Below are 141,965 nucleotides of genomic sequence, written 5' to 3'. Positions count from 1 at the left end.
TGTCCAAGGAAATAACAATGTGCTAGGCACAGCCTTTCCACTGGAGAGCTCCAGCCAAGGCAAGGATTAGCTAACATAGCTCTGAAAGGGGTGAATATTAGAGAAATGGTGTTCACAGTGCCAAGAGAGTGGTGAGCAGGGCTTGAGCCTGTAGGAAAGACAGGGACACTCCCCAACCCCGACCATAGAAGCTTCAAAAGCAATGCTTTTGCTCATTCCTTAGAGGGTCAGGGAGGCCCTGCTTAAGGGGAGAAGCCTAGGGCAATTCCCCTAGGCCTCTGAACCATTTTAGGTATTTGATGCCTAGACAGATTAGGCCACTCGGAGGCAACTGACATCCCCTGTCCTGGGTGGGTTGCCTTCCTCTTCACCTCCCTCAGTGTAGAAGCGGAGCAGCCTGGCTACTAGTGGGATTGGTTATCCTGAATATTGGCAAGGACACAAATGTGTCTGAAATGCCAGGATGCCAGTCTCCTGTCACCTGGGCACTCGAGAGTTCACAAGATAGTGGTTGCTGTGCCTGGCAAGGTCTAGGTGAGTGTAAAATAGGACTAATTGGAATTCATGAGGTCGTCCCACTTGGTGGGTGGGCCTTGTCAGCTGGTCAGTTTCTCATGATAAGCCTGGCTCTCTGTAGGCTGTTGGGATGGAGTTTTCCCTGGGCACTGCCATTATGTGATAGTGCAATGGCAGGGGGACAGTCAGGACCTGAGCATGGCCGGAAGTCCTCAGAAGACCAACAAAGAGCTCACTTCTCTGTGAGCGAGACAGATCAGCACCTCAAGTTACTCTGCTACTGCCCCTCTGTTCAGTCTGGAAGCATAGCCCGAGCCTGCGTGGCCTCACCCAGCCACCGTGTTCCCATCACACAGGGTGCTCAGCACCTCCTGGAGGTAGACTACCTGAGGCATAGCAGAACTGCGGAGTGCTTTGCAGGTGGCAGAACTCTTCCTCAGCAGGGAGTCATGCCACTGTAGTTATCCCAGATTAGAGACCAAAACAGTCTCTGAGCCACCAAGATCATGTAAGGGGGCACAAGTTCCAACATGCGTTGTTGTAAGGGTTACATGACACGTGAGCACACCTGGAGGTCCAGGTAAAGACTTCTGTTCCTGGGTGGTGCGAGACAGCCAAGGCTACAATCTGAGAAAAAGCAGAACGGGAACCATGCAGTCCTCCTTTGTTTGTTCTTCTCTTTGTTTTGTTTCAGTGCTGGGGACTGATTCTAGAGCCTCGAGGATGCTAAGTTAAAGACCATGTGCTCCACCACACCTAGTTCCAGTGGAGATCCCAGTGGGATATCAGTCTGCAGTTAAAACGAGTGGATCGGGTCTCCATGTACCAGCATAGAGTAAATGTTTTAAAAGTCATAAAGGAATAAGCTGCACATAGTAACAGGACAAATCCAGGGCTAGCAAGATCCCTTTGCAGGTAACAGTGCTTGCCGGCAAGCCAGACAACCTGAGATTGAACCCTGGAACCCACAGGGTGAAGAGAGAGAGTCAACTCCTACAGATTGTCCTCAGTGTGCGCACACACAGGCCGATAAAAGCAAGAAGATTTGGGGTTGGGACAATACTAGTACTTGAGAATTATAAAACTCTGAAATAACGTTTTCTATTGAGACAGCTCAGCTGCAAGCACAGAACCAGATGGAGAGAGATGAAATCCAGGTGTTGGTTCCCTGGTAGCTGCTGTGTTATTTTCTTTTCCCCAACCTGTGTTTAAGAACAGTTCTAGGACCAGGCGTGGTGGTGCACGCCTTTAATCCCAGCACTTAGGAGGCAGAGGCAGGCAGATTTCTGAGTTTGAGGCCAGCCTGATCTGCATGCAGGTCTACAGTGAATTCCAGGACAGCCAGGGCTATACAGAGAAACCCTATTTTGAAAAATAAAATATAAAAATAAATAAATAAATAAATAAAATAAAAAATAAAAATAAAACAGAACAGTTCTACAATTATTAGATTGCAAAACAGTATCTACTGTACCCAGCCAGGTACACACAGCTAACCCCAGCCCTTGGAAGGTGGAGACAGGAGGAAGAGCAGATCACAATTATGCCTGGCTCACAGGAAGTTTGAGGGTAGCTTGGGGTACTTGGGAGGCTGTCTCAAAAACAGAGCAAGACAAAATGACCCTAGGTAGCTGTTCCATATAAGCAGACATGTCGGGCTTCAAGTGTTCATGGGCTCTCCCGCCTCCTGAAATAATCGTCCCTTTATGACTCCAAGCTCTTCAGGAATTCACTGAAGTGTCTCTGTGAGCTGTGGTGCCCCAGGCCTTCTAGGTGTAGAAGACAGCACTGCAGGTGGTGATGTTCCTGGCCCCCTGACCTGGTAGGGGGCCTCGTTCTTCCTTGTTTCCACATGAACTCAAATCAAAATGACTGGGCAAACCCCTTAGTGGTATAGTCTCCCCCCCTTTTTTTTAGCCACTTTTAAAATGAAGCAGTCTTTGGTTCAAATCTCTTCCTGACTATGCCCCACAGCAAGTAACTTAGCCCCCGTGAAGCTCAGTTTGTTTGCTCATCTCTACGATGGGGATGTAACCATCCCTCTATCCTAGTGAGGATGAGGGAAATGGTTTGCACAGCTGGATGTGGGTGCCCCAGCCTGTATTAGTAGGTTTTTACCACTGAGAGAGCTATCCCAGAGAAACAGAGGAAAGAGTTAAGAGTTTCAGTCCATGGTCAGCTGACTCCCCTGCTTGGGGTCTAAGGCTAGGCACAGCATCTTAGCAGCAGGTGAGAGAGAGGAGAGAGCTCTCTACCTCCTCACAGCCAGGAAGCAGCAGACAGGAAGGGGTCAGGACAAGACCCCGACACCCCTGCACCCTCATGACCTGCTTTCTCCAGCTAGGTAGTGCTGAAGTGTCTAGCATCTTCTAAAATAGCATCACACATGGGGATCAGACCTTCAACATACGGGGACAGTTCATATTCAAAGCATAACAGGCCCAGTCTACCTCCCACCCTTTCCTCTCCTGGGTGCACCGCTGCGGATTGCATTTCTTCTGAAGCATCACAGTCAATAATTCTCTGCACACCCAGCGTGATACAGCGTGATACTCCCATAGCCTCAGCTACTCAGATGCTGAGGTGAGAGGATCTCATGAGTCCAGTGTTCAAGACCAGCCTGAGCAACATGGCAAGACTCTATGAAATTTTCTTTTCCGAAAACAAAAAAACAAAAACCTACCCAACTATCACCTTAATTCTTCCCACCCCCAACCCCTGTGCTTTGGAGGACTCTGACCCCAAATTGCAAGTACTGAGTCATGATTACTTAACATCCATGATTTTATTAAGATGTAGACAGCTGCCATTCAAAGCTACCAGTCTGCACATCCACGGGGCACTGCTCATGACTGACATGCCACTGTCAGAGGCAGAGATGCTCTGTAGTATTTGTCGCCATCAGACCCTGCGTCTTACTCCTTCAGTTGGCACGAACTGTGGAAGCTGCTGGCCTTGCCCAAGTGAGTACTGTTCTCATAGCTGGTCCCGAGGGCAGACTGGGAACTGAGTTTCTTTGTCATATCTTAGTATGGAACTCCCTGAGGGTCCCAGGATCCCCACCCGAAGGGCTCAATCTAAATAGGTGGCATGTACCAGTACCACACAGAAGAATGTAGGGTTCACATACAGGGAGGTGGCAAGGCTGTCTGCATACAGCTCCCACAGACCCTGTCTAGAGGCCACCACATCAACATGCCCGATGCTCACAGTGCTAGAACATACTAGCTTATATGGGATGGGGTGACCGTCTTGACCAGATCTCAGCTCAGAGAATGGTGGCCAGGAAGGTGGACTGAGAGGATGGTATGCCACACCAGCCTGCTTGGAGGGCAGGTGGGCCTGGATTAGCCCCTCCATCTGGGTTCAGGGGACTGTCACCTCTGGTCTGGCTCGCACAGGGGTACCTGAAAGAAGAGGGAGATGAGCAGGTTGTTTGCTGCAAACAATTAAAACCTGGACCCAATATGTTAGATGCAGACCTCTGAGCTGGAGCACGTGATTTGAACACAGGGTGGAAAATGAGTGCAGAAGCTGCCCTAGAAGCTGCACTGTGTGTTGAGCTGTGGCTCTGACCCCTTCCCCTCACCATGCCCCAGCCTGGCTCTTAAATACTCCTGGATGGTGCTGACAGGCCAACCATGGTTCCCCTGGGACTGTGTCCTTAAAGATGTCAAATTCTGAAAAAGGGGAATGCACCAAAGTGGATCACATCTACTGAAGACCCACTACGGTACTAGGTTCTATTTAAACTCCCTCTCCCTCTCCCTCTCCCCCTCCCCCTCCCCTCCCCCTCCCCCTCCCCTTCCCCTCCCCCTCCCCCTTTTCTTTCCTTCCTTCCTTCCTTCCTTCCTTCCTTCCTTCCTTCCTTCCTTCCTACCTTCCTTCTTTCCTTCCATTAATATAGGGTCTCACTATGTAGCCCTGGCTGGCCTGAACAAGCTACATAAACCAGGCTAGCCTCACACTCACAGATCTGCCTGCTTCTGCCCCCCAAGCGCAGTGTTCATCAGGCCTGACTGAATGCTAGGTTTTAAAATGATGTTCTGAGCTAGGCACGGTGGCATGTGTTTTAACCCCAGCACTGGGGAGACTGCAGAACATGGATCTCTGTGAATCTGAAGCCAGCCCAGGGTTCCTTGAGAGTTTGTGACCAACCAGGGCTACATAGTGAGATCCTGTCTCAGAAAAACAAAACAGAGGCGAGAAAGATAGCTCACTGGTTAAAACTCTTACTCTCCCAGAGGACCCGAGTTCCATTTCCATTACCCACACCCCGAGAGCCAAGCATTCATGTGATAGACAGACAGGCAGACAGGCAAAACACCCACACACACATAAAATAAATCTTTAATAAAATAAAACACAATAAAATGACATTGTTTGGTACTGCCTCTGCCCTAAAGCCAAATGAGCAAGCATTGCAGGTGGCCTGGGCACACAGACAGTAAAGGGCGATGTGGATGGCAGAATCCCTCTCATCTCAGAACTCATGCCAAGTAGCTGCGAGATGTGCTGCAGAATTGTCCCACTAAAGGACAAGGAATCTGAGCCATCCCCTCAGTTGCTGGTAGAGGGCACAGGCTCCTGGTACTTCTGGCCTCCCTGGGTGGGCTCAGTGTTGGCTCAGCCTCTGGGTGGAGAACTGGAAGGCAGGAGTGTCCACAGAAACCCTACAGGTGCTTTTGGTGGACGGTGGCACACACAGTGCCTTGGGTGCCCACTGACCATCTTGTTTAAGGCTTACTGTTGGTAGAGAACAGGAGAGTCTGTTTGACTGTCACCTAGCCCCTGGAGATGTCCACTATCTCCTGGGGGGAGCAGCAATTGTTCTTACAGCAGGTGGACAAGGCCTGGTGTTCTGCCCAATGCCCAGCAGATGCTCAGTGAGCCTGGGGTTCTTCTTTTTTTCCCCGTCCTCTCTGGGCCTCAGTTTCCACAGCCAGAAAATGGGGTTGCACTTGCTCCCTGCAGTTCCCTGCACCCACACTGCTGCTTCTCTGCCAGAGCTCTGGCCACTGACCTCGAGAGCTCTCTCGTGAGCCTGTGTGCAGCCAGGAGGCTGAGCACTGCTCTTTCTGTCTCTGGACTTGCAAGAGGTCCCCTGGCTCCCTTTCTTGATGGAATACTTGCCAAAGACCTGCTGCTGTCCTGATGAGCATGATGAAGGTCCTGACAGATGGAAGCACTCAGGGAGGGAGTCTGTGGAGGTCTTGGCCCCGTTACCTATGGCATGTATAGCTCATTACCTAGAGTCTGCACCCAGCACAGACCTCTCGTCCACAGACGAGCTTGCATGGGACAGAGTAAGCATTGCGGTGAAAACAAAGACCTTGGACTCCAAGGATGGCTCGGGGTGAAAACAAAGACCTTGGACTCCAAGGATGGCTCGATGGGGGAGGTGCTTGACATGCACCCGTGAGATTGGATCCGCAGTGCCCTTGTAGAAAGCTAGGCATGACTGAGCGATTGCCTGTGACCCTAGCACTTGTTGAGAGCGGAGCTGAGGAACAGAATGTGCTGAGGAGCATGGAGAGACTGAGAACAGGAAGGTCCAGAGGGTAAGGGGAGGTCCCAGTCCCACGCTGCCTCTCCTTATGTAAGTGAACTTCCTCTAATCTACCTTGGCTTGTTAGAGGCCCCAGCTTGGCCAAAGAAGCAGGACTAATGGGCTCTCAAAGAAGGAAGAGGAGAGAAGCTGGACCGGCTGGAGGCCCCCTTTGTGCCTCCTCACCCCTGCCTCCTGGCTCTGGAAATACGCCATCAGGACCCTTCTGCCAAGCTGCCCTTTGACCCACCTGGAGTTCTTCTCCCCAACCCTGCCTTACGTCCTTGATCTGCTACCCACATGGTGTGATCCTGGACATCTATAGCTCGGAACTCAATGGGGCTCCTAGCACTTACCAGAAGGCTGGGGTGAGAGTAAACAGAGCAGTCTATGCAGTGCGGTGTGACGCCATGCCCTGTGCAAGGTGGCTCTGGTCATCACACCCATGCCGTAACCACACAGATGCCTTCCGATGTGTGGCTCGTTATGGAGTCACTTCACCTGCAGGAGCGGGTCTTCACAGTAGCCCAGGGCACTGGAGAATGGTTAGGGGAACCCTCCTTCATTCATGTAAAAACCGAGGTTTCATAGGAGGCTCCACAGTGGATCAGAGGCAAAGCCCAGTCACTGCCTTGCCAGCGAACCATGGGTAATACAGGACCCCAGTACTGTTGGGGGTTGATAGCTCTTTCTGACCACCCCTAGCTCTTGCCTTTCCCAGGACAGTGTGTAGACTCTACTCAGCCCCAGCTGTGATGGGAACAGGCCTTCAGGAAGCTGGGACTCAATTTTCCCATCTGCGCCCTGTAGTTCCCTTTCCTAAAGGGTGTACTCACTGACAGCCTATGGCCACCAAGCTGGAGTGGGGCCAAAATGGTGATTCCAGCCCCCTCTTCCCGTGGGCCCAGGAGCTACAAGCTGAGGTCACAAAATGTACACTCTTATCCAAGGGCTCTCGGGAAACCTTGTCCTTGTCCTGCCTGGACTTTAGAGGTGTCATCTGCAGTGTGTGGCTTTCACACCTCAGCCTGTGGGAAAGGGAACAGGGTGGAGCAGTTGTGAAATAAAAACAGAAACTCTGAGGTAGTTTTCTGGGCCTGGGGTTTGGGTGTGGCTCCCAGGAATGTGAGGACCCAGCAACTCCTTGGACCACTGTCCATCATCTGGGGCTCCACCCTTAGTCACCACCAGCCCCTGCCCCACAGAGCTCACCTCCCCATCCCTCCTCTGCTTTGTCTTGAACCCTTCGCTCTTTCTCCTGTATTCCCCTCCTCTGTCATGTGGGAACACAGTGCTGTGCAGGCCCTAAGACTTCCTATCAGGCTCCAATGGGAATTTGGGGTAAGAAGCTGCTATGCCTTCCTGTTCCCACCCCTTCGCCTCTGCACTCATGGCCAATGTCCCGAGATCTCTGGGGTCCCTGTTAAGGGAGTTATGTGGTTCCTGGGGTCCCAACAGGAGTCTCCGGGGCAGATAGGCCTCTCTGTCTCTGCTCTCTGCCACTGTGTGTCTCCAGGACTCTGTGGGATAGGGAGGCAGATGCCCCACAGCACCCATGCTTTCCCCTGGGCACCGTCCCTGCACTCAACAATCAATGACAGACACAGTCATGAAGATAAAACTGGCTTAGAGAGCATCCTAGCTACAGATGTGCATCCCAGTACACGCACGGAGATGCATATGGCCTTGGCAATGAGCAGTGTGAACACCTAGTTTCATCCCTATGTGTACAAGCTACAGGTGTGCACACCTGGGGAAACACAGAGCTTTCCACCAGTGGGTGCTATATGCCATAGAAAAAGATGAATGTGTGCAGAAAAGCGTATGGACCGCAGCACCTGGAAAAGCGCACGGTCCCCTGGGGTAACCATGCACATGCATCATAACGTTTGCAGAGACTGATTGATGGGCATGTAACATGTCCATATAACCAGAGGGTGACGTACATACAGTGACATCTGGGTCCATGCAGATCTAGAGAGAAGTCCTTCAACATGCAGGGAGCAGATGTTTCCACAGCGACCGCAAGGTGTGCTCCACGTTTGTGCACAGGGATGACCATGTGTGGAAAGAAGAAGGTCTGCATGCCTAGGTATAGGCAGTCACAGAAGGGCATAGTCCCACTCTGTAAGTCCTGTTACACAGAGATTGGTGCCCTTAGTATCTGGGGCATTGACAGACATCAAAGTGGGCTCCTGTACAGGAAAAGAAATGTGACATATGCCCAGTGATAGAAACACGACCCAGGACATTCATTCCCTTCCTAGATGGTGTGCTCGCAACTGTGTGGAGCTGACCCCCCCCCCCAGAGATGGTCATTTGGTCTCGTAGACCCTGGTGCTGCAGAGCCAGGCAGGACAGGGTGGCCACCTTACACCAAGATAGTCCTGGAAGTTTGGAAATAGGTCTTCAAGCATCAGCCTCCCTTGGTACACAGGTGCACTAATGAATATCCGTGCCTCCATGTGCCAGTCGGTGGGCAGCTTAGGCACACCTTACAGACCAGGCAGGTGGCAGCCTTTGTTCCTTGTCCACTACCTCCCCTGGGATCAGTTGAGAAGCCCTGGCTACATTCTGATTGGAGGGAAGGGGCAGTCAGGCAGCAAGAGTCCCCACCCAGAGGTCACTTCAAGGAGAGAGGGCTTGTAAGGAAACAGGAAGACCAGGGTTGTACATCACTCAGCGTTTCCATGCATGGGCTATATACAGAAGGGCGACTGTGCTCCCAGGAGCTTTGAAACTTCGCCCATGCTGTCCTTATGGTACATAGTTCTCAATTCACAAGTGTGGAAGGGCCAAGGTCACACAGCTAATAACTCCCACATGGTCCTACTTCTAGAAGTCTCAGGCTTAACCACTGCACTGGACCATCCTGCCACGGGGAGTGGGGGCGGGGCCTGGTTGTGGCAAAGAATGTTTGTGTGTTTGTGTCCCCAGCATAGTCTTTTGGAGATTAGTGCTCTTTTTTTTTTTTTTTTTTAAAGATTTATTTATTGATTATATGTAAGTACACTGTAGCTGTCTTCAGACACTCCAGAAGAGGGAGTCAGATCTCGTTACGAGATGGTTGTGAGCCACCATGTGGTTGCTGGGATTTGAACTCCAGACCTTCGGAAGAGCAGTCGGGTGCCCTTACCCACTGAGCCATCTCACCAGCCCAAGATTAGTACTCTTATAAAAGAGACTACCCTCACTCGCACCTACCCCAGCACGCGTGCGTGCGTGCACACACACACACACACACACACACACACACACACACACACTGCTTCAACTCTGAGAGCTCCTCACCTCTCTCACCATGGGAGGACTCGGCCAGTTTCCTGCTTTACCAGACACGTTGGTTTTGGACTCCTGTCCTTCAGAACACTGAGGAATATGCATGTACTGTTTATGGGCTGACCAGCCTGGGGTATTTCATTACAGGTGAGTAGGAGAGCAGGGTTAACAGCACACCTTTGGCCCAGGCACACATGGGCCCAGAGGGAAAAGGGCACTCGCTGGCTGTGGGCCTCGGAACGGTTCAGAGCAGACATGTCTGCTGCGCTTCTAAGATGTTTGAGATGAGGCACAGGCAAAGATGAATGTCTTAAGTTTCTGTTGCTGTGATGAACACCAGGACCCAAAGCAACTTGGAGAGGAAAGGGTTGATTTCAGCTCACAGCTCAATGTCCATCGATGGAAGTCAGGGCAAGAGCCCAAAGCAGAGCTGGAGGCAGGGACTGAAGCAGGGGCCCTGGAGTCTTTTTCTCATCCTGTCTCCCTTCCCTCTCTGCAATCCTATGATTGCTTCCCAAACAGACTGTCAGTCTAAGGTCTTCTTGTGGTAGCACTCACCCCAGGACCTTGACACAAGCAGGGAGCTCAGCTTGCTCCCCTGTCTCCTGTGAAACCTACTGTGTGCTGTGCTGGCTGAGAGGCTATGTGCAAGTGAACAGCACCCCAGTACAATGCCCATTTATCACTCTGCCTGGCTTTCATTCATAAACCATTATTATTATTATTATTATTATTATTATTATTGACAGTGTTTCTCCTCTGGCTGTCCTGGAACTCACTCCATAGAACTCAGAGGTCTGCCTGCCTCTGTCCCGTGAGTGCAGGGACTGAAGTCACGCACCACCACCTCCTAGCCCCCCTCATTCACACAGGCAGTGCTTGATAAACATCTTTACTTCTTAGCCTGCCCAGCACGTTCCTTGCTTTCCCATCCTGCTCCATGGAAAAGCCAGTCGCTCTGCTCTGACCATTCCCGATGCCCTTTGCTGAACACCTTCCAGGTGGCCTCCTCTGCCAGCAGCCTAGGGCTCCCCTGGGACTGCCTGACAAAAGGACGGGCCAGAGGCGACATGTGCTCTGGCAGATGGACAGCTGGGTTCCTCTTGGGTAGATAAAAAGCGTACTTGTTGTGGTGTGGTGAGCCAGGCTGGTAAGACATCCGTTCCTGGTCTCATGTAATCCTACTGGAGAATAGCAGGCTGCAGCTACCTCTTTCTGTGGAGGAAGCTGGGCCTCAGAGAGAATGTCTCACTTTCACAGACCCCTCAGCCTGGCGGTAGGGCAGCCAGGACTGACTTCAAGCAATCAGAAACCACAGGCCAGGCTCTGCCCTTCCTAGGAAAGTGGGCACCTGTCCCATTTCTCATCAGTGCCCCCAGGCCTAGTACAGGCTCTGCACAAATGCAACGATTAGACATAAAGAGGGGTGGGCTAGGGAGAGACGGTGAAGTCATTTCCACACTCATATTGAGGACTTGAGTTTGATCCTTAGCACCGCCCCCCCCCCCAGTTAAAAAAATCTCAAGCATTTATTTCAGCAGTTGGGAGGTAGAGGCAGCCAGATCCCTGGGGCTCATGGATCAATTCTAGATTCAGTAAGAGACTCTGTTTCAAAAATCAAGGTGGATGGTTCTGGGGAACAGCACTCAAAGTTGGTCTTTGACCTCCACACATCTGTACCCCCCTCCCACCCACCCCACCCCCACCCCCGTGGGATGAGCTGACTCAAAGGGAAAGAAAGACTCCTGGAGGAAGAACCAGATCCCATTTGCTGCTGGGCACAGCTCTGCTGAGGACTCTTCTGCAGGCCCAGCTCCCAGCACAGAGCCTGGATGCAGAGCCCTGTAAATGAGTCTCTCGGACCAGTGAAGGCACGGTTCCTGTCCTGGCCACACAGCAGGCTGCGGCCCACGTCTATCACATTAGAAGACTCCCGAGTGCCGATGCTGCTGTTCCTGATGCATTCTTCCTTGAAGAAGGCTCCCGTCATCAGCCGTCCACAGGTCCTTCTCACTTGTTCTGTCTGTCCCGAGAACCGTAGGCTCCTTTTGACTCCCTCGGGAGTGGAGAATGGAGAAAGACAGGAGTATGCGCCAGCTGAGTGCTTCAGCATTCTGAGCACTTACTGCATACGTTAGCATGTGCAATCTCATTTCTTTTTCCCAGAAGCAGGGCTGCATGGCTGTACCTGCTGGATCAGAAGGCCAAGAGGGAGTGAAATGGCTTGATCAGGATCCCCTGGCCAGTGGGAAGCTGAACTGGGATAGATCTGGCCCTAGAATTTAGAGCCCCTTTCTCCACTGTCTTATTCCAGGCCCAACCTGCTCCCCTTCCTGATACAGGGTGGCCATTGCAGTTCTCAGTAAGTGTCAACCTGGTGACACCAGATATGTCACCTCAGTGAGGAGTGGAGGCTCCTAGGATCGGTTTACTAATTCAAGGGCCCAATGAATTATTCACACCACCATTTACCTGGAGGCCCTTCCAGCCTCACCTCTCTTTCCCCTCTCAGACCCTTGGATCCTGACCCCTGAACTCAGCCTTTGGTGCAGGGAGCCCCTGGTGAGGAGATGCTAGCTGAGCTGGGGGCCTGCCTACTGCTGGCAGTGGTACTGCTGGACTCCGGTCCTGGGACCCAAGCCATGGAAGGTAGGTGATCTGGCCACTCACAACAGGGCTGATGGGAGGAGGGTGCAGAGGAAGTAGGGGCTCAGGAAGCCCCAGCCAGAAAGCAGGGGCCCCTTTGGAGACCCGGCTGAGTTGAATGTGTGCTGGCCCCTAAGACGCGCAGGATGAAGGACAGCATTGAGTGAGACCTGCCGTGGGCGTCACACACATAAGAGCATTTAATCTGCAGAACAAAGCCCCTGGTGAGGGACTTCTCCAGATGAAGGAAAACAGGGCTTGAGCGAGGGCTTAGGTACAAGGCCACACCATTGTGGCTCATGAAGGGAGTGGCTCAGAGGTGCGGAAGTCCGCCCACCTCAGGAAGGATGCTCTGAGATCTGGGAACCCACCGTGCCTCCTGCTGCAGCCCTCGGTGCCAGCTTCCTCGCGGTGCCATTTGGTGCCTCTGGTGCTCTGGCTTCAGTGTGTCTATGTCCTTGCTGGGAACCACGAGGTTCTCTTTCTAAGAATGCCTTGTCCTGCTGTCCCTCTGCCTGGGAAAAAGTTTTTCCTGAAGTTTCTTAGAAGGATTCTGTTTCTCTTTAAAAGAAGTTTCCAATTACATTTATTGTGTGTGCAGGGGGCATGGGCAGAGGGCGCATGCACACGGGCATTCTGCATCCATGGGGGTCAGAGGGCACGCTGTGGGTCAGAGGGCACGCAGTGGGAGTTGCTTCTCTCCTTCCACCACGCGTAGGGGGGGGATTAAGTTCAGGTGGTCAGGCTCAGTGATGAGAGCCTTTATCCACTGAGCCACCTAGCCAGATCCCTTTTTCTCTGTTCACCCTTAAAGCTTAAGTCATGTTGTCACTTCCTCCGTGAAGTCCTCCCCATCCTTGGTTGGCCTCTGATGCTCTTTCCCCAGACACCCAGAGCTCTCCGGGCAGACTGATCCTAGGATGCTTGTGTCACTCTGACCCTGCAGGTGCTTTCTGTGAAATCATTTTACTGTTCCACAACAACCTTGCCGGGGACTGGAGGGAGGGACTCAACAAGCTGCTTCCTACAATTTGTCTTCCCCAAGCCCAACTAGGGCCAAGCGGGAAGAGGCAGCTTGCCAGTCACTCTATTGTTGGCACAAAAGGTTTGGGCACACTGGGGTCTCAGTCCATGCTATTTACTAACCTCAAAGTCTTGGGTAGCTTTGGCATGAGCCTGAGGGTCAGTGTGCCTGGCTGGAGCTTTATAAGCAAGATTTACACTTGTGCTGGTGCCGGGGCCACCTAGGCCACAGGAATTCCACTCTGACACTAATGTGGTCAGCGTGGGAGAAGGACCAGAGTGGATACTGAAAGAGGTCCGTCCCCCCACCCCCATCTTCTGGCCATAAGGCTATGAACCAGACGCCATTCCTGGCACCAGCCTGCTCAGACAAGGAGGAAATCACGTGACCTGGCTCCTGCACCACCCTTGCATTACCTCTGTCTGCCTGGCAAGACCGAGGCTAGCGCCAGGTTCGTGGCTGAGGTCCGCAAAGGGTGGGTTATGCCCCCACCCTCCATCTTCACCAGTCAATCCTCTGTGGATCTTGGTGCTCCCCTAATACTGCCACCCCCCTAATCCCACACGATACAGCACACCACAGGTGTGACTTTACCCCGCTTGCCTGACTCTCCTCAGCCCTACCCCTCCTGTGAGCTTGCTCGGGAGAGAGGCTTAGTCCAAATCAGCACAGACCTGCTGTTGTGCCATGTCCTTCTCGAAAGGACATTATTCAAGTGTGGAACCTCATGGCGTTAGGAACATTCTTGTTCCTAAGCCAGGCAGGTCTGTGAATTCAAGGCCAGCCTGGTCTACAGAGTGAGTTCTAGGACAGCCAGGGCTACACAGAGAAACCTGTCTGGAAAAAAAAAAATCCAAAACCAACCAAACAAAAAGAGGAAAAATGAATGTTTCTGGGGCTGGCAAGAAGGCTCAGCACTGGCTGCTCTTCCAGGGAGCCTGGCTCAGTTCCCTGCATCCATGACACCAGGAAGCTCACAACTCTCTCGTTCCAGGGGATCGAGCACCCTGGCAACCATGGGCACCTACACTCATGCATACACTCCATACAGACACACTTGAGCACACGTAACTTAAAACAAAAATAAATCGTGAAGAAGGTGGAGGAAGAGGGGAAGGAGGAAGAGGAGGAGGGAGAGGAGGAAGCTCCTTTGTGGGGCCAGTGAGACGGCTCAGCAAGTAAAAGCATTTGCCTCAAGAGTCTGACGGCCTGAGGTTGATCCCTAGAACCCACAGAAGGTTTCCCGAGTCTGCGCATGCATTCTGGGGTGTTTCCCCCATCTCCGTGATGCACACACACACACATCTACACACATAGCAATAAATAAAATCTATGTTTTAAAGATTTACTTATTATTTTTGTTTTATGTGTGTATTTTGTCTGCCTGTGTGTCTGTGAACTCTTTGTATGCCTGGTATCAGATCCCTTGGAACTGGAGTTACAGACAGTTGTGAGCAGCCATGTGGGTGTTGGGAATTGAACCGAGGTCCTCTGGAAGAGCAGGAAATGCTCTTAACCACGGAGCCATCTCTCCAGACTCAAAATTTAATTTTTAAAAAAATTCTTAAAAGTGTGTTCTTTTATAAGCTGAGGTGGTAGCTCGTTTGGTAAAGTGTTTGCCATGCAACCAGGAAAACCTGAGTTCAAGATCCAGAAGCCATGGAATAACGCCATGTCTGTGATGCTGGGACTGTAGGAACAAGCAGAGTTCTGGGCACTGGGCGGGCAGCCTGGCCTACTTGGTGAGCTCCAGACCAATGAGAGAACGTATCTTAAAACACAAGATGGATGGTCTCTGAGGAACAACATCTGAAGCCTCCACGAGCACACAAGTGCACACACTGATGCTCCTTTAGCTGGGGGTAGTGGAACATGCTTGTTATCCTAGCACCAGAACCAACTCAAGAGAATCCAAGTAATACTGAGGCCAGACTGGTCTACAGAGTGAGTTCTGGATCAGCCAGAGCTCCATAGAAAAAGTCTGGCTCAAAACAAACAAGCTAATAAAATGTGTTTGATTCCTTTTTAATGTAGGGAACAGTGGTGCGTCTCTGTAGTCCTAGTCACTGGGGAGGCTGAGGCAGGAGGATCACTTGAGTCCAGGAATTCATACACAAATACACACAAACACACACACACAAACGCACACATGTATGTGCGTGTGCACACACACACTTTTCATCCTAGCACCCCGAAGGCTGAGGCAAGATCTGCAGTTCAAGGCTAGCCTGGGCTCTATAACTAGAACTTTACCTCAAAAAATAAAAAAGAATTACTCTATAAATGATGGAGTGTATATTTGTTTGTTTGTCTTTTTTCGAGACAGGGTTTCTCTGTATAGCCCTGGCTGTCCTGGAACTCACTCTGTAGACCAGGCTGGCCTTGAACTCAGAAATCCACCTGCCTCTGCCCCCCAAGTGCTGGGATTAAAGGTGTGTGCCACCATGCCTGGCTGGGCTTATTTAATACTTGTTAAATTAGCTCTTTGGCATTCCATACACATATACAATGCATCCGGATCACACACTCACTCTCCCTAACTCCTTTCCGCCTCTGTCAAGCCTATGGCTGCTGCTGTGGTTGTTGTTATCAAATCATTGTCTTTCTATGTAGCTCAGTCTTGCCTAAAACTTACAGTCCTCTTGCCTCAGCCTCCAGAGTACTTCCTTTACGTATGTGTGCGTGTGTGTGTGTGCTGCTACACCAGACTTGTATCTTTTTAATTGTGTTTTCCAAAGGCCTGAACCAGGTGTACTGGCACACACTTGTAACCTCAGCATTGGACAGCCTGGGGCAATAGAATTACAAATTTGAGGCTAGTCAGTGGCACCCTGTCTTAAAAACCAAAACAACAAAAACTTATCTCTGATTTTCAAAAGCTCAGCAGCATTGAGTGTGCTTCCCAGAGAATGCCTGTGTGGCCGACCACCTAGGCTTTGGCTTTCCCTCCTGCCAACCTTTTACTTGGCAATAGCACAACATTGATGATGCTATCTAATCTAGCATCCCATTAAAAGTTGTCAAATCTGGTTTTATAATTGCATTTCATTGTGTCCCTTTAAATTATTGTTTTCTATTTATTTACTTATTGTTTATTTACTTATTTTTGAGACAGCATCTCTCTATGTGGCCAGCCTGGAACTTCCTATGTAGACCAGGTTGCTCTTGAACTTGCAGAGATCCGCTTGCCTCTGCCTTCCTAATGCTGGGGTTAAAGGTGTGCCCACCACTCCCTGTTCTCCCCAGAGCTTATCTCTCTCCTGTCTGCTTCACATTCTGCTTTCATTTATCATCTTCCACCAGAGCATCACTATTCCTGCTGATCTCCCAGCACTGAGCACTGCCCAGTGTTCAGTGTTTGTTGCATGACTTGAAGAACACTTCCCCAGTAGCTGAAAGATTTATGCATGCTTGAGTGAGCACAGGCAGGAACCCAGAGTGATTCAGGACCCTGTCCTGTTTGCTTTCCAGCCGCAAGGACCCAGACTTGTCCTCACGACTCCAATGACTCTCAGCCATTCTTTTCTCTTGCTTCAGGTGTCAAGTGTGGGGGTGTGCTCTCAGCTCCATCTGGGAACTTCTCCAGCCCAAACTTTCCAAGTCTGTATCCCTACAACACGGAGTGCAGCTGGCTGATCGTGGTGGCCGAGGGCTCCTCTGTGCTGCTCACCTTCCACGTCTTTGACCTGGAGTACCATGACACCTGTGGCTTTGACTTCCTGGAGATCTACAACGGGGCCTCTGGAGACAAGGGCAATCTGCTGGGCAGGTTCTGCGGCCAGGTGCCCCCGCCACCCTTCACCTCCTCCTGGCATGTCATGTCTGTCGTCTTTCACTCAGACAAGCATGTGGCCAGCCGAGGCTTTTCTGCAGGCTACCAGAAAGGTCAGGGGGGCACTCGGCAGGAAGGCTGGCCCGGGGCAGCTGCAGGGACTGGGGGTGGGTGGGGGACGCAGAGCACAGAGGAGGTGAATAAGCAGCATTTTAATGTAGGCCCCTCTGCAGTCAGGATGACCTCCATTTAGCACAGCCTACGGGGTGGGGGTTGGGGGTCAAAGGTGGCTTCCTCCACACTCACGACCACCCTGGAAACCACTCCCTGCTACCCGTATACTTCCCTGCCACCTCCATGGCTGCTGGGTCCCTTAGGCAGCTCCCTGAAAGGAGGCCCGCAGGGCTCCTCTGCCTTTGACCTTCTCTCTTGGTGTGACAGCAGGCCATAGGAGTGTCCATGTTGTTGAAATCCCATGGCTTCTGCCTGTGGTTTCTCCTCTCTTGGGGCTTTTCACCCAAAGCATCACTTACTGGGGCTCCTGAATCCCTGACTTCCAAGCAGATCTGTCACCGGCCATGGCGCCTCATGAGGTGGAGACCCGGCCCTGCTCTTCAGCCTTCTTGCCTCCTCCCTTCTGTCTTTGAGCTCCTGTGCACACACCCAAAACTCCTTCTTTCTCCCCAGGGCAAGATCAGATGCCTCTGTGTCAGCCCACGTAGGACAGCCACAAATGCCCCTGTCCACAGGTCCACCCCTAGCAACCCTAGGGTTCAGGCAAGACAGCAGCCCTGTTGAATTTAGAAGCATGGAACTGTGGTGTGTTAAAACACAAGGTCAAGAGGCTCCTCTGACAGAGCGTGGGAACCATAGGCCTGGGGGGTTGCAGGACATTAAGGTATCCAAGTCCTGACAACACATGAAATGCTTTCCAGCATTCTTACAAACAGGAATAACTGATAGCAAACAGAGCTGTCTGGTTAATCTTTGAGATCTAATAAGATAAAGGCAGTATTTTAATGATATGCATTCATTTCACAATTCACATTTGTGTGCATAGGCATGCATCTGTGTACATGTGCGTTTGTTGCATGTGCGTGCATGTAAGCCAAAAGTCAATCTCAGATGTTGTCCCTCGGGAGCCGTTCACCTTACAGAGACCTGGGTTCTCTCATTAGGCTAGAATGGTTGCGGGCCAGTGAACTCCAGAGAGCATCCTGCCTCTGCCTCCCCAGCTCTAAGATTACAAGCTCAAGCCACCATTCCTAACTTTTGTGGGGATGCTGGGAGTGAAACGTGGGTCCTTATGCTCAGTCAGCAAACACTTTAACAGCTGAGCTCCTGCCCTGGACCCAGGCTCATATTTCCAACATGCACTTGTGAAAAGCCGGTCCCTAAAAACTATGGATGTTGATAGACTCCCCTGGGCTAAATTTTTCTGTATAAGATGTGTAACTTTGAGCCGGGCGTGGTGGCGCACGCCTTTAATCCCAGCACTCGGGAGGCAGAGGCAGGCGGATTTCTGAGTTCGAGGCCAGCCTGGTCTACAAAGTGAGTTCCAGGACAGCCAGGGCTACACAGAGAAACCCTGTCTCGAAAAACCAAAAAAAAAAAAAAAAAAAAAAAAAGATGTGTAACTTTGGCTTCTGTCTTTTATTATATTGAAAGCTATTGGACTCGGAGAGTGCTCTGTGGGTGACTTTTGGATCCCCAGCATTCACATGAGATACAGGAACAGCCATGCACCCCTGTGACTCTCCTGCTGGGGCTCATTGGCCATCGAACCTAGCTGGAAACTAACAAGTTTCAGATTCAGAGAGAGAGACTGTCTCAGAGAGACAAAGCAAAGATGATAGAGCAGGATAGCAGTCCTCCTCTGACCTCTAAACATACATGCACCTGCATGGGCGTGAACATCCACACATATATGTAAGAACATGTAAACATATGTAATCCACACATATATGTAACATACACGTTGGAAACGCAGCATAAGAATGAACTCCTGAGTATCTGTCTGCTCAGGTTATAGATATTAATTGATGGGATATCACAGACTATCTCCACCTACCTTCTCATTTCACAGTAAATCTGATGCCCAGAGAGGAAATACTATTGCCTACAATAACGCAGTTGTGCAGGCGGTCCTGGGACAGGGAGCTCGGGCCTCAGCTGCTCACAGAATGGCAGCTCATCTCCTGGGCTCCAGTTCTGTCTGCTAACTGGATGACCTGTCCATGTGCCTTGGCTCTTGTCGCCTCAGTGTTGCCTGCCAATCTCCATGTCTCTGAGGGCTTTGACAGTGTCTTTTCTATTGCTGTGACAGAACCCCATGACCGAGACAACTTATAAAGGAGAATGTTTAATTTAGGGCTCACGGTGGCAGAGGGTCGGAGTCCACAGCTTGATGGGTAGCAAGGCAGGAGGCAGGAAGGCACAGCTGGAGCAGTAGCTGAGCGCTTACCCCTGGGCCCACAAGCTTCAGGAGGAGAGATAGCTAACTGGGAATGGTATGGGCTTTTGAAACCTCAAAGCCTGACCATGTGACACACCTCCTCCAAAAAGGCCACACCTCCTACCCCTTCCCAAATCATACCACCAACTGGGAGCAAAGTATTCAATTATATGAACTTATGTGGGGCATCCTCCTTCAAACTACCACATAGTGTAGAATTCCCCATTGCCCTCCACTCCTGGAGTGACATAACTCAGGTCTATGCTTGTTCCCTAGTGGGGTTCAGCATCCCCCTTTAACACACTTCCCCATCTTATCTCACCCCCTTACTCCCACCTGGGGATTCTGGGCCTTCAAATAAACCCCTTGTGCTAGGGTCTTTATCCCCCAGGCCTACCTGAGTGAACTCAGGCCTAGACAGATAAGTTACTTGGCATCTCTCTGTAAAAGGTGGGTGCCATGTGGGTCAGGGTGCAGATCTGTGCCTGCCACGCGTGTGTGTTTGTGGAGCAGTGTTTTGGTTGTCTGGCTCCCTGGGGAGGAGGTCAGCTCAAGTGGGCTCCCTTGCAGATGTGTGTGGCGGTGTCTTGACTGGCCTGTCAGGGGTTCTCAGCAGCCCTGAGTACCCCAACAATTACCCCAACAATGTGGAGTGCCACTGGCTGATCCGCGCCTCGGGACCTGCCGCTGTCAAGTTGGTATTCGTGGACTTCCAGGTCGAGGGCAGTGACGAATGCATGTATGACTACGTAGCTGTGCTTGGAGCTCCTGGACCTGCCCACGGGCACCACTACTGTGGCCGCACCAGACCCCCCACCCTCGTGTCCCTGGGCCATGAGCTGCAGGTGGTCTTCAAGTCTGACTTCAACATTGGAGGCCGGGGCTTCAAGGCCCACTACTTCTCAGGTAGGAGGGGCCAAGACTATGGTAGGGCCTGCGTACTCCTGCCTGCTGCTCTGCTTGGGGACTCAAGCTTGCTTGTGTCCTTGGGGCTTGGGTTTTCTGCATTTCTCAAATGGCTTAGCATACATTTCTGGGCCAACACCAAGGCCTAAGCTGGTCATGTTCTTGCTCAGATGGGATCAGTCCCATCTAAATGCCTTAGAGCAGTGGTTCTCAACCTGTGGTTCGTGACCCCTTTGGGGATCAAACAGCCCTTTTGCAGGAGTCACATGTCAGATATCCTGTATACCAGATATTTACATGTGACTCATGACAGTAACAAAATTACAGTTATGAAGTGGCAACGAAGATAATTTTATGGAACTGTGTGGTGGTGGCACATACCTTTAATCCTAGTTCTTGGGAGGCAGAGGCAGGAGGATCTCTGAGTTCAAGTCCTGTCTGGTCCACAGTGTAAGTTCCAGGACAGCCAGGGCTACACAGAGAAACCCTGTCTTGAGAGACCAAAATAATAATAATAATAGTTATTGTTATTATTTTATGGTTGGGGTCACTACAACATGAGGATCTGTATTAAGGGGTCACATCATAGGAGGACTGAGAACCACTGCCTTAGAGAATTAGATACACTTATATCTACCTCATGCCACCTTTGTCCAGCTCCCTGTCGGGTGGTGAGCTCGCTCCTTTTCCTGTGCCTGCTGTGCTGACATGATGTGTGTATAGAAGAGTGGATGAGCTTCAGAGAATTCACAGCCCACTGAGAAAGATGGGTGGTGCAGTGAAGAGCCAACTGCCATGAGTGCAAACAGGTGGAATCACGGGGGACTTCCTGGAGGAAGAATCAAGCAGAGCCTCAAAGAAGTCAGCCCAGGGGCATGAATGGTATATACAGAGGCACAGAGGGCAGAGGGCAGGCGGCTGAGAGCAAGGCTGGCATGTAGGCAGAATGTTGGCTTTTATACCTGAGATAGACAAGGGTGTGAGGCACAGAGGAAGGGTCCGCCTGGCTCACAGCTGCAGAGGCCCAAGGCTGTCAGCTGTGGTCTTTGGGCCTGTGGTGTGGCAGGGAGCAAGGAGTAGAACAAAAACTGCTCCCTCGTGACAGGCAGGAAGCAGAGACATAAAAAGGAAGGGACTAGGGGCCCTAGTGCCCACTTTCGAGGGTGTCCCCCCAGTGAGCCTCCCAGTAGGCCTGGTGTTCTAACAGTTCTACCACCTCCCGGTGGCACCTCAGGCTGGAGACCCTGACCTATTTATCATTTATTTGGTGTGAGGATAACTTCCTTCTTCCCAGGAGAATGCCAGGAGGTGTTCACGGCTGTGCGTGGAAACTTCTCCAGCCCACAGTACCCTGGCGCCTACCCCAACAATATCCGTTGCCACTGGACCATCCGCCTGCCCCCCGGCTACCGGGTCAAGGTCTTCATCCTGGACCTGGGCTTGGAGGAGCCCAACAGCCTAACCAGAACCTGTGACTTCGACCATCTGGCAGCCTTTGATGGGGCCAGTGAGGAGGCACAGCTGCTGGGGAAGTGGTGTGGGCACCACCTGCCACCGCCTGTCACCTCGAGTCGCAACCAGGTCCTGCTCCTGCTACACACTGACCGCAGCACCTCCGGCAGGGGCTTCTCCGTGGCCTACATCGGAGGTCAGCTGGGTTGAGGGTGTGTGTCCTTGGGAACTCTGCGGCCCCTTCCTGTGTCCACTGTGACACAGCCCCTCCACTGACTCCTCCAGACCCCACTCAGTCGCCTACCCTGGGGACCTTTGAGGCCACTCCAGTACGGCCCTCATTTATTTCCACTGTCACCTCTTTTCATAGCTTCTGACTCCCTGATTCCTAATTCCCCCCACCTGGCTCCCTTTCCCATGGGCTCTCTGCCTCTTGGATATTTGATCCAGTTTCCAGGATTGAGGCACAAAATATGTCAAGTTATCAACAGTCAGTAGGCAAAAACACTGAGATGCCACCAGCCTTGCTTGCATCATTCTGAAGTGCTGGCTGGACAAAGGGTACTAAGGTGTCCTCACCCAGCAGCGTGCTAGCCAGGCAACCCCTGTATGGGGCCAGGGACTCGGAATTTCCTAAGGGCACTGCTGAGATCCTTATGTTTGCAACAGAACTTCTGCCAAGGCTGGGAATGGAGAAGAGAGGTGGAAGCCACAAGAATCCTGTTATCCAGAAAGCCCGAGCCTTCCAAAGCGCTCTCAATGCTTTGTGCTGGGTCCCTGTGGTTTCAGTCACGTGGCCATGCTTTTCTGCAGAGGTGGCTGGGAAGCTGGTATTAAGGTTTTTCTAACTTTGGTAACGTGGACTCGGTGGTACAAAGCTAGCAAGTCCCCGAGTCAGGTAAGGAGTAAGGGCTACAGGCTCTGAGGACGTCTTTCCCTCATCCACTCCGGCCTGGCCTGTTCAGCAGTGAAAGGAGCCTTTTCCCTCATCCCTGGCAGTTGAGGAGTTAGGGAACCCTGGAAGTGGATTGGAAAACAGTGGCTACAAGCTGGTGGCCCATAGAGACCCTCCTGGTCCTGGCTCTGTGAGAAGAAAAGGTGGGATTCTTGACATAGCTTCCTTTGATTCTCCATGGACAAGGAGAATATTGTGAGACCAGGTGCCATCTGGGTTCTGCCCAGTGACCTGGAGTCTCCCCTTAGCTCTCCAGATCCTGATTTTCCCCTGTACAGCAGGAATTTGGATTGAAGGGTCTTCCGGGGCCAGCTTGCCTCTGAGAGCCCAAGTCTCCAACCCAGACTGGGCAGCGCTAAGTGATTTAGACCGCCTCTTCTTGCAGCATCTTTGGAGATGAGTGTGGGGGTGGTTGTCATTCTGGCTCCTGTTCCAGGACCTTCTGTGCTCTCTACACAGCCCCCTGTGGGAGCCTAGGGTCAGACAGGGTACTCACACTGGACCAGCACCAGATGGGGCCCAGGCTGTAGGCAGCCTCTCCACAGGGAGGGCAACCACGGCATCAATCAGGGGTGACACACAGTTCAGTGCCACCGAGATCATCGTGGGAGACAGCGGACCCATAAATCCCCGCCTGCCCAGACACCCGAGGTTGAAATATGTCTGAGACATTTCCCGGAGAGGGCTGAGGGATCCAGGCCTCTGCCTGCGAGGCTCCCTTTTTCTTCCAGCCAGCGACCAACCCCCACCTGCCTCTGCCTTGCCTGCTCCCTGGCTCCTGCAGCCCCAGACACTCAGAGTCGCACTCTCACACAGCACAGGGCATGCTGGGAGCTGACCGATTGTAATGAGCAGACTGGTAACTAGGAAATCCTGCCCGCCCACCTCCCTCGAGTCTGAAATCCAAACTCAGCCACAATGGGCAGCTTCACCTCTCAGAGATTTGTTTTCAAAACTGAAGTGACTTGTGGTGTGCCCACCCTCCACGGCCATCACAGGGAGGGACAACAGGGTTCCCCCACGCCCTGCACCCAGATTCTTTTCTATCTTAGTGTGATGGTCCTTCACAGCATTCCTGTGCATCTCCACATTATTTGTCCTGCACATGCCGTAGTGTGGCAGGCTTCTTCATGTCTGTGTCTGTGTCTGTGTGTGCTGTGCAGAGGAGGCCATCAGTAGCTGTGTTTACTGAATGATAGGGTGAACAGCTGGCTGTGTGGCTAAGCGATAAGCACACTTATTGTGGTGAAGAACTAGTTTCCAGTCACTCCCATGCTCATTCATTCATTCATTCATTCAGCATTTTCTCGGCCTGCCAAGCTCTACACTGGCCTCAAAGGGACAGAAACAGTGGCACACTACATGCCTTAAGAGCTCACAGATTCAGGGGCTCAGGGGAGCAATGCACGCAATATATCTCAACTGAGTCCTATAGTCCCCATAAGTACCTTCCCTAGCCTGGAGTTCTGTTCCGTGTCTACCGTCCTTCCAGGAGGCTTAGGGGTAATGGTTCTGACAGCAATCCTAAGGACTCAGACTCCACCCTCCTTTCCAGTGGTGCCCATGAATGTGAGCTGTTCTCGCACGGACTTCCAGATCCTGATCTCTGCCCAGGCACTGGCCCCACTGGAGCGGACCAAGGTCTACCTGGGTAGCCGGAGCTGTGCAGCCCAGGAAGTTGGCAGTAACTTCCGGATCCAGGCCCGCTTTGACACCTGCGGTACTGAGTCTCAGGTAGGGGTTGGGGGGGAGGGAGGTATAAGAGATGGGCTCTGAGCCTTACTGAAGGGCACCTGCTGTCCTCAGTTTCCCTCATGGCTCTGATAGTGCACACAGATATGGATGCAGGCTTACTGGCACCCCACCCCCACCCCATAGTGAACAACCCTAAATTTCCTCCCTGCTCCTCTCTTTGAGAGCCCCCGGGAGTGAATGGAACCCCGATTCCTTTAATATGCACAGCTATCCCCATGCTCACTGCTCACCCATCCTCCCCAACCTGGTGACCCCAATACATCTCTGGGCTCCACAAACAAATGAGTTTCAAGTAAGGATCCATCTCCCTCCAAAGGCTGTGGAGCTTACAAACAAGATTTTCCCACTATCCTTGGATTCTGGAGGCTGTGAACCCAGGCTTGGGTGGATGGGTAGAAGGGGCCTGAGAGAGTCCCTGGTCAGTGTAATACCCCAACACCCTAAATTATGTCCTTAGGAGAATGCAGGAGGGGGTACGAAGAGAAAGAACAGTGGTGTGCCCCTGTTAGAGGCCCCAGCTCTGAAACCTGGGCTTCAGCAGTCTGGCTTGGCCTGAGGCCCCATGCCCTGCCACTTGCTTCTGGCCCCTGCTGTCCTCCGCTCAGCCACTGTCCTTTAAACACGAGAAGGGAGCTGAGGAACATTTGGCTGCCAGTCTGTCTTCACCTTGCTCCATGCCCTGAGGTCCTTAAGAATTTTCTTGGGACAGAACCACATCCAGTATGATGGAATGAAGGAGACAACGTTCCTAAGGGCTGGGATAGTGGCTCAGTCAGGAATGAGCTAGCCATGCAAGCATGGGGACAGGAGGTCCATCCTCAGACCCATGTTCATCTAAAAAGTAAATAGAAATGTTTAAGGTGGGTGTGGTGGTGCACGCCTTTAATCCAGCACTTGGGAGGCAGGGTCTCTGTGATTCTGAGGCTAACTTGGTCTACATAGGAATCTCTAGGCCAAACCAGACCAGCCAGAGCTACATAAGCTAGGCATAGTATAGTGTATGCTAGGAGGTAGAGACAGGCCCTCATGCTCCCCACCTCTACCACGTGCGTTCACTCCAGTCTTTACTATGTAGATGACCAGCCTCTCTTTGGTTCTCCTTTACTCACAGATCCTGCCTTACTCTGTCCCGTGTCCTGATTCTTTGTCTCAAAGATCAAGGCTACATGTTCCCCTTAAAGAGTGGGGGGCAGGCCGACCGAGGCAGGCTGACCGAGGCAGGCCGACCGAGGGCACAGATGCAAAGACTTCTTTGGGAATGTGGGATCCAGGGTCCTTCAGAAGCCCAAGCTTGGGAGAGGCCACAAAAACACTATGACACCCATTCACACCTTCCCAAGGGGGCCACGCTGTCTTGGATGATGGGATTTCTCAATTTCCTGCGCCTGTGTATTCCCTCCCATTTAGGCAGCTTCTTATTTCAGACACCATTCTCAGAAGTGGCAGCCTGACGTGGGGTAGCCTGAGGAGCGTGGGACAGTCTGAGGAGTGTGGTGTCGGGTGTGGAGTTGGCGTACATGTTGTGAAGTGGCCCCGTGTCACGGCACCCCTAAAAACCCAGCTTCTTAGAGGCTCGCCCTACATGTCTCACCCACTTAGGGCAACTTGACCCCTGATTCCCTCTTCCCTGGGGTGAAGGGTGCAGTGGGCAAGGCCGCTCATGCCGTGTTTTTCAGATGCTCTCCCCAGATCTAGAGTGGGTGGGTCATCTAGGGTGGTGGCTTTTAGTGACCAGAACCTCAACAAACAGTAGGGCCCCTGCTTCATACATCACTGAGAGAAAGACTCCCAAGGGAAGGTCACACAATAGGGACACAGCTGACAACAAGCAAGGCAGGGCCTCACTCTAAGCAGATGACGGCCTCTGGGCTCAGTGGACACAAGCTGCAAACCACCAAGGGTGGGAACTGACCAGCTACTCTTTGGTCTGAGTGACATATCACGGGTGATAGCACACGTAAGAGTTGGGCAGGCCAGGGTAAGAATATGGCCTCTGGATTGTATGCTGCATGGCCTCAGACAAAGGATTTAACCTCTGGGCGCCCCAGTTTCCTTGTCTGTAAAATGGGAATGTTAATGATACCAAGAAGGCTATTGTGAGAAGTAAAGGAATTGATACACTTAACTGGAGCCTCAACGGCCCCAGTTCCATAGTCTTTGTTTTTGAGACAGGGTATCAGGTAGTCTCGACTGGCCTCAGACTTACTATGTAATTAAAAGTGACCTTAACTCTGAGGTCTCTTCTTCCTACAAGTGCTGGCATTAAAGGCAGGCACCACCACATGTGGCCTAAGCATTGCCAATGGAATCCAACTCCATAGCTGCTGGGTTTGTGTTTTTGCTGGTACTGAGGATTGAATCAGGAGCCTCACACACACTAGTCAAGTGCTCTGACCCTAAGCTATGGCTCCCATCCTAGGTGTTCTTACTGTCGCTGTCTTTCATTCACCCCAACTCCTTGAAGCCAGAGCAAACACCAACTCTCACATTCACCTTTCTTATAATTAATTTACGTGTGTGTGTGTGTGTGTGTGTGTGTGTGTGTGTGTGTGTGTGTGTGTGTTGATCAGAGGACAACTCGTGAGAATTAGTTGTGTTCCTTCTACTGTTTGAGTTCCAGTGACCAAATAAAGGTTTTCAGCCTTAGTGGCAAGTTCCTTTTCCCATGGAGCCAACTGGCTGGCCCTGCCGCCCCCTTGATAGATGGGGACTCTGAGGCTGAGTGTGGAGTCTGTGGCTAAGCTATGGAGTCAGGCCGGGGTCTGTTGAGAGGCACTGGGGGAGCCTGAGCTTCCCTGGGCCTGAGCACGACTGTGTGACCCCACAGAGAAGAAATAACACGTCCGTGATCGTCAGCGTGTTGTACATCGACTTCTCCGCTGCTGGGCACGATGACATCCACGAGTATGAGGTGCGCTGTGAGCCGCGGCGCAAGGAAGCATCTGCCCACCTGCTGTCAGGGTCTGATCTGCTTGGGCCCTACGCTGCCACTGCTGAGCACCTACAGGAGGCCCCACCTGGAGATGAGGCAGAGGTCCTGGAGGGCCCAGGGACCATGGTGACCCAGGACACCAGTGATATCGTCTTTCTGGGCCTCTGCATTCTAGCCGGAGTCCTTATGATCATTGCCATTGTGGTCCTGATGCTGCTATGAGCAGGTAAAGAGCAGCTTGGGGGGCCCATAGCAGGGCAGGGTGGGGCTTGTGGACTTGTGGGTGGCCATCAGTCCATCGTGTTCCTCTCCAAGCCCATTTCCTAAGGATCACTGCTCTGCCCTGTTCCTCATGGGGCTCGGAGAAAAGTGTGTGTGGGTAAAGGCTCTGAAGACTATAGCGATTGCTCTTAAGTTAATTTAAGAATGTTCTACTACAGGAAAACTCCCGTATGTGTTTCTTGAGAGCTTGGATAGTTGGAGTCACAGGTGGCAGTGTGAATACACAGACCCATCCTGTTCTTTACCAACTCAGGGCACAAATAAGGGCACCTCTTAGCTTCTCAGACCTTCACGAGTAGGAAGTCTAGTATCTGTGCAGGGACTCCACCCTCCTTAAGTGACCCAAGTGAAGATCCTCTCTAAAGAACTCAACCCCTGCCTCCAGGAACCGGGAAAGAGAGCCCAAGCTCTGGCTAGTGCCGTTATTTCAGCCCCTGCCACACCATTGAAGACTGGTCCTGTGCATCCTAGTGGGTGCTCGCTCATAGCCGTATCAATGGCCGCCAGCTGGGTCCAGTTCCTATAGATGCCACAGGTAGACTGGGCACCATGCTCAGAGGAGAGGCTAGAGCTGAGGTGTTCCTTTTATGGTGGAACTTGTGTTTGAATGTCTTAGATCTTTGGCCAAAACATTGAAGCCGCATATGTCTCCATGCTTGCTCTGATGTTCATACCACCAGCTCTTCACTCAGGAGATGAGTTCTCTTTGGAGCCCTCTGAACCTTTTTCTACTCCTAAGAGCTGCTCCAGTCCCTCAGAGCTGCTCCAGTCTCTCAGAGCTGCTCCAGTCCCTCAGAGCTGCTCCAGTCTCTCAGAGCTGCTCCAGTCCCTCAGAGCTGCTCCAGTCCCTCCAAGCTGCTCCAGTCCCCAGAGCTGCTCCAGTCCCTCAGAGCTACTCCAGTCCCCAGAGCTGCTCCAGTCCCTCAGAGCTACTCCAGTCCCCAGAGCTGCTCCAGTCCCCCTCACTGACGTTTCTATGCTTCCATCATCAGATTAAGGGGACTTCCTGCTCTTCCCAGAGAGGATCTTTAGGATTATTATGCAAATTAGCACAGCCTTCTCCAGAGCTCTACTTGATAGCAAGAAGTGGAACAATCTTGTTAATGGAAAATAAACAAACGATACATTTATAATCTGCCGCTCATATAATCTGCTCACCTTTATAATGCCTAATGATCACTCAAGGTGTCTTTCCGCAATAACTGTGATCTCCAAAGTCAACCCGCTGACCACTAGGATCAGGTTACAAAGACGGAAGCCCCATTACAGCACAGCTCATTCGGCAACCCATGGACCATGCACCAGGTCTCAGATTCTGCCAGCTGTGCGAGGCAGCACACAGCAGCACACAGGCAGATGGGACTCCTGCCTGTGAGATGTGTCTGGAGTGGGTGGGCAAGCAGAACTGGAGAAGAAGGGGCAGCCAAGCTGGGACCTTGAAGTAAAGGCGGAGAGTGAAGAAACCTTGGAGGAAGAAGTGAATTATGCAGAGGAGAAGAGTAACCTAGATGCAGAGACAAACCAGGTTGAGTCCAACTCCTTCACCCCGTTAACGGAACGTCTGGGCTAACTGCTCTACGGTTCCCATCTTGTGGAGGGTGTGTGATATAGTGAATTAGGGAAACCAGCTGGCTGGCAGAGGTGTTCCTGCAGGGGAGTCCTCAGTTAGCCCCCGGCCTCTGAACCTAGCCTTTTTCTCCCCTGACCTCACTCTCTCAGTCTCTTGAGTTGATGTGTTAAACACTCGACCTTGGTTTCTGTCCTGCTTTTCGATCGCTGTGATAAAACGCCATGACCAAAAGCAACTCTTAGAGGGAAGGATTTATGTTAGCATGTCGTTTGTAGGCCACCACGAAGGGAAGTCTGGACAGGAACCTGGAGCAGGGGCCATGGAAGGATGCTGCTTACTGCCTTGCTCTCCATGGCTTTCTCAGCCAGCTCCCCTAAGCAACCTAGGACCCACCTGCTCAGGGATGACACTGCCAACATGGGTCTGGGTCCTCACACACCAATCATTCATCAAGATAATGCCCTATAGACTTGTCTATAGGCCGATTAAAGGCATTTTCTTTTTTTTTTTTTAAAGATTTATTTATTTATTATATGTAAGTACACTGTAGCTGTCTTCAGACACTCCAGAAGAGGGCGCCAGATCTCGTTACGGATGGTTGTGAGCCACCATGTGGTTGCTGGGATTTGAACCTCGGACCTTCGGAAGAGCAGTCGGGTGCTCTTACCCACTGAGCCATCTCACCAGCCCCCAAAGGCATTTTCTTAATTGAGGTTCCCTCTTCCCAAATGACCCTAGTTTGTGTCAAGTTGACAAAACCACAGTTAAAAATCAAACAAACAACAACAAACCCAAAAAACACCACCAAAAAAAAACCCAACCCAAACCAAACCAAAACAAAATGTGCAACTAGCAGTTTCCCTGCCCTAGAAGACTGGGCACATCCTGGATCCTCTCCAAGGGAGGCCTGGGGTCTGTGCTCTGTGGTGTGGGCTGTGTACCACTTGCTGATAATGTGTAATTCTCTCACTTTAGAGTGGAGGGAACTGATGTAGTGAAAGAAAAAAGTGCTTAAGGACGAGACTGTGACACACTGGTGTTGGCTAAGGAAGGAAGTCCTTCCCATCACCATCCCTAGCCTTGTCCTCTGGGTCCTTGTCCCTCCTGTCCTCCTCTGTTCCACTGCACTTTATCACTGATATAAGATAATGTCCCCACATGTCACCCTGCACCCTGTGCCTGCTTTGCTTTCTCCCTAGGATCTCCCTAAAATGTATTTGCAAACCATGGCATGTGCACATGGAACCCAGCCAGCCAGGGTTCCCTGGGGAGGGAACGCAAGGCTCCTTTTCCCCGATACCCATCTCCAGTGCAATGATGAGCAAGCCCCCCAGGACCCAGAAGAGTCCTCAGTGGATCCTGAGGGACACAGGAGACCACACAGGAATGAGCAAGGATTGTCCTCTCCTAATCTAGGGACAATCAGAATCCAAGTGAACAGCTCACCTTGCCTAAGTGCTGGAGGAGCTCAGAGGAGAACCTGGGCTTCGCTTCCAGGAGAGACTCACCGGGCACAGGACAGGGAGCAGCATCCCAGGACACGCCAACGCAAGGGGTCCTGAGGAGCACACCATGCCTGGGCTTGGGAATAGGGCGGGGCGAGGAGGCTCAGCCGTATACTATACTAGGTGAAGTCAAAAGGCAAGGTGAGCTGGAAGATTGCTTCAGGCACCAAGATGGCACCTCAGAACAGAAGTGTTCCCTGTGCCACAGGCCTCTGAAAGACTGCTGGACCAAGAGAAGCAATGAATGATACAACCCACCATGTTCTCTCTTGGTTGGCCCCATGCATGCCACTTGCAAGTAAATCAGTTGGCCCAGGGATCTGAGGCACGGTTCCAGCTGCCTCAGCCGCATGTGACGTTGGTTTATCCATCCATCTCCAAGAGGCCTTTCCCAGCATCCTCAGGAGCCTGGCCAGGCTGGCTGATCTCAAGAATCTGCTCACAGGGATTCAGGCCAGAAGAGGCAAACATTGGGAGGTGGTCCTGTAGCTGGTCCAGGCTTGTTCTGGGGCTTGCTGTCTGAGGAAGCTCTCTGAGCCTCCACTTCCACTTGGAAACAATAGCAGGAACATTTGTTGAAATGCACTGCAGGCCACACATGGCTCTAGATTTTTGTTTGTTTGTTTATATTTACTTACTCATTTTAATTTTCTATCCAGTAACTATTCCTGTTCTTTCTTTAAAAACAAAATTCAGGCCGGGCAGTGGTGGCACAGGCCTTTAATCCCACTAACCGGGCGGCAGAGGCAGGTGGATCCCTGTGAGTTTGAGGCCAGCCTAAGTTCCAGAGTGAGTTCCAGGACAGCCAGAGTTACACAGAAAACAAAAAACAAAACAAAACAAAACAAAACAAAACAAAACCTGTCTTGTAAAACCAAAGAAAACCAAAAAGTCAGGAGTGGGTGGTAACTAAAAAACCCCCCAAAACAGACAAAAATGACTTCAGGAAGGGCCAGAGTTTCACCCCAAAACTTACACAGTGGAGGGAAGGAGCCAGCTCCCAAGGGTGGCCTTCTGACCTCCACACCAGTCCTGTGGCATGCACACGCACACACTTGTACACACACACACAGGCATGCATGCACACGCACATACTAAAGAATAAAAAAGCAAAACCACCCAGATAGCAAACCAGCCTGCAGAGCCCAGATCTCAGGTGTGCTAAACGAGCAGGTGGAGAAGTCGAAGGGACAGGCGGATCCCTGCCATAACTCCGTGCTTCATGCCCGTCACTCGCCGGCTCTCCACACGGCAGTTCCGTTCATTTAGACTTCTAGATAACGCTGTGAGGTGAAGTGAATACTGTTGAGTGTACTTTCCCCAGTGAGAAAACAAGACACTATGCTGAGTGACTTGCTTCAGGTCACAGGTCACAGCTCCCCATAGGTGAAGGCGTGTCCTGAGACCCAGGGTCATTTTGGACATTTCCCTGGTTTGTTTATTTGATTGATTGATTGATTGATTGATTGATTGATAGGGTTTTCCTATGTAGCCTTAACTGGCCTGGACATTGCTATATAGATCAAGATGGCCTCAAACTACAGAGCTCCTCCTGCTTCTGTCTCCTGAGACCCTTTGGACATTAGTAACTGCTTAGGCCTCACTGCAGAGGGGCCATGGGACAGAGAGGTAGAGCTCACCCATACCACATCTCCAGTAAGAGGAACAGATAGGCCCTGTGTGCACTTCTTGTCTGAGCCCCTTAGCCCTTGCTCAGACTTGAAAGTTTTGTCTTGGCACAGAACTCTGTGCAGAGAGTAGGGTTTCAAATGCTGCCCTGGGTCACAGAGACCCACTCAGAGGCCAAGGAATGAATCTGGCTCCCAAGCCTCCAGGGGAGCCTTAACAAATGTCCCAGGTGACTTGTCAGAACTCAACACTATTTCCATGCCAGGTTTCCAGGAACTCAGGGTGAACCTGGACTGGTTCCCATGCAGGCCTCCAGAGTACCTGGGCTTTGCAAGGGCCACCCGTGTCCTTCCCCAAGCCAGTGGTGTGTGTGAGCCTTCCTCCTGGAAAACACTCCAAGCAGACTTCCTCCTAGCGTCTGCAGCATCTGCAGACCTTGGGGTAGCAGTTCCATCTTAGTCACACATGGACCTAGACCATGACTCAGTGGCTCACTGTGTCCCTGGCCACACTCCCAGAGTGCATCAGCAAATGTCCCAGCGGCTCCACACTGGGACACACAAGCAGTTTACCCTTCTCCCCAATCCTTATAGCCACCATACTTTGCAGGCAAGGAAGTTGAAGCTTATAGGCTAATGGAAGCCGCATGCTTGCTCTGAGGGTGGAAGGAGGAAGGAATGGGAGCCCCAATTCAGACCCTATTGGGGGCTCAGTCCATGAAAGCCGAGGAACCTCCCCCACCCCTCCCCCGCCCTCTGTGCCATCTCCCACCCACAGAAGGCTACAGCAGTAGCTTTTGCTCATGCCTGGGGTATGCCAGACCCTGAGCCCAGTGAGTATCCAATAGTCCGTGATAGCTGTAAGTGCTTTGGTGAGACCTACTCATAACAGTGACACAAAGCCAGTAAGTACTGTGACCAGAAGAGGGGCCCTAATAATGCCCTGGAGGGGAGGGAAGACCCCTAAGAATAGGAGAGGCCTGTGCAGGGTCCTGAGAGATGACGCTGGGCAGGAGAAAGGGAGAGCATGGGAACGGAAGGGCATCTTAACACATCTTGTGCGTTAGAGATGGGAGACCGGAAAGTCCAGGAATTCCAGGTTTGCTGGTGGCTCAGTGTAGGGTGGGGTGAACTGAGGCACTGATGCCAGAAGGCTCCTAAGGGGCAGAGAATGGCTGGAAGCAGACTGCCCTAAGGGACCTAGGGTGGTCATGCCAGTCCCTAATCTCCATGCGATGTCCCCAGAGACACAGGGAACCCCATTATAAATCCTGCACCCAGGTATATAGTAGAAGCCCCCACAAGAGGGAAGGTTGCCTGGAGACACTGGACTCAGACACAGTTCATGTGACTGCCAGAGTCACCCTGTCCCTGAGGCAGTCTTGTACCCTTTCTCCTTGCTGGGGGGACTAGCTCACCTGATCACTGTGAGGAATGATGGGAGAGAGCCAGCCCTTGGGATTCCCCTGGCAACTTTGTGGACTCGGCCCCACCCACCTCACCTGGTCCCGGGAGTTTCCCTGCCTGTGAAGTCAAACAGAAACAAACCCAAACAGAAACTGGCCCACTTCTGAGCACCAGGTAAGCACCACCCAAACCTGTGGGGCCTGTGTGCTTACCTTTTGGCTGGCCTCCAGGACGCAGAGGGAGGCTGTTTGGATAAAAGCCCCTCTTACTGGTAAGCATGTCAAGCCTGGAAGTTTGCACCTGGCAAACCGCTTCCCCAGATGTCCTCCCCTTTGGTTCTTACCCCTGCCTTGAGAGGGGGCCTCCTGAGCCCGAGAGGTTACAGTATGGGCTTGAGGTCACACAGCAGTTAGTGATAGACTTAGGGCCAGAGACATGAGGCCTTGGGAGAGATGCCACTGGCCATTGGTTAGATGGCTTCAGCTGACCAAAGAGTCACAAGATCCAAGTGGCCTGAAGGTACAAATAGGGTGGTCTCTTAGAGACAGACAGCAGTCACACGCAAGCAAGGGTGGTCTCTGGGAGGAGTAAGCAGAGGTCCAGAGGCAGCAAGACGGTGGACAGCAGGGAACAAGGAGGGCTTCACTGGGGCTATTGCATGAACCTTCACTTGTCCCATTGTCCCATTTTGTCCCATTTCCCAGCAGCCTCTGTTCCACTGTCAGTGTTCAGATCTATCATCCCCCATCGTTGGACTCTACAGAAAGTGAAGGCCGTGTATAGTTCACTTTCTTGTTGTTGAACCCAGCACAGTACTGGGAGGCAGCAGATTAATGAATGGAGCTGGAGAGATGGTACAGCTGGCAAAGGGCTCGCCACATAAGCCAAGTTTGACCCCTTAGAACCCATCTTAAAAAGACGACTGGTAGTGCATGCCTGTAATCCCAGTGCTGAGGAGGCAGACATGGTGATCCCTGGGCTTTGCTGGGGAATCAGTGAGCTCTGGCCTCATCGGGAGACCCTGTCTGGAAAGATGCAGTGGAGAGTGATTGAAGAAGACAGCCAATGTCAACCTACACACACACACACACACACACACAAACACAAAATCTCTCTCTCATATACAAACCAAACATACACACGTATACACACACACAATCTTACGTACACACATACTCACACACGGACACACCCAATCTCTCATGCACACACAGTCATTCTCTCTCTGTCTCTTTCTGTGTCTCTGCCTCTGTCTCTGTCTGTCTGTCTGTCTGTCTGTCTGTCTGTCTGTCTCTCTCTCTCTCACACACACACACACACACACACAGATTCATGGCAGTGGTAGGGCAGACATCAGGACATCAGAGTTCGAAACGGAGTTCTGAGATAAAAGTGTCTTCCCAGAATGTCCCCATTGCCCCAGTCCCTCAACTGTTCCTCATGCCCCCCATGGTAGGTAGAGGTGAATCTAGCCTTAGGGAGTAGACACAGTGAGGTTTACCCTTGGCCACACAGCCAGGGGCAAAGAAGCTGGAACCAGATAGGAGTCTCAGGGGGTACAAGAGCATGCTCCCAACCACAACTGAGCTTGGAGCTTCCAGGTACCTGTGTGACAGTTTGAGGACCCCTACCTGGAACTGAACCTTCTCCTCAGCTGTGGAATGGTAGGGACACTGAATAGGCGGTTTACTGGGTGGCAGATGCGCAGGCCAGCCTTGTGGTCATAAACAGACACATGACTGTGTGGCTCTCTACTGCTGTGTATGAGCATGGCCAGCCAGTGTGGGGCAGGGCCTAGGTGTGAGGGCCAAGTGCTTGTTAGGGTGTGTTTGCATGCATTCGGATGTCCGATGTTATCTTCCATGTATCCGCCTGTAGGCCCGGCCTGTTTCTGTCTAGGAAATTCCATTCCCCACATACCTTGCTTGAGGCCTTCTATGGGAGTGCAACAGAAGCAGAGAGAAAGGGAGGCTGCACCCAGGTGTGTTCTGTGCCTGTATGTATGTGTCTGCATATATATGTGTGTGTGTATGTCTGCATATATGTGAGTGTATACACGCTCTTTCTACAAGGGGCTGAGTTCAGTCTCCCTCTGGCCGCTCTGGCCCTGACCAGCATGCTGTTGGGGTACCTGGGAGTCTGAGAGGAAGAAGAGGGTCTGGGAGAGAGGAGGCAAGCATGTCCTGGACTGTGTCCCTGTGTCCCCAAGACAGGGCCAAGTTCAGAGGACTGAGCAGCACTCTGCAGTCCCATCAGCCCACCAGCCCGAGGCCTGGGCTAGGGGTGGACACAGCACCACCTTGTGGGCCACAAGGAGAGGTCAATGGCTCCACTGGAAAGCAGCCGGCTACTCTCAGGGGAAGGGATGGGAGGGTGGCCTAGGGGACTCACTTATTGCTCACTGTCTTTGCATCTGGCTCCTTTCCCTCCCAGCCCCGCTGCATCAGCCTTCCTCAGCCTTACTACCTTAAGTTCATCCAGCCTGGGGGATGCTAAGGGCAGGGAGTCCAGTGATGGAGAAGGGACCAAAGACTTCCCAGGGAGGAAAATCCCTAAGCGTAGTTTCAAAAGCTGAACGGTGAGGCTGGAGAAGTGGGAAACGCCCTAGGCAGAGGGAACAGCGTGTGCGAAGAAGGCCCAGAAGCATTACAGATGATTGCTCGGTAGCTGAACTGGCAATCCTAGAGAACATGGTAGAGTGGGACTGAGAAACGAAGGGGGGCTGGGCCCCAAAAGGCCTGTAGTGCCAACCCCGGGGAGCTGGACCATACGGGGCCATCGCAGGGAACAGGATAGAGCTAACGAGGTCAGAGCAGCTGGCTGAGCTGAAAGTCACATAACATACTTTTACTTGTTATTTACTTACATTTAATCCTATTCACTTATTTCATATTGAGATGAAGTCTTGCTTGAAGCCTAGGATGGCCTCAAACTCTATATCCTCCTGCCTCAGCTTCCTGAGTGCTGGCATTGCTGGGGTGTGTCCCTATAACTATCAGTTCACATTCTATCTCCATGGCTTATCAATTCTTGACATTTCATATAATTAGAATCATACACCACATGGCCTTTTGTATCTAGTTATTTTTTGATGAAATGCTTTGAGGTTCATCAACACGGCAGTATTATCATTACTTGGCTCCCGATCTGGGTAGCTCAGGGGTAGAGAGCATTGGTCCAGCCTGCTCAAGGCCCTGAGTCCGGTCACACACACTGAAGTAAATAAAAAAAAAACCAACCACTTCACCTCGGTGTGGTAGGATGCACATCTGTGATGCCTGCACTCAGGAAGTACAACAGTCAGTCTGGGCAACATAGAGATACCATGTCCTTACAGAGAACTCGTCCCTGGGGCTGGAGAGATGGCTCAGTGAGAAGAAAGCCTGCTGTGTAAGTGGGAGGGCTGGAGTCTGGATCCCTAGAACCCGTGTAAAGGCCTGGTGGGCATGGCAGCTAGCCTTCACTCTGGTGCTCAGACAGTGGGGTGGGCTCTCCTGAGCACACCGGCTACCCAGACTAGTGGTAGGCAGGCTCTGGCTTCAATTGAGAGGCCTACCTCAATGAATAAGGTAGAGAGTGGCTGAGGAAAACGACCTATGTCAACCTCAGGTCTCCACACTTGTGTGCCCACATACCTGCAAACCAGCATATATACATACATGCATATGAAAAAATTAAAAAATTAAAAATTTTTATGAATGAATAATACTGGTTTTCATTAACTTGTGGTGGATTATATCAGATAAAGCTATGAGAACTGAGTCTACAGCACAGTGAACACGCCTAACTTAGCAGACAGAGCTGAGGTTCACCGCGTGGCTGTCTGGGAGCTGTGGCTTACTGGTGCTGCCCTGGCATCATGAGAAAGCATTGAGCTGCACATCACCAGCCTAGCAAAGACCGGATTCAAACATCAAAGGAAAGTTTCTACTGAAGATTACGTTCTTTAAAAAAAAAGGGGGGGTTGCTGGAGAGATGGCTCAGTGGTTAAGAGCACTGACTGCTCTTCCAAAGGTACCGAGTTCAAATCCCAGCAACCACATGGTGGCTCAAAACCACCCATCATGAGATCTGATGCCCTCTTCTGGTGTGTCTGAAGACAGCTACAGTGTACCTATTTATAATAATAAATAAATCTCTAAAAAAAGATTTTATTTTATTTTTGATCATGTGTCCCTTTGTGTGCGCATGTGAGTGTAGTTTGCCCTCAGAGGTCAGAAGAGGACGTCAGGACTCCTGAAGCTGGTGTTTACCGGCCGTTGTGAGTCACCCAACACGGGTGGCTGGGAACCAAACTCAGGCCTGGTGTAAGAACAGTCAGTGCTCACTCTTAAACTACTGAGCCATCTCTCTGGGCCCCCGTGTCACTTCTATGTTGTCACATCACTGAAAAGCCAGAAGTCAAACCGTTGTTTGACTATCCGTATCCCATGGTATGCAGAGGGCAAACTGCTCATCCGTTCGTGATAAGCATTTGGGCTGCACAGGCTCCCTGAGGATGCCTCCTGTGTCTCTGCAGTGGTACTTTATCTTTCAGAGTATAAGGTCCTTCATCCAGGGGCGTGGCGGGTGATGGAGAGGTGGAAAGCCGGAACAAGAAAGAAGCCTTGAGCTGTGCTGAGGAGCCTAGGTCTCGATGATGATCCAATCACCTGGGAGCCAGTGCAGAAGCTGGAGGCTGAGAGCTAGCGGTGGTGCCATCCTGCTGGCCCAGGTGACCCTCAGAGGGTGGCTCAGGGATAGCAATAAGTCTGACTCCCTCTCCTGCACCCCAGTATAAATCTGGGGCAGATGAGGAAGCATGACTCAAAATGCCAGTCACTGTCCAGAATGACATAACAGTAGCGTGATCCCAAGAGCTGTTACAGAAGAACGCCGCGGGGTGAGAGCTTGCTAGAAAGCTTTCAAGCCCCGGTCTGGCTCAGTGGCCTCGCCTGAGTTCTCCTTCCTTTCAGTCGTTTATTGAGCAGCCAGCTCTTTGGAGAGAGGGTGTGGCCTCCTTGCTGCCCTTCACAGGTCCAGCCTCCTATTTGCTGCTGTGACCAGGAGCCTGTGGGTATGTAGAGGGAAAGCTCCCACCTCAGAAAGTGTTGACGAGAAGCCCACCCCCCTGCCCCCACACCCGTGTTCGGTGCCTCTGGGAAGTGGGTAGGTGAAGAAAGGATTGCTTGAAGCTTCCAGCTGCTCTGCCAGAGTTGTTAGAACTCCAAAATAATTTTCTTTCTCTCTCCTAAGCTGAGATTTTTTTTTTTCATAAGTCCCAGATGCACCAGATGGGAGGAGGAGACATGGGAGGGAAGCTGCGAGACTCTGGAGAGATGTGAAATCCAGGGCTGGCCCTGCAGCCAGACAGCTTGAAGGAGAGTCTGGGAGACATGAGAGAAAATCCAATCCCACCTGGTCTGGGACTCACACCCAAGCGAGCCTGAGACAGAACTCCCCACGGGCTTTGCAGAGCACGGAGCGCTGGTCTCACCCCCAGAGCTTCTGATTTAGTGGGTCTCTGGTGAAAACCAAAGGTCCTCTTTGCTGTATCAAGTGATGCCTTTGACACAGGAGAGACCCACTGGTTCTGTTACTTCCCCCTGGAGCCTGAGTATCCTTGGCTTTCAAGGGAGAAGCTCATAGGTTCTGCCCTGGAGATAAACTTCGAGGCTCAGATGAACAAGCCAAGACATAAGGAACTTCTGATAGCCAGCTGGATTCCCTGCTTGCCAGGAAAGGAAACCCCACCAGAAGTGGCACTGACCAAGGTCACATGGTTAATGTGAAGGTAACATTAGGCAGATCCCAAGCAATCTCTGCCTTTCTCTCTACTCCTTCCGACTCCTGACTCCTGAGAGATTCTTCTCGTATCTCTCAGGTGTCAGGAAGTTCCGTGTTGGGGTTAAAGGCTGGCAGTTCCTGCTCCATCCTTTAGGGCGTGCCATTTCTCAGCATTCTGATCTAATATCTTCCATGTGCCAACCCTGCCATTCTCCCTGGAGACTTTCTATGGTTCTCAGAGCCCTGTGCACACAGGAAAGATACCAGGGAGCTGGCATCCATCCTCCTGCAGTAGGCCCTAGGCAATGACTACTGGATGCATGGCCTGGCTTCCTCACCATCTGGCAGGGACAGCTTTGAGGTGTGTTCTGTGCTATGACCCAGAATTCCTCTATGAGGCTGAGCCCGACTGGTGATGCAGAAACTATCTGAAGGGTATTCCCTTTGCTGGTCTATCGAGTCCATAAAGAGTCTAGTCATTTCTCATATAAGCCACTTGTTTCAAAGCCTCATGCCATGTTGTATTAACTGGGGACAGTGATGGCTGTGTGCACCAAGCACCTATTATCTGCCAGGTGATGTGTCCATGTGACCTTGTTCGATCCCCTTCCCAGTGGTCATCATCACCTCAATGTCACTGTCACATAGGATGTCCAGATTCAGAGAGGGGAGGTGACTTGACTGAGCAGTCACTGATAAGCATTTGTCCACAACAGGGAGGCTCTACTCTCTGTGTCTCCCTAGGACTTAAGAGTCAAGGCAGCCAACCTAGTTCCTGTGGCTCCTGGAGAAGAGGACGTGGTTCGGGGTCCCAGGAGATGCCCATGGTTTTCCTGTGGCAGCCAATGGAGGCAGCAGCAAGCACCACTCTCCAGCCTTGTTGACTGATGATCCAGTAAGGATGACTTAACATCTACAATGGCAGGGCCATTTTGAGGCTCCCCTGGAGACTCAGGAGACCTCTGAGGAGAGAAAGTTCCTACCTAGGGGCAGCAGCAGGATTCCATTTTGCAATCACAGATGGCCGAAGCTGCAACTTCGTGTTTCAGGCTGTACCAAAACATTGCTAGTGTGTTAGGGGGACAGAGCACAGTCTTTGTCAGCAGAAGCACGGGATTTCACTTTCCCAAAGTAAAATCTCAAAGCATGGTCCGAAGCAGACATTCTTGCCGTATAAAGAAGCCTGTGTTTGTAATATTGAAGTCATAACTCATGGGCAGGTCAGCAGATACCCTCAGTGGCACCAAGTCCCACATTTCTGGGCAGAAGCTCTAAAAGTGCTCCTCTACTCCCCTGTTTGACCTCAGTTTCCTCAAATGTGACAAGGGACTCAGCCAAACACAGAGTCATAGCCCTGTGACCCTGTGCTCTCTGGGGGTCCCAGGTTTGACAGGACCTGTGGCTTTCCCTTGGGTCTACTTGGCAAATCCTGGCAGGTCCCTGCCCCAGAGTACAGATCTGTAATTGAGCCTTCAAGACCGTGGTGACAGGCTCAGCTGTAAATCCCAGTTGGAAAGCCGCTGGAGAGATAGATTATCCAGGCTCTTCCTGAGATTGGGGACAGCCTGTGTCGGGAACTCACGTGGACAGCAAGGGGAGCTGACAAAGGCGTTCCCTGGGGTTGAGACACTCAGTGGAGGGCCCCCGATCGACAATGCTTGTCAATACAGAGTAGGCATGAGGTCAGCCTGCCGGGCCCAATGCAGATGCTGGCTGGAGGCGGGCATCACTGAATGAAAGTTTTGCCTATTGCACTCTGGGCTCTGGCTTAGTGTCCTCCGGTCATGGCTTTCCTTCCAGAAGGTGTTCTTAGGAGAAGTCTGAGAGAGAATTTTTATAGACAGGTTAAGAGCAAAGACAGTGGAGCTGGGCGTGGTGTGCCTGTAATCCCGGCACTTGGAATGACGACTTTGACATAAAGGCTTTCAGGTTTGCCTGGGCTTTTTTTTTTTTTTTTTTTTTTTTTTGCAGGCTGGTGTGTGGGAGGGACAGGCATGAACAGATGGGAGGGGAGCATGGGGCCAGCTGCTTTCTTAAGGGCTGTAGGGCTGTGTGATTTACTCTGGGCATTAAAAACAATGTGACACAGCCGGGCTTTGCTACGAACCACAGGCCTTGCTCCCCTCACTCAGTGGGTCCCGAACCTGTTGAGTTAGGCAGAATGATGTCCCTCCATGCTCACAGACACCATGACCCCCAAGAATCCTGGGGAGGGGAGGGAAGGGGAGGGGAGGGGAGAGCCACAGAGCTGCTGCTGTTCCCCCACTGGGCTGCACCACTCTGTTCACTCTGGTCTCCTGTGGGCAGCCATGGGAATAAAGGGAAAACACAGGGGCGTTAGGGCCCAGCAGACAGGGACTGCGTCTTAGCACCTTGTGGTCTCAGGGAAACAACTTCCTGTCTAGTTTCTGCCTTGGTAATACAACATATGTCAAAGGACTTTGAAAGGATTAACTGAGATACTGTAACTCTGACGCTGCAGGGTCTACAAAGAGTTCCTTGTGTCTGGGTTGGGGACACAAGAGTGCAGAGAAGGGAAGGAGGGAAAGACTGGGAGGGGGTAAGGGGGAGGGAAATGGTAACTTTTTGTAGTCTTTAAGACATGTAGGGAGTTTTTTTGGTTTGTGTTTATTTTTGGTTTTGTTGAGACAGGGTTTCTCTGTGTAGCTCTGGCTGTCCTGGAACTCACTCTGTAGACCAGGCTGGCCTCGAATTTACAAAAATCTGCCTGCCTCTGCCTCCTGAGGGCTGGGAATTAAAGGCTGACTGTAGGGAGTTCTTTATTCTGATAAATTAGTAAAATTGCAGAAACCAAGATAAGGTATAATAATAAGTGCTTAGTTCTTCCTAATGCTTAACCAGGACAGAAGGTTAGCCTTTAAAAAAAATACATTGTTATAAACTGTTCAGAGCTGTATCTTCTGTGGAAGGGACTCCAGAAAAGCTGACTGCTGCTCCTGACAGCTGGAGAGAGCACAGAGGACTCGGGCCAGATCCACTTTGTTCCTAATGACTGGGATAAGCAGCCAGACCTAGCTGGCTTTGCAGAAGATGAAGGCTGCCCAAGGGTGCGAAGGGCGCTACAGTCAGTCTCATAGCCAGCCTTCTCTGCAGCCTCCTGCTGGGTCACCTTGGGCAAGTCACTGTTTGGAGCCATCAGTTTTTCTTGTCTCAAACGAGGATAATGCCATTTGTTTTGCTGGGCTTTGGCCTGGTGCGGGACAGATGGACAGAGAGTTAGTGAGGCCATGCAGGAGGTCAAGGTGCTACCCTTCCCAGTTGGCCCTATGCTGTCTCTGCAGCCGCACCTAAGCCTAGAGCTGGACTAACCAGTTGTCAGAGGGCTGTGGGCTGTGGCAGAGGACAAAAGCTGAGTGTAACTAAAGGAGCTTTGCCTTATCCACTTGCCCCAGGGTGCATATGTTAATCCCATTCCCACCAAAGCCACGCGGACTGACTAACGAAGCTTCTTCCACTCCGGCTCCACACCATCTGTCAGCAGACCGGCTGGCTCCTCCAGGACAGCCTGTGTCTGAAACCTAGTGAGCCACCTGGAGGTGGGCTGGGCCACCAGGGTTTCACGGGGACTTCATTCAGTGCAGTGGGCTCTGCTGAGCCACACGGGGCTGAGTCACTGGTGATCTGGGGAAGAGAGATGCTCAAGGTTTCTTCTCTCTCTCTCTCTGACTCTCTGTCTTTCTCTCTCTGTCTCTATCTCTCTCTCTGTCTCTCTCTCTCTCACACACACACACAACACATACACACACACACACACACACACACACACACACACACACACACACACATCCATAAGGACGAATAAATAAATAAATAACTTACTCTGGGGAGTTCAGTGGCATTACGCGTCCTAGGACAGAAAATGAAGCCAGGGCTGAGGAAGGCTATGGACTGGGCCCAGCCTGGCTTCCTAATCCACACATTCGCTGCAGGTGTGCGGCACCCTGATCTGTACAAGAGTCTGCTGTAGCACAGAAGAGATTCAGACAGTTCCTGCCTGGCAGAGCTTCACACTGGGGCAGAAGAGCAGGCAAAGGCTTGGGGTGCTGCCAGCCAGCGCTGTCATCAGCCCCTGGTCCATTACTAGGAGTTGTCTTTCTTTTTTGTTTTGTTTTGTTTTTGTTTTTTTGTTTTTTTGAGACAGGGTTTCTCTGTATAGCCCTGGCTGTCCTGGAACTCACTCTGTAGACCAGGCTGGCCTCGAACTCAGAAATCTGCCTGCTTCTGCCTCCGGAGTGCTGGGATTAAAGGTGTGCGCCACCATGCCTGGCTCAACTGTCTAATTTTTGACACAAGACTCTCACTGAACCTTCAGCTCATTGATTTAGCTACACTGGCTGCCTAGTGAGCCCTTGGTGTCTGCCCACCCCCCCACACCCCCCCTGTCTCTGATTCCCCAGTGTGGAGATTAGAAGGACAGGGCTTTAAAAACAAAACAAAACAAAACAAACAAACAAACAAACAAACCCAGGGATGCCAGGATCTGAACTAATGCCCTCATGCTTGTGTGGCAAGCACTTGACTAGTGACCGAGCCATCCCCCCTCGCTGTTGACTTAAGTGACAGAATAGATTTCCCTGGAGACTGGGTCTGTGATCAAGGTGTTGGCAGGGCCTCCTGAGGCCTCTCTCTGCTTTGCACACAGCCATGTCCTTGCTGTGGTTTCCACAAGGTCTCTGTGCAGTCTGCATCCTCAGGCCTCTTTCTGTAACAGCAGCGTCATACTGGAGCAGTGCATTTGTGTTAAGACCTCAGTCCGCCCTGGTTACCCCTTCCCAGGACTTTTTCAAATGTGGTCAATTCTGAAGCACAGAGAGGTGGGACTTCAACTTGTAACTTTAGGAGGACACTATCAGTTTACAGACATGTGGTAAGACAGTGGGCAGACGGTGAGAGGTCCGAGAAGGGCACTGAGTAGGGCAGTAGGCCTTTGGTCCAGCCACTGGAGAAAAGGGTGAGGAAGAGGAGGAGAGCTAACTCCTCCTGGGAGAGGGGGAAGAATGAGGAAGGAATACTTGCTGGGGTTGAGATGGGAAACAAATGTAGATTGTGTTCATAGGATCTTCTCGAGGGCTTGTAGCTCTGAGGCCACTTTCCAGCATAAATAAAAAAGACAGCCATTAAGGATGTAAGCTCTCTTTCAGGCGATGAAATGCCCAGACATTTAGAAATGCATAAATACCAGCCCCTCTGTACCCTAGACCAGTAGTTCTTCTGCACGTTGTCATGACCCCTAACCATAAAATTATTTTGTTGCTGCTTCAGAACTGTAATTTTGCTAGTTATAAAATGTAATGTAAATATCTGATATACAGGATATCGGATGCTCGACCTCCAGAAGAGGCCACAACCCACAGGTTCAGAACCGCTGCTCTAGAACATTTCATCAAGTTGCCTCTCCAGTTAGGGAATCGAGGCCTGAGAGTTGAGCTTGTCTGAGGTCTCGGGGTAAGTAACAGAGCGTCTGTGAGCAGTCTCCTCAAGGGGCGTCACAGGGAGCTGGGGAGAAGCCTGCGCACAGCTTAGCCTGCAAGGTCACTGAAGAATACAGGCTACATGAGCTAGTGAGCTTAGCTCCGCTGTGAAAAACAAGTAGACTGGATTACAGCCCAATGTGCAGAACAACTCGAACTCCATGATGATTCGACTAGATACGTGGGGGAGGGACAGGTCTTCCTCAGAGGAGACTCAGGTGTGAGAAGCAGCTCTAGGGCGCTCCAGGATGTGGGTTGTGCCCACCTCTGTTCCCTGGCTCGGGAAAGCAATGTGGCTTTAGGGACTTGCCCCTAAGTCAGAGAGGGAAACAGTCCCCAGGGACTCTCCTCAGACAGGCTCCCACCAGCAGGGATGCTGTGTGCTCCTGGTGGGCTGGGACTTCATTGTGCTGCTATTCTTGCCCTCAATGATCCCAGCCTAGCAAGGAGCAAATTCTCATACAAACCAGACTGAGGGGCCGTCTGCAAAGCACCCAGCTAATGCTGCCAAAGCCCGGAAAGGCTGTGGGGACCAAGAAAAGATGGAAACTGCCCCAGAGCAAAGGCGGCTGCCGAGGCAGGAAGACTGAGTGCAGAGGACCCTGGTCCAAATCCTGGATTAGAGAGGGAACATTAACAACCATAGTAATGCACCAAGAGTGGCCTTGTCATCGTCATCGTCATCGTGACAAATGTCCTACCTGGAGCATCCTGACTGAGATGCTCGGTGGGAGAACGTGTTTACCACCAAGCCCCATGACCTGAGGTGACCTCTCAGATTCACTTGGTGGGAGGAGAGAACTGACTACTGAAAGTTGCTCTTTGGGGTGGTGAGATGGCTCAGTGGCTAAGAGCACTGACTGCTCTTCCAAAGGTCCTGAGTTCAAATCCGAGCAACCACATGGTGGTTCACTAACATGAGATCTGATGCCCTCTTCCTGTGTGTCTACAGTGTACTTACATGTAATAATAAATAAACCTTAAAAAAAAGTTGTCTTCTGACCTACATACACACACACACACACACACACACACATTTCATTCATTCATTTGTGTATTTATTCATTTATTGTGTGCATTGGTGTTTACCTGCATATATCTGTGTGAGCGTGCCAGACCCCCTGGGACTGGAATTATAGTTTTGAGCTGCCAATGTGGGTGCTGGGAATTGAACCAGGGTCTTATGAAGAGCAGGTTAGCTCTCTTAATCGCTGAGCCAACTTTCCAGCTCATGGTTTGTCTGTTTTTTGTTTTTTTGTTTTTGTGGTTTTTTTTTGTTTTGAGACAGGGTTTTTCTCTGTATAGCCCTGGCTGTCCTGGAACTCACTTTGTGGTCCAGGCTGGCCTCAAACTCAGAAATCCGCCTTCCTCTGCCTACCGAGTGCTGGGATTAAAGGCGTGAGCCACCACCGCCCGGCCAGCTCATGTTTTTTTAATATTGACTTTTTTTTTTTCCCCTTCGAGACAGGGTTTCTCTGTTTAGCCCTGGCCATCCTGAAATTTGCTTTGTAGACAGACTGGCCTCAAACTCACAGGGACTCATGTGCCTCCGACTCTCAAGTACTGGGATTAAAGACGTGTACCCACCACCACCCAGGTATGTTCTTTCTAGGGAGTTGTTTGTACACAGGGAGAAATATTTCCTAGAGCAAGGGTTAGCAGAGTAAGGCCTATCCCCAAATGCAGCCCAGCTCTTGTTTCTGTAAATAAGGCTGTTAGACACAGCTGCATACATTTACACATTCTCTATGGCTGCCTTGGTACCTTAGCAGCAGAGGAGAAACAGAGCGTAAAAGATTTACTACTGATCCCCTAAATTTTTTTCTGACCCCTTTTCTAGAGTTGCTACTAGGTTCGGTTCTCTGAGAGTGGACTCAGCACACAGGAAGTTCCAGAGGTTGCTCTCAGAATTCAGGAGGGGCTGCTGTTGGGCCTCAGTCAGTCCTGTGACTCGTGACTCAGGGTCCTCTGCTAGCACTTCAGGTCTCCATGACTTACACGGGGGTGTGAGCTACAGATTATCAGCCCTGAAGTTATCAGAGCCCGTAACCTCGCATCCTGCTCAGGCCATGCCCCCCCCCTTTGCTCCTCCCTCTCCCCCCGTCCCCCCAGTACATGTGTGTTTGTGTGTCTGTGTGAATACGTGCCATGTGTGTGCTGGTGCCCACTGAGGTCCAGAGAGGATGTTGAATCTTCTGGAGCTGAGTTAACAGGTGTCTTGAGGTATCTGATATAAGTGCTGGGACTAGAACTCTGGTCCTCTGGAAGAGCAGCGAATGTTCTTATCAGCTGAGCCATCTCTCAGGCCCCTGCCTACTTTATTAACTGGGGAAGGTGTATCAAGAGGCCAATTCAATCAACTGGGTACCAAAGATGTTGCTTCCTTCCTGCTGTCTGAGCTTTCCATCAGGGCCAAGCGTAATTGACATCTTTGGCATATGGTAATATAGTAAACCTCATGGTCCGTGGTCAGGTGATCTGTCTCCACCAGAATTCTTGACCAGTCGGAAGATGGTTTTTGTTTTGTTTTGAGAGATCTACATAGCCCTGACTGTCCTAGAACCACTATGTAGACCAGGCTGGGCTCCAACTCCGAGAGATCTGTCTGCTCTACCTGCCGAGTGCTGGGATTGAAGGTGTGTGCCAGCACTGTTGGTCATCCTTGGCGGTAAATGGAGTGGTCTTGCTTTGGATCCCCAGGGGCTACATTGTAGCTTTCCTGTGGGGTCTTGTATACCCTGTAGGTCATTTTTTACTCTGCCAACCATCTCAGATAACACAGGTTCTACCAGCGCAGAAGGCGCACTCAGCATGGCAGCTTGCAATAGAGTCTGCACCTGCTTGTAAGCCCTTTTCTGTTCTGGACCCTATAATACCTGGTAGCTTTGTGTCAGCCAAACCTGGCGAGGCTTACTGGCCTGGGATTATTTTCTTAATACTAGGAGTGACCGGTGGCTGTCAAGACCCTGAATCTTCACAGAGTTCCCTATTCTCTGCAGTGCGTGCTTCCGATATACCAGTGTTTTGCTTATCTGACCCAGTTAGCTGAGGTCTTGCATCTACTGGGTCAGCAAGTTGTCTAGGTGGAACAGGTCATTGCAAACTTGTATCATGAGAGGGCTGAGGGCAGGCTGGTAAATGTATACCGATAAACACATACTGATAAATGTTGACTGTGGGGTGAACTGCTTGTCTTCCTTTCCACAGCCCAGTGGCTACATACCTGGTACCCGGGAACATGCTGATGTGCACATCTGGCCAATGCAGATGCAGATGCAGACAGAACTACCATTAAGTTTTGCTGTTGTCTGGGATTCCTCTGCTTTGGAAGCAGCTAGAGCTGTGGCTTAGAGATGTGATGACCTCCAGGCCTCCAGCCCTTAAGCCTCTAAGGATGGCGTCCATCAGTGTTCACTGGCAGGGCTGAGCATCTGCTAGAATTTTGTTGGCTGGGCCACGTGAGATGGTTCAGCAGGTAGAGACGCTTGCTGTCTAGCCTGACACCCTGAGATCCACCCGTAGCGTTGGTAGGAGAGAATCGCCTCCCCTAGGTCGTCCTCTGACCTCCACCCGCACATTGTGGCATGCATCTCCCAATAAATAGATATAAAAAATATTTTTGTTGGCTCTTTTATTGCCTTTTCTTTGAATTCCCACAAATCACAATCAAATGCCTTTAAAAGAAATGGTCTGTTTAGGACCAGAGAGATGGCTGAGTATGGTGAAGGCAGTGGCCTCCGAGCTCAACGGCCTGTTTAGTCACTGGTACCTAAACAGTAGAAGGAGGGAACCGACTCTTGCAAGTTGTCCTCTGGCCTCCACGCATAAGCCACAGCATGCACCGCCCACACTCCAAATCAGAGTGATTTAAACAGCTTTTAAAAGGACATCAGTTTATCATCTTCCTTTATCAGACGGTGAACTTGAGGCTAGAGTCGGGTGCATTTATCCCATGACCTCTGTACCTAGCACATAAGAATCCAGCACCAAATGAATGATTCTGACAAGATAGGAAAACAGCATCGCTTTGGACATCATGGTCCTGTTGGACCTGGAGACCAATCTAGCCTACGGATAATCCTGACAGCAACTATATCGTTTGGGGGGAATTTAAAAGGAAACACCATGTCATCCAACCAAGCTAGCTCTCCTCTTCCTGTGCCCCCTGTCCCCTGTGTCCCCTGCGCCAGTGGCAGCTCCCCAGCCTCGTTTCCCTGGATAGGCTGATGGTTTCTGATCGCAGTAACGAGCGGTAACAACTGGACCCTCGTCCCACGTGGGTGGAAACACATTGCCTATCTCAGGGTGAAGCTCGGAGGCCCGAGGCAGCCAGGGAAGAAAACCAAGGTTGACAGCTCCCAGTTTAAAAACCTGATATTCTATAAATGAAAAAAGACCAGCTGCCTGTCCCATCACCATTGAACTCGGTAAGTGAGTTATCTAAGCCTTCTGTTATTTTTCAAACCCAGGACTCCTAATGATATCTGTTTGGGCAACTCTAAACTTCATTTGTCAAAAAAAAAAAAAAGTCTTCAATTTGCTGAATCTGAAGTTGGTGGGTTTTTTTTTTCCCCCTCTCTAGGCCTTAAATTGTTGAGTGTTTTTCAAAGGTTGTTTCTCTTTATCTATTTCCAGAAGAACCACTTTATCTTGACTGCCTCCCTTAAAACCTTCTCCGGTCACCTATACCTGAGGGCCAATTGGCTAAGGCCTTCAGGACTCCTGAGACATGTTTTTGCACACACCCCTCCTCTGTCCCTGCACTAAAACCAGTGATCCACTGCGCAGAGCGGGGCTTCCTCACGCTGCCGAGACTCCTGGCCATGCTTCCAGCCTTGCAGCGGAGATGAACCTTCCGGGACCCTCTCCTCCTCTGAGTAGCTATTCACTCGCTTCCCCACCTCCTCAACATGTAAAACAAATGTCTACAGTAAACACCCGACAGGCCACATTGTAATTATTTACTTACCCGTCCTCCCTGGACTAAGAGCCCCTCAAGTGGAAATTATATCTCGTTCGTTACTATCCCTAGTGCCACTCTAGTCCTTGGCATACAGAAGACACACAACATTTATTTGTTGACTGAATGAATGAAAATAAGGAGACTTAGTCCCTACCCAAAGGACCAGGACTTAAGACTTCAATTTAACCACTGGAAAAGGATCAATAACCTCTGGAGTGGATTCTAATGGTATGTTCCTCTAGCAACTGAACACATGCATTAGACACAGAACACCCAGCCTTACAGGAGCAACCCTGTCATTTTTAACCATCTGGAGCCTGCAAGTACTTCTCAGCAGGAGGGCAGGCAACCAGGCCAGAGCTGGCTGCAGCTTCCTCCTTTCCATGGGCTCACAGCAGCTCCAGTAGCACCCGTGGAAATTCTGTTCATGCATCAAGGAGGAAACAGCCACCAAGAACACAGCTGCTTTCCCTATCGCCAAGACATCTTACCTTCCAGCTGGAAGTTAGCAGAACTCCTGGGTTGCTTATAAAGGAGGCCTTCTCTTTCCACTCTCTCCTTCCCCTCATCTCCTCCCTAGAGCCAGGTATCACCAACTTGACCAATCCAAATGCTTTAGCCTGCCTGTTGCAGGATATTTGATCACATTGTGAGATTGCTATTTGCTGAGAAAACAGAAACAAAAACCAAAACCTGTTTCTAGTTGTGGTGTGGCTCAGCCCTTAGCACACACCATTAATTCCCAAACAATGAAGGCTGAGTTAGTTTGTAGAAGGAAGCATGTATGTTTGAAAGTGGCGTCTAATTGAGTGATAAAATGATGAATCAGAGAAAGGTTTGACAGAATAGGATCTGCCCTTCTCTCACAAGAAGAGAGAGGAAAGGGAGGCTACTGAAGAGAGCAGTACGGGGGGGGGGGGCGGGGGGGAGAGGGAGGGGGGGAGAGAGGAGACAGTCTGGGAGAGTTTTACAGAGACAGGTTGAAGAAAGAACAAGCTAGACACAGGAGAAGACAGAATGAGGCAGAGAATGAGAAGGAGCCAGAAGATTAGAACAGATTGCTGAAGTTAGCATGAGGCCAAGCAGAGCAATTCAGGAGAGGCCGTGAGAAAAGCCAGATTGAACCAGTTAGCATGGAGAGGATTTTGACCCCGAACAGCTGAGTTGAATCAGCCAGCCAAGTCTCAGAACAAGAAAGGGTGAGCTTATTCAGCAGTAAGTCTCAGAAGCGAAAACATTTTAGGCCTAGATTAGATTGTCGGAGGCTAGAAGCGTCCAGGACAGGTGTAGATTAGCAGACAGAGGCAGTAAGCCTCAGAGAGGACAATTACAACAGGAACATGAAAGTCACACTTCACACTTGCCCAGCATGCTGTCTCCCGGACAGCTAGACCTGTCACTTGTCCCTCTACTTCTGCGGCTTTCCACAGTCTGCCTTCTCTGCTGAGTATGCACCTCAACCATGCAGCTATCCCTTCCTCCAGGAAGCATCCCTGATTTGATTCGAACCGCTCCTCTTTTCTCACTGCGAGTTGCTCTATTATACAGTCAACAGCTATGGACACCTTACTGGCACCAGGCTCTGTTCCTGGTACTGGAGACTCAGAAGGGAGGAAAACTCAAACACTACTTCCAGGAACTGGAAGCTCTCCAAGTGGGCAGAAAGAGTAGAGACACAAAGCAGCAAATAAGATTTAACTTAAAAGCCTCCCAGCATTTAAGGGGCTGAGGCAGGGGCAGCTCAAGTTTCAGGCCAGTGTGGGCTGCGTGGCAAGACCACCTCACAACAGACATGTGAAATACGAAGAGTGATCAGTGAAGACAGGGAAATAAGGCAAAGGTTCTCTGTTCTGTGGCACTGGGGATCTAACAAACTCAGGGCCTCGTATAAGCGAGGCGAGCGCTCTCCTGTGAGCTATGTTCTCAGACCTAGACCAGGTTAAAGTGCTACAGGATATATGTAAGGAAGAGAAATTGTACTCATGGTTATCTGCGGGGCAACGGACCGTGCCAGGAAATTTGGTAAGGCTGTGTGGACTCGGAAGCCCGGCACCTCATACCAGAGGATGGTAAGTGCTTCACCTGTTCCCCTGTCATGTGACCACGACACCCATGGAGAGGATTGGTCACGTAGGTGCAGCATCCCAAGTCCTTCCATGTGCAGATGAGGCGTCCCTAACATCTCAGACCAAGCCGATAGAAAGCATCTGCTGTCAGACCCTTAATCCACCCCAAAATGTATATTACATAAGACCCTATCCAGAAGGCATAACACAACGGTGTGAAAATTACTCCAAGGGTCTTCTGAGAGCTTCTGTCATACAAGAGCTGTAACGCTTCCTGCTGGACGCTGCCTGGGCCCACCGTGGTCACTTCCCACTCGGTGGTCCCTGACAAGGTCCCCACTCCCTGCGCCCGCCCTCCCCCACCCCATGTGGTTGAGCTTCTGCTTCCTGCTTGAGCAACAGTGGCCTTCCCTTCTTGAGCCAGCACCCTATCCCCTCTCCCTCTCTCCCCTCCCCCCTGGGGTAGCAAGAGCAACACTCCTGGACAGATCCAGCTGGGAGGGAGAAGTGAGCAGGGGTGAAGAACTATAAGCCCCATATCACTCATCTCAGACCAGGGAACACTTGCAATGCAGACAGCATCCTCCCCTGACCCTTCCATCCTTGCTTTGCAAACAATCCCTTTCCTTCGCACATTCTCTCCCTCTCTCTGCTTCCACACACCAGTTTACAGTCTTCCTCTGGCCTTGCTATCTTTTTCAGGTTCTGTGTATGTGTTTGCGTGTGTTTTGAGACAGGATCTTACTATATAGCCCTGGCTATCTTGGAACTCACTGTGTAGAACAGGCTGGCCTGCCTCTGCTTCCAAAGTGCTAGGATAAAGGTGTGGGCCATCAACCTGGCCTCCCTCCAGTTCTCATCCCACCATGAACTTTACCAGCCGCCTCCTTTCTACCCCATTTACTCTGTCCATGCTCTTTCCCTTTTCCTGCTCCAACCTCCTCTTTCCTCCCCGCCCCCATCCCCTTTTTGGAATTTGAGTCTTGTTATGTAGCTCCAACTAGATTGGTACTCGCTACATAGCCCAAAGTGGCCTCAAATGCATAGCAATCCTCCTGCCTCAGAGTGCTGGGATTACAGGCAGGAGCCATCACACTCAGCTCTGTAGTATGCTTCAAGGAGGAAACTATGCCTCTTGTTTTAGTACATCTCAGTTTATTATTACTTTTTAAAGAGCAAATACCATTTACATAATCATCCAAGCAGACATGTATAGATGTATTTCATTGAAAATCCTCACAGATGCATTTTTTTTCTTACAGCAGTTAAGTCACTGCGAGAGAAATTTCATTATGCACCTTCAACAGAGGCTGTATTCAAATGAACCCCGAGGTGCAGGGAGGCTTCAGGCCAGCTCCTCATTAGAGGCCCCAGCATGGGGGCTCAGGAGCCCATCCCCGAAGGTCTTCCAGGGAGAGCTGAAAGGCTCAGATAAGTGAGCGGTGGCAAGCAGGGCTGGTCGCAGGCTCCAGTGGGCTCACCCCTGGGGTAGAGCAAAGAGAGCAGACGGGAGTTCTGAGAGGCTTCGGAGCTGTCTAAACTCAGGGGGATGGAACCGCATGAGGAGCAGCGGTAATTGAGTTTCAGTTACCTGCAGGCTGGCGAAATAAAGTGGTAACTCCATCTGCTGACATGGGGGAGTTTAGAGGTGTCCTTGGCAAGCTCACAGTGAGACCTGTCACCCTTCCATTGTGCTGGGTGCTGGTGACTGGATGGCACTTCCCAGTGACAGCCCCGTTCATCCCGTCAGGCAGCGCCAGCGCAAGGCAGCTAATGAAGCCGCCCCCACAGGCCTATCTCCCAGGGCTCCCCACGTTCTGTCTGAAGGAATGGCACCATGGGAATATCCAGCACAGCCAACATCCGCATCACCCAAACTCAAAAGAGGCTTTGAATGGTGACGCGAGGCCCGGTGCTGGGCCCGTCCCCGGGTCACTTTTTGTGGGTCTGTACAAACGTGCCTACCGGCAGCGCTCCGCTCTTCACCTGCTCCCGGATCTCAGCTCGGTGCTTTAATGTGAAGACCAGAGCGCGCACCGTCCTCCGGTAAGGCCCGTTAATGAGCCGGGAGCAGAGATGAAACGTTTCCCGCTCAATATTTTCAACCAGTAGGTGATCCATCTGAAAAACAGCAAAATTATCAAATTAGGGCCTTGCGTTGCATAAGGATTAAAGCAAGAGAGGCTGGCGCTCTCTGCTCTGGGGCTTCCATTAATCAACTGAAATTCAAGGACATCTACTTCCTGTCACAAGAGAAACAGGAAGAGCAAATTAATTCCACCCTGGCAATTAAGGAACAAGGCCATGTGCTTTGTGACAGGGACCTCATTCACAACCCCTGCCGGGTGGTAATATTTGCCATTATAACAGGAAACCGGCACCAGGCCCTGCGCTTTACCAACCAGGAAGCGGGGACCCAAGGATAATAAATCAGAGTGACGATGCGTACCTCTTTGTTTTAAACGTGCCTTTTAACTTCATATAACATCTTAGATGTGCTGGTCTGGATCCTGGGATGCTTACAGAGCAGTTTATAAATCATGCTCACGTTTAATATTCGTAACTGATTACCACGTTTTACATCTGAGGAGGAGTTTCACAACTGAAGAGGCAGGGCTGGACGCAGCCTGACTCCCGAGTTCAAGAGTCTTCCCTTCAGCAGAGACACTCCTTGGCTGAGTCTGCATGGGGAAGCCAACTGGACAGGGTCTGTAACAGTGCGGGTGATCTGCCCCAGGGCCGGGCCAGGCCGAGGTCACAGACCTAATCAAGGGCAGCCTCCTTGGCTGGTCAGGAACTTTCAACCAAACCCACTTTTCCAGGCCCACCTCCTAGTAACCAGGGCTGCCTTTCCCTAGGAATCACTCAGCTGGTTTATGTCAATTTAACACCAGGTAGTCATCTGAAGGAGGGAGCTTTAACTGAAAATGTCTGCGGAAGGTCAGGCTGCAGGCAAGTCTGTATGGCCTGCCTGTCTGTCTCTCTCTCTCTCTCTCTCCCTCTCTCTCTCCCTCCCTCCTCCTCTTTTGTTTTTTAAAGAAAGGGTTTCTCTGTGTAGCTCTGGCTGTCCTGGAACTCATTCTGTAGACCAGGCTGGGCTCACATTCAGGTCTGCCTACCTCTGCCTCTGCCTCTGCCTCTGCCTCTGTCTCCCAAATGCTGGGATTAAAGAAAGGCATGTGCCACCTTACACCTGGCTGTAAGAGCATTTTCTTATTTTGTGGTAAGGCTTAGTCCACTGTGGGTAGTACCACCCTGGGTTGGTGGTCCTAGGTTCTGTAAGAAAGCAGGGTGAACAAGCCAGGGGAGGCAAGCCAGTAAGCAGCACCCCTCCACGGCCTCTGTGTCTCCTGCCTCTGGGTTCCTGCCCTGCTTGAATTCTTGCCTTGGCTTCCCTAAGTGAACTGTAATTCAGGGTGTTTCATCACAGCAACAGTAATCCTAATCATGACACTCTGCTATGTTGGTATGTCAAGCTTAAGCAACCCCTACTCCAACACACACACACACACACACACACACACACACACGGAAAATAAAAAAAACCTTAGTGCAAAGACTGAGAGTTCTTTAGGGTGCAACAATGTCCTCAGCGTTCCTTGATCACTGTCACAACACACTGCAGTTCCCCTGGTAAAAAATCCTTCCAAATAGGAATCCCATTTACTTATGTACTGACTGGTGCTGGACACTGAACTGGGAACCTTACACGTGCTAGGCACAGGCTCCAGCACTGAGCTGTAGTCACAGCCCAGACCAGTTCATTTCTCCCTCTTCAGCCCTTCTTAGGCACTTAGTGTGGCCATGACACCGGGCTCGGCAAGAGTTTCTATTGCTGTGACAAACACCAAGACTAAAGCAACTTGGGCGAGGAAAGCGTTTATTTGGCTTAGGCTTCCACATCACTGTTCATCATCAAAGGAAGTCAGGAACCTGGAGGCAGAAGCTGGAGCAGAGACCACGGAGGAGTGCTGCCTACTGGCTTGCACGCCCGTCTTCCTTCTATCACCCAGGATGAAATCCATTAGTCACCAAATGCTAAGGTTTGCTTAGTTTAATGTGCAAGGAAGCTTTTATAAAAAGGGGGAGTGGTTATCAAAGGAAGAGGGCATGCTTCTGTTTCCACAACAGGTCACAGCCATGCCACGGAAATGAAGCACACATGTACACACACACACACACACACACACACACACATTCAGATAGCTGGACCCTCATATATGCACCATTCAGCAGTCACTACTCTCTCAGGTCTGATCTGGGGGATCCAGCGCAAAAGATCCTATTCCCCTCTGGACACTCACAGCACAGAAAGATGGCTTGTTCTCAGACATCATGGTGGTAGTGCCTTTAATCCCAGCACTCAGGAGGCAGAGGTAAGCAGATCTCTGAGTTTGAGGCCAGCCTGGTATACACAGTGAGTTCCAAGACAATCAAGGCTACACAGAGAAACTCCTGTCTAGAAAATACCACCACCACCATCAGAGAGCAAGAGAAGAGAGAGTATGTAACACATATAGATAATGTAGCCATAGGACATCAGCCCCGGGCACAGTGGTGTATATCCTAACTCTTAGGAGTCCAAGGCAAGACAAGCCAGTTCAAGACTAGCCTGAGCTTTAGAGGAAAATTATGTCAAAATATAAGCAAACAAAGCAAAGGGTGGAGCTGGGGCAGCATGGCCAGGGCTGTGCAGGAGTGTAACGGACAACAGGCACACCTAGTAGTTCAGGGCAGTTGGAGTAAAGACAGAGATGCATACAAGGTGCCACATACAAAGCCCAGCTGTCTAGATAGCTTCCCTGCCTGAATGAAAGCTACTTTTGACTGATCCAAACCCGTTCAGTGTGGACTCTGTCCCACCGGGTCCTAACGGTGCTTTAGGTGACAGATGGGTGCTTCTGGGTGAAGGATTCAGTCTCTTTGGGACCCTGAGAAAGAGGGATATTTCTGTGAGGCGTATCTGCTGACTGGGTGGGAATGGGAACAAGACACCTGCCCCCCGCAACCCAAACCTGAGGCAGTTACTGGGTGCAGTCACCAGCTCCTGTCTTTGTAACAGAGATCATGGTCTCTGTGCTGGTTGGTTCTTTGTCGGTTTGACACAAGCTGGAGTCATCTAGGACGAGGGAACCTCAGTTGAGGGGACACCTCCATCAGACTGGGACGTGTAAGCTAAAGAAACCCTTTCCTCTGCAAGCTGCTCTTCACCATGGTGTCTATCACAGCTACAGGAGGCAACCAAGACAGCCTGTCCCACTGGGCTCTGCTTCCTGCCCTGAACCACGTCACCACCAACTCTTACTGCTCAGTTCTCTCTCCCCATTCCACATATTCTCTCCCCACAACTTGCACTTCTCTGTAATACCCCCAAACCCTAATCCCGGACTTGAAAGGGGATGGCACCTGGCACAGATAACCAGGGTCGATACGGCCAGGGGTGGTGGTCACCCTCATAACCACACCTTCTGTTTCAACACTTGTGCTGTTTTCTTTTTTCTTTTTTTTCCTTTTTTTTTTGTTTGTTTGTTTTTTTTTCGAGACAGGGTTTCTCTGCATAGCCCTGGCTGTCCTGGAACTCACTCTGTAGACCAGGCTAGCCTTGAACTCAGAAATCTGCCTGCCTCTGCCTCCCGAGTGCTGGGATTAAAGGTGTGTACCACCACGGCCTGGCTTGTGCTGTTTTCTTAGTTTTCTTAGGATGGAGAAGCTGGTGTTATCTAATGGTGCCTGTAGGCGGAGCGTGTATTACTCAGTTGTCCAATTCTGGACCAACTGGCAAGAGCTGGGGGAACACAGTGAGCTATGTCTCAGAGGAGTGGTCTTGGCAAGACATGGCTCCACACTCAATCACCATGTCTGTGAACTCTCTTGACCTTACCCTCTGTGCGAAGACTCCACATGCTGCTCTAACTGTCCGTTTATTCCCCAGCAGACCGTGAGCACCTCTGGGCTGACCTGGTACACAAGACTCACTTCCTAGTTTTCTGTGCCCACTGCAGATGTAGGTGCATAGTACATGCTTGACAAATACCTGTTGAGTGAATATTGTTTCTCCCTGTTCACACTTCCCCTTTCTCCTGTACTTTTAATAGTATCAGTCTCATAGCAGATAAAATGTAAATTTAGAGTTCCATTTTGTTTTCTAGTTCATAAAATTCTACCCCTCTTATAACAGCGGGCTCACCTGACATCTTTTTCATGAAACCTTGAGTTCCCAGATCATACTGTTGTGTGTGCACACCAACTGCTCCCAAGGGTCACTCTTTCTGCAAGCCTTATAGTTCTATTTGTCACTCACAAGCTCTAAGCCAGGGGAGGGGGAGCTCTTTAGAACAAGGAGGCAATTCTTCAGGCTTGTACGATCCCCTGGCACCTAGCAGATCCCATATTTGTTGATCTGTATATATTCACCGGAGGCAAACTTTAGTACAACTGGATTTGTACACACTTCCCCACACTTCTTTTTGACCACTGGACACATTTGTGAGAGAGCTGGTCAAAGCCAGGGGCACAGTCTGAATCCATGAATCCATTAAACAAAGGAAAAAAAAAAGCCAACAGTCCTGTGTGAGAATACACCCCTGAGCTGGACCTCATTAGCACCATCTGCGACCAACTGGGCCACCAACCAGTGTCTAAACTCTTAATGATATGGCTCGCTTTAGAATCAGGTTCATTTTTTTAAATAACATAATAGGAAAATGATCCCAGGCCGTGTGTGAGGTAGGAAGGAGAGTGGATAATGAGGAAAGGGACGTAAGAGAATGAGTCGCCAGGGGATGCTCGTGTGAGGAGAGATCTAAAGGACTGGGGAGAACAAAGACCCTGGAAGGGAAGGGGAAAGGGAACGGGCTGGCTTCAGCAACAGCATCGTATTCGTCTGGTCCATTATTCCAGGAACAAGGAAGGAAGCCATGAACATGGAAAGCAAGGTCTGCAGCGTGATAAAGAGTGAACCTTCGGGGGTGCGCATTCTTCACACATGACTTCCACAGTTAAAGCATGAGCCGAAACAGAAACACGGGAGATTTGGGATTTGCAAAAACACATGCTAGGATAAATGGAAAAAGTTCTGGTTGCTGGGCTGGCGACTCAGGTTTACTACTGTGTGATGAAGCGCGTTTACAGAGCCCTGCTGTCTGATGCAGACGCAACCAGCACTGGTGACTGTCAGAGACGAGGGTCAGGTGGGTTGTGGACTGACCGCAGTACAGAAATGACAGGTGTGAAGGCTAACTTATGTAATTATGTAAAAGGATTTGTGTCAATCTTTTGGACATATCAAACTAAAAACTACCATCAAGGCTGTTTACGCAAGGTAGGCCGGGTGTTTGTTCTTCTTTTTTGAGCCAGGAAGAAGCATACTTTTTTTTGAGTAAGTTACATACTTCAAATTTTTGAAATCTACTCCTTGGGAACAAACCCTCTCAGCTCTACTGAACCTGATATTCTCTCCAATTATGTCAGAGAGCTCTAACGAATGTATCACTTTTTAAACTTCACTTTGCAACACTTGAGCGCTTACCACTTGATGTGCCATTTAAAGGATAATTAATGGATAAACTAAAAGGATAATTATTATGGAGTTTAATATAGCAGGCAAACTGCTCATTAATCCTTACAAGCATGGCTTCGTTATTATCATTTACTTAAAAAGATACCACAGGGAACTGATATTTACCACCACATTAACTACGTATTATAGACCGCACTGTATGTTTCGGCAGTAATCCTGGTTTATTTAAAAAATAAGCTTTATTTAAAATATCGAGTCTGTTGGCTAATCGATACTCTAGAAAATTACTTACAACTTTCACATTTTCTCTCTTCATTATTCATCTCAAAGCTTCCTTTAGAAAAAGTTAAGCTATCTTACAGCATAGTGAGTCTCTGCACTATCAGACAGACAGTAGAGCTCATATACATGAGAAATAAAGATGCACAGAACAGGACATATAAAATGACAGTAATTGAGATTGAGCAAGGTTCACGAGACAACACAAATATAAATAATTATGTCAATTTTCTGGGAGGTTATTTAAATAATCAATAAAAATATCTTATGGGACATTTGGCAAATAATTTGTCCTAAATAAATCTTGGATAACCATAGCTTGTCTGACATTTCATTAAAAAACTATAATAATTCACCATAAAAGAAAACACACCAAAATGTTAACAACATTATCTCTAGATGGCAGGTTCAATGGTAAAACTGGTTTTTTCTTTCTGTATCTATTTCACTTGGTATTTTAAGTTTTCACTTTTAAAGACCCCAAGTCCTTCTTTAAAAGCGTGGACAATACACTGTATGTCTGTTTGCTTCCTTGCCTGGAGAAACACTTGAGACAGAAAGGAGCTGCAGCGGCAGACGGATCGTGTAGGCCAGGCTCTGAGTTCCTTCACTAAAGGGTTTGCTGTCATCTCTTCGTGGATGGGCTGTGCATGATGTGCGTGGGCACATGGGGTTCACATGGAGGCCAGGTCAGGGAACAACCTTGTGGAGCCACTTCTCTCGTCCCCTCTAGATGTGTTTCTGGGATCCTGGTATCTAATCAGTGGCACCACAGACTATTTCCTTATATAAACTGTTCATTGAAGTTTCCCAAGAACTTAGGTGGTCGGATTCCGAGTCTGTCACAGGTGAGCATGGGCCTCAGCGATGCTGAGGAATATGTCTGAGGTACACAATGGACATCTGAACTGGAGCCTGGGTCGTGGTAGTTCCAAAGCCTACGTGCAACACTGTCTCCCCAAATGCTTACAAATCCAGATTCCTTAAAGAATAACCTACCAGTTGAATTTAGTTTGTTGAAGAGCTCAACATTTTTGTGTATGTGCATGTGTCTATGCATCTGTATGTGCTTGTGCACTGAGTGCCTAAAAGGTCAGAAGAGGGGTCAGGTCCCTGGCGCTGTAGTTATGCAGGTGGTTGTGAGCCAACCAGTGGGGTGTTGGGAACTACACTTGAGCCCACAGCAAGAGCATCAAGTGGTGCTCTTGACTGCTGAGACATCTCCAGCCCTGAGAATAACTACAGACTGGGCCTGATGAAGGCGAGAGCCCATCCTGGGAACACAGGCTCATTTCATTAGGAGCCCCACAATCACAGTTCAAGCAGGACCTTACCTTCAATTCCAAGGCTTCTGAAAGTAATTTCTGGGCATTTTTTCTAAATGACTCAGTTTTTGGATCGCTCCGGACTTCAATAGAAGGTCTGTCCAAATGTTTTTCAATGAAAGTCTTCCACTCAGTGTAAACTTCTTTGGCAAGACTGGCCACCTCTGGGTCGGAGTGCTTGCGCATCTTGTTCACAGCATGACCTAGAGCAGGAGAGAATCGGAGAGAATCAGAAGGAAATACATACAGCTCTGTCTCCTGGAAGGCAGTGCTGCAGGATATCCCATCACACTCTGAAGCCAAGATTGTGTTAGTCACCAGAAAAACCTGTTTCTAGTTGTGGTGTGGCTCAGCCTTAGCACACACCTTTAAGCCAAGAGCTTTCTGTTTGAATATTGTAAAAAGGATTTAATAAAGTCAACCATGGGTCAAGAGGAGGAGACCCGCTGACAGGAAGTGAACGGAGGGTTATTAAGAAAAAAACAGAGTAAGAGGGAGTCAGGAGGACGACGGATAGAGACACACAGGAGTAGAAGGGAGAGACATCAGTATGAAGATATTTTTTTTGAACCAGGCATGACATTCCTACTGGGCTGCTGGCTGAGGAGAAAGGTCAGCTGTGTGCTTTCTCTGCCTCTGAGATAGCAGGCTTTCACCCCTGTGTCTGGCTCCTGCATCCTTACTGGTAAAATGAAACAACTGAGGTTTACACAGGTCTCGACAGGCTGCTGTGTGGCCCTGAGGAGGACTCACATACTCAAAGATGCAGATTTCTGTGCAAGCGAGGTGTGTTTCATGGAGGTGAAATGAGACAATCCCCGGGGACTGAACTGGCCAATGTAGCAAGTCAGTCAGAAAGAACAGAGAAGGCGGGCATGGTGGCCCATGCCTTTAGACCCAGCACTCAGGAGGCGAGGCCAGGGCAGCAGATCTTGCGGAGTTCAAGACCAGCCTGGTCTAAGTAGGGAGTTTAGACCAGTCAAGGTTAGTGAAAGCTTGTCTCAAACAACAACAGAAGGGGAAGGTTCCAAAATTGCAATAAAAGAGAACGAATTCAACATTTATCTTTTTTGGAATCTTACTATATATATATATTTTTATTTTGTTGGTTTTGTTTTTCGAGACAGGGTTTCTCTGTATAGTCCTGGCTGTCCTGGAGCTCACTTCGTAGACCAAGCTGGCCTCGAACTCAGAAATCCACCTGCCTCTGCCTCCCAAGTGCTGGGATTAAAGGCGTGTGCCACCACTGCCCGGCAGGAATCTTATTGTATTTTAAGAAAAAAAAATTACTATTTATTAAAAGACTATTCTTGGTGGCATGGGTGTTACATGCATGTTTCTGCAGGTAGTTGATTGTGTGGGCATGCATGAAGGCTAGAGGCTGGTGTCTGGATACCTTTCTCAACTGCTTCTCCATTTTATCATTGCTACTTAACTTATTATTACGTGTATGAGTGCTTGTTTATGCTCATATTTGTATTTGTGTACCATGTATATACTGGTGCCTGTGAAGTCAGAAGAGATCAGAGCCTTTGGAACTGGAGTTACAGATGCCTATGGGCTGCCATGTGGGTACTGGGAACCAAACCCAGTTCCCTGCAAGGGGAAGAGCTCTTAGCCACTGAGCCTTCTCTCCAGTCCCTCTGTCCTTACTTCTGGAGACAGGATCTGTTTTGAACCTGAAGCTGACTGCTTCAGTAAGTCTGACTATCCAACAAGTCCTAGGGATCATTCTGTCCCCAGGAGGCAGCTGCCATCCCTGGCTGTGTGAGTTCTGGTGACTGAGGCATAGATCTTCATGCTTGCACAGTAAACACTTCACCAACTGATTCTCTGTCTCTGTCTCTTAGTCTCTGTGTGTGTGTCTCTCTCTGTCTGTCTCCCTGTCTCTTTTTCTCTCTCTTACACACACACACACACACACACCAGACCCTAAAAAACCACTATTTTTAAAAAATTGGATATTTTCTTTATTTATATTTCAAATGTCCCTTTCCCAGTTTCCCTCCCTCCCTCCCAGAAACCCCCTATCACATCCTCCCTCCCCTGCTTCTATGAGGGTGTTCCTCCATCCATCCATCCACTCACTCCCACCTCCCCACCCTTGATTCCCCTACACTGGGGCATCTATCAAGCCTTCATAGGACCAAGGACCTCTCCTCCCACTGATGCATGACAAGGCCATCCTCTGCATCATATGCAGCTGGAGCCATGTGTACTCCTTTGCTGATAGCTTAGTCCCCAGGATTTCTGGGGGGTCTGGTTGGTTGATGTGTTGTTTTTCCTATGGGGTTGCAAAACCCCTTCAACTCCTTCAGTCTCTTCTCTAACTCCTCTACTGGAAACCTCTCGCTCAGTCCAATGGTTGGCTGTGAGCATCCGCCTCTGTATTTGTAAGGCTCTGGCAGGGCCTCTCAGGAGACAGCCATATCAGGCTCCTTTCAGCATGCACTTAAAAGAACACTTTTTATTCAACTAATATAAACAGAAGACATTTATAGGCCCTGATAAACGATGCAGTCAGAAAACAATGACCAGTATAAGGAAAGGCTGATGGGGACTTGGTGGGGGTGGGGTGCACTGCCATCGTCTGTGTCTTGACCCCAATGAGAGGGGCTGAGACAAAGGACCTGACATCTCTGCCTATGACTAGTTCTACTCGTCCCTCTCAGAGAAAAATAGGAACCACAGTCCACGGACCACTCAAAGCTACCTCCCAGGCTCCAGGAAACCTGTGCGAGAGGAAGAAGCTAACACATGGACGTTCTATAAGACAACGGACAGGGTTGCTTCAGCCAATGGCACTGTTTACAAAAGGACAGCTTCAGCACCTGAGTCCTGGTTACCAAGTGGATGTGTGACCTAAATCCTGGACAGAACCACATAAAGGGTATTTTGAAATAAACAAGAATATGGATATACACTGAATATTAAATTATACTAGGGAGTTGTTAATTTGATTAAGCATGAAACCCACATTTTGACTAACTACAAAAACATGTAGACGTTGCAGAGATGTTCACTGACGCCTGTGCTGGAGCCATGGAGTCTGCTGAGCTCAGGAGCCCCTGCGTTGTCCATCCGAGCAGCTAGAGTGGACTCGGCTGCTCCTCAGTATTCCTTCTGTGAGATCCATACTACCCTCACTGTCACCACCCACACTGATGATGGTGTCACTACCTACGGTGTCACTATCCACAGTATCACTACTGATAGTGACACTACTCATGGTGTCACTACCCATGGTGACACTACCCACAGTGGCCCTACCAGTGGTGTCACTACCCATGGTGACAAATCTCCTTATTTTGTCTTTTTAATTTTTTGACATTTATTTACTATGCTTAGTGCATGGCATGTTTGTGTGGGTGTGGGGTCTTCTTTGCATATCATGGCACACATCTGGAGGTCAGAGGACAGCTGTGGAGTTAAAGCTCTCTTGTCCACCATGTGGGTCCCAGAGACCAAAGTCAGTTTGTTAGGCTTGGTGACAAGTGCCTTTATTTGCTGAGCTATCTCTCTACACTGTATTTTCTCTTTTAAAGAATCCCCCCCCTCCCCCGGCAAAACATAAGTTTGATTTCGCAGGAGTCCCTTCGCAATCTGCCATCCTCCCACCCACTCCCTAGCTGCATTTCCAGCTGCCCTCTTCTGCCATCCTACACCAGCTGCTCGTGAGCGCCTGAGGTGCTTGAATATATTTTGTCTCTTTACTTTGGAGCACACATCCCTATAAGCATTCTGCCTGGAATGCTCCCACCCCTCTTCAGCTGGTTAGCTTTCAGCTTTTAAGACTCATTCAGGACCCATCCTCCAGGAAGTCTTCCTTAGTTACCACAGCTGTGCTTAGTTACCCACCCTGCACCTTGTGATCAGAATGATCACTAGTGTGTACTGTACCTATCTGCCAGTCAGCTCTTGCTCACCAAAAGAGCCTCTTGGGGAACACTCGTCTTTGGGCCTCCGTTGGTGAGCACAGTAGCAAGAGCAGGCTGGCTTCGACCCTCAGGAACACATATTTGACTAAAGCACTTAACACACGATCTAAACAATATAGAATATATCACACAGAAGGCTGGAAAGAAACACACAAGTCAAACACCAGCAGAGAAACTGATTTGCAAACTGGGGGCGGCAACTCGAGGCTGTGAGGTTAATACTAGGATTGGTGGCAGGACACCAAAAGCTCATATCCTTGGTTACATCTGAAGTTTGAGACCAGCCTGTGCTACATGAGACCTTATTTAAAAGGAAGAGGAAGAAGAAGAGGAAGAGGAGAATGAGGAGGAGGAGGAAAAGGAAGAGGAGGAGGAAGAGGAGGAGAGGGAGACTGTAGATTTAACAGGATCTCAATTTAAAAAAAATTCACAGCCGGGCAGTGGTGGTGCACGCCTTTGAACCCAGTACTTGGGAGACAGAGGCAGTTGAATCTCTGAGTTAGAGGCCAGTCTGGTTTACGGAGTGAGTTCCAGGACATCCATGGCTGCGCAGATAAACCTTGTCTCAACAAATACACACACACACACACACACACACACGCACAAAGAAAGAAAAAAAGCAAGGAAAAGAACTACAGTAGGTAGTTTTAATAGAACACAAGTATTTCTAGCCTAGCTTTGGAACTATACTGCACAAGAGCACAGAACACTACTGTTTCCCAGAGAGGTTAATCTACTGCAGATGGCTTCTAAGGGATCAGAGCACATGATAAAGCAACATTACTTGAAGTTACACTAAAACAAATGGGTGGAGCTATGAAAGAAAATAAGGCTCAGGAACATAAATAGTTAAGAATCGAATATAAAGTTGGACGTGACAGCACGTGCCTGCAGCTCCTCAGGAGACTGAGGCGGGATGGACGATCCATCACTTAAGCCCACCAGGTTTGAGGGCAGCTTAGTTAACAATTCGAGATCCCATCTGAGAGGGAGATGGAGAAGCACGGATTTAATGTGTATTAAGAGAGTTATTGAACAAAGGGAAGCAGAGAGTTCGGTTTGAGCATCAGTCAAACCATCTCCCCAGTTATGCCAAAGGCACAGCCCCAACCTGCTCGACTCACTCACTCTTCTCAGGACACTTGCCAAGGTTCTAGGCCAGGCCCAAGTCATGCAGGGCTCGAAACAAACAGGCGCCACTCGTAAGAGGTGCTGTGAGCAGAGCCCTGGGGATGAAGAGAAGATAAGGGTGCACAACAGCAAGTGTAAGCTCGTGCTTAAGCAGCTCTTTATGAAGGGCTCTCATCTGCACTCCTCTCTCACACCGGGGGACAAGCGTAGTGCTCATTAGACTCATCTGAAGGTGTTTTTCCAGCTAACAAACACTTCTGAAACACGCATCACCGAAAAGCAGGACTGCCCCCACTGCACTAACCTCTCTAGAGGTAACCTCCTGTCCTTGTGACTATTAACTCACAGACAGTTCTTTATGTTGTTGGTCAGTGTTGTAAATGTGAAAATCACAAAGATGGCCGCTAAGAGAGGACTAGGGTGAGGACACGTGCTGAGAATCTTCTAGGCTATGGTTGTAGTTTCCAGCACCAAAATGAGAAATAGATAAAAATACAAAGCGAAAGATGGCATTGCAGGGCTCAGGCACAGAGACTCTGCTTTACGCCCAACCCTGGGGACAGAGGTGAACAGTGACAATCCAGGTCAGCTTTCGCTCACCCTGTCAAAGTGTGCAAAGAAAACACATGAACAGAAACATCCCCTACATGCTGGCTGAAGTAGGAAAAAGCTAGGACCAACCTCTGAGCTCACCATCAAGGGGCCATTCCAACGATGACAGCGCACAGTCATCCAAACTGGAATAAGTAAGCTGCACACACCAGTACACACCTATGAGTAACCCAGCACTCAGGAAGCGGCCTGGGCTATACAGTAAGACCTGGTCTCAAAAAAATCCACACTATAAAAATGGTACAAACAGCCCGGCAGTGGTGGCGCACGCCTTCAATCCCAGCACTTGGGAGGCAGAGGCAGGTGGATTTCTGAGTTCGAGGCCAGCCTGGTCTACTGTGTGAGTTCCAGGACAGCCAGGGCTACACAGAAAACCTTGTCTCGAAAAACCAAAAAAACAAAACAAAAGGTACAAACAAACAAACAAACAAACAGAAAAGGCAAATAGTCAGGTAGCTCTACATACAGAACCATAGATAATCATTTCTCAAGTAAAGTTAAAACAGAAGAGTACGTTTAGCGTGAGCCAATATTTATTTTAAAATTTACATATGTAGATACATGTAAACACCATATTTGTTTATACACATAGAAAAAAGTCTTAAAGGATGTATGACAAAATTATTACCAGAGGTGTCTTCTGAGCGGCAGGCCTCTGTGTCATCACTTCAACTCTACACCGCGCCCTTAACAGCAGCAGTGTGTGGAGCCGGGGCCTGCCCACCACCTGGTCCTCACGGTATCTTCTGCTCTCTAGAAAAGGCACACTGGTCTCCAGGTTTGAGGGAAAACACAAAAGATGTAGTCTTTTGTGTCAAACCCAGGGGCCTTCTCTGTCCCAGCACGAGTTAGCCTCTGTGGCACCAGAGACTGTGCCCTTCTTCCTTCTGAGCTTTTTTTCTTCCAATCCTTCTTGGATACTATCTGTCACATCCAGGTCTGCTGCCTGCACATTCTCTGACTAACCCTTAATTACTTGAGGATCCCAGCCTGGACACTGTCCCTGGCTTCTTTCCCAAGTAATCTTACCTACTCCTGTGGTCCAACCTCTGCCTGAAAGCAGGCATCTTCCAAATATGTGTATCTCTAGCCAAGGGTTCCCCTGGGCATGGGACCATATCTCCAGCATCTTCCTGGACACCTAACCTCAACATGTTTGTCACACTCATTCACGTTCTCCTGTCCGCTCACTCTAAAACACAGGTCTACGCTTTAACACTTCCTACCGCCCTTCCTCTTCCTCCATCTCTCTCCGATCCTACCTCCTGACACATTCTAATCACCTTTCCCGGGTCTACTCAGTTACATGCTTACATGAGGAGGTGAAAGCAGTAGTAGATACTCTAGGTGGGGCTGGCAATGTTGGTCAGTGGTAGAGCATTTGCTCAGCATGTCATGCTCAATTTCTGTCCCTGACCTGGTCCTTTCCAATTCATCTTCTACCTGAAGCCGTAACACTGTTGTAAGGGAATCTGGTGAGGATACGGGTATCACTCAGTGGTATAAACACTGGCCTCGTAAGAGGGAGAGAAAGACATTGAGAAAAAGGGGAAGGGGAATAAAACAGTGAGAGAGCATATGAATCGCAAAGTGCCCTCAAGTTAATGTCTAAGTATAGCCTGAGAGCTCTGTATGTCTGGGGCCACTGGGGCATAGCCCCTCCCCTGTGACACCCTCTGCCATCCCGGCTCTTCCACAGAAATTAAAATTGTCTGCTTTGGGTCATGCTTTCTGGCTTTGTCACATTTCTGAGTCTTAGCGTACACGGCTCCTTCTGCCTGGAATATTCGTTGTTGTTGTTGTTGTGCTAGAGATCAAACTAGGGTCCTTATATTTTCTGGGCAAATGTTCTACCACAGACCTACACTAACTCTCTGCTCGAAGTTGTCAACATCCTGAGGTATTATTCCCACTCCACAGCACAAGGCTATCACAAAAGAAGTAGTGTTTGCTGAATTGAGTCAAACCATTTTTGTTAGTTGTGCATTTGTTGTTGTTCGAGACAGGATTTCTTTGTGTAGCCCTGGCTATCCTGGAACTCACTATGTAGACCAGGCTGCCCTCGAACTCACCCTCCAACCTGCCTGTCTCCTGAGTCCTTGGATTGCAGGTGTATGCCACCACACCTGGCTCAAACAGTCAGTTTTAAAACATACACTTGGCTTCCAAATGAGTTTTGTGCTAACACTTAGATATAGATGCAGTTGCAGAAGCCGTGCAGTAACAAGGGGAATTCAAAGGCACTGAGGCGGTAACGCTGTGGACTCAGGTGGATTCTGCTTCCCCAGCTCCTGCCCACCTCACAGGCTCTATTCTGACCAGTCCTTTACTTAACAATAACTAAACAGCTCTAATGTATCTTTTTATGAATGGCAAGCTGGAGCTCAGTAGAGTCATTTGCCCAGGTCTCCCAGCTAGGGAGTCCTGAGAACAGGATCTGAACACAACACCGTGACTCTCATAGCCTGCATAAGGGCTTCCCATGGCGGCCACTGCGGCCCTACTGAGATGATGCAATGCACCTTCTTAGAAATCTCCAACTAGCAAAGGACAGGCCCGAGAAACAGCTGGAGGCCAGAGGGCTTGACAACCATGCCAGGGCAATGGAGTCCCTGCTTTTAGCCTGCAGGGACCAGCATATCCCACAGAGCTCCCACAAAAGTGATGCTCAGAGCAGTGCAGAGGATAGCAGGTGTCAGTCTAAGAAAATGACCAAGGAAAAGCAGGGCTAAAAGCCAGGTTGGAGGGAGGGGTACAACACTGCTGACAAGAGGCGAGAATCTCATCACAAGAGTGAGATGGGCAATCTGGTTGTCTGAGGCAGCAGTAGAGCGAGCTTGAGTGCCTAGTTTGTAGACGAACATGAGCTGAACCCAAAGGGAGTGTTAAGGTCGTAAGAAACTATTTTAGGGAGCTCTTTCTTTCTTTCTGTTTTTCGAGACAGGGTTTCTCTGTGTAGCCCTTGCTGTCCTGGCACTCACTCTGTAGACCAGGCTGGCCTTGAACTCAGAAATCCGCCTGCCTCTGCCTCCCAAGTGCTGGGATTAAAGGCGTGCGCCACCACTGCCCAATTTTAGGGAGCTCCTTAGCACTGCACAAGTCTGTGGTGGTGCAGCCAAATGTTCCCACACTGGAGACCGCTCCCCAGCTGGGGGCCTTCGGGGAATGGTGGACGCTTTAGAAGGAGGGAGGGACTAAGTGGAAGATCATGGTGATGCACCTTTGAAGGAAGGCTGCTCCTCTGTCTCTTTCTCACCACATGAGATGCGCGAGCAGCATGAGGTGAGGAGTCACACAGTCTCCACCATGATCTCTGCTTCTCCACAGCTTGGGAGCAATGGAGCCAGGTGAACATGGCTGAAACCCTGACCCTGGTGTGCATGGATCTCCTCTCCTTTAAACTGGTATTCTTAGGTATTGTCATGGCGATGGAGAGCTGACCAACAGAGACTCTAACTTAACTCCCACAAGCCCAGAACAACCTTTAGAAGATGCAACAATTCCCTGTCTTGCAGGTAAAGACCTGAGGTCCTGATGGCTAGTAGCTTGACAAGTATGGCGGAAAGCAGGGCTGGTGTCAAGGGCATACAGAAGCAGCCCAGCGTTTGCCCTACTCTCTCACCTCTGGTGATCAAACAGTCCTACCTTCTCTGATTTCAATGAAAAAAAGAATGAGGTTCCACGACCTTTCCCCAGGGTTACAAGTTGGTCAGTAGCTACATCAAGGAAGTTAATGATCTGCAAAAAGTCATTATTTGCTCCATGAAGTTTATATTTTAAAGTAAACAGTGTCACTGCTGGTCTTATGACCTGGGTCAGGTCCCCTGGGTTTAAGGTTAAGGGTTTCTGCATCCTAACACATTGTTAAGACAAATTCCCCACAGGAAGCAGCCCTTTGCTGATTTAACAAACACTACTAAATACCAAGTGTATCCCAGGCCCGGGCTGGGCACTGGTCAGAATGCTGAGCAAAACAGGGCCCTGCACTAAGGATCTGCAGGTGGGACTAACACACTGACTCATGATGCTATTTACGGGCCCTGGAATCTTACTGAAGAGGGCCTCCAAAGGCCCTAAAGAACAAACGAGTCAACTCAACTAACCCGGGAATACCACAAAAGAGGCAGTGTTGCCCCTGAGTGTTGATAATTACTCAAGGAGAGAAGACTGGCATAAGGGAGCAAGAACATGGAAGCCTGAAACAGTAAACACAAGTGAGGATGTGGGAGACAAAATGGTGCCCAAGAAACACTCGCATCACCTCCGTGACTGCATTACTTTAAACGGCAAAGGGGCCTACAGGTGTGATTCAGGTTAAGGGACCTGAGATTAGATAAGCCTTGATTTCCCACAGTGGGCTCAAGGTAATCACATGAGCCCCTTGAATTAGGACATGGTGTCTGTGTGGAAGAAGCAGAAGGGGGGGGGTCAGGGAGACTCTGGGTGTGAGGAGAGTTCTAATTCACTCGTTTGAAGATGGAGAAAGGGGACTGCAAGCTAAGGAACACAGGTAGCTTTTAAGAAGGAGCCTTCAGAAGGCGTGTGACCCTGCCAACACCTTCCCTTCAGCCTTGCAGACCTTCAGGTGTGGGAAGCGGAGACCGCGGGAAGGAATGTCTTAGCACTGTTGCTCATCATTTGCCTGTCTGCCTCGGAGCAAGTTACTTTAAATTCCGGAAGCTTCAATTTTCCCATTTTCAAAATGGAGAAAATAATTGTAATGACTTTACAGGACTGTTACATGGGTCAAAAGTGTCATGGATGTGACAGCACTTTATAAATATAAGTAGCTATTTACTGCAGTTAGCCAATCATGAGTTAAAGTAGAGAGACACCTCTGAAATCAGGTCACTAAAACAGACAGACCCATTTCCCTGGACTCTCACATGTAGGCCTTCAGGAGGGCCCGCCCACCTGTCTGCAGCCTTCCTCCTCGCCTCCCTCATCGTTGGTTTGCTTGATGCCCCTTGCCCACTGCTCATTCTTCAAATGATGAAGAATCCTCACAGAGGCCCAATAACTGCAAGGCTCAAACGTCTTTTCATAGCTGGCCCTCAGCTTCCCTGACCACGTTAGAGGATCGGGGCCACTCATTTCCAGTGTCTCTGAAGACACTTGTCCCTGGCCCATGTGGCACTTCCCGGCCTGCTTTTCTCCTGCTCCCACAGTCTCTTAGCCTCTCCACAGCTGCCCTTCTTCCCACTTTCTTACCATGAATTTCCTTCCAGGTTCAAGTCCTTCCTTGAACTCAGAGAATTCATTCACTTTTGTGATTCCCAGAAACTCACTTCCAATATGTATTTCTAGTCTAACAGTCTCATTTGAGCTGGACATTTCCATTAAAAAAGTTTAAAAGAATTCAAAATGCAGGCTGGGTGTGGTGGCACACACGTTTAATTTCAGTATTTGGGAGGCAGAGACAGAGGCAGGAGGATCTCTGTGAATTTGAGGCCAGCCATTGTCTACAAAGTAAGTTGCAGGACACCAGTGCTGTTATACAGAGAAACCCTGTCTCAAAAAAATCAAAATGATAAACTCTTACCAGTAAATGAACAAAGAACACAATTAATTTAGAGAGAGAGAGAGAGAGAGAGAGAGAAAGAAAGAAGAAAAGAGAAAGGAAAAGGACAAATGGCTGACAAGCCTATTACAAACACTTCGTCTACTCAGTAAATGAAAATAAGAATCTATTTCTCTGACCTATCTGTTTTTGGCCTGTTGGGTTACTAAGAGTTTAAGATGCAGGCATGCAAATGAAGACAACGCTCCTAGGATGTAAGATTCCCACCCAGATGAAGACAGGAGGCACACAGGGCAGTCTAGATGAAGGTCTTGGGTAGGCTGCGCAAGGCTGGGCTGCCCTTCCTGAAGAAGCATCATTGCTGGGAAAAGCAAGAAGCAGAGCTGGAAGGCAAGCAGAGCATGGAGAATGCCGCCGACTCCTGGCCCTTCCCTCTCTTGGACAGGCGCATTCTGCACTCAGGTTCTCTAGCAGTGAGGTGTGAGGCAGCACACACAACAGCACGGCCCTGCTGGCACAGAGACTGCTCAGCACATAGAAAATAAAGAGGCAAATAATTAAATAAGTAATTACAAACCAAGATAAGAGCTGGGAGGGAACCCAGTTAAAAATACAGAAGTAGCAGCCGGCTCAGTGTCACTTATGCCAAGAGAAAGGAAAATAATCAACGGTTTCAAATCACAGGTCTGGAAGATGAGAACCGAGACAAGACATTGGATTCAGACAGAATAAAATCACTGTGTCCTGAGAGAGAAGTGTGAGTGTGGGAGAAGCCCGCTGGGAGAGAGAGAGAGGCCAGAGAAGGGCACTGTGCCCAGCCAGCATTTAGAAAGGGAAACGGTGTCTGGGAAAGGGGGCAAGGACAGCTAACGAGGAAGAGGAGTAAGGAGAACTAGTAAGGACAGAGGAGTTGCTGGGCCACACCCACTCCCACAGCTGGCCCTTGTGACGTCCAGCTAAGGGCTGTCTGTGGAGCTGTTTCTCTGCTCCATTCTCAGTCCTTCATGCTTGTACCATGTCTCGTCCTGTGACCAGAGCCACACTCTGCTCCCATGGGTCACTCCCTCCCTGACACCTGTTGCGTGTTTGTTCACTGCTAGCCTTTCCCATGAACCATCTCCATCTACCACCATACAAAGGACTTCTGCTTCTTCTCTGGGCTTTGTTTCCTTTTGTTACTGTTTTGTTGTTGATGTTCACTGTGGAGTCCAGGATGGCTCAAACCCACGGCAATCCTCCTGCCTTAGCCTCTTCAACGCTAGGACTATAGATAGGATTCGCCATGTTCAGCTAGGACAGAGACCTTTATCAGTGTCAATCGCAGGCATCCATGCCAGTGCCTGGCACTCGGCAGGTGCTGCAGCTTCACTGGTTGATGCAATACAACACTGTGGCAGGAGTAACTTAGGGAAGAAGGGCTCACTGGGTTGCAGGTCAGAGTCCATTGCTGCCAGGGAGTGAGGGAAGGAGCTTAAAGCCTCACGACCACAGTCAAGAGCAGAGAGCATAAAAGCCAAGTCCTGCTAGCGCTCAGCAAGTTCTCTCTACCATCACAGAGTCCAGGGCCCAGACCAGGCAATGGCGCCTCCCACAGTAGGTGGGACCTTCCTCTACCAACTATCAGTTGGGACAATCTCACAAAGAAATGTCTATAAGAAAGTGGATTCAGAAAATTCCTCGAGGCTCTCTTCCCACATGATTCTAGGTTGAGCTGACAGTTTAAAAGTAGCCAGCATAGCAGGCACTGAGTAACTACTCCCTAAACAAATGCCTGGATGGCCACCAAGTGGTCTCCCTTCCCCTGGTATCCCTCACCTTTACCTTCTCTTAGCCACTGGAAGCTCCAGTCATGTATCCTATAGCTGACTGCATCAATGGTTACAAGTGTATTTGCTTAACCTTATAGGTTGCTAATAAGAGATTCTACGAAACACTGAAATGAACAGGAGCTCATTCCGACCTACGGAAAGCACGTGTCTGTGAAAACCCTTCCCACTCCACGGAGAGAGGAGAGTGCTGTTGCACCCCCACGGGCTCCACTGCACAGCCTGACTTGAGTCTTTTCAAAGGTCAACTGTAAGTATACAGTCACATGCTTCCTTTCTAAGCAAGACCTGAGGATCTTACCAACACAGACCAGGCATCACTCTCTGGCATTCAGCATAAGGCACGGTAAGTTAAGGTCCTTGATATGTGTCAAGTGAGTGAATTATTCCAAGGCCCTTGCTGATTGTCACGCTGCTCATTAGTTTAACAGAGACCTCGCCCTGTAAGCTTCCTCCGACGCTAACTCCTCTCACTCGACTGGATCCTTCTCATTAGTGTTCAACATCCCAAGTCTCTCCTCCCTTAAAACCCTGTTCCCATCCATTTCCTTCCTCTTCCTCTTCCTGTCACTCCTTCTCCTTCTCAGAAGCATTTTCCTTTTCTGCGCCCCTCCTTTGCTCCTCAAGCCCCTGCCCCCACCTTGCTTCTGAGACTGTACTAAAATTACTAATCACTTTTTTATAACCTATTCCATTGTTAGACTAAGCTTATTTGACACAGTGATAACCTCAGATATGACTGACCGTACCTCCCTCAAAACCCTGCCTCTTTCCTTTAATTCCAATGACAACATTCTCTTCTGTTTCTCTGGCCATCTTTCTCAGTATGGTCCTCTAAACCCCTTAAATATATCCGAGTGCATCAGAATTTTGGACTTGGCTCCTTGTTTTCCTTACAGTCACCCTGAAAAGGCTTATCTATTTCTGTCTCCTCACTACCTATATGTTAATAACAATAAATAATTCCCACTGAAATGGTTATAATCTTTCTTTAGTTTCAGCTTTATCCATCCAATACCTTTTCTGTTTGGTTTGTTTTGTCTTGTAAAACAGGGTTTCTCTGTTTTACACACAAGGGCCCTGGCTGCCCTTGACTAAAAGATTTCCTCGACTCTTCCTCCTGACTGCTGGGATTAAAGGCTGCATCCAACATCTTTTTGGACATTTCCTCTGGGATGTTCTATGGTTCTAGAAGAAATAGGAAATATGAAAAAATGAAAATGGCTTTGAAATAAAGAGCTCTGGAGTTCCAGGACAGCCAGGGCTACACAGAGAAACCCTGTCTCGAAATACAAAAAGGAAAAAAAAAAAAATATATATATATATATATATAAAGAGCTCATGAACGAGTTAGAATCGGCAGAAGAGAGAATTAGTAGTTTGGAAGAAATTACCTAGAATGCCGAGAGAGATAACAGGATAAAGACTATGACATAAACCTATGAAGAACAGGTTTAGCACCGTTCTACCTGTAGGCTCTCAGGAGGGACTAGAGAAGAGAGAATGGTTATAAGCCAGGAGTGGCAGCTCATACCTGTGAGCCCAGCACTTGAGAGTCTGAGGTGAGACAATCACAAGTTTGAGGCCAGCTTGGATACATAGTGAGTTTCAGGCCAAGCTGGAGTACACAATGAAACTCAGTTTCATAAAAACCAACCAAAGAAACAAACAAACAATAAATTTTGGCTTCTGTATCGGTTGTTGTTTTATCTTCTTGTCCTTTTTGGATCTCTGGCTCTGGGGACTTCAGCTGCTGTGAGGCGCAGCCATAATGACAGGTCTATGTGACAAGGAACTAAGGGCCCTCTCTGAGCAAGCCTCTAAAGTGTGCATCTAGGAAGGCCCTCAGATGACTGAAGCTCTAAGCAACAGCCCGATAACAAGCTTTTAAAAGACAAGGAGGGGTGGGGTACACCTCTGATCACAGTTTTTAGGAGCCCCTACCACATCACACCAAACCAAACCCACTCTGAGCCAGAACCACTCAATACACTGGCTCCTGAATTGCTGACCGTCAGAGAAACTATGAGAAACAATACTTTCTTAAGCAGCTACATTTTAGGGAAGTTTTATATAGTAATAGATAACTAATATATTGTCAGATTGCTTATGAAAAGCCGTCTCCATCTGGTTCAGACCGTCTCTCAGCTGCATTTCTTGCCATACTCTCTGGCGTATTGCATTTTAAATACGCCTAACAACTCAGAGCTCTTGGAATGTGACCATGTTCTCTCCCGCACCTCCACCCTCCACGCAGCTTCCAGGACGCATCCTCTGCCTGACACATTCCTCAACACGCTCTTCCCTGCTTCCACACACTTGGCTAACTTCTCCCCATCGTCAGAGCACTGTCTTATTAAACTGCCTACGTTTCCGTCAGATGTAAAGCTCCAGAAAGAAGGGAGCAATTCCTGTTTCCCTTATACCCCATAGCTCCCAGCACACAGAAGACACTCCGTAGATACTTGGTGCTTACATCCCACAAGGTAGGGAGGCAGGAAGGCTAAAAGTTGAAGCATAAACATTGTCAGGAAGTGATCCAAATAAGCTTTTTATCTGATATAACTGTAAAGGAACCAAGAACCCTCGGCAGTCCATGCAATTTCAAGTTTAAGGAAGGCTCAATAAGGTCAGGGCTCAAAAGTTGGACAGGTTCCAATTCCTGCTAAGTCAAACCTCTTGGTAGTTCTGTTCCGGCCCTTCACTGTATTCTCGAGATATCTGACACACCCATTCTTGAAAACACTCACCATACTCAGTGGTCAAACAAATGGTTTTCAAAATCCTCCCCTGTTCCATCTTTTAGGACAATCCTAGCTTATTATGTTGAGATTTAAGATCTGATCACATATGACATCTGTGGTATATGTCTAAACAGGATCACATACATACATATATGCATCAATAAACACATCACAAAATATTAAACACTAGTACCCTCTACTGGTGGAAAGACCTTACAGGCTCATGTGAATGGTCACATTGCCCTCTAGCGTCCACAACCTATAAAGACAGCAAATCCTGCAGCAGATGGTAGCATCTCCTTGGCTATAATGATAGGGTTTTATATTCTTTAAGCATCTAATTTCCTCAGACTCTGGTTTATATTACAGGGGTGCAACTCTAAGACTCTTGAGGGCTCCCTGGGGACTCTGTAAAGCTCTTCCCAGCTGTTAGTGACAGGGTGACGCTGCTCTCTCCTGCATCTCAGGAACAGGAGGTCAAGGGGAGGCAGAGGAGGCGATGGCTGCACTGGGGAGGGCAGGAGCAGCAGCTGTGAAGGACTGCCCTGGACTCCCCGGGGAGCTGAGAGCAGCTTGAGGAACACATGTTGTTCTTCCCGTGCATATTATCCACAGTTGTGTGCTGTACTAAGACGGCAACTCAACGCACTCCCTCCCTCACCTCTGAAATCTCTCCAAAGCTATAATAAATGACATGGTGGCAAATGTTGCTATCGTTTTGTTTTATAAACAAGGCTTCGCCAGTTATTGCCACTGATGGCAGATTAAGCTGCGTTTCTTTCAGGATTTAACTGAATCACCACCGCCTCTATGAAGCCTTTCTGAAGTCCCCAGATTGTAGTGACTGCCCTATCCTTTCCGATCGCATGCAGACTCTCCAGATCCAGTGGACAGAGGGTCACATGTGCTTATTTATAGCTACAGTGGGGTACCACTGCTTTATGTCTACACCACCGCCTCTCTACCAAGCCCTCAACAACTCAAGGTCACAACCAAGTCTTAATCATTTTGCACAGTCAGCATCAAGCACACTCCAAATGTTACCTGTATGTAGTCTATATGGTAAGCACAGATATTGGACACATGCTTTTAAAACCTTATATAATAATAGTTATTTTATGCTAGCAACTCCGCTAACTCTAATCAAAAGGTGGGGAGATATAGTAAGGTGGCTCAGTGGGTAAAGGTGCTTACCACCAAGCCTGACAACTTGAGTTTGATCTCAGGACTCACATGTTGGAGGGAAAGAACAAACATCCACTAATGTGTGCTCTGACTGCCATGTGTACATTGTGGCAAACACACACCCAAGCCCATTCCCAACACACAATAAAATGAAAGCAGAAAGTGTAAAAGAGTGAGGACTGTGTTTTGTGTATTTTCACTTCAGTTTAAAGATGTTTTTTACTATATATTATTATATTTTACTATATATCACTATTTTTTACTATAAATCCCCAGCCTGAGGTTAGGACAGAGCTCTAAACAACGGTCCCCTCCAGCAGGTGTGGAAAGCACAGATGGGTCAGGTCACTCGTGGTGTATAGGAAGAAGGGAGACAGTCTGGAAGTACTCTCAGAGGCCAGGAGCGTACCTATCCTTGTGGATCGCAACACCTCCCTGGAGGGGATTTTCTTCTTTAATTCTTGTAAGGCAGCAACTAGGTTTTCTTTGGTTTGATCAGGAAGCTCCAACATAGTTTTCCATCTTTTTATGTCTTCTATAACCACAACTCTCTGCAAAAAAGAACAGTTATTTGGAAAATGGAACCCTTTCATTAGAAAGACATCTGCCTCCACCTGAGCTAATGGCTCTCCTATTGACATATGAATTATTGATTATGACCTGAACCAAAGCAGTGTGTCTGATGGCCCCAAATGAGGGGTAATTGCTTAGAGGCAGGCCTGCTTACTGCAGATCTGGGGAGTTGCATCTATTAGGAAAAGTGTAACTTTCCATCTCACCGTGCCGGGCACCATGGCACATCCCCCATGAGAGGTGAAGCAGGAGAGAGGAATGAAAACGGTGAGTGCTAAGGCGGATCACCCTCGCAGCTCACTCAAGTGTCCTAATTTATGCACAGAGAAGCCATAAAGCCATGTTTACTTCAACAGTAAAAATCACACGAACAGTTCCCCACTTCCCAGAGGAGAAAACTCAACTATTTTTTTTTCCTGAGAGAAAGAAAACTTCTTTTTTAAAAAATTTCAAACACACAAAAAGATACAGAGAGCAAACCACCACTTAATGAGATTATTATTTTACCATTCCTCATAAAATAAAGCATTATAAAATTTAAGTCCCTTTACACCCTCCGCAAACACACCTCTCTCCATCCTTCCCAGAAGCTGCCACCTTAAGGCTGATCCTCACGCTTCCATTAAACGCTAGGGATTAGGAATATGGGGGAAGAAGATGGGAAAGCTATACTGTTATGTGATTTTTCTGTAATTTTGATACAGTTAAACTAAGGACTTCTTAGTAAACAAAACTGGTAGACAAAAAGTAAAAAAGTAAAGTAGCTTACATAATTGAAAATTAAGTATCTTCGAGCTGGGCATGATGGTGCACCCCTTTAATCTTAGCACTCAGGAGGCAGAGGCAGGCAGGTCTCTGAGTTTGAGGCCAGTCCGGTCTACAGAGTGAGTTCCAGGACAGCCAGTGCTACACAGAGAAACTCTGTCTCAAAAAACCAAAAGAAAGAAAAAAAACAAAGACAGACAGACAGACAGATAGACAGGAAGGAAGGAAGGAAGGAAGGAAGGAAGGAAGGAAGGAAGGAAGGGAGGGAGGGAGGAAGAAAGGGAAAGGAAAGGAAAGGAAAGGAAAGGAAAGGAAAGGAAAGGAAAGGAAAGGAAAGGAAAAGGAAAGGAAAGGAAAGGAAAGGAGAGGAACAAACATCTTATCTTGGATGTCTAGTACCATCCAATGGAGGGGAGGGGGCAGCTGAGGGTCAGGAAGGGCCTAGAAGCTTTGAGGGCTCTGGTAGTGTTTATCTTGATGTTCACATCATGGACGTTCCTCACCACACTTGGCACGTGTACAGTGTTCCACATAAAATTTCAATATAGCCATGCCATAAAGATAATCCCCATAAAAACTTTATCTCCTTCCCTTGGGGGAGAACATGGGGTCTGCTTCTAGCTTAGAAGCCAAGGGTGAAATGACGGTTCACCTGTACCCTATCTCCAGGCTCCCAGCCTGCTAGCATTAGTTTTGCTTTCTGGGTTCAATGCTAGGAAGGGAGCAAAGAAAAGATTTGATGTCACTATAGTTTGGCTGTCTCTGAACTGGAGGGCATTTTTAAAGATGACTCTTCCCTGACAGGATGACTCCTGCAGGTCCCTGGAAAGCTCTCTGCTAAGAACTCACCTGAAGCACCTATTATTATTGGTGATGATTCTTTTAGCTGTCACTTTACACACACACACACACACACACACACACACACACACACACACACACACACACACACAAATAAGAGCAGGGAGGAGACCTACAGGAAAGGGGAGCAAGAGTAATAGAATACATGTGACATGAGAACAGAAGGGTTTTTTTTTTCCCCCTGGAAGGAAGAGGTCGAGTTAGGATGGAAGGACAGTGGGAAGGGAGTAAGGAAATATAATTTAATGTATAACAACACCATAATAAGAGGTGGTGAGAGAGCGCAGAGGATTCAGGCACTGCCAAGTCTCAATCCCTGAGTTTGTTCCCTAGAACCCACAGGGTAGAACTCTGACCTACACACACACACACACACACACACACACACACACACACACACACACACACACACAAAATAAATATAAGAAACATAAAGAAGAAGAAAGTGTCTGTCGCAGTGAAACCCATTGTTTTGTATGCTTTCTAAATACAGTTTGGGGCAACCTTGTCCTCAGACTTTCCCTGGACGGACCCCAGAGCCCTTCTAAGCATCCTGTGAACCCAGCCACTCTATTTAAAGCTGGGCTACCCAGCATTCTCTCCTATGATTGCCCAGATCTTTGTCCTAAAACCTTCCCAAGGATGGCAGCTTCCACTTCTCCCTCTGCTCCCCCTTTCACAGAGGAGTGAACACACTCGCCTCTTCTGTTAACTTCCACCTTCTTTACGGCCTATGGCTGGTGGTGGACTCAGGATTCTGACACTAGTCTTCACATACTGCTGGCACATGTTCCAAAGAGATGGTCAAGATTGTCACTTGGAAACGCCACTTTACATCTACTCTGTCCTCGGCCCTAGGAGACTCAATCAAAGCTGAGAGAAAAATCTTTTCCTATGTGGTATTGCAGTATAAACTATTAAATGGTTTAAAAAAAAAAAAAAAGTCGGGATGGAGAGATGGCTCAGCGCTTAAGAGCACTGACTGCTCTTCAGAAGGTCCTGAGTTCAAATCCCAGCAACCACATGGTGGTTCACAACCATCCGCAATGAGATCTGGTGCCCTCTTCTGGTGTGTCTGAAAACAGCAACAGTGCACTTACATATAATAAATAAATCTTAAAAAAAAAAAAGGTCAAAACCTAAGGCACATAAGAAGCTATTTTCTATTGAAAGGAATAAATATCAGGTTTTTTTATTCAGTATATTTTATTGATGTTTCCATAGTAACATATTGTTAGAGTTGACCTACTATGCTCAACTATGAATAGTAATATTGAATAGTAATCCTACTATTGTATATACACATCTTAGACTCTTGCCATCTATTTCCCTAACAGGCCCTGGGAGTTTCTTCCCTGTGTATTTCTACTGTTATAATAAACTCTGCCCGCTGTCTCCACCTGTTACTTTATCTTCTCTGTACTTCATGCTCTGAGTAGCGGGTGCTCTGTTGGTTTGCTCTCCACCCCTGTCCAGAGAGCCTAAGGACCTAGTTTCCAATATCCTTATTTAGTCCATCTGTATTACACACTAGAAATATTCTTTCCTTTACTTTTTGTCTCCTTTCTTATCATCTGCTAAACAAACTACGTTCGTTTTGTTTGGAGATGGGCTCGATGCACCCTACATTGGCCTTAAGCTTTCATCCTCTTGGCCTAACTTTTAGATTGTTGGGATACTGGTATGCACCGTCACCCTTGGCTCTGGGTTTTCTTTATAGTTTTTTCTTCATAGTTTAAAAGTAATTGTATCTCTTTCACTTAAATATTGCCATTTTTAGAACACATGTTCAAAGAAATCTGGGCTGATCTTACAGCTGTCTTTTAAAACTATTGCTTTTTCATACTTCTTTTATTTCTGTGTGATGTATTCTAAATGATTTCCTTATTATTTAGCTTTCAATTTATCATTTTCTCTTTAGGTACTAATCTGTCTACTTTTATTTAACCTGTTCAGTATGTCTCTGCTTCAACAAACATGTATTTTTCATTGGACAAATTGTTTACTCTTATTTCTATTCCTTTTTTAAAATCTTTGTGAACATTACAAACATGCTTAAGATTTCAGATTATTCTCTGATCCCTATCTTTTGGAATGGAGAATTTATTACATCTATCCATTCACTCACTGCCTTTGTAGTTTACTTTCTCATAGGGTTCATTTGAACCATGACTTCTTCCCTAAAGAGAGCTGCTGGGGGCTGGTGAGATGCCTCAGCGGATAAGAGCACTGACTGCTCTTCCAAAAGTCCTAAATTCAAATCCCAGCAACTACATGATGACTCACAACCACCTGTAATGAGATCTGATGCCCTATTCTGGTGTCTGAAGACAGCTACAGTATACTTATTTATAATAATAAATAAATCTTTGGGCCTGAACAAACGGGGCTGACCGGAGCAAGCAGAAGTCCTAAAATTCAATTCCCAACAACCACATGAAGGCTCACAACCATCTGTACAGCTCCCGTGTACTCATAAACATAAATAAATAAATAAATAATGCTTTTTGGGGAGTCTTATGTGCTCTAGGATGTGAAGTGTCCTAAGAGAAGCTCACATTTGCCTGTGTTTTGGACTTCCTGCTTTATATTAGACTTCACACTAACACTTCAGTTTATATGCATGGTGAAAGATATATGGTTCTTAATGTATTCCAGTCGACTCTTCTTTTATCTAAGGCCCCAAAAAGATGGCAATCTTTACACTCTTTTCTTCAACTGGCAGGCAGAGTTTTTCTGCTCACCATTCATAAACATGGTAGACTTCGTTTAGTTCCAAATTCCACTGCGAGCATGGGGGTCAGCTTCATCTTCCAGCCGATGAGGGTCTGAGGCCTGCCCCATACTGAGATCAAGATCTAAGCATTACAGCTACTTTCAACACCCCCAAACAACTCAGCTTCACTGCCCACTTACAGCTCCAGGTTTCAACTTCCTGTCTCTCCTTAGACCTTAGGATTTCTCTTTCTTGTAGTCCTGGCTGTCCTGGAACCCACTATGTAGACAGACTGGCCTTGAACTCACAGAGATCCGCCTATCTCTGACTCTCCAGGGCTGGGATTAAAAAGGTATGAATGAGCCACCATACCTGTCTTATTAGACTTTTAATCTAGTATCTATACATGGTTGGAAACAGGTTAGGAATCCCAAGTCAGATTATTTTGACTTATGGAACAAAGTAAGCCCAAACATTTTTTCCCCTCCAAGACAGGGTTTCTCTGTGTAGCCCTGGCTATCCTGGAACTCACTCTGTAGACCAGGCTACCTCGAACTCAGAGATCCATCTGCTTCTGCTTCCTAAGTGCTGGAGGAGGCTTAAGTCTAAACTTGATATAAAAGGTCTTCCATGGGGGGCTGGAGAGATGGCTCAGTGGTTGAGAGCACTGACTGCTCTTTGAAGGTCTTGAGTTCAAATCCCAGCAACCACATGGTGGCTCACAACCATCCATAATGAGATCTGATGCCCTCTTCTGGAGTGTCTGAGGATAGTTCTAGTGTACTTACATATAATAAATCAATCAATCAATCTTTGGGCTGGAGTGAGCGGGGCAGGAGAGAGAAGAAAAAGTGTCTGAAGACAGCTACAGTATACTTACATATAATAAATAAATAAATCTTAAAAAGGTGGGGGGCTGGGCAGTGGTGGTGTACACTTTTTTTTTTTTTTTTTAAAGATTTATTTATTTATTATATGTGAGTACACTGTAGCTGTCTTAAGACACACCAGAAGAGGGCATCAGATCTCATTACGGATGGTTGTGAGCCACCATGTGGTTGCTGGGATTTGAACTCCGGACCTTTGGAAGAGCAGTCGGGTGCTCTTACCCACTGAGCCATCTCACCAGCCCCGGTGTACACTTTTAATCCCAGCACTTGGGAGGCAGAGGCAGGAGGATTTCTGAGTTCCAGGACAGCCTGGTCTACAGAGTGAGTTCCAGGAAAGCAAGGGCTACACTGAGAAACCCTGCCTGGAAAAACAAACAAACAAACAAACAAACAAAAAAGGTCTTCCATGACTTGCGATCCTGTCAGTCTCTAGATACATTCAGCAGCTGCCAATCGGCACTTCACACCCACTCCCTAGGATGGCCTTCCCTTGCCTGACAGCCATTGTCTTTCAGAGACTCTGCAGCATCAATTTTTCCTTGAAGCCTTTCACAGCCTTGGACCACATTCCTCTTTGTGTCCCATTTCCTGTACCTATACTTCTGCACACACTCATGAACAAGACTACCTTTTCCACCAGACTATAACTTGAGAATCCGAATAACTTTTTCTTACTTTATCTGCCATCCTCAATGCAAAGAAAGTAAAACGAAGCAAAACTGTTATAATAGTTTCAGGTCTGGAAAGTAAGGGCAGAATTCTACATATCAAAGAAATATTTCCCTATAGCTATTTTCACTTTTTTTTGGAGGGCACAGTATGGTCACATACAGCCAGGTCCCTAGCCTTGAACTTGCTAGGCAGCTGAGGATGACCTTCCAGTTCCACCCTCAGAGTGCTGGAGTTACAGTGTTATAGGCCTGCACCACCATCAGAGTGCTGGAGTTACAGTGTTATAGGCCTGCACCACCCCCCACTGTATCCATATAAAGAGGCCTTTCAGATTCTCATGATTACTTAGAACATAAACAGATACAGAGAAATGAATGCAGACCATAACTTAGAGAGCTATTCTGAGAATTGAACAGTTATCACTGGAAAGATACGCTTTTCATCTGGTATTACATCTGGGAATGGCTGCAATGCCAGGTTTGAACACAGAAAATAATAACTCATAAGCAGTCGTGTGCACACCATTCCACTGGCTGGGGCAGGAGACAACACACTGGCTGGTCAGCCCTACAAGGGAAGGTTCATAAAGCATTAGCTCTTTCGAGTGCTAAACCTGAGCGAACTGGCATATTCTCTATCTTTTAATAATAGTAAAAAGAAGAAGTGTTCTTGGAACTAATAGAAGAAATCTCTTCCTAAAGGAGCAGGATGAGATTACCCAAATTAACCTTTACCATTTAAATGTGCAGGACATGAGTTCCACCAAGTATCTCTTTTATTGAATGAGATAAGACTCTGGTGAAATTACTTGTAATATGCTGATAACAGAAGTAAAATGATCCTAAGATCATTTTTATGCCTCCCTAGCTGGGCACTCAGAAACCTCTACTTCTTTTTAGTTTTAGTGGGCAGACTATACAGGCCCAGATTGCCTAGTGCAAATCCCAGCTCTGCCATGTGGTGCTGCGCTGGCCTTGGGCAACCACTTCACCTCTCCATGCCTTGTTTTCTCTCTCATTATGTGTATGGGTTTTTGCCTGCATGCATGTCTGTTCACCTTATATATGCCTGGTGCCCTCAGAGGCCAGAAGGGGGTGTCAGATATCTGGAACTAGAGTTCTAGAAGGTTGTGAGCTGTCCTGAGTGCTGGGAATAGAATCCTGATCCCCTGGAAGAACAGCCAGTGTTCTTAACCACTGAGCCATGTCTCCAGCCCCTGGAATCTCCAGCTGTAAATGATTAAACCTTTCACCACTGTTACTAGGACTTAAGAGTGAATAGCTGCAAAGTATTAGCATAAGGTCTGGCCTATAAAACCAGGCTCAATAAATGCCATTATCATCATCATAATAACCCTATCTTGAGCTTTAAACTTTTTTTTTTTTTTTTTTTTTTTACATTTTTTATTCTTTTAGTTTGTGCATGCCCAGGTCATGGAGCACATGTGTTGGTCAGAAACTAGCCTCTGAGTTGGTTCCTTCTTGCCACCATTTGGGTCCTGGTGGCAAGCGCCTTTACCAGCTGAGTCATCTTGCTAGAACCTTGGGGAAAAAAGCAAAACAAACAAAACAAAAAACCGAAAAACTAAAACCCACCCCCAAACCTATGGTCTTTTCTACATGTCAGGCATTTTCTGTGTTCTGCAGACTGGGTATTACTAGGAGTCATTCCTGACACTGCTGAGAAAAACCAGGCTTCAATTTCAGCGGATTCTCCCATTAAACCAGAGGGCTAGTCAGCCACAGTGGCATGTGCCTCTGATCCCAACACAGGGTGACCAGGCAGGCAGATCACAAATCAGCCTGAGTCACTGTGATGCTCTGTCTCTAGACAAATAAAAACTAGAGCTGTGTACAGGAATAAGTGATTGGCAGAGAATGGATCTAGCAAACTCTCTAAATCACACACAGCTAAACACACCTTCCTTTTAAGCCACTGCCACTGTGCACATATAAAAAAGAACACACAGAAACACATGGAAAGAGAACAGGGAACACTCGTGGCTTTGTGTGAGGCCTCCCTTTACCTTCCATCCTTTAAGGTACTTGTCACATACGCTTCTCTAACCAGTGAAACAGTCAGGTTTTGAAATGGGGGTCTCATATAGCCCAGGCTAGCCTTCAATTTGCTAAGCATCCCAGGATGATCTTAAACTCCTTGATCTTCCTGCTTTTATTTCCCAGGTGAGGAGACCACTGGCATCTGTCACAACACTTGACTTGTTCTCTTCTTTATTGCCTATATGATAATTTTGTAATAAACTCCATTTTATATTACTATTACCTCTCATGCCCTTATTGGAAGTCTCATGACGGCTTATAGTTTGATTTCAGATTTGTCTTATGCTGGGCATTAAGTTGTTTCACAGTAACAGTTGTAGAACTATCGAGACTGTTATAAGGGTGTGGAGAGACAGATCAGTGATTCAGAGAACTGTCTGCTCCTCTGGAAAACCCGGGTTCAGTTCCCAACACCCACAGGGCGGCTGACAATGGTCTGAAGTTCCAGACCCCTGATGATCTGATGTTATTGTCTAGCTTCCACGGGTGCTGGATGTGCATGGTGCATACATACTCACAGGTAAAACACTCATATACATTAAAAAATGAACAAAAGTTTAAAGAGAGAGAGAGAACTAACTGAAGACGGGAGGGTCAACTCCCTTTAAGGAGGCAGAAGACATTTCAATGCTCAATTTTAACAAATGCTTGATGACTTTAATATATACCAGACACTAATACATTCCAAGGGCACAGATGTAAATATCTCAGAGTCCCTGTATGTAACTTATGAGCTAAGTTTCCAAGGAAAGTAGTTCTTGATTGAGTAGAAAAATGAGAAATTAACTCTATAAAAAGAAAAAGATTTTATAGGAAAAGGGACCAGCACCAACTCAAAAGAAAGCCCTAACAGCTTAAAAGAGACATGCAGGAAGAAAAGAATGGATGGACGGACGGACAGATGGATGGACAAATGAAAGGAAGAAAGAAAGAGAGAGAGACAGAGACAGACAGACAGACAGGAAGGAAGGAAGGAAGGAAGGAAGGAAGGAAGAAAGAAAGAAAGAAAGAAAGAAAGAAAGAAAGAAAGAAAGAAAAAGAAAAAAAAGAAAGAAAGAAAGAAAGAAAGAAAGAAAGAAAGAAAGAAAGAAAGAAAGAAAAAAAAAAAAGAAAGAGGGTATGGCCAGAAAGTTCTCACATAAATGGAGAGCCACAAGCATAAGTCATGCTGGAGCCAAGAAAGAAAGAAAGGAAGAAAGGAAGAAAGGAAGAAAGGAAGAAAGGAAGAAAGGAAGAAAGGAAGAAAGGAAGAAAGGAAGAAAGGAAGAAAGAAAGAAAGGAAGAAAGAAAGAAAGAAAGAAAGAAAGAAAGAAAGAAAGAAAGAAAGAAAGAAAGAAAGAGGGTATGGCCAGAAAGTTCTCACATAAATGGAGAGCCACAAGCATAAGTCATGCTGGAGCCAAACAGGAAAGATCTCATGTGTCATGACAAAACTTGTAGAGTTCTAGGTGACCTGATTGTTTAGAAAGATATCCTACATGTCCAGGCAGTAGGGACAAAACCAAGAGGGTACACATGTTCACAAAGCTCAGAGTGCAGCAGGACGCACACACGCAGTTTTGAAAAAGCAGAAGTGTGTGCAGTAAGAGGAGCATACTTAAGTTAGATGAACGACACAAAGACATCCTCCTCAGATCAGAGTGGTTTTGTACCTGGGAGACAGACAGAAGCATAAGCTATGGGTGTCAGTCCTCTCCTGCTACCATGGGGTTCCCCAGACTGAACTAAAATCTTCAGGCTTGGAAACAAGCACCATTAACCCGCTGAGCCATCTTGCCTGCCTGGCTCCAGCATATTCTTCATCACTATACCATAGTGTTTCCAAGATAATGGAATAAGTAAAGATTCCTAGCAAAAGGATTATAGACGGATGGGGGCTGGTGATCTAGATACAGCTCCATACTCAGCATTCAAGAGATTTAATCCCCAGCTTTGTCCTCACCCCCAAAACTGTCTTGGCAGGCCCTCTTCCTTCACTGCTCTCTAATGCAGGTCTGGCGAGTCTAGAAGGGCACCCAGGAAAAGAACATCTCTAGGACCTAAGCTAAGTACTCAGAACGCTGCCTTACCACCACCGTTTGCAGCCCCAGATGCCCTCTCAGCCTTAGAAATCTAGACTGGAGGAGCAGGTGTGTCACTTACACACAGTCTTGGGATGGATATAGTCACCTTGGTTAAGCACACAAAACAAGGCAGAACTCATGGATAGAGAAGCCAAGGAGGAAAAGTCAAAAGAAGCCAGAAATGCAGGAAAGGCAAAGTGACCAAAAGGACTCTCTGCAAGTTGCTCCCAGTACATCACAGTTCATTTAGCAGTCACATGACTGACGCTTTCCATTTGGGGGGTGGGGTGGTAATGGAGACTGACTGGGGACCCTTCACACATGGCAAGCAGGCACTCTACTACTGAGCTACACCCTAACATAGTTCTTTCCCTTTCTCAAAACAGTCTTGCTCTCAACCCATTATGTTCTTGAACGCTCCATCTTTCCTTTTTTTTTTTTTTTGGGGGGGGGGGGTCGAGACAGGGTTTCTCTGTGTAGCCCTGGCTGTCCTGGAACTCACTTTGTAGACCAGGCTGGCCTCGAACTCAGAAATCTACCTGCCTCTGCCTCCCAAGTGCTGGGATTAAAGGCGTGCACCACCATGCCCGGCACTCTCCATCTTTCTGCCTTAGCCTCTAAGTGCAAGGCTACCAGTGTGGGCTAGCACACTTAGCTTGACTGATTATTTGTAAATAGTCCTTGCCCCTTCCTAACTAGTTAGAATCAAGCTTAGTTCCCGCAAGCAAACAGCACATTTAAGTCTCTGTGGTCCAGGGTGGGCCTGTGGAGCCATGAGTCATGAAGCCCTGTGTTACAATTCTGGCCAAAGCACTACACATAAGGTGCCAGACCACTATAAAGCATCACCATTCACACTGCACTAGGTCTGTCTAGAGCAGTGGCTCCCAAACTTCCCAATCCTTTAATACAGTTCCTCATGCTGGGTTGATCTCCAACCATAAAGTTATTTTCATTGCTACTTCATTACTGTAATTTTGCTACTGGTATGATTGTATATACATAAATATCTGTCTTTTTCCCAATAGTCTTAGGTGACCCCTGTGAAAGGGTCATTTGACCCACAGGTATATAGAATCCTACTTGAAAACTTAATATACCTGAGAAAAACTTTTCGGATGGAGAGACGAGGCTCAGGGGTGGTTGAGAGCAGGTGTTGCTGTCAGTGTTCTGCGTCTCACAGGTCATTTGGAGAAAGAGAGACTGCAGGACATATTAAGGCCTTGCTGGCAGGAGGAGGTCCAGCCTCTGTGGACCAAATCTCAAAAAGCCATGCAAAAGCAAAAACAACAGGGCTGGAGAGATGTTTTGTGAAGGAAAACATCACACCCCTGCAAGTTTAGCCTTTATAGTGTACTGTTTGCAATGCTCGATAATGCAGGATGTTCTAAGTGTGCCAGAATTGTCTTGTGACCAAAGGCTGTACAGCTCCTTCAGAAAAACAAGTCTATAGCTAACAGAAAACAATCGCTGTTTCCTACAGCGATTTCTTCAAGGTCCAAGTACTTCTAGAACACAGCCACTCATTCTGATGTTTACCCTAGACAGAGTGAACAACAGCTATTTCATCCTAATGCCTACCCTAGATCCAATGATTCTACTAAAATTCCTGCCACACACTGCTCTTGCAGAGGACTTTAGTTCAGTTTCCAGGACCTCAAATTTCCACTTTAGGTAGTGCACAATCGCTATCACTACAGCTCCAAAGAGAGCCAAAGCCACTAGTGACCATATCCACACACAGACACAGACACACAGAAGAATAAATCTTAGCCAGGAGTGGTAGCACAAGCCTTTAATCCCAGCACTTGAGAGGTTGAGGCAGGGGGATTTCTGAGTTCTAGGTCAGCTTGGTCTACAGGTGAGTTCCAGGACAGTCAGGGCTACACAGTGAAACCCTGTCTCGAAAAACAAAATAAATAAAAATTCATCTTAAAAAGAAAAAACTTTTTAATAAAGGGGGATAGTGATTCTATCAGCTAGCAACCATACCCTAAAGCCAGAATTGGATTAATTCAGGGCAGCAGAGGTACAGGAACTGATAAAAGTCTGTACAGGGTAAGAAAGAAAAAATGGTCCCTGAAGGGTGCTTAACAAAAAGTCTTGATTCCCTAAGTGGAACCCGTTGACCCTATCTCTTTATGACAGTCCTTTGCACATTTTCTCTGATCCCACATTCCTTCTCACCTTCAAAGACTCAATCGTGGCTTGCTTGTAAACCTTTTCTCCGAGTTTCTTCTTCGGGCTATTCTGGATCCTAGGCGTTCGAATGACGAATTTATCCATTGCTGGGGGCTCCGCCTACCTTCAGGTGCTTGAGGAGTAGTCTATTCAAGAAACAGGGTGAAACTTCATTAAGGTTGAGATGTGTATTCCCAGAAGTGACACCACTGGATTTTCTAAACACGTCTGAATTATGAAGGCTTTTGGATGGTATTTACAGGAAATAAGACTTCTTCTCGAAAGAGGAAATCTCTTCTGAAACTTTAATCAAGTTTACTTCCTGGGTTAAGTTCCTAAGAGCCAGAGGGGCACGCTATGGAGGGAATTGGATTCCACTACCCGGGGTAATGGGGTGACTTCTGAAATCCTTTTCCAGTTCAGGTTGAGTTGTGATGGAGTTAGGGTTCCACTGGGCTCAGTGAACCCCTCTTTACACCCACTCCGCGGCAGCCCCAATCCTAAGAATTACTCTAAGGCCCACAACAACCATCTCCAGACCCCGGCGCAATACAGAAGCTGCTTTAGAAACCACTGTTGTGTGTCCGAGAACTCCAACCCTTCCACGAGCAAGGATCCCATCCTTCCCTTGGCCCCAGCACTAGGAGGCTTGGAAAGGACTTATCCAATCACAGCTCGACGTGAGACCCACCGGGAAAATCAACCTGCCTACGCGACTTGGTCTCTTGACTCCTCGGGACCTCCAGCCCGGCCGCGCGTAGTAACTATTTGTACACTTCTTCCGGGGCCCAGTTCCTCGCTGTGACCGGCAGGAACTACACTTCCCAGAACGCACTGCGAGGCGTGCGGAAGCTGTGCTTGAGGAAAGCAACACCCCTCAGCTCGCTCCAGGCCGCCGAGAACTACAGGCCCCAGTCGGCCTGGCAGGGAGAAAGGGGCAGGCGCGGCTCTGAGCCCAAGGCTGAGATGGTCGGCCGGGTCCCCAAGCCCGCCCACGAGAGGTTTTCGGTCCCAGAGACGAGCCAGGAGGCAGCCGATTGGGTGGGCCGGGGCGGGGCCGAGGAGCTCTCGGAGGCGGAAGCGCGGGCCGGAGGGGCGGGGAAAGGGGCTGGCCCGGAAGAAGGAGAGAGCCTGAAAAGAAAACAGCAACAATTCGAGCTGCTGTGACAGAGGGGAACAAGATGGCGGCGCCAAAGGGGAAGCTTTGGGTGCAGGCCCAGCTGGGGCTCCGGCCGCTGCTGCTGCTGACCATGGCGCTGGCCGGAGGCTCGGGGACTGCAGCGGCCGAAGCCTTTGACTCGGTCCTGGGAGACACAGCGTCCTGTCACCGGGCCTGTCAGCTGACCTACCCCTTGCACACCTACCCGAAGGTAGGCAGGGCCCATCCGTCCCGAGTTTCCCTCATCCCTCGGTGCCCCAGCTCGCGTCGTTCCACCTCGGGGTCAGCGCCTTGGCCCTAGTGGTGAAGCTGCGCTTCAGCCGCTGCCCCCTCGGTGCAGCTGCAGTTTTCCTTGCTTCTGCGGAAATTGCCGGAAGTTTGTGCTGCAGGACTCGGCGATAGGCTGGGGGTTGGGGGGGATACAAACGTGCGGAATCGGCGAGCCCTTGGGAGCCCGCGGGACCGCCAGGGAGGCGATCGCTTGCTAGGGTAGATGGAGGATGAACGCGAGGTCCTGACCTAACTAGCAGCGCGGGGGTGGGGAGGATGGCGCGGACGCAGGCGTGCACAAAATAGTGCCTTCCAGCCCGGGTTGATGGCGCGCCTCTCTGGGACGAAGCGCGTTGTGTTCCCCGAGTCGAGAAGCTGACAATTCCTTTGCGGTCTGAAGTGTGAAGTCAGCCTCAGTAGTTACGAGACACCCTGGAAGGGAGGACTTCCTGTCTGTGTTGAGTGTGTGTGTGTGTGTGTGAGACGCTGCCGCAGGGGACTGGATGCCTTTGTGAGGCGGCGGTTAGGGGGTCTCTCTTCAAAAAACAATAAAGTAAAATAAACGTCACTCAGTGCAGAAGATAAGGAATCGTGGAGTGGATCAGGAAATTCGACTGCCCTACGGAAAACCTATACTGTGTAGCTGGGGGAGAGACCGACCCCTAACCCTGGTCCCTGCCCGCAGCCGCTGCCGAGCCTTTAATTCTGCCTTCTTGAGTTGTTTTCCAGTTTCTTATGAATTCTGTTTACTCAACATTCTAAATTGCTTGGTGGTTCTCCCCACTCATTTTCCATATATAATTAGGGTTTATGCCCCTCCCCACCTGGCTTTGTAAGGGCTTTCGCTGATGCGCGTGGTTTTTTTTTTTGGTTTGTTTTTTTTTAGCCTTGTTTTCTTTCGTCTTCTGTATGCTATTTGCTTAACCATTGTGGCTCTCCCTCTTTGCCTCCTAAAGGTTCAAAGTAACTAGAATGGCAGTCCCAGTGACTTTAGAATGTTCCATATTGACAAGTGCTTTCCTGTCTTTGATATTAAAAATTGTAAATTCTGTACCTTCAAGCATTTTATCCCTCTTCCCATCTGAGGGTCATCAATTACAAGCAAAACATAAACGGTGCCACAGATTGTACTGAGATTAGCCTTAATTTTTTTTTCTTTTGGTTTTTCAAGACAGGGTTTCTCTGTGTAGCCCTGGCTGTCCTGGAACTCACTCTGTAGACCAGGCTGGCCTCGAACTCAGAAGTCCTCCTTCCTCTGCCTCCCAAGTGCAGGGATTAAAGGCTTGCAGCACTGGCTAGCCTTAAAATTTCTAAGTTAGAAATTAATAAATACTTGGGAGAAATGAAGAGCCGGGATGGTCATGGACACCTGTAATCACAGCCTGCTGGAGGCTGAGGTCAGAGGTCACGGGTGTAAGCCTTGCTCACCTCAGGGAGTAAGAGGGATTCTTTAGATGTCAGTCAGTAAAGCTTGCATCATCAAAAGATTCTACCCGAACCAATTGACCAAGAATTAGGCTGAGGTTTGCTTTATGTTATGTTAATGTTTAGTTCCCTCTTTTAAGGTTTTCCTAGGAAATTTGTAGTGTAAGACAGAATACTGGGGAAATAAATAATTTGAAAGATACGGATACCAGGAATCTTTGGATATTTCTTGGATGTGTTTGTGTTTGAGACAGGATTTGCCTACAGTTCGGGTTGGTTGTTCAGTCTCAGCCTTCCTGCCTCAGGTTCCTCGGTGCTGCTGGGGCTATACACACGCACCATGCCAATCAGATGCCTTAGGCATTATAATATTCACTAGTTGCTAATAGTTGATGTGATATTGATAAGTCATTTTCACTAATTTATTAATTCTGTTCTTAACCAGAACTCCAAATCATTGGCTCCCTGTCTGTCCTGGACTTAAATTTGTTTTGTTTCTGAGGTAGAATCTCTGGTTGGCCTAGAACTCAAAGACAATCCCCCTGCCTCACCCTCTGAATTCTAGGATTACCTGCATATTTTAGACTGTTTGAGACACTGTCTTGACATACAGTCCAAGATGGCCTCCAGCTAACTCTGTCCTCTTCCCTCTATCAGTAAAGGTCAAGGACTGAGATTATAGTCTTGTCCGCTGCACCCAGCTCGAAATTTACTCTCCTACTGGGCATGGTGGCGCACACCTTTAATCTCAGCGCTCAGGAGGCAGAGGTAGGCAGATCTCTGAGTTGAGGCCAGTCTGGTAGTTCCAGGACTGTTAGGGCTACACAGAGAAATTCTGTCACAAAAACAAAAACAAGAAAAAAGGAAAATTAAAAAAAAAAAACCAAACAAAAAACCAAAACCGAGTAAAAAGGTAAGTGCTTAGCCAAGATCCTATAACTACAAAGTAGTGAAATAGAAATCGAGTCTTCAAGCTGGCTGCCCTATGCTGTTGCCATTGAAGAATGAAGTTTTATTACAAATACTTATTTTACTGGTTTTTAGAGGCCCTCACTGAGTTACTGTGCATTGCACTGCAAGCAAAAAGTGGTGTGTTAATAAGAAAGTAAATGAATTATAAAACTCACTTTGTCTCTTTTCATCTGATAAGTGGCAGATAAAAATTTCTTCTAAATGACTTTATAATTATTTATTGTAAGGACATAGAGTATTGTAAAGACATAAAGTAAGCCGGGTGTGGTGGCGCACGCCTTTAATCCCAGCACTCGGGAGGCGGAGGCAGGCGGATTTCTGAGTTCGAGGCCAGCCTGGTCTACAAAGTGAGTTCCAGGACAGCCAGGGCTATACAGAGAAACCCTGTCTCGAAAAACCAAAAAAAAAAAAAAAAAAAAAAAAAAGACATAAAGTAGATATTCTAAAATTAATACATTTTGCCCTTTGTTCTCATAGATTTAGTTGTATGATGTCTGGGTTCCAATGTAAGGAACATAAGGCCTGTTGTTAATAACTAGTCTGTGGTCAGGTTTGTACAGGACATGGGCTTCAGAGTTGTGCAAACCTGTAATCCATTCTGGCTCCACTGTTAACTGTATTCCTACCATTCAATTAATTTCTTAGAATTTAATTTTGTAAACTGTAGGAAAACCACATATTTGTGGAGCTAGTGTGAAGATTGAAGATGATTTGACGCTTTCAGGGCAATGCCTAACACAAACATAGGTAGCTATTTATTCTTAGACTGTGCAGTCAGGTTTGTGCACGTTTGCATTTGTAGTACTAAGAAAGAGAACACTTTAGAGCAGGCATGTAGCTCATGCATGTAGTCCCTCACTTGGGAGGCTGAGGTAGAAGGGTTGCTCTGAGGCCAGCCTGGACTACAGAGCACAACCAGTTACAAACAATAGCCAAAGCAAGGCAGACAAGGTAGACCGACTTAGCTACATAACTAAGGGGAAGAAATGGATATGAAAGCTATCTAGGTAGCACTGCTGTCCAAAGACCTTGTCTTACTTAGCTGGTATTCATTATGACGAGAAGCACCCTTTCCTTGTTCGGTTAGGAGATTATATTTCCTATAAGCTTGTCAGTCACTTGAGATGCATAGAACTGAAATGTTTGAATTTATATTCTGTAAAATACAAAATGTTTGAACTAAGAATATGATTTTTTTTTTTTTTTTTGCTTTTAAAAAAGTAGTATTTTTATTTTATGTGTATGGGTGTTTAGCTTCCATGTTTGTCTCTATACCAGGCAAGTGCAGTGCTGGCAGACACCAGAAGAGGATATGGATTTCTTGGAATTAGACTTACAGACAGTTGTGAGCTGCCATGTGGATGCTAGGAGCTGAGGCTTTGTCCTCTGGAAGAGAAGCCAGTCTCCTAACCACTGAGCCATCTCTCCAGCTTACTCATTTTTTTTTTTTTTGTCTTTTTTTTTTTTAATTGGATATTTTCTATATTTACATTTCAAATGTTTTCCCCTTTCTAGGTCTCCTCTTCGGAAACCCCCTATCCCATCCTCCCTCCTCCTGCCTCTGTGAGGGTGCTCCCCCATTCACCCACCCAACCCCATCTTCCCGCCCTGGCATTCCAGCCTACTCTTTATGGGTGTTATATAATACATTAAATGTTAACATACAGCCTGGCACATTGTGGGTGTTTATTGACTATATTACTAATATAATCTCTATCAGTACATGATATGAGTTTATAACTTTCCTAGTGTGTAAGATTAATGTGAGAGTATTCTTATTTACAACTAGATGACACTGAGAATCAGAGAGATTAGTAACTTGCCTAAGGCTGTACAGAGTAAGTGATAAGGCTGAGCTTTTGGACAAGGACATTAGGGCTTTTATTAAATACCCTATTCATCAAAGGAAAGAAAAGCTTGTTGATCTCATCGTTTATAGTCTCATTATGCACGTAACTATTTTCTAAGTGTGAAGAACTCTCCTAAGAAAAGAGAAAAAAAAAAGTCCTATTTTGATTTTCACATATAGCTCTCAATGCTTGTAATTATTATTTTCTGCTTTTAAAACATTTTTCTATAAAAGAAAAAATATTATTGTGATTGTTGTTACTACTAATATTTATTTATTAAGCACCTCATGTGTCTTATACATTTTGGTAAGATTAGCAGTCTCCCAGAATCATATTGTCTTAGAAGATTTGAGATTTCAACAGGTAAAGTAACTTGCACAGGCTTTGGGTTTTTTTTTTTTTTTTTTGGTTTTTTGGTTTTGTTTTGTTTTTTTGGTTTTTCGAGACAGGATTTCTCTGTGTAGCCCTGGCTGTCCTGGAACTCACTCTGTAGACCAGGCTGGCCTCGAACTCAGAAATCCACCTGCCTCTGCCTCCCAAGTGCTGGGATTAAAGGCATGTGCCACTACCACCCGACTTTGTTTTTGTTTTTTAACCAGAAGAATTTGATTCTGGTCTAGCTGATTGCAGTAACTGCTCCCATATGTCACCCTGTTGCTCTTGTTTGTATTCTCAGTTAAAGTAAGCCAATTAAAAGTTAAAATAAAAACCCTTGGGACTGGAGGATGCCTCGTTGGTTAAGAACACCTACTGCTCTGATAGAAACCCTCGGTTCTGTTTCCTGCAACTATGTGGCAGCTCACAACCTCCTGTTAACTCCAGTGCTGGGATTCTGATGTCCTCTTCTGGCCTCCCCAAGCTCCTGTGTACACATGAGCTCTATGCTCATACATACAAATTTAAAAAAAATTTAAACATATAAAAATCCTTCCAAGGGGCTGGTGAGATGGCTCAGTGGATAAGAGCACTGACTGCTCTTCTGAAGGTCCTGAGTTCAAATTCCAGCAGCCACATGGTGGCTCACAACCACCCAAAATGAGATCTGACACCCTTTTCTGGTGCATCTGAAGACACCTACAGTGTACTTATATATAATAATAAATAAATCTTTGGACCAGAGCGAGAAGGGATTGAGTGAGCAGAATTGACCAGAGCAAGCGGGCTGGGCCGACTGGAGTGAGCAGTGTTGACCGGAGCAAGCAGAAGTCCTAAATTCAATTCCCAACATGAAGGCTCACAACCATGTGTACTGCCACAGTGTGCTCATATACATACATACATACATAAATAAATCTTTAAAAAAAATAATAAATCTAAAAAAAAACTTCCACATGAATATTTGTATAGATACCTCACCTCATCTTTTGTTTTGTTTTTTTGCCATTTGCACTATGAGGCTGGTCCTGATACTTTTGCTAATAAGCAGATGGTTATGCACCTAAATGCAGCAAAAACATACCAGTGACCCCTGGGTACTTGCTAACTCCTTTCTGCCTTATGCAGGATTCTTACTGTCATTCTTAGTTCTATTTCTGATTTTCCTACCTGTTTGTTGTGGCCACAGAATATGCAGAAAGGGTGGTATATTTACCCACTTGGCTTTTTTCTTAGTGTCTCTTTTAAAATAAGGAAATAGGGACTGGGGATGTGGCTTAGTTATTAGGTTCTCAGTGTCTAGCATCACATAAGCCAGGTGTGGTGGAGCAGGGAATCCCAGCAGTAGGAAGGTAGAGACAGGAGGATCAAAAATACAAACTCAGGAACTGGAGAGATAGCTCGGGAATTAAGAGCACTAGCTGCTTTTCCAGAGAACCCACATTCTATTCCCAGCACCCACACAGCAGTTCACAACTGTCTGTAATTCTGGTTCCAGGGGAGCTAATGCCCTCTTTTGACCTCCATGAACACTGCATGTAGGTGATGCACAGACATACTTGCAGGCAAAATACATAAAGTAAAAATAAAGTTCTTTAAAAACAAAAGTACAAGGTCATCATTTATTGCACAGGGAGTTGGAAACTAACCTAGTGTGTGAGAGACCATGTCTATGAATTCAGATTAGGGACTAAAACTTTTCTCTTTTAGTACAGAACTTACTGTATGGTTTCAAACACTTAACTCTGCTTTCTTCTTGACCTTTTTTTTCCAGCTGAAAGAAACATCTTATTTTTTGGTAATCTTCTTTGTTCTTGAACTTCCCAGGAAGAGGAGTTATACGCATGCCAGAGAGGCTGCAGGCTGTTTTCAATTTGCCAGTTTGTGGATGATGGGCTTGATTTAAATCGGACCAAGCTGGAATGTGAATCTGGTAAGAGGCTATGCTAATGACGTCAGCCATGCATAACTTTGGGGCTTTCTTTGAGTTGAGTTATGCTTTTTATGTATTTTTCCTAGAAAAGGCAGTCATCCTGTTTAAACTAGTCACCCACCATACTGTAACTGTAAAATTAGAGTTTTAATAGAGGCTGCTAAAAATGGCATTGGCTTTAATCCATCTGTGATGAGACAGTGTTTATTTTGTGCTGTGGATAGGATTCCTTTGTTTAACCAAGCATTCTGTTTAGACAAATGCAGAGGTAATTATCCAACTCATAATTCACCACTCCCTTTTCATGGATGGTATAATTTCCCTGAGCCTTTCCATCAGTCGGCTGGTTGACATAGCTCCAAGGTTTTTACTGAGTCAGGCCTTTGACTCTGAAGTGTTTTAGAGTATTCTTGTTTTTTTTTTTTTTTTTTTTTTTTTTTTTTCCCCCGAGACAGGGTTTCTCTGTATAGCCCTGACTGTCCTGGAACTCACTCTGTAGACCAGGCTGGCCTCGAACTCAGAAATCCACCTGCCTCTGCCTCCCGAGTGCTGGGATTAAAGGCGTGCGCCACCACGCCCGGCTTTTTTTTTTTTTTTTAATATTCTTTTTTTTTTTTTTTTAAGATTTATTTATTTATTATATGTAAGTACACTGTAGCTGTCTTCAGACACTCCAGAAGAGGGCGCCAGATCTCATTACGGATGGTTGTGAGCCACCATGTGGTTGCTGGGATTTGAACTCCTGACCTTCGGAAGAGCAGTCGGGTGCTCTTACCCACTGAGCCATCTCACCAGCCTAGAGTATTCTTTATCAGTCATGCCAGCGAAAATAACCCGAGGCTTTGTCACCACTTAACCATTCTTCTTACCTTTTGGTGAAAGAGACGTGCTTAATAAAAGACGCCTACAGTCAGGACACAGGGGACATTTACCTTTGTAAAGAACAGTAATGGAGTCTTGTCTGTGTTCCCCAACACACGCAGCATACTCCATGTGGCAGGACACAGCTGTTCCCTGAGGTGGCTCTCACACTATTGTGTGATATTGTGACCTTATTTTTGTGGCTCAGGCTCCTCACTGGCCATATTTATATATTCATAGTGCTATGTTAGCTTATCTAGAGCCTCTGAGAAGTATGTTACTTACCTGAGTGAGAAGCAGTGAACTGGAGGATTCAAGTGTGTCTGACTGCCCGTTTCAGCTGCTTCTTGTCTTAGGAGTGCTGAGGATGGAGCCCTATTCAGCCTTTAAAATTCCCCATTGCAGAACATTTTCTGCTTCCATTTTCTTAAAATTTAGCATAATAGACTAATTAGTTTATTTCCCCCTTGCCATATTGATGCCTTTGTTTCTCAACTGAATAATTGCAAATATTTATATAAATAACTGACAAACATTGTTTCATTCTTATATTGGGTAGTAGTCTTTCCATTTCAGTCTTGCAGCAATCAAACTAGGCTAAGTGGCACAAGTCTGTATTCCTAGTTACTTGGGAGGCTGAGGCAGGAAGGTTCAAGGCTTGTCTGCACTACAGAGTGAGTTCACAGCCAATCTGGGCAACTTGGGGAGACCTTGTCCCAAAATAAAAACAGAGCTAGAGATTCAGCTCAGTGGTTGAATACTTGTCTAGTTCATATAAGGTCGGGGGGGGGGGGGTGTGGAGGCTTAGAAAAATCAGCAGTCAGAGGTTTAGTCCTTCAGCCCAGATTGAAGGCTACAAGGCTACAGCCAAGATGATGGGTTTCAACTTGCAGGGACATCAGTCTGTTTCTCCCTTCTCCACAAACTTTTCAGCTGTGAGGATACCTTACGTGAATGTCATCATATAGCCAGAGCCCGGGTCTGAGATTAATCCACTCATTTATGAGACATTGGACTTGTAGGAGAGAGATGAAAGAATGCTATTAAAGTCTTTTCTGCCTTTGCCAAGTCTGCCTGCTCATGGAGAGGAAATACTGAATTATGTCTGTGTCTTTCCAGTCCTAGAAGTATGCCAGATCTCTCTCTTTTGCAGCTTTTGTCCTCACCACCCTTCCCTCTTTCTAAGAATTTGCCGTTTCCTCTTCCAGCGTGCACAGAAGCATATTCCCAACCTGATGAGCAGTATGCTTGCCATCTTGGCTGCCAGGATCAATTGCCATTTGCTGAACTGAGACAAGAACAAGTAAGAGACAATCCTGCCTTTCCTGACTGCCTGCTTATGTGCTTCAACTTGGGTTATTCAACATGGTCATTGCAAGCGTGGTCTTATTTTACTGTTAGATTTTACACTTAGTTTCCATTCATCAACATTATGTTTGCAGATGGAAAAATTACTGGAATGCTTTCTAAAAATATTTTTCTATAAAATATTATATCTGTAATCTCATCTTGTTTTTTGTCAGAGTCTAGTAAGATACCTCCATTTTACATGTAAAAAAAAAAAAAGCAAAAAACCCCCCCAAAACCCTAAATTGGCTTAAGAGAAGGTGATACTGGAGTCCCTCGAATCATCAGCACTGTCAGTCATCTGTATTGTTCAGTTCACTTTTAGACTGTTTTCTACCTTAGCCCTTTCTAGTTCTTTCTTTATCCTGGGTCTGGCTATCTTTCCTTTTTTTTTTTTTTCGAGACAGGGTTTCTCTGTATATCCCTGGCTGTCCTAGAAGTCACTCTGTAGACCAGGCTGGCCTCGAACTCAGAAATCCACCTGCCTCTGCCTCCCAAGTGCTGGGATTAAAGGCGTGCGCCACCACGCTTATCTTTCTTTCTAAATGGAAAGCTTGTCATCTTCCTACATTACGTAGTTCAGTAGTTCACAGTTACGTACATGGTTGAGTATCATCCGCTTCTCAGAGCCTAGCTCCCGAGAGCCTCTACCGTGTCATCTCCTCCTCCTCGGAAACTCTGTCCTGGGGAAAGGATTTTAAGTTTTATTTCTATTCACTCATTCATTCTGGTTTTTTGAAACAGGGTTTTTCTGTATAACAGCTCTGGCTCTCCTAGAATTCCCTTTGTAAACCAGGCTGGCCTTGAACTCACAGAGATCTACTTACTTCTGTCTCCCAAGTGCTGGGATTAAAGACATCTACCACCATGCCCTGCTGGATCTTAAGTTTTAGGAAAAAATGTTTTGTTTTGTTTTTTTAAGATTTACTTATTTATTTCATGTATGTGTGTACACCGTTGCTGTCTTCAGACATAACAGAAGAGGGCATCAGATCCCATTACAGATGGTTGTGAGCCACCGTGTGGTTGCTGGGAATTGAATTCAGGACCTCTTGAAGACCAGTCAGTGCTCTTAACCGCTGAGCCATCTCTCCAGCCCTGTTTTTAATTAATTCGTTTTAGACAATAATTTTTCAATTTTGTGCATAAGCAATATAGTCTGTATGAAGCTCAAGATACAGTGTTTACAACTCGGAGGGTGTGTCTCTGTCCTTTGTACTGGACACGGATGGAGATGCTCCCATGGGAGCATGGCTTTTTCTGCACTGTGCAGCCAGGGTTACTCATACTGGAGTACTTTATATGTGTGCAAGGATGTGCAAAGTTAATATAAGCACAGAAAGCTTATTTCACTATATGATATTCCATACATATACATTGTGGTATCAATAGCCCCTTGTTAGGGGGTTGGTTTTTTGTTTGTTTTTAGGCAAGATCTCACATAGTTCAGGTTGGCCTCAAACTTGTTATATAGATGAAGGCCTTGAAGCTCCTGATTTTAGAATTACAGGGTTGAGCTATCACACCCAACTAAAGCAGCCTCTTGTTAGGGAACATAAAGCTCCTTCTAATAGTTTTCTTTTATAAATGTTATACATTTGTGAGTATATCATAAAATAAGAACATGGGATTAGAATTGCTGAAGTTTGTGCAGTTCTATTGAGAAATAGAGCAAAATTGTCCTACATGGAATTTGTAAATTTTTTAAAATTTGACAAATAGTTCACATATTAAAAAAAATCCAGACTTCTAACTTCACTAGAAGTTAGAATTTTAGAATAACTTGCAGTTGAACAAGCATCACCACTATCTAATTCCACATATTTCCATCATCCCAAATAAAAGCTCACACCCACTAGCAATCACTTTTCTTCTCCCCTCACCCCTTTGATACGCACGCTGCCCTGTGAGAATCCCACTCCTAATTAAAATATTGTGGTTAAACACAGGTGTACATTGATGATTAAAGTAGACACTGTGAGTAAACCTGCTTGTAACCTCAGCTTTCAGGATGCTAAGCCTGGATGGTTGCAAGGGGAGGCCAGCCTGGGCCACACAGCAATGCCCTATCTCAGAAAATAAAACCAGAAACACCTGGTCTCTGAGCTCCTTAAATCTGTAACCTCAATAAATACTTTTGAACGTGGGAAAGCTGGACCCTGGGTACAGATTTTCTTATTCTAAAAGCTGTTCTTTGCATTTCAGTAGCTCTCGGTGGTGTGTCTCCTGATGTCAGATAAGCTAAAGCTATCTCTAGAGCTCAGTAGTCTGCATCCCAAGCTTGTGCTCCAGGGTCAGAGCCACTTAGTAAGAAACCAGAGCAAAGTTGTCCAGTTGGTATTAAAATCTTGTCAGCAGCACCTATCACTTAATACCACAGAATGTCCGTCAGCAGCCAAGTCTCATATTTTCTGCATACATTTTTGCCTTTGATGTTCATAAAGACATGATTTCCCCACCCAGGAATGTTAAGGATAAGAATATGATTTCTCCTTTCCCATTCAAATCTGTCTTTTGGTGGTCCATATTTAATGAGCTCTTAAGAGTGTCCATGTTCAGGGGCTTGGCTCAAAGCTTGTTATACTGATAGAAGTTGTGGGTTGTGTATGAATTTGAGTACCCTGGGATGTTGGCTTTACCATAGTTAATTTGCATCAGCAACAGAGTGTAGTCTAATACTGATGATTGCGACTGTTCATGAAGTTATCTGTAACCTCTCCCAGGAAGATTTGTTCTCTTGCATATACACAGCATAAATAATATATTCCTTACTACTTAAAAGTGTTTGTTTGTTTGTTTAGCTCATGTCCCTGATGCCAAGAATGCATCTCCTCTTCCCTCTGACTCTGGTGAGGTCCTTCTGGAGTGACATGATGGACTCTGCACAGAGCTTCATAACCTCTTCATGGACTTTTTATCTTCAAGCCGATGATGGAAAAATAGTTATATTCCAGGTGACAACTGTGTTTTACACATTGACCTAAATACAGCAATAGTCAATGTCATGTCTTACGTGAGGGTCTTGGCATAGAACCATGTAATCAGTCACCTAAGTGTTTTTGTCCAGTAATGCTGCTTAACTGGCCTTCAGTGAAACCCGAGCAGCAGGACACAGTGTACCTAACTACCTTTGCTTCTTCCCTTGAAAGCCTTACCTCAGGCTTAGTGGTTATGTGGTCTTCTTGATTTTATAGTGACTAAATTGATTAAGTGAGAAATTTAGATGGGAAGGTAAGAGTTGTATAATTGACCATAAATAGTGGCATACAACACAGACACTAGGACATTAATGACATAATACGAAGTCTATAGTAGTTCTCCTTTTAACTGCCTGTAAGAACATGGTACAGATACATTTGCCCTCTAGGAGGTAATTTTTCTTTTGTCTAATAATTGGCAGTGTGATAAGATGTTAACAAGTGCTAATATAGAAAGTTATGTACAGTTGTCTTGACATTGCATTTACATATAACCTACAAACTCCCTCCCTGTGCAGTTATGGGTCATTTAACAATACAGTATTCTTGACCTGAGATGGCTACAGTATCACTAGGTGGTAATGTTATTACAGCATTGCTGTTGAATATCTGGTCAGTTAGCTAAAAAGTCATGTAGTGCATGACTGCACTTTAAATCACCCCTGAGTTGCTTGTGAAATCTGCACAAATATTTGTCATATTGTATTGTTTGATGGTGATGGAGAGGCCTATGCACACTCAGTACAGATGTTCCCCCATGATTGATTTAATCATGGATATGAAATACAGTGACATAGAACCCATGGGCATAGAGAACTGTGTTATCTGAAATCTCCAAACAGTTTCATGAGGTTGTAGTACCCCTGCTTGTCGATGAGGAAGCTGTGCACCCAGCTTGCTTAAAGTCATGCTGTCGGTTACTAGTAATGTTCAACTCAAACTCAGGGCATTTTAGGCTCCACACCCATAGAGCACCCTAACACCCTATTTCCTTTAATTCAAAAGTTCCTCATATATATCAGTCAGCCAATTGTGTTGAGACACTGTCTTGCTCTCAAGAAGTAATCCATGGCTTTTAAGTTTTATCGCTAGCTGAGTGGTATGGCTGCTTTCTGATCCTTAGTATTTCTGTGATTCTCAGTTTGGGAACCTCTGTACTTAATTTGATGACAAGAAAACACAGTTTCTTCTTATATTTATGGATAAGTACTGTGTCCTAAAGCTACTTCCATAAAAGCATCCTCAGAGAATGAGAGATTATCTCTTTCTCTCAAGTCTATGTGAGTTTGAGTATAACTTGGATGCAGAAAGCCCCTTCCCAGAGGCTCAGAGACAGGAGGTGTAGAATGCTTGGCTGAGTGTGTCGGATGCATACAGTTAAGGAAAGAACAGAATGTTCCAGGTGAGGAAAGAAATCATATGTAGATCTGGTTAAAATATTATAATCTGGATAATATATAATAAATATTTGGTTACAAATTTAAGCAGGCTGCAGAATTATTTCTGATCAAGTAAAATTAGAATTCGTTTTTACCAGATAAATAATAGTGAAGTATTGTGGTTGATGTGTTTTATCTGTTACTGTTTTTTCAGTTTGAATGTTAATAGTCTAGATGGTGTATTATAAAACTTACTACTAAAAACAATGTCTGAGGTATAAATGACGTAATGCTTTCATCACTGTTTTAGTCTAAGCCAGAAATTCAGTATGCACCGCAGTTGGAGCAGGAGCCTACAAACTTGAGAGAATCATCTTTAAGCAAAATGTCCTGTAAGTTTTATTTTAAGTAGATGGATAAACCTTAGCTGTCAGATCTGTTGTAATTGCTCACTCTGACTTCCAGTGCACTGGGTCTGGTTCCATCTACCTGGGGGTTTGCATTTCCGATGAGTTCCACATCCTGGTAATGCTGCTAGCATGGGGACCATGCACTGTTCTAAACACCATTTCAAAGCTTTGAATGTGAACTAACAAAGTGTGTGTGTGTTTTGGGGGGGGTGGGGTCCAATAAGCCTAATTGTGACACTACCTTGAAAGTATGAGTTCCTTATTCTCTTTTTATTTCCATACTAGATATGAATTATAAATCATAGGAACATCAAACATCAGGCTAAAGCAGTTTGCCTTTGATAATGTCCTACCTGTCATATTTTACTTATTGATATAGTTAACTTACTGATTTATTGTTGAGTGGGAATGAGTAGATAATGCTAACATAGACTATTTTAATTAGGATAGAATAAAACAAATTGTTACTCAAGTTCACATGTAATTCAACAGGAAACTTCCGTATCAAAAGCATTTGAGCCAGGCATGATAGCACACACCTTTAGTTCCAGTATTTAGGAGGCAGGGGCAGGCAGATGGCTGAGTTCAAGGTTACCCTGGGCTATAAAACAACATTTACAGGTAAAGCAGGAAATCCATAATACAGTAGGATGCTTACTTGGTTTTGATGTGCCAAAGGAATAACATGTAGAATGTGTTAGGTTACACTTAGAAAAGCTCCTTGGAGGATACGCATATCTAGAATAGAGTGAGACTGGCATTTAGGATATTCATTCAACACCATGCCTTCTTATTTCAGATCTGCAGATGAGAAACTCACAAGCACACAGGAACTACCTTGAAGAGGAAGAAAGCGATGGCTTTTTAAGATGTCTATCTCTGTATGTATTTCTTTTTAGTATGTACACGAAAGATAAAGTCTGGTTCATTTCAGTCATTCTGTTTGTTATTTTTAAATTAGAAGTTTAATAGTTTAAAAAACAATGTATTTTCAACTTCCTTTCCAAACTTGTACTTTTGAATGATTAGTCTGATGAAGGTAATATGGGTACTGTTTTTTAAATAGACATGTACTTATACAAATATAGGATATGGCATGTTATTTTATACGTGTATGCCTCATGTAATGATCAGACAGGATAGTTAGCATATGTATCACCTTAGACATCTACATTTCTTTGAAATCACATTGAAAATCCTCTTTTGCAGCCATTTTCAAACAGTACATTAACAGTACTGTTAACTGTGGTCATGCTGCCACACAGTAGGGCAAAAATCCCTCTATCTCACTTCCCTGTTGTTCAGCCTCTTCTCTTACTTTCTCTTTCTGTGCTTAGTAAAACCCAAACAGAACATATTTTTAAGGGCCTTCTTGTTAGAATTCCTTGATTTGTTTTATCCACATATTTAAATTCAACTCCATCGGGGCCTTAGTAAGGCTTTAATGACTTAGTGGGTGACACCAGGCATGATCAGCTAAGTTCAGTCCTGGGAACCACATCATGGAAGGAGAGAGTCAACACCATGAGGGGTCCTGACCAGCACACACTAAGTTAAATACATTAATTAATTGCGCTCAACTTTAAAGTATGTCTGAATAAGTTAAGGATTGGGTTTTTGTCTACATGAACAGATGAGCAGTTAGACAGATGGGTAAGGACTATAGATTAAAAAGAGGTAGAGGATGTCAACTCTTTGCCAGAGATTCTTAGGGGGCACAGGAAAACAGGGAGGCACGAGTGACGGCTACCATATGCCCCCTCCAAGGAAGGACTATCAGGTATTCTGATGGGTGATCTGCTCACCATAGGAGTGCCTACTGAGCCCTCCCTGTCCCCTCACCCACAAAAAGAAAGGCAGTTGGGCCATGCATCTCTTATTCTCTACTGTATTGTGTACTAGACCAAGCATTTTGATAAAGCCATTATGCTTTACAATACATTGTTCTAGGGGAGCCATTCTGATTGAGTATGACACTGCAGTGAAATATTTAAATTTATTTCAGGAGAGAGGGAGACTCTGTGTGTGTGTGTGTGTGTGTGTGTGTGTGTGTGTGTGTGTGTGTGTGTGGCTTGTGGGAGTTGGTTCTCTCTTGCCATTCTGTGAGTTCTGGGAATTAAACTCAAGTCATCCTTGCCAGCTCCACCTTCTCACTGGCCTGAACCTAACAATTTAAAAGTAATCTTTTGAATGTCTTACTTAGTAAGTAGCTAACTTCCAACTAGTAGAAGTTTATTCTCTGGAAGTTTCTGTGTACAAATATGGGTTATTATAATATATCCCATATTTGAATAAGGAGTGTCAGGAACAATCCTGTATATAATGGGTAGATAAAGGAATCAGGCTGGAGAGCTGTGAGCAGGAAATTATGGGACGAGATTAGGGCAATGGCCAGGGAAGTCAGGAGGTCATGGAGATGGTTGACATCTACAGGATCTACTTTGCTTTGCTATAGCTATACTTGAAGGTGAGCCCCAGTTTTCTGGCTGTACTGATTGCTGCAGTCTAGCTATCAGATCTGTTCTCACCCATGGACGTAATGGACGTAAGCTCCTTATGTCCAGGAGAGGACTGGGCCATGCAAAGGAGAGTGAATGCTTTTTACCAACAGCACTTCTTACTCTGTTACCTTTTAAAAATTGGAATATTTAGCTGGGCAGTGGTGGCGCACGCCTTTAATCCCAGCACTCGGGAGGCAGAGGCAGGCGGATTTCTGAGTTTGAGCCAGCCTGGTCTACAAAGTGAGTTCCAGGACAGCCAGGGCTATACAGAGAAACCCTGTCTCTAAAAACCAAAAAAAAAAAAAAAAAAAAAAAAATTGGAATATTTAAAATTTAGCATTAAAGTAGAATTGCATGCTTTCTAGGAGTGTACTTCTTTTAAAATAAACACAAATATTTTATGTGTTTGATTATGGGTGTGTGTGCCACAGGACCATATAGATCAGAGAACAATTCTTTCTGTTTACTGTTTACATTCCTGGAGTCAAGCTCAGCTCAGCCTCCCACAGCCCCTCCCTCTTTTGTCGGGAGACAATGAGTGGCGTGCCATTTGCTTAGGCTGTGGCAAAAAGTGAATGGATCACTGTGATCTACAGTACAGGTCCTTTGACCATGAACGAATGAACTTGTGAGAATTAGGAATTGTCACAGACTTTGAGAGTCCTAAATGTTCTCTGTACTAGATAGGGTTCTCTAGAGACACAGAACTATGGGTAGTCTCTATATAGTAAGGGGATTTGTTGTTGATTTACAGTCTCTAGTCCAACTCCCAACAGTGGACAGCAGCAGCTGTGAAGGGAAGGCCAAGGATGTTGCTCAGTCCCACAAAGCAAGCAGTCGAAGAAGAGAGTCAGTCTTCTTCCAGTGTCCTTATGTAGGCCTCCAGCAGGTGTAGCCCAGATTAAAGGTGTGTGCCACCACGCCTTTAATCCAAGATGACCTTGAACTGGGAGAGCTCCCTGTCTTAATCTGGAATTCATAACCACTATGCCTCAAGATCTCCAAGCCAAGATTCATGTCAGAAACTTGTATCTTCCAGCCTCCAAATTAGAATCACTAGTGAGCCTTCCAATTCTGGATTGTAGTTCATTCCAGATATAGTCAAGTTGACAACCTGGAACAGCCACTACACCCTCCTATGCAGCCAAACTTTGCTACTTTGTGGGTTCTTCATTTTTCCCACCCTCCGCCCTCATTTCATCCCCTATCACTGAATAGGAGAGAAAGAAGGATACAAGGGAGAGAGAAATAGAACCCTCTGAATGTAATTTCTTTCCTTTTGTTTCTTCTCTGAGCTGCTAACAAAGCTATAGCCACAACCACTCCCTGACCAACCACCAACCACCAGCCACCAACCACCAACCCCTTCTCTCCAGACCCTAGCATTTATGTACCCTCTGAAAAGTTTCCAGAATTCCAAACACGATCACAGAAACTATCTGCAGCTGACAAAACCATGCCTTGGCTAGAGCATGAGGCAAACTAAATGATCATTTCATAATTTACCTTAACTTTTAGGGGTATTTTCTTAAATGAGTATTATTCCAATAGCTTACAAATTAAGAAACATGATGTTCAATTTAGAGGATACTTGCTGGCTTTGTCTAATTTAATAATTAGAATGTATTCTCTGGGTTTGGTGGTCTAAACTTGCAATCCTAGTGAGGGAGGAAGGCAGGAGCTTCAGGCCAATCTTACAACATACCAAGTTTGAGGCCTGATCTCCATGAAGTCTGCCTCAAAAGTAAATAATTAAAATGCTCTTGACAGTAATTTGATGGGAGTTGTTTTTGGTTTTGTGGGTTTTTGTTCTTGTTGCTTTAGAATAGGGTCTTCCTGTATAGGCTGACTGTCATAGAACTCATTTAGACCAGGCTGTCCTGGAACTCAGAGATCCATCTGCCTCTGCCTCTGCCTCTGCTGGGATCAAAGGTGTATAGAACCAATCCCAACAACTTGAGGAAATTTTGTATACATAGTAGGAAGTCTATGTGTCTGATTTCATCATTATTTGTAATAGGTATTTAGCCATACTACAGACATTTTAGAGATAGAGGAAAGAACATCAAATCATCCTAATAAACTAGGTGTAATAAAATTTTGTTATTAATTTTAAAAACAGCGCACAGAGTTTTGTGTTGTGTGTGTGTAAGGCAATGTGACTGACTGTTGTGTTGTTTTGCAGTAACTCTGGGTGGATTTTAACCACGACCCTTGTCCTCTCGGTGATGGTGTTGCTCTGGATCTGTTGTGCAGCTGTTGCTACAGCTGTAGAACAGTATGTTCCCCCTGAGGTAAGTCTGATTTTAACCCTTGGGCTACTTGAAGCCAGAGCCACATGATTAATCAATTTAAGTGCTGTTTAACTAGAAAAATAAGGCCCTTCTGCTAGAATGAGAGATTTGGTGGTTTTACTCAGTGAGGTTGGCCCGTATGAAAACCACGTTTGTAAGCCCAGCTGCAGTGGCTCCCACTCTGCACTGACATGTATGTGCCGGGGGGTCTGAGCACAGCGCCCTCACCTCTTCTCTGAGACTGAAGAGAACTGCTGGTACTGCTCTCTAAACTGGAATGTGAGAAAGGGATTGTGGAGCCACTTAAAATTATGAATTACCATAAATACTGTTTTAGAAACTAAGAAAAGTCTTTGATTCTGAGTTCTTCTGTTCTGGTAGCTAACCTCAGAGAGATTATGACCTTGTTCCTTACTAATTAAAATTTAACTGGCTCAAGATATAGTTGTTAAGGTAAAGGATATTTGTTTGGGGAAAAGCTGTAATTTGCTGATTCAACTTAGTTTCCAAGAAAAGAAAGTTACTTATATAATTAAATATGGGATAACGTCTGTTGACATCAAATCCAACTGAAACAAGTGAGAGTTCTGTGTGTCTAAATACCACAGGAGGAGAGCAAGGAAGGAAGTGCAGTAGAGTGTGTGGTGAGTCACCATGTGGTACAGCAAGTACCATGGAAGGCCTGGAAACTGGGGCAGGATGCTAACTAGCGTCAAGGTCGTTCTTTAAGATTTGCAGAGTATTTTCGTGAATGTCAACCCAGTGTCCAGCAATATCCTACTACATAATTTTCCTCCTTCTTATTTGCTTCTTGAAACAAGATCCAAGACTGGCATTGCAGGCCAGCACTACCATCTGTGGCTCCTTTTTATTTTAATTGTGTGTGTGTGTCTATAGATATAGTATGTATTTACGTACACTGTGTGTGTACAGCACCCTTAGAGGCCAGAAGACTGGTTCCCTTGGAACTGGAGTTACAAATGGTTGTTAACCACTAAGTGGATGCTAGGAATCAAACCTAGGTCCTCTGGAAGAGCAGCCAGTGGCCTTAACCTCTGCATCATCTCTCCAGCCCCATGCCTGACGCACAGCAGGTCTTGTCTTATTTTATATATGAATAAGCAGCCTTAGGAAATCTAGATAATGTTTCTGTGATTGCTTAGCTATGGGTGCAATGAAGCTGGAGTGAAGTTCATGGTAGATGTTTGTTTTGATGCAGGCTTTCATTCGAACTCCAAAGCCATTGACCTTTTTGTCTGGCCTGGAGTCAGGAGCCAGGCCTCAGGCCTCAGGCCTCAGGAGCTGCTGAACTCGGCACCTGTTTTGACACTGTGAAAGTGGCCGCCCCTTGACGGGTGTTTCATGCTTTGCCCTCCCTTCTCACTTGAATGGGAAGTACTTGTTGGGATGGTCGCACCTAATAATTCCTCCCATTCAGATAGCTCTTTTAAAGATGTATTTTATGTGTGTATGTGTGTACCTTGAATTTATATGCTCTGTGTGTATAGGAGCCCATGGAGGCTGGAAGAGGGCATTGGATCCCCTAAAACTGGAGTTCAGGTGGTTGTGAGTGGACATGTGCCTGCTGGGAACTGAACCCAGGCCCTGTGTAGTAGAGTTCTCTCTCAACTGCAGAATCATCTCTCTGGCATGACTTAATCTTTCTCTTTTGTTTGGATTGTATAATTCTGTGAGACAATTTCTCCATTTTTTATCTTAAATTTTTTAGAATTTAACTTAATTTTACATGTATGTGTGTGTGTCTGTTCATCTGTGTGTGCACCATGTATATACATACAGGACCAGAAGACAGGATCAGATCTACTGTGTGGTGTAAGGCAGTTCCCAACTGCCCAGTGTGGGTGCTGAGAACTGAACCCAAGCTCTGCAACAGCAGCAAGTGCTCTTCACCCCGGAGCTGTCTCTCCAGCCCTGCTTCCTTAGTGTCTCACTGAGAGTAACAGCATGAGGAACTGTATATAGTCATGAAGGTCTTTCTACCAGTGTTAGGGTGTTTCTGTTTATATACCAGTGAGTGTCATTGTCCTTGTATGACAAGTTAGACACCTGCAGCAAATCATTTCCTAACTGAACAGGAGACTTAAGGTCACTTGAGACATTCATCCACCAGAACTCCAGAATGAAAGCTCTTGATGTGGCCATGTCAACTTCATTTAAAACGATCTATGTTTCCTTGGTACTCGTTGGTGTGCCTCTAAGGATTAAGTTAGGACGTGTGTGAGCCATATACAGGAGACTGAGTCTCATCCATAAACAGTCTCCAGTCTCTAAGATACAGATAGAATTGCTCAAACCAGATGTCCATAGATCAATTGTGTTTTTTTGTTTTTTTGTTTGTTTGTTTGTTTGTTTGTTTGTTTTGTGTTTTCTGTTTTAAGACTGTATCCTGCCGTGTGGCACTGGCTGCCTACAGCTTGCAGGGGCCTCCTTCCTCTGCCTCCCAAGCACCAGAACTCATCACCATGCAGCTCCATAGACTGAACTGTTGCCTGGGAACTTAGGCGGGGAGATGCCTGAGTGTCTACGTTAATGGTGTGTTCTGATTTTTCTCTTGCAGAAGCTGAGTATCTATGGTGACTTGGAATTTATGAATGAACAAAAGCTGAGCAGATACCCAGCTCCTTCTCTTGTGATTGTTAGGTCTCAGACTGAAGAACATGAGGAGGCAGGGCCCCTGCCCACCAAGGTGAACCTTGCTCACTCAGAAATCTAAGCTTTTTAAAAAAGAGTCGTGGACACATAAACTTCCATTCCTCATAGAGCTTTTTAAGATGGTTTCATTGGACATAGGCCTTAAGAAATCACTATAAAATGCAAATAAAGTTACCAAACTCTGTGAAGACTTTATTTGCTGTGACTTTACCTGTATTTTTCTAGTCATTTAAGATGGACATTGGGTTGTATTTTTATTTTACTAATATCTGTAGCTACTTAGTTAGTTGCATTGGTTTTGGTTTTTTTCCTCTCTTAGCCAAATTCTATGAGCTGATCATTGTGGCCCCGCCCCTGCCACGCCCCCGTCAGTCATCTCACTTAATATGATCATTGTGGCCCCGCCCCTGCCACGCCCCCATCAGCCATCTCACTTAATAACTGAAACCTTAGGGTGTGATGCTTCTGCCCGGAAATGGCCTCCAAACTGTCCTCTGGATTATAGCAGAAATGTTATTTAATGACACTACATTTTCAGTTGTATTGAATTGAAATCATTAAAATCTATTTGAATAATTATGTTCTGAAACTTGAGTGTTGGGCTTTCTTGTTCTTCCCTCTCCTTTCCCAGTGCAGAGTCATGGGTTGCTGTGTGTCTGCTGTTCTATGGCAGCTCGATCGATCCATGCTGCCGTGAACTGCCATGAAAGCAAAAATGGCCTTCTCAGAAGTGGTGTAAAGTGTGTGTGTGTGTGTGTGTGTGTGTGTGTGTGTGTGTGTATGTGTGTGTGTGTGTGTGTGTGTGTGTTGGATGTTGGATGTCAGATGTCGGGGACATCTGCGTGCCACAGCATGTGTATGAAGATCAGAGGACAGTGTTCAGAAGTCAGTTCTTTCCCTTGCCAGGTTGAGATGGGTCCTCTGCTCGTATTTTGCTGCTGCACTGTGTACTCCAGGCGGGCTGGCCTAAGAGCTTCTGGCTTATTCCAGGGACTCAAATGACAAATTCAGGTTGTCAGGCTTTTGAAGCTAATGCTTTGTCCCCTCAGCCATCTCTCTTGAAGTTCCACTTGATGTGGGTTTTTTACACAGCTTAGAGTTGAAAGAATTTTTCCAAAGGAGCTGTTTGACCTCTTTAAAATCGAATCAAGATATTTTTAGAGAGAAATGGCATTTTAGCATTAGCCTTATTCTCCCGTGATGTACAGTTAAGCATAGATTTTAGCATTAGCCTTATTCTCCTGTGATACACAGTTAAGCATAGATTTGACTTGGTAGAAACTAACACTGTTGCCCTTCCTTTACCATCAGTAATAGGCAATTATTATTAATATTTTAGATACTTATTTTCTGTATATCAGTATTTTGCCTGTATGTGCACTCTTTCTGTCTACTGAAGTCAGAGGAGAACATCAGATCCTTCAGAACTGGACTTACAGAGACTTCTGAGCTGCCATGTCGGTGCTGGGAATCAAACTTCAGCTCTTACTGAGGCAGCTCAATAGTCCTAGTAATACATACTTAAAATCAGGGCAAAATCAGATACCATCGTGCACCAGATGCTAATGTGGTTCTGAGTCACCACACAGGAAATGCTAAACACCTTTGCTAACCAGCATCCTTGATCTCAGAGCTGGGTGGCAGCTGTCTGTCACTGGAAGGCCTCACACTCACTATGGTGCCATTGTCAGATTTCTCTTAAGTCAAGAAAATACAGTTGACAGCTAAGCAGAGAAGATGTTGATCACAAACTATAGGCTTTGTTTTTAAGATAGTGTGTCTAGATTTGAAAGACAGAAGGCCTAGGGCCAAGTCTCAACACATGCACCTTTTGTGGGGGGGTTTTACATCTGAACCTGGGTAAACCTGAAGGACTGTGAGCATCACTAATTCTGGGAGATTCTGGGAGGAAGTGGTGGCCGGCTTCAGCCTGGAGGGAAATGGGAAAGCTAGGAAAGATCAGGGAAGAGTGTTGTAGGCAGTGGGGACAGTATGCTTAAGCTGAGAGACAAGAAGCCAGGGACTGCAGATTGTTCAGCAGGCCAAGCTGTCGTGAAGATATGAAGAATAAAGACCTCAGTAAGCCTCGATCCTGCACATAATGGAGAGTCATGGCAATGAAGTTAAGCCACGGGGTCTTGTTGGGGAATGGGTCTCAGAATGCTTCTGAGATAGCAGTGTGGAGCAGCCTGGGCATGGGAGCAAAGGCTAAGGCAGCCATAGCTTAGCCCCATTGTTGGTTTTGTACTGTAGACCAGACCCAGGGCCTTGCTCATATTAGGAAGCACTCTACAGTAGAGCTGTATCCTAGCCCTTGGGTTTCTAAAACAGCCTCTATATTCCTCAGTCAAGCCTTGAGCCAGATCTTCCTGCCTCGGCCTCCCAAGTGCTAGGACTCCTTACAGGTGAGCACTTTATTCCATCATCTTATTAAGTGAACTACAGTCCTGTTCTCTTTACTTACATTGTTTAGACTTTGTTCCCCAAAATATGTTTTAAGCCTAGGACCCTGCATTGTGGTCACAACAAATTGTGACTCAGATCAGCAGTCCTCAACCTGTGGGTCCCAGACCTTTGAGGGTGGCATATCAGATGACCTGCATATCAGAGATTGATATCATGATTCATAATAGTAACAAAACTACAGTTATAAAGTAGCAACAAAATAATGGTTGGGGACCCACAACATGAGAACTGTAGGAAAGCATCAGGAAGGCCTAGAACCACTGCTCTAAGTGAGGCCAAACAAACAAAAGGCTGAACACAGATCCAACCACGAACTGCTTCCTGTTGGGCTAAGTTTTCAAGCCATGTTGTCACATAGCCAGTCGCCTTACCACATCTTCAGTTGCACATTCACTGGGTAGACTCACCTCAGCTGCCCTTAAGCCCCTCCCGCAGGCTTCCAGTTGCTAAGCGACCTGTTTGAGTATCATCAGCTACAGTTACCTTTTTAATCTTTCCTTAACTATTCTACATTAGTCCGGGCTTAAGGTGTGGCCTGCATTAAAGGCTGAGACTCGGGAGACTGCATTGTCTTCTGTGGAAAGCTGGCTTGCAGAGTCAATATGGCTTCTGAGGCCCAACCTTACCTTACTTGAAACTATGAAAACCGTTTTCATGTCTCACTGCTAATTACCCTTCCTGTGCTGCTAGTAACTGACTTATTTAGATCAGGCATGCTCTGTTGGGAGTGCATGTGTGTACATTTGTGTACCCCCAGTGTATCCATGTGCGGAGGTCAGAGGTCAGCATCAGTCTCCTCTTCTGTTGCTCTACACCTTATTTTTAAAACAGGACCTCTCACTGAGCCTGGAGCACAGTTTGGCTAAACTGGCCAGCCAAGCCCCTGAAATCCTCTTCCCTGTTTGTCTTCCTACCACTGGAGTTACAGGCTTACAGCACCACACCCTACTTTTTATTTAGGTGCTGGGGAGCCAAACCCAGGTCCTCGTGCAGATTAGCTGCTAAGCCATCTCCCCAGACTCAGTCACTCGATACGAAAGGTTTTAAGGACAGGCGTTAACCTTCTGTGCCACAGACCTTTAGCGTATTTACATCCATTCACACAAAATAACGTCGGAGGGGAGTTGTAACCCTTCTATGATCTCAGAGTATTGTTTTTATTGCTATTAATTAACATCTACTGCAGTGTGGGCTCTGCTGGTGGTGATATCACAGGCCTACTATACTTGAGTTCAGATCTACTGAACACTGAGTTATCTTTTTCCACAACCAAATTCACCTCGCCCCCAGTTGGGGTGCTGGGTTTTCTTTGACATGTTAAGAGTAAGCTGTTTTACGTTGCTTGCTCAGTTCAGGTTGTTGGATTGACTTGACTTACTGCTCCTGTGTGTGCCTTCTGCACCTGAACTGTTTGCAGCGTTAGCAGCAATTGAGGGCTTGGGTAGAAAGGAGTCAACAACTGACTGGAAAAGAAAGATTTCAACCGAAGCTCGCGGGGATGCTTTCTGGTTTGGGTTTTTGGGGGTTTTTTTGTTTTTGGGTTTTTTTTTGGTTTTTTGGTTTTTTGGTTTTTCGAGACAGGGTTTCTGTGTAGCCCTGTCTATCCAGGAACTCGCTCTGTAGACCAGGCTGGCCTCGAACTCAGAAATCTGCCTGCCTCTGCCTCCTGAGTGCTAGGATTAAAGGAGTGTACCACCACGCCCGGCGTGGTGATGCTTTCTGAAGAGCACCATGTCACTTTCCTGGGGTACCATGCCTCTAAAGTTCATAATGTTTGGCTGTATGTATTCTGATTTTTCAGACTTGCAACATCTGAGTGAAGCAAGTATCTGATTAGATAATTCACAGTAGGGTTTGTTTGTTCACACCCCTATTAGAAGTATCTCACAGGATCTGTCTTCTCAGCTTAGCTATTTTGGTGGCTGAAGAATCCTCCTATCACCCCTGTAAGGAAGGCAGATGGACCAGACCCTCTCCATCTTGACAGTGTAATCTGGGGGGTAGGGAGAGGGTGGCGGTAAAGTGTTGTAATTCCAGAGCTGTGGAGAGTACCTGGGGGGGCAATAAATGCTGAGATGGGCCTGTTCTAGACAACTAAATGCAGCTCCTTCAGGCCCTGGGGCTCCTATAATTGGGGTACCTACTTATTTTAGATGCTTCTAGTACTACACCCCAGCTCTCAAGAACATCTCTGGTCTTTGCAGACACCAGGCACACACATGCTATACAGACAAACACATGCAGATCAAGGTGCCAGAACCCACGCAGGACAGACTTACTCCATCCTGCCCACAACTTGTGTGTCCTTACCCCATTCTTCTGCTGAGACAACTGAGACTTAGAGAGATTGCTGTTGTCTCCCTAGATAGTAACTTGTTAGAAGGAAAACCAGGGCTATTCAACTCAAGCCGGGTGTCCTATGTCCAGATGGTCTCTTCTGGCTTCAGTAAACTAAGATGTGGCCAGAAGCTAAAGAATGTAAGAAAAGGTAAGACCAGCAGTGAGGTGTGGTAGCCAAGGCTCCCTGGAGGGAGGCTTACCTACCCTCGGCAGGGAAGATAGACTCAGAAAAGTAGAGGGAGCCTGCAGAATTCCTCAAGCAGGTGACCAAGCACGAGCCCGCAGAGGGTTACAGCCCATGTAACAGGCTGCTCAGATCAGGGCTCGTGGTTCATATCTGTTACTCTCTCATTAGGGAGCTGAGGCAGGTAGATCACCCTTCAAGGTGAGCCCTACACCTCCCAACAAAGGAATCCCTTTCTGGCCTTTGCAGGCACATGCATGGTACACAGACAAACACACATGCAGACAAAACACACACATTAAACAAACAAAGTGTTTTTTAACGCAACAAAGGGGCTGGAGAGGTGGTTCATTTGTTAAGCACTCGTTGCTCTTGCAGAAGGCATTCAGTTCCCAATACTCATGCAACCTATAACTCCAGGGCATCTCATATTCTTTTCTGGCCTCTAAGGCACTGCACACACACACACACACACACACACACACACACACACACACACGGTCATTAAAAGGAGGGAGAGGAGAGGTGGAGGGAATCCACAACCAAAGCAGTAGCTGCCAGCTGCAGTGGGACCAGTATGACGTTCTTTTTGTTTTGTTTTGTTTTTTCAAGGCAGGGTTTCTCTGTATAGCTCTGGCTGTCCTGGAACTCACTTTGTAGACCAGGCTGGCTCAAACTCAGAAATCCGCCTGCCTCTGCCTCCCAAGTACTGGAATTAAAGGCGTGCGCCACTACCGCCCGGCTAGTATGACATTCTAGAACTTCAAGATCATCCATCCACCAACACCATACTGGCTCCTACCCTATGCCCTCTGCAGCAGCATGGGTATCCATAGCAACTTCTTGACCTCCCCAGAAGCCAATTGCAACAGTGTGGAGTCTTCCAAAAGTATTTCTACAATGCCTGTGAACTGGGCTTAGGGTTCAGCTTCCATAGCGTCCCTGACCACGGATGAGGTGTTCCTTAAGACCAGATGACTGAGATAGAGATAGCCTGCTTGCCCTTGGGTGTCGCAGGGCTTTCCATCCTGCTGGCCCTTTTGGACTCCACCTGCTTGACTCCCATTTCCCTGCATCCCAACAGCCTACACCTCAACAAGGAGAGGGAGAGAGACAGAGAGGGAGGGAGGGAGAGAGAGAGAGAGAGAGAGAGAGAGAGAGAGAGAGAGAGAGAGAGAGAGAGATAGAGAGAGGGAGGGAGGGAGAGGGAGGGAGAGAGAGAGAGAGAGAGAGAGGGAGGGAGGGAGAGAGAGAGAAGGGGAGGGAGGGAGAGAGAGAGGGGGAGGGAGGGAGAGAGGGGGGGAGGGAGGGAGAGAGAGAGAGGGAGGGAGAGAGAGAAGGAGAGAGAGGGGAGAGGGAAAGAGAGAAGGAGGGAGAGAGAGAGGGGGGAGGGAGAGGGAGGGAGAGAGAGAGGGGAGAGGGAGGGAGAGGGAGAGAGAGGGAGGGAGAGAGAGAGGGAGGGAGGGAGAGAGAGAGGGAGAGGGAGGGAGGGAGAGAGAGAGGGAGAGGGAGGGAGGGAGAGAGAGAGGGAGAGAGAGAGAGGGAGAGAGAGGGAGGAGATGGGGGAGGGAGGGAGGGAGAGAGAGAGGGAGAGGGAGGGAGAGAGAGAGGGGAGAGAGAGAGGGAGGGAGAGAGAGAGAGGGAGGGAGGGAGAGAGAGAAAGAGAGAGAGGGAGAGAGAGAGAAAGAGAGGGAGAGAGAGAGAGGGAGGGAGAGAGAGAGGGGGGAGGGAGAGAGAGAGGGAGGGAGGGAGAGAGAGAGAGAGGGAGGGAGGGAGGAGAGGGGGGAGGGAGGGAGGGAGGGAGAGGGGAGGGAGGGAGGGAGGGAAGGAAGGAAGGAAGGAAGGATGGATATCCCCGCCTCTGGGCCCTAGCTGTGGACAAAGCCTGCCTTTTGTATTCTGAGTAATTGTGCCATTGTCAAGCGATGCTGAGATTATGTGTGATGGAGCCCCAGAAAATATATGTTCCTACAAACAGACTCGTAAGTCAATTAAAAAAAAAAAAAAAAAAAAAGCACGTATTGAAGATTGAGCAGGCTCCGAGCAGTGAACAAACAGTCCACTAGAGATGAAAATCCTCAAGACAGTGCATTCTTGGAGGGAGGGGCCCTCAGGCTCTGGTCTGAGGTCTGAAATGAGGCCTGCCCGTGGGAAGGAGTATAAGGAGGTTTCAGCCAGCTGGGTTGCAACCCTAGCTCTGTCCTTCAGATGAGAGCCTTGAGCAAGTAGCAAAATGCATAGACCTGTTCACTCATTTGAAAAATGGAGACGGAATGGCCTGTCTCCTATGATGGGGAAGACAAGGTGGGTTAACTTACAGAAAGCATTGCCACACAGCAGATGGGAAAGTACATGCTCAGAGAATGCTACCATTAGAGCAGAAATTTAACCCATCACCTTCTCACATGAGCCGGCCGGCCGATGTTGAAAGACCTGGGGGTTTTAAGGAAAGGGTCTCTTAACTGTTTGCACAGTGCAGACTGGCACATCACCTTCAAGAGCAGCTTGACAGTGTCCAAGACATCTCGTCTGCCTACAGTAGGACTCTAGGGGCAAGAGATCAAGCACACCTACTAAAATGTAGTAAATGTAGTAATGGGTAGGACCCTGCTGCCCTTCCTTCAAGGGTTCCTGGTCACAGCAGAGCTCTGGAGAGATGTGATTCTTCCAGCCAGGCATGGACAGACCTGCATTGAAGGAGGAGGCCAAAGGAAGAGGCATAGAGCAGGATGAGGAAGATTCCTATAAAGGAACACAAAACTGATAGGATAGTTCATGTCTGTCTTTGCAGTACTTGGGAGGCAGAGGCAGGGGGATTGCCATGAATTGGAGACCATCCTGGACTATAAAAGCAAGAGTAACATGGATACATACATACATACAAAGGGACACTAAAGAATCAAGAGTCTGTGGCAGTCAGACTAAAGGGCATGTGTTGGACCAGGAATGTACTCTACTGTCCACTCTGACATCCGTAGTAGGCATTACTAATCAATCATAGACCCTGACGTTAACATCCTTCTGAAATCATGTGCCTCTTAGTCTCTACTATCGTTGGCACAAAAAAAAAAGAAATCTAGGTAGCATCTTCCCTTTATATTCACCCCCTTCGGCCTTTTCCTTTTCATGGCTTATCAGCCTGGCTTGCAACCGCGATTGGCCCCCCTTTGCCTACCACAGGCCAGTGAAGCTAGGGATATGAGGGATAATTGCCAACAGCTTCATCCAATGGCTGGCAGGATGGGATGAGTGCCCCGCTTCCCTCCAGTGAGTACCTTCGAGATGCATCTTCACCAGTGTCCCCAAATGCCTTGCAGAATCCAGGTGCTGCCCCGTAACAGTGAGCAGCGTCTTTCCCTTCACCTCAGCTCCCTCACTCCACACCAGCATGTCCAGGATCCTTCCCATTAAGACTGCCTGTCCTGGGCTGGTGAGATGGCTCAGTGGGTAAGAGCACTCGACTGCTCTTCCGAAGGTCCAGAGTTCAAATCCCAGCAACCACATGGTGGCTCACAACCATCTGCAACAAGATCTGACTCCCTCTCTGGAGTGTCTGAAGACAGCTACAGTGTACTTACATATAATAAATAAATAAATAAATCTTAAAAAAAAAAAAAAGACTGCCTGTCCCCTGTTCTTGTCAGAGTGCCCAAGTCTGAGAAACCTACACTCAGGCTTCATGCCTGGGAAGGGAAGGGCCTTTCCCAAGCCATTGGCAAGGTCCTTGTGAGAGCCAATACGTAGCCCAGCACGGAAATCCCTAATGGGAACTCCTGGACACCTGGAGGTGGGTACTACCCTTGGGGTGGGCCTCAGAGCATCCGCATCTGCTTCAGGGCCTCTGTCTCCTCTGTAGACTAGACTGCTAAGGAATGTGCTCCATGCTGGGATAGAAGATATTCTGGAAAGCAGCTAGCTCCCACCCAGATACCACCCCAAAAAAGCTAAAAGATATATATCTCCATGCTTTCAACAATTCAAATATCTCTTTCTCTCTTTTATTTATCAATGTGTATGTGTGTGTGGTAGGGGTGCATGCATGCGTGTATGGAGTCAGGACAACTTTGTAGAGTGGGCGCTCTCCTTGTACCTGCACATTCATCCTGGGACTCAAATGAAGGTCCTCAGGCAGGCACCTTTATCCACTGAGCCATCCTGTTGGCTCTCAGAAATGAGAAAAGGAACTCTACCTTCGGGCCACTGAACCAAGACTCATGGCACTTCTGCCTGTGGCTTCCTTCAGCCAGGGGGCCTTGCCACCCTGCAGTCTGATGATGCAGAGGAGAAAAATGTGTTAAAGCCCTGGTTCCATCTCTCCCACATATAGTGTGACTTGAGGCACAAACACCAGCTTGTCATCTGTGGAATTGGATGCGTCACTGTCCAACTGCAACCTAGGGAAAGACGTGGTAGGAGCAGGTACCCCTGTCCTTTCCTCCATGGGGGAGGCAACCTGGGAGGAGAATGCCACAGGAGAGGGCACAGCCCTAGCAAAACCTGTTGCTGTCCTGCCCTCCCACAGGCTGCCCTTGGTGACGAGGTGGAGAACTCTACACTGAACCCTTTATTCCATCTCAGTTCCTGGAGATGAGTGTTGGAGCCATAAACAAAGTCTTCCCCCAGGTAAAGGCTGCCTGGGCCTGAACTGACTCTTGACCTAGGGAGCCATCCTGCAAATGGAAAGGGCTTGTGGGAGGGGACTCTAGGACCCACGGCCACATCCATCTGCCCTGGGGACTCGCTCCACCTGAGATCCATGAGTACTGAGAAGCAGAACAGGACACCTAGGGGTGTTAGGGCACTGTTGCTAGGAGGACCTGCCTGAGTCAGTTTGGAGGACAAAGGAGGAATGGGTCCTGGGTGGAAGCCGCACTACTGTACGGGTCGAAGTGTGGATATGTGAAGCCCAGGATGAGCCTGGGCTGTGGGAGACCAGAATTTTGCCCAGCCTGCTTCTGGTTTCTTGGCCAGGCAGATGCCGAGAGCAACATCACCACTAGAAGGAAAGCCCGCCCTGGAGATGAAGGTAAGGACAGAGGTGGGGGTCAGGCTAGGTGCTGTGGGTCCCTCCCTGGAAACTACCCTGACGCTGGGCAGAGAGTGTCTGAGGCTAGTGCAGCTCTTCTACCCCAGTGTGGGTGGTGAGGTCTGCCTCCAGCTTCCTGGTCAGCCATACTGACAGCTACTTGCTAGATAGAACTTTTCATTCTCTCCAGCTACCAGCATTTTCTGAGTGCCTACTATGTGCCTTTTGCCTGCTGGGCCACCACACAGAACCTATAACACCAAGGACCTCCAAACCAACCTCTGGCCCCCATGCCTGACCTGGATGCTCCTGTTGATCATAAGATGGAGTCGGCCAGGACCACACACTTGTACTTATTATGTTTCCCCAACTCCTGTGCAGCCGGGACCTTTGTATCTCCCTGGGTCCATCTTGGCCTGCAGTTGATGAAGGAGGAAACAGATAGATGCTAAGAAGGGTTATAACCCTTTGCAGACCCTTCTGCCTCAGATCCCTGGGGCTGCAGACCTCAGTTTCAGGACAACCCTGGGTGGGTGGGGTACTAGAAGCAGCTGAAGCTAAGAGAGGTTGGATAATCAGGTCACAGTTATATGGCATCGGAAAGGAGGCCCTGGTTGCTAAGCTTCAGGGTCATGCCCCATGCTGGTGGCTTTTTCCAAGTTGTCACCCAGTGTGGCTGACCGTGGGTGTGGTTTTTCTTCCTTTGCCCTGGGTGGGCAGTTTCTGAAGTTTCTGGCTTTAAAGTGGGCATCACCAGCAAGGCAAGAGCTCTGCCTGCTGCTCCAGTCTTGCCTGCAGCCCCACCTTGCACACAACATGAACTGCACAAATATTTGAGGAGCAACCACTCAGCTGGCTCTGCTGCCCAGTATCAACACGATCTCTCTGGTGACCCAAGTTTACTCTGTGTTGCTGGCCACAAAGGAACCACCAAGCAGGGCTCTAGAAGCCTAGGCTTTTTAATGTATACTACGCCTCCTGTAGGACTGTTGTCTCCTCTACCAACACACACCCACATACCTACATCCTCACCAGCCACCCACCAGGCCTCTCCTCCCAGACCCTCTCCCTGGAAGGCCTGCTCTTTGAGGCCTCTGCCCTGCCCCACCTCATAAATCAGCTGGTTTTCCCGAGGTCCCTATATCACCCGGAGCTCCTCAGAGTCCTGTCCACACCTCCCTAGCTACCTTTCATTTGACACTGCAGGCACAGGTCTTGCTGACAGGTGGCTGGAAACTTGAGTGGAGCGTATTAAATGAGCCAAATCAGGATCCTCCCCTTGTCTGTCTTCTGTATCTCTAGTTTGCGAGCTTGCACATGCATGTGCTCACACCCACAAACCCACACAGGGCACCAGTGAGAGCAATGCCTGTCTCAGAACCTAAGAGCCCCAGGGATGAGTGAAACCTGCCTCTGCCCTTCTGTGGCCTGACACAGGAGTCTTAGTCGCTTCCTTCCTTCCTAGTTGACCATGTCTGGCCCTCCAGGTGAGGCTGAGAGCTCTCAGAAGTGGAGGGAAGCTACTTTCCTGCCTTCTACAGAGCAAGGTGCCCACGAGGCCCCCAGGAAAGCTGCTTTGCTTCGTTTTGCAGGCAAGCAAGAAGTAGGGGAAGTAAGCCAAGCATAGTGGCACACACCCTTAATCCCAGCACTTGGCAGGTGAAGGTAGGCAGATCTCTGTGAGTTCAAGACCAGGCTGGTCTACCTAGTGAGTTAGGATAGCCAGAGCTATATAGTGAGACTCTGTCTTAAAAAAAACAAACAAAAGAAACAAAAAGAATCAGGGGAGCCAAGCACAATTCTAGAGCGTGGGACCTCTGCCAGCTACTCCTGTTACTGCTGTCACCACAATGCCTAGGAACACTGTGGCACTTGGTAGACGCCCAGCAAACACTTAGCTCACACTTTGCACCTGCTGTTTTAGAATACTCATTCAAGAAACCAATACCACCCAGCAAACTACAGTAACCCTCATGGTGCCGGCTTAGCACTCAAGAAGACTGGGACACAGAAAAGCAAATGGCTCACTGTGTGGCTAGGAATCCATGGAGCTGGGACTCCAGGCCACATTCGGGGGGGGGGGGCACTAGAATGGACGACAGGCTGGAAGTGAGCAAAGGGTCTGGGGGTTGGCATCAAACAGGTGTCATGGCTCAGCCCAGAGCAGGGGTGACCAGGACGTCCTCAGCCCAGAGCAGGGGTGACCAGGACATCCTCAGCCCAGAACAGGGGTGACCAGGATGTTTGCTTCTTTGAACCTCAGTTTGTCATCCACAGAAATCAAGTTCAGGTCCAGTCCATCGTGGCAGGGACTCAGGGAGCTGAAGAGGTGCTCATATCACTCCCTCAGTGGGAAACAGAGGGATGGATGCAGTCACTGCTTGCTCCTCAGTTCTCTCCCCACTCATGCAGCCCAGCAGCCCATTTAGGGAATCGTATTGCCCACAGTGGATGAACTTTCCCACTGCAATGAATACCAAGACAATCCTCCCCACCCCACCCCACCCTGCGCAAGCATGTCCCCAGGCCCCTCTGGGTACACAGATGTCCACTGTCCTATCAATGCCCTTGGTCACGAGGATAGGCTAGGAAGGACAGGAAGGAGAGACAGCCTCTATGGAGCAGAGGCTAGCCCCTGCTGGCATTTGGTGATGATGGAGAACAGGCAGGACCAGAGATTGTCATGGAAGTCTTAGAAATGCATCCTCTAGCCCTAGTACTCCCTGACTAGGGAGGGCTGCCTGCAGGGGGGGGGGTCTTGGGGGAATCCCTTCACCTCTTCATTGTCTTCCCCTCCACAGGCTGTGGCCCACTCTGCTGCTCACGCCGTGGGGCCTGCCTCTCGGTCGGCCTGCTGCTCCTGCTGGCCATGCTCGCTGCCTTGCTTGCTGTGGCCACCATCCTCGGACATCCACCCCGCACACCAGGTCAGGGGGCAAGAAGGAGGCATGGAGGCTCAGGGAGACGGGAGCCCCAGCCCTGCCTGGCTTCTCCCAGAGTGGCTTAAGTGGTTCCTTAAGGTGCAAGAAGAGAAACCTGTGTATATGGATACAAGTCTGAGAGACCATTTGCACACACATCCTTGTCATGTGCTACCTTAAATTTTTTCTTTTAAACTTGAAAGTTTATTTTTATGTGTATGAGTGTTTTTTTCCTGCATATATCCGTCTATACCACATGTGTGCTTGGTGCCCAGGGGTGACAGAAAATGATGTCAAAACCCCCTGGAACTGTACTTACGGATGTTTGTAAACATCCATATGGATGCTGGCAGTTGAACCCAGGTCCTCCAGAAGAGCAACAAATGTTCTTGACCACTGACTGAGCCATCATCTCTCCAGCCCCAGCGTGATCTATTGAGAGGTCCTGGGTTTGCTGTTACTTCCTCTAAGAAATTCTCTCTGATCCCCACGCTGAGCTAGGAGTGTCCCGTCAGTCCCCGCAGCCACTGTATTTCTTAGTCTCCTTGTTGGGAACCCTGGATATTCTCTCAACCACATATCAGGCTGTGTCCAGAATTTCCCTGCAGTCTGGCTTCAGTGCTGAACTGCCCAGTGCAGCCCCCACCCTCAGGGAGCAGTTTAGAGAACTATATAAACTTGATTCAATAAACACTCGGGCCTAAAGGGGGGATCGGGAGTCTGGAGCCAGGGCTCTCCTCCAATCAGTGGGATGGGAGTTAGGGTGGAAAACCCCGTGGGAGGTGGAATAGACAGGAAGTGAGAAGGGGAAGTGGGGATTGGTTAGCAGAGGGCGGAGGGCTAGCATCCCCGGCATAGGGACCAGCATATGGAGTTCTAGGGTGGGAGGAAGCATGAGGAGAGAGAGCTGGCAAGAAGACAGTGGATGAGAGCAAGTGGTCAGGTGCCCAGGGCCTCAAAAGCTGCCCTTGGAAGGGAGGCCATATTCCAGGAGCCTAAGGAGGGAATTGTCCCAGCCTTCTTCCTAACTCTCTGAGAGATGGCTCCATGGCCGGGCAGGGCTGTTGTAAAGGATGAGGAAGAGGAAGTGTGAAATCATACCATTCCACCTGCCGGTGCAGAAGGGGGACCTGCAGCCACGGGCCTGTGTGTGCACATGTGTGTCAGTGCCTGCGTGCATGCGGTTGCCTGCCTGTGCATGTGTGTGAGTGCCTGCATGCATGCGGGTGCCTGCCTGTGCACGTGTGTGTGAGTGCCCATGTGCTTGCAGATGCCTGCTTGCTTGTGTTCACTCATTTATGGTGTGTGTGTGTGTGTGTGTGTGTGTGTATGCCTGTATGTGTGCTGGTGCCTGCCTGCCTTTCGTGTATGTTAGTGTGCATGTCAGTACATCTGTGTACATGTGTGTCAGTGCATGCATGGGTGTCTGTGTGCATCTGTTGCTGTAAGCATGTGCAGGAAGGTGCAGGCGTGTGCATGTGAGCATGTTTATCTTCTTGTGTATATCTGCGACAATGTGTGTCCCTCAGAGTGCCTTCTGTGATTAGCTGAGGTAGCTCTGGGAACGGAGACGTGGCTCCTACTGGCTCAAACACACTTGCACACGTGCCCATAGGCACCGCCTATGACCTCTGTCTCCTTAAGTCAGTTTCTCCTTTAAATCTTGGGGAGTATCCCTCCTCAGGTTTGGTTTAAAGGTAACACTTCTTATGAGTTCATAGAGGAAAAATAAAAAATATGGAAGTTTGCTGACTGTTAAGGTATACCCAGATGGAAGGGATTGTCACATGCTGTCCCCAGACAGCCAAATATACAGCTTCCAACCAGCTAACCTGATCCAGGAGGTCCATCGTTAAAGCGATGTGACAGACAGCATGCTGTCCTTAGTGCTTCCTGTGTGACCAAACCACCCTGCACAGCCTGTGAGCCACAGTGTCTAGAATAACCCTATTCCAGACATCCTCCATACCTCTATTTTGAGAACAAAGGACTTTAGGCTGGAGGAGGCCAGGTCAACTGTGCCTGTCATACTGTGGCAGTGGCAGAATGGCAGCTTCAACTCCACACATGCCTTGGAGCTCAGAGCCTCTCTGCTGCCCGAGGCCCTCCAGGAGCTCAAAGGGGCTGCCTGGGGGACCTTGTGCAGTGCCCACCTCAAGGCTGTGTTTTCGAGCTCCACCTTCACTCTAGGGTCTCTCTTGCCCACACAGAGACTCACTCCTGCGTGACACTGGCCAACAGGACAGGGTTCTTGTGCCACGACCGAAGACACTGCATCCCAGCCCATGCTGTGTGCGATGGCATCCGCACCTGTCCTCATGGTGAGGACGAGGCTGAGAGCCTGTGCCGTGAGTACCCCTCAATCCCACGCCCCTCTTCATCCCCACAACCACCTTAACTTCCCTTGCAGATCTGTAGAACACCCTTAGGTACCACCTCCATGTCCTTGTGCCTGTGGTAATATGGTACCTCAGCCCAGACCTTCTGCTGCACACTGGGGGATCTTTTACTGTCATCTCCACTCAGCCCGTGTGGCCACCCTTGATGGCAGCCTTACCTGAATCCTGCTAGAGATCAACAGCCCTGCTTTGGACTCTTATAGACCTTTGCTTCCCTGTGTCATGTCCCTAGTCATACTGGCGTCACTCCTATTGGCTATGAATGCCTCTGTGGTAGACTGTTCTGGTCTGCTTGATCCTGTGGTCCCAGCACCTGGGACAAAGGTGTCCAGAATGACTTTCTGAATGAATGAGGATGTGAATGAATGAGTTGAAAGACCTGGCCCCATGCCTTAGACCCATGTTCTTAGGAGAACACAGTATGAACACAAAAGTATAAATTAGTGGAGAGACCCAAAGCAGGGTGACAGCTACGAGCTGGGGCAGGGGTAGGGGGCACTGGGCCTCAGTCCAAATCCAAGAGTTGCCGTGCACATTGCAATCCCAGCACTTGAAAGGTCAATGCAGATGACCAGGAGTTCAAAGTCATCCATTTCAAGTTTCAGCCCAGTCTGCTTAAATGAGGCCCCGTCTCAACAACAACAAAAGGCGCCACTGGGTCCACACTCCAGCTCCTATCCCATGCGCTACTCCAGCATGACAAGTGACTGTCCAGCCTCTGCTTAAGTGTTTCCAGGATGGGGAGCCCACTACCTGAGCTGGCCTGGGTTTGTGTGAATTTGGGTCACCCTGTCCACAACTCCCTGGGGTCCATGTGTAAGAAATCCAGTTCTACCTGCTATGTCCTGATGAGTGGAGGCTTCTTGGAGATTGAAGGTTAGCAGAGGTGACAAGGGGGACTGCTGCAGTGAGTATGTACACAATGCTGAGGGTGGGGACATACAAGGGGTGCTCTCAGGGACCCCTTGTCACCCCACAAGGGTTGCACAGAGTTAGAACACTCCACTCTTTGGAACTGATCTCCTTCCTGGAAGACCTCCAGAATGAATGGGGAGAGCCTGCAGTAGGACAGGGTGATCCAGCCACAAGTGACTGAGGTACTGTGGTCAGAGGTGAGTTTGTCTTGCCCCATTTTTCCCTGTATAGGAGATGTGCCCCAGAGCCTCCCCAGCTTCCTCCTGACCACCTGTGGAGACCCAGACTCCTGGATCTACTCAGACCAGAAATGTGATGGCGTCAACAACTGTGGAGACTGCTCAGATGAGCTGAGCCCAGGTAGGGGTCTGGCCACAGGCGGGCAGCAGCCAAGGGCATGGTCCCCTGCATACTGTCCCTGCATTCTGGGAAGAAAATTTCCCCTCCTACTTGAACATGTCTGGCTAGAGGTGCTTGCTGTGAGAGGCTCTTCTGTGGAGGATGCTATCTTCAGGGCATTGACTGGACACTAGGACCCAGGGGGTGACCGAGCAAAGAGACTGCATGGCCTTTCTGGGTCTGAGCCTTCTGTCCTAGGCATCTCCTAATAGCCCTAAGAGGAGAGCAGGGCAGGACTTGCTGGCCCAGTTCATATGTGGACAATCCCAAGCACCAAGAAGGGAGCAGATAGCTACGGGAAGGGAGTATGGAGTGAAGGACCTCCTTAGACATCCTTACATTCTTTCCCCAGCACTGGGAAGATGCTTGGTCAGTGTTGCTGCACCGCATCAGGACCAAATTCAATGCCCATGGTAGAAAGGGAGAACGGGCCACAGGTTCCTAACTTCCCCAAGCTGAGAGTGTACCATGTCTGGTGCACACTCCCACACACAATAAATAAATAAATATAATACAGAAATGAAAGGTAAGGCGCTAAAGATGCAACTCAGGTGGTAGAGCAGCTCCCTAGTGTGCCCGAGCCCTGGGTGGATCCTCGGCATGGCATAAATGAGCTATACATTTCTGTAACCCCAATACTCCGAGAGTAGAGGCAGGAAGGTCAAAAGTTCAAGGTCATCATTGGCCTCATAGATGAAGGGCAGCCTGAGACTCTGTCTCAAAAGACAAAAGGTGAAGGACAATCAAGGAAGACGCTGTAGACCTTAAGCCTCCACACAAGTGCACATATATGTGTCCATGCACTCATATGTGTACATGTTTGTGTGGGCACACATGCACACACATTCTATGCCCAGTGTTAAGACAACAAATATGTTCTGAGCACTGTTGAGGTGGCCTGTGCCAGATTCTAGAAGGGAGAGTCAGGAGTCAGATCCATCCCCAGGACCACACCATGCTGGTGCCAAGAGGAAGTACTGGGACCTTGGAGAATCTACCAGATACCTCAGAAAAGGCATCACGGAACATGCCATAGAGAACAGGGGCCAACAGTCTGGACTGGTGTGTAGAGAGGAATGGGGGAGCCACGGATATAGGACAGGGGACAGAAGAGTGAGGCACCCCCAGAGTATCCAAGGGATCGCTCATTGAAGGAGTGAGAGTGGGGCAGGAAGCTGGGCTGGGTGGTGCAGCATCTCCACATCCCTTAATTCCCGAACACTGTCTGGCTTCCTCTACTCAACCACTGAGGCTTAGCCGGGTGAACAGGTCCCACAGCCTGTGTACGACCTGTGAGGCTGCAATTCTCTCTGCTGCTGGGAAAGCCCACACAGTTACCCACACTAGATGGCCTAAGGCTGCAGGAACTAGGCGTGTTGCAGATCTAGAGAGCACCCTCTTGTCTGGAGAACCCAGGATCAACAGCTGCTTCTTGCACTGTCTCTTGTCTCCCCAGTGACTGTGTGCCCGCCCTGTGGCCCTGGGTGGTGGCGCTGCACTCCGACTGTGTTCAAGTACTGCAGCTGTGTCCCGAGGGATCTGTGCCGGGACAGCGTGCAGCACTGCTCTGACTGGTCAGACGAGTATTCCTGTCCTGGACCCCAAGTGAGCCCCCCTCCGTAGCATGGAAGCTGACACCCAGATCCTTTCACCAGAGCACCAAACCCTGGACTTTTGCCATCTCCCAGTGGCCCCGGCCCCCATTGTCTCTGAACAGGAATTGTCTTTCCTCCTTTCAAGTGTCTCAGCCTCCACTTGAGCACATCAATGACAGGGAGCTCACCATGTTAGGCACTCTAATAAGACGAGGTGTCTGCCTCCATCACTTTAGGCCTGTCTAATGGCACCACATAGAGGAGACATGCTCCTTGACTCCAGAGCAGGCCTGAATTTCCGATCTTGTCATTCCTTGAAGAGACAGATAAATGTGTGGCTTAAATGCCAAGTGAGTTTAGCCCCATGGGGTAGAAAACAAGGCACACACATTTCCCGTCATTCCGCACCTAAGGCAGAAACTGCTGAGTTCAAGGCCATTGTAGCTTGTTGCTCAACTCCCCAGCAGCCTTGACTGATCACATGAGGTTGCATATGGCACTTGGGACCTAGTATCTTTCTAGTTTCCCACTCTCCTGGAGGCTTGTGGCTGTAGAATAGAAGACCCAGAGAAAGTGCGCAACATAGAAGAACCCCTCAATGCCTTTAGCCTGTCTCAGCCCTGCTTCACCCCACAGTCACCTGGAGGTTTATATTTCGGTCCTGAAGCCAGAACGACATTCCCCTGCATCCCTTGTATCCCTTCTAGCTTCCTAACACCCAGGCAGGCAAGGAGAGGGGTGCTCATTAGACAGATGGGGAAACTGAGGCCCAGGGGATGACTCGCCCAGGGTGGACCCTGTGAGGTTTGAAAATGGCATCCAAGGAGTAGCTGGGCCCTGGCCATTCATTTGTTCTTTCACCACTTGTGTATTCCTTCACCCATTTCTGAGCTGAGTTGAGCTGAGCTGAGCTGAGCTGAGCTGAGCTGAGCTGAGCTGAGCTGAGCTGAGCTGAGCTGAGCTGGGAGCTGGGGGCTGGGGGCTGGGGCTTGGGGGATGGGTCCCCCAGAGAAAAGGCCTGGGTCCTGGCACATGAGCAGTAGGGGGTCTTATAGAGAGTCCACCACACACCATGCAGGGATGAGTGAGACAGCAGAACTGTGGGGTCCCCTTAAGGGGATGGTCTCAGCAATGCCTCTTCAGCTGGGTTTCTCTGTAGAAGGTGGGGGCTCTTTTCAGGAGGAGGGCATTCATGCTTGGCCCATATGAGACATGTAACAGTTCTGATTAAACCATGGGTTATTCAGCAGGCGGGAGGGGCCAAAGCATGGGCATATGCAGGACCTGAAGATCCTCACTTCATAGTAAGAGTGCTGGAAACTCAGAATAGCCAAAGCAAACCAGTTTATTTTGTGACCTTGCAAGGCAACAGCTTAGAAAGGCAGGTTCGCCTAAGGGAGTCCAGAGGGTATTTATAAACTCTAATGCATGCGCCTCCCCGATCTTGCGAGTGACCAGGAGGGCACAACCTTACAGGCACTGAGGTCTCCTCTGTCCTTTATATTTGTGTGTGTTCATCTGTTTTATATCCTGTGTATTTCAAGGCTTCTCAGACGCAGGCAAGCTTGGTTATGAGTAATTTTCTCATCTCAAATTTTAGTATGGATAGGGGTGTAGCTCAGCAAACTGTGGGTCGGGGTAGGCAGAACGGTAGGCATTCATTAGCAGAGAGCTAGTGTTCTCTGTTCAGCTTTCAGTGGGACTAAGTTGGCTCAAGGAACCTTCAAAATTGAATCATCAAATTTCTATTACAAGGTGTGTGTGTGTGTGTGTGTGTGTGTGTGTGTGTGTGTGTGTGAGGGGCACAGTAGTGGGGAGAGAGTAAATCAATACAGGTAGCAAGAATCAATACAGGTAGCAAGAATCAATACAGGCAGCAAGAATCAATACAGGTAGCATCTCAGTTCATCCCGCTGGCAGTGGCCAGTGAGGGAGCCATCAGGGAAATTAAGCCCGGAAAGTTGACTGTTTTGTTTTGTTTTTTCTTTTTTCTTTTTTTAAGATTTATTTATTTTATTTACATGAGTACACTGTATCTGTCTTCAAACACACATCAAAAGAGGACATCAGATCCCAGGATTGTCAGGAGAAAACAATCTCCCGGGGCTTGCCCTCTGCTGACATGTATGTTCACACATGCACACAAAAATAAATGGAAATGGCTGGTGAGATGGCTCGGCGGTTAAGAGCACCGACTGCTCTTCCAGAGGTCATGAGTTCAAATCCCAGTGACCACTTAGTGGCTCACAACCATCTGTAATGAGGAAACAAGCAAACAAACAAGCAAACAAAAACCTATAGGCTTGAGCAAGTGGGATGGGAGCAAGAGGGAGAAGGGAAGCAGAGAAAAATAAATAGAAATATAAATAAAATAAATAAGGTGGAGAATGGTTGATGGAGACACCCAGTGTCAACTTTTGGCCTCCATGTGCACACTCGAAATAGGGCAACAATCTTACTGGCTAATAAATAGGGATGATGGGGCTGGGCAAACCGCTCAATGGGTAAAAGTGTTTCTTGTGAAAGCATGAAGACTTGAGTTTGAATTACAAGAACCCATGTAAAAGTTTGGCTCATGGTGAATGTTTTTGTAATCCCAATACCTGTACATGCAGGAGACAGGAGGCAAAGGCAGGAAGGAACCCTGGAAACTCAAGGGCCAGCAAGTCTGTGTGCAATGGCGAATATCAAGGGCCAGCAAGTCTATATGCAATTGCGGATATCAAGGGCCAGCAAGTCTGTATGCAATGGTGGATATCAAGGGCCAGCAAGTCTGTGTGCAATGGCGAATATCAAGGGCCAGCAAGTCTGTGTGCAATGGCGAATATCAAGGGCCAGCAAGTCTGTGTGCAATGGTGAATATCAAGGGCCAGCAAGTCTGTGTGCAATGGTGGATATCAAGGGCCAGCAAGTCTGTATGCAATGGTGGATATCAAGGGCCAGCAAGTCTGTGTGCAATGGTGGATATCAAGGGCCAGCAAGTCTGTATGCAATGGTGGATATCAAGGGCCAGCAAGTCTGTATGCAATGGTGGATATCAAGGGCCAGCAAGTCTGTATGCAATGGTGGATATCAAGGGCCAGCAAGTCTGTGTGCAATGGTGAATATCAAGAAACCCTGCCTCAAAAAAGGTTAAAGGCAAAGACAGACGCCTGTGGTTGTCTTCTGACACACTGTTGCATGTAAATGTTCACATTGTCTCTGTCTCTCTCTCTGTCTCACACTCACGCACGTGCATGCATGCACGCACACGCACACACACACACACACCTACACACACATGCACCATACACAATAAGTAACTTAATTAAAGCCTATCAGGGAGAAGCAAGGCAGCTTGTGCGCACTGCGACACTGAGGGCAAAGCATTGTGTGCATGTGTGCAGATTGTGTGGCCTGACACTTATGGAGCACCTCACTATTCCTGAGCATGGTAGTCTCAGTGTCTGGAGTGTGCACAGTGGCCCTAGGGGCTGGCTTCTGACAGGGGACTTGGCTGCAGGCCATAGTTTGTTTTTAGCAGGACGAATACATTGGATTTCTTCATGTGAAGAGGGACTTAGGCTGGAGAATCAGGGTCTAGTCCAGACTATTCTGCAGGCTCAGAATAGCCTGGATTAGACCCTTGTGAAAGTTCATGCAGAAGACTGGGGTGCCCAGAGGACCTGTGGCTCTCACCAGCATCAGCAGTGGGGGTCTGTGAAGATTTCCCCTGCACCACTGCACACTACTGTAGGTCCTTATCAGCCTGCCTCAGCAATCTCATTTTCTCTCCAGCCTACCACCGCTCAGTCTGGTATCATTGGACACAACTTCCCAGAAGCATAGAGAGCGATCACACAGCTTTTTAAGACCCAGGGGTTCAAGGTTGATAGCCCCAAGTCCAATGGCTACTCTAAGCCTCCTGAAGTCTTGCTCTTTCATCCAGGTCTCCGCAGATGGGAAGCTGGAACCTGGCAGGTGCCACAGAAGGTGTGCAGGAGGTAGCTGGCATGTGTTCCTCTTTTGTTTATTGAACCTTCATAAAGGAGCAGGTGTCAAGGCCACCACCCAAACAATTCTCTGTAAGGGATTCCAGGAAGATACAGGCCTGGGGGCTGGGCCAAGCCGACCCACCTCTGGCGCCAGGTCTCAGAGCAGCCAGAGAGACAGCTCAGTAGCCAGTGCCAATATTTGCCCTGGCCCCACCTCCGTGTTCCCAGCCCCAAGATCAGGCTCTAGATACAGCAGGTTCTTTGCTGTGCAAAGGCGAAGGGCTGGATGCATGGAGGAATTTAAAGTGGCTCCAGCTGGGCCCCAGGATTTGGGTTGAAAATCTGCTCTTGGTTAAGATGGCACTTGCCTGCCATCTCTGTTTGCTGGGGCTCTCCCTTCATTTTTAAGCTCACAGATCTGAATTTGCTAGAGCCCTTAGGAGGATCAGGCAGGCTTTTGACAAAAGGACACTACTTCCCAGAGAGGACAGGGGTTGACCCAAAGCTGCATTGCCCAGTGGCTAACATAGGGTTCTGGGGGCCACACAAACTCCAGAGCCACACAAGTAATGTCTGTGTCCCAGAGGCCTTTGGTTCTTTTCTTCTTTTGAGGCACAGTCTCCCTGGGCGGTGATGGCGCACGCCTTTAATCCCAGCACTTGGGAGGCAGAGGCAGGTGGATTTCTGAGTTCTAGGCCAGCCTGGTCTACAAAGTGAGTTCCAGGACAGCCAGGGCTACAAAGAGAAACCTCGTCTCAAAAAAGAAAAAGAGAGAGAGAGAGAGAGAGAGAGAGAGAGAGAGAGAGAGAGTCTTATGTTGCCCAGGGTGGCTTCAAACTCACTATGTATTCAAGTCTGGCATGAGTGTTTACACCACACCACACCACACACACACATACACACACACACACACACACACACACACACAGGGTTGGGGTGGGTGAGGAAGGAAGAGATTCTGTCTCAAAAAGTTAAAAACATATAATAAAAATAACTAATGGCAAATTATAATAATGTACTAAAACAAAGCTGCTGGCTTCATGACTTTAATTTGGGAACTAGGTTGCTTTCCTTCTCTCTCTTGAGATAGAATCTTGCTTTGTGGCTCTGTCTGGCCTTGAACTCACGATCTTCCTGGCTCAGGCTCCCAAATACAGGGATTATAGACATGTGCCACCAAGCCTGGTGGGGCCACTGTTAAGTAGGCTAGTACTTACGTGAACACAAGCAATACCCTAACTCAATGAATCTGAGGCTGGCTAGAAGGCTCAGTGGGGCAAAGGTGCTTGTTGCCCAGCCTGAAGATCTAAGATTGATCTCTAGATCTCACACAGTACAATGAGAGAATGGATTCAAACTCATTGTCCTTTGATCTCCACAGTTTGAGAGTGTGAGACTATGCATGTATATAATAGTGTGTGAGTGTACATGTACACACACACACACACACACACACACACAAACATACAGAATAAGAAAATGAGACATTAAAAGAATTACCAGCAGGCCTGCCTGGCCCCTTCAGCCTTTGAGTAGCCAGAAGAAAGACACCTGAGCACTCATCTGGGCCCTGCGGCCAGCCTGGCCAGCGCCACTTTGAGGAGCAACTTTGATGGCGGCGAGATGGGACAGCTGGAGCATTTGTTGGAGAGATGGGAAGCGAAGCTGAATGGTTCACGCACTGTGTAAAGAGGCAGAAATGGAGAAGCAACAGGAGTGAGGAGCAGGCAACTATGAATTGCTGGCATAATCGCCATGGTGATGTGTGCATCCAAGCTGCTGCCAAGGGCCATGTCCGGTCCGTGGTCCTACCTCAGTTGGGGCCTATGCTGATATCTATGGCCTGTGTTGCCACCTAAGGCCATCTGGATGTCAGTGGTCTGGGCTGCTGCCTGAGACCATGTTGATATTCTGTGGGTGTGTTGATACTGAGGGAATTGGGGGCAGGCAAACTGGTCTGAGTGGCCTGTGCTGCCACCGGGATGAACACGGCCCATGCTTCCACCAGGGGCCATGTATGGGTCCTTGGTCCTATCACAGCTGGGGTACGTGTTGATGTCCCAGACCCATGTTACCACCAAAGGTCATGTGGATGTTCCTGGTCTGGACTATTCCTGAGGCCATGTTGATGTCACAGCACTGTGCTGAGCAGGCCCCGTCCCTCATCCACCACCACACCCTGGAGAGCTGGCACTGCCTCTTGCCTGGGCAGCATCAGAGAGCTGGCTCTGGTTCTGGAAAGCTGGCCCCACCCCTTACTGGCTATAGTGCCTGGAAGAGCTGGGCCATCCTTTGTCTGCCTCGAGGTGGCACATCTACCCCACCTTCTGCTTAAGATCACCGATTACACACACACACTCACACACATGCACACACACAAAGACACACACACACACACACCAGCTAAAGACTACATTTCCTGCATACCACCCCTACGTAAGAGCCACTGAGTCTCTGCATGCTTCTAAGAATGAGGGACTGGCTCCTTCCTGACAGCGGAGGCTCTGGGAAGCTGATTCTACCAGATTTTCAGATATTTTCAGGTCAGTCTAGATCCAGAAAAGTATCTGCTCCCTTGGTCTCAGGAAAGCCTTCCTTTACAACCTGGGGATCGTCTCCCAAGAGGCATCTCAAGCTGTCCCATAGTCTTGGCTGTTCCTTGTGGGGTCAGTTTTTAGCCACCTCAACAAGTCTGGAAGCAGAGTTGGACACTGGCTTCCTCTTGTGAGCTATGATGGTTGAGCTGGCCTGGCCACTACTGTCCTGCAAGGTAAGGACAGATATGACTGGATCTCTGAGGCCACAGACTGTTTTCTTCTTGGGCTTGTTCTCATAGCGTACCAACATGGGTCATGCCTCAGTCTTTTTTGACAATCAGCCCCCACACATCAGGTTTTCCTGACTGCCTTTTCTATTTCCAGTCAAGTTGCCTGTTTCTGTCTCCTGTGCCTTTTCTGCTCATTAGCTTTCTGAACACTGCCACTATCTTAGTCATTGGTCATTCTTGTTTTCCTTAGTTTCCATACTGGCACACTGTCCTGTCTTCCTGTTTGACCATCTCTTCTCACTAAACCCTTCATCCTCTGCCTCCTTCTAGAGCTAGGGCCCCATCCATAGTCATCTATTTGAGGAATTCCTTTCTTCCTTTTGGAATATGAGGATAACTGCAGAAGTCTGATTTTATTCTCACCTCTGGTTTCTGTTCTTCCAGACTCATCACTGACGGGGACTAATTTCTCTCAGCTCCAGCACTACTTTCCCCCAGCCCGCAGCTATGCTGTCTGTCTATTCTGTTTTGTTTTGTTTTGTTTTGTTTTTTGTTTGTTTTTTCGAGACAGGGTTTCTCTGTGTAGCCCTGGCTGTCCTGGAACTCACTCTGTAGACCAGGCTGGCCTCAAACTCAGAAATCCACCTGCCTCTGCCTCCCAAGTGCTGGAACTAAAGGCGTGCTCCACCACGCCCAGCTTGTCTGTCTATTCTGGCTCTTCATCACTAAGCAGAGAGCCTGCCTGGTAGCAGGTGCTTCAGCAACACACCACGAGTGAAAGAGCGCGTTCTATTCCGCATCCCTCTGCCTCGCCTCACGTCTCACATGGCTCTCCTATGGCCTGCCCTCCACATCAGCCTTGGAGGCTCCTTTCTGAAGCATGGATGCCTGCCAGGCTACGTTCCTCAGTACTCTATGATCTCCCGGAATCGGTCCTCGGTGACAGCTCTAGCTTTATCACACAACCCTCCACTCCGACATCTCTGCTCAGCCACAGCTCCCCTGAACTCCACATGTGGAAGTGCTGTCACTAGTTTGCATACTCCAGAGAACCCTAAAGGCCTGGCCCCTGTCCTCCGAGACTTGCTAGCTCATATGCTTCCTTCAAACCCACTTGGGCATCGTTATCACTTGGGAAACATCCTCGCCTCACAGCTTTTGATTACCCATTTGAACATCTTGCTGTGGACTCACACTTCCCAAAGCATGCAGACATCATAGTATTGGCTACACTCAGCAGGAGGTAGAAAGTCACTTGTCTGCTTTTCTTAATTAAGAGGACGGTGTGACTATGTGACTGGAAGAACACAAGCCAGAGGTAAGAATAAGATCAGGCAGAAAGCAGTTACTTGAGGGCAGAAATTGTCTCATTTGCTCTGCCTACCTGGGGCCTGCTCTAGGTGCCCAATAATTGTAAAGGGATGACTGTGCTGGCCAGGTTTCCCCAGAGAAGCAGAACAGGTGTTTCTCTGTGTGTATTTCTGTCCATCTACCATCTGTCTGTCCATCCATCTTCTCTAGCACTACCTGTCTGAGAGACTTCCTTTAGCGAACTGACCTGTGCAAATACAGGAGCTGGCAAGTCGGAAGCATCTGTGGCGGGCCAGCAGGCTACAAGTCCCCTCCTCACGTGGTCTTTGTCTTTTCTCTCAAAGCTGGTTGCATGGTATGCGTATTTTGATGGGTAATCTGTTTTAATCAACGTTTACTAATTTCAATGTTAAGCTCATATATTTTTTTTCTTTTTGAGGCAAGGTTTCTCTGTGTAGCCCTTGCTGTCCTGGAACTCACTCTGTAGACCAGGCTGGCCTCGAACTCAGAAATCCGCCTGCCTCTGCCTCCCGAGTGCTGGGATTAAAGGTGTGCGTCACCACACCCGGTGTTAAGCTCATATTTTAAAAAGGAGCTGATATTTTGGAATATATATGTATAATATATACACATAAATATATATATAAGATATATTAAAAATATATAAAAAACACAATTTTTAAAAAGAGGCCATAAATTTGAAAGAGAACAAAGAGACACACATGGGAGAGTTTGGAGGGAGAAAGAAGTGGGAAATGTAATTATAATCCCCCCCCAAAAATTGGGGCTAGATATGTAGCTCAGGGTAAGTGTTTGCTTTATATATGAGGCCCTGAATTTGATGCTTAGAAAACAACAACGCATTTTCTGGTTTTTGTTTTGTTTTGTTTTTTGTTTTTTGTTTTCGAGACAGGGTTTCTCTGTGTAGCCCTGGCTGTCCTGGAACTCAGTAGACCAGGCTGGCCTCGAACTCAGAAATCCACCTGCCTCTGCCTCCCGAGTGCTGGGATTAAAGGCGTGCGCCACCACGCCCGGCAACAATGCATTTTCAAAGCAGCATGTAGGCTGGTATTTGACCACATCTAAGTGCCATATCTGAGTCACCTCGACACAAGGCTGACAACCACAGTGAACCTTGGCTTCCCCACTTATAAAATAAATAGTTGTTACCATGTTCTAGGATTCATAATTGTAATATCTGGGGTAGGCTTGCACTCCCACTCACAATCAGGAGTCCATTGTTAACGACATTTTACAGATAAGGAGACCAAGGCAGCAAGAGAAAGATTTACTGAGTAGAAGAAAGAAGGTTGAGACTGGATTTTCTGATTCTCAGCCTAGAACTGATCCATCCGGGCCTGAAGAATCATCTTTGAAATTTGGGAGAAAGGAAACTGTCAGAGCAGGAGCTGACCTGAGGTCAGCTACAGAGGCACACACTAAGCCTGGTGTCATCACCCTGATATCAGGATAGGCCTGGGACTATTTGTTTATTTGCTTATGCAGAAGTTTCACCTCCCAGCAATAAGACTCAGACTCAAAATGCATTTTCAAATACCTTGCTATATAGCTAGGCTTTTCTCTTATTAGATCATAACTTAAATTACCCCCCCCCTTATTCTCAGCTATCTTCCTCAGGCAGATCTCATAAGCCTGGCTCTATCCCAGAATCCTTCCTGCCATCTGGATGTCCCACCATCTATTCTACCCGTTCCTATTGGCCGTAGGTTTTTAAATTGACAGGTGATGCATCCATATAATACTTAAGATATTCTCTCTACAGCTCATTTGTTTACTGTTTATTGTTTATAAGTGTGTGAGTGCAGGCATGTTTACACCATGGTAAACATGTGAAGGTCAAAACACAGCTCACAGGAACCAGTTCTATCTGTCACTTTGTGGGATCTAGGGCTCAAACTCAGATCTTCAGTCCAGCACACAGGCACTCCTGCCCAGTCAGCCATTCTGCCAACCCATCTCAGGAACTATTGACTGTAATTTCTCTTTTCTTTTCTTTTCTTTTTTAAAGATTTATTTGTTTGTTTTATGTAAGTGAGTACACTGTAGTTGTACAGATGGTTGTGAGCCTTCATGTGGTTGTTGGGAATTGAATTTTTAGGACCTCTGCTCACTGTGGTCATCTCTGTTCATTCTGGTTGGCCCCATTTGCTCTGATCAACTCCGTTCGCTCAGTCCCTGCTTGTTCCTGCCCAAAGATTTATTTATTATTATACATAAGTATACTGTAGCTGACTTCAGATGCACCAGAAGAGGGCGTCAGATCTCATTACGGGTGGTTGTGAGCCACCATGTGGTTGCTGGGATTTGAACTCAGGACCTTCAGAAGAGCAGTCAGTGCTCTAACCCGCTGAGACATCTCTCCAGCCCTTCTCTTTTCTAGTAAAGAGAGTATAAGCCTAGACAGGACTTGATACCTAGTAGATAAAAAACAACTAACTTG

General features: G+C 47.9%; 4 protein-coding genes across 5 annotated transcripts; 3 read left to right on the top strand and 1 right to left on the bottom strand.

Moving 5' to 3' along the window:
- Positions 1 to 11,913: 11,913 nt before the first annotated feature.
- On the top strand, positions 11,914 to 27,462 carry Cdcp2 (CUB domain containing protein 2). The gene is made up of 6 exons (XM_021159199.3): positions 11,914 to 11,992; positions 16,551 to 16,898; positions 19,811 to 20,146; positions 21,441 to 21,794; positions 24,109 to 24,287; positions 27,136 to 27,462. The coding sequence occupies exons 1-6, from the start codon at positions 11,914 to 11,916 to the stop codon at positions 27,460 to 27,462; spliced, it is 1,623 nt and encodes a 540-aa protein (XP_021014858.1).
- A 25,590-nt stretch (positions 27,463 to 53,052) lies between these two features.
- Positions 53,053 to 91,830, bottom strand: Tceanc2 (transcription elongation factor A N-terminal and central domain containing 2). 2 transcript variants are annotated; one of them, XM_021160377.2, is made up of 5 exons: positions 91,472 to 91,830; positions 90,787 to 90,926; positions 78,409 to 78,550; positions 61,052 to 61,245; positions 53,053 to 54,040 (listed from the first exon to the last, which is right to left on the bottom strand). In XM_021160377.2, the coding sequence occupies exons 2-5, from the start codon at positions 90,883 to 90,885 to the stop codon at positions 53,852 to 53,854; spliced, it is 624 nt and encodes a 207-aa protein (XP_021016036.1). In that variant the 5' UTR covers positions 90,886 to 90,926; positions 91,472 to 91,830; the 3' UTR covers positions 53,053 to 53,851. The 2 variants fall into 2 exon arrangements, with proteins under 2 accessions (XP_021016036.1, XP_029332001.1); XM_029476141.1 differs by having other exon boundaries at positions 91,489 to 91,830.
- A 39-nt stretch (positions 91,831 to 91,869) lies between these two features.
- On the top strand, positions 91,870 to 113,796 carry Tmem59 (transmembrane protein 59). The gene is made up of 8 exons (XM_021160376.3): positions 91,870 to 92,150; positions 98,659 to 98,764; positions 100,834 to 100,928; positions 103,774 to 103,926; positions 105,640 to 105,721; positions 106,539 to 106,620; positions 110,426 to 110,534; positions 113,113 to 113,796. The coding sequence occupies exons 1-8, from the start codon at positions 91,962 to 91,964 to the stop codon at positions 113,266 to 113,268; spliced, it is 972 nt and encodes a 323-aa protein (XP_021016035.1). The 5' UTR covers positions 91,870 to 91,961; the 3' UTR covers positions 113,269 to 113,796.
- Positions 113,797 to 122,721: 8,925 nt separating this feature from the next.
- Positions 122,722 to 135,280, top strand: Ldlrad1 (low density lipoprotein receptor class A domain containing 1). Its single transcript, XM_085839520.1, has 8 exons — positions 122,722 to 122,820; positions 123,169 to 123,223; positions 126,025 to 126,150; positions 128,355 to 128,492; positions 129,690 to 129,818; positions 131,314 to 131,462; positions 134,068 to 134,367; positions 135,230 to 135,280. Exons 1-8 carry the CDS (start codon positions 122,785 to 122,787, stop codon positions 135,278 to 135,280), a joined length of 984 nt encoding a protein of 327 aa, XP_085695646.1. The 5' UTR covers positions 122,722 to 122,784.
- The last annotated feature ends 6,685 nt before the right edge of the window (positions 135,281 to 141,965 follow it).

Source organism: Mus caroli, unplaced genomic scaffold, assembly GCF_978045245.1.
Source record: "Mus caroli unplaced genomic scaffold, Mus_caroli_1 scaffold_6, whole genome shotgun sequence".
NCBI lineage: Eukaryota > Metazoa > Chordata > Mammalia > Rodentia > Muridae > Mus > Mus caroli.
Note: the sequence above shows the minus strand (reverse complement) of the source record. Positions and strands in the feature narration are given on the sequence as shown.

What these genes read in the sequence shown, in the direction of transcription:
- Tceanc2 (XM_021160377.2), bottom strand. Translation starts at nt 90,885, where the DNA reads ATGGATAAATTCGTCATTCGAACGCCTAGGATCCAGAATAGCCCGAAG. An exon ending in CCACGATTGAGTCTTTGAAG is followed by an intron (nt 78,551 to 90,786) that starts GTGAGAAGGAAT and finishes TCTTTTTTGCAG; the next exon opens with AGAGTTGTGGTTATAGAAGA. An exon ending in CAGAAGCCTTGGAATTGAAG is followed by an intron (nt 54,041 to 61,051) that starts GTAAGGTCCTGC and finishes GCTGTTTTTCAG; the next exon opens with ATGGATCACCTACTGGTTGA.
- Ldlrad1 (XM_085839520.1), top strand. Translation starts at nt 122,785, where the DNA reads ATGAGTGTTGGAGCCATAAACAAAGTCTTCCCCCAG. An exon ending in ACATCCACCCCGCACACCAG is followed by an intron (nt 126,151 to 128,354) that starts GTCAGGGGGCAA and finishes TTGCCCACACAG; the next exon opens with AGACTCACTCCTGCGTGACA. An exon ending in ATTCCTGTCCTGGACCCCAA is followed by an intron (nt 131,463 to 134,067) that starts GTGAGCCCCCCT and finishes CTGTACATGCAG; the next exon opens with GAGACAGGAGGCAAAGGCAG.
- Cdcp2 (XM_021159199.3), top strand. Translation starts at nt 11,914, where the DNA reads ATGCTAGCTGAGCTGGGGGCCTGCCTACTGCTGGCAGTGGTACTGCTG. An exon ending in TGGGACCCAAGCCATGGAAG is followed by an intron (nt 11,993 to 16,550) that starts GTAGGTGATCTG and finishes CTCTTGCTTCAG; the next exon opens with GTGTCAAGTGTGGGGGTGTG. An exon ending in TTCTGCAGGCTACCAGAAAG is followed by an intron (nt 16,899 to 19,810) that starts GTCAGGGGGGCA and finishes GCTCCCTTGCAG; the next exon opens with ATGTGTGTGGCGGTGTCTTG.
- Tmem59 (XM_021160376.3), top strand. Translation starts at nt 91,962, where the DNA reads ATGGCGGCGCCAAAGGGGAAGCTTTGGGTGCAGGCCCAGCTGGGGCTC. An exon ending in CAAGCTGGAATGTGAATCTG is followed by an intron (nt 98,765 to 100,833) that starts GTAAGAGGCTAT and finishes TTCCTCTTCCAG; the next exon opens with CGTGCACAGAAGCATATTCC. An exon ending in GAAAAATAGTTATATTCCAG is followed by an intron (nt 103,927 to 105,639) that starts GTGACAACTGTG and finishes TCACTGTTTTAG; the next exon opens with TCTAAGCCAGAAATTCAGTA.